Source organism: Seriola dumerili, unplaced genomic scaffold (assembly GCF_002260705.1).
Source record: "Seriola dumerili isolate Sdu_G_001 unplaced genomic scaffold, Sdu_1.0 BDQW01001299.1, whole genome shotgun sequence".
NCBI classification, from domain to species: domain Eukaryota; kingdom Metazoa; phylum Chordata; class Actinopteri; order Carangiformes; family Carangidae; genus Seriola; species Seriola dumerili.
In genome coordinates this window covers 1,896,594-2,040,772 of record NW_019175554.1, presented here as the reverse complement: position 1 = coordinate 2,040,772, position 144,179 = coordinate 1,896,594, and the positions used below count along the sequence as shown (strand labels likewise).

General features: G+C 38.9%; 10 protein-coding genes across 12 annotated transcripts in view; 5 read left to right on the top strand and 5 right to left on the bottom strand.

Moving 5' to 3' along the window:
- Positions 1–6,993, top strand: part of LOC111238351 (CKLF-like MARVEL transmembrane domain-containing protein 3) — a 20,919-nt gene extending 13,926 nt beyond the window's left edge. The window contains exon 5 of the mRNA XM_022767807.1: positions 4,565–6,993. Coding sequence (XP_022623528.1) covers positions 4,565–4,593 — 29 coding nt within the window. The 3' untranslated portion in view covers positions 4,594–6,993. The remainder of the gene's footprint in view (positions 1–4,564) is intronic.
- cmtm4 (CKLF like MARVEL transmembrane domain containing 4) lies at positions 6,047–22,555 on the bottom strand. The gene is made up of 4 exons (XM_022767805.1): positions 21,823–22,555; positions 15,303–15,479; positions 9,870–9,968; positions 6,047–9,634 (listed from the first exon to the last, which is right to left on the bottom strand). Exons 1-4 carry the CDS (start codon positions 22,006–22,008, stop codon positions 9,470–9,472), a joined length of 627 nt encoding a protein of 208 aa, XP_022623526.1. The 5' UTR covers positions 22,009–22,555; the 3' UTR covers positions 6,047–9,469.
- Positions 22,556–23,921: 1,366 nt separating this feature from the next.
- On the bottom strand, positions 23,922–38,862 carry dync1li2 (dynein cytoplasmic 1 light intermediate chain 2). Of its 2 annotated transcripts, none has more exons than XM_022767803.1 (13): positions 38,713–38,862; positions 37,784–37,857; positions 37,147–37,263; positions 36,792–37,022; positions 32,652–32,815; positions 31,028–31,121; positions 30,693–30,828; positions 30,319–30,430; positions 30,120–30,179; positions 29,544–29,588; positions 29,292–29,409; positions 28,347–28,475; positions 23,922–27,440 (listed from the first exon to the last, which is right to left on the bottom strand). In XM_022767803.1, the coding sequence occupies exons 1-13, from the start codon at positions 38,796–38,798 to the stop codon at positions 27,328–27,330; spliced, it is 1,479 nt and encodes a 492-aa protein (XP_022623524.1). In that variant the 5' UTR covers positions 38,799–38,862; the 3' UTR covers positions 23,922–27,327. The 2 variants fall into 2 exon arrangements, with proteins under 2 accessions (XP_022623524.1, XP_022623525.1); XM_022767804.1 differs by having other exon boundaries at positions 27,321–27,435.
- Positions 38,863–43,374: 4,512 nt separating this feature from the next.
- Positions 43,375–48,483, top strand: LOC111238394 (protein TsetseEP-like). The gene is made up of 2 exons (XM_022767871.1): positions 43,375–43,525; positions 46,072–48,483. The coding sequence occupies exon 2, from the start codon at positions 46,080–46,082 to the stop codon at positions 47,880–47,882; it is 1,803 nt and encodes a 600-aa protein (XP_022623592.1). The 5' UTR covers positions 43,375–43,525; positions 46,072–46,079; the 3' UTR covers positions 47,883–48,483.
- Positions 48,484–69,057: 20,574 nt separating this feature from the next.
- On the bottom strand, positions 69,058–75,973 carry nae1 (NEDD8 activating enzyme E1 subunit 1). The gene is made up of 20 exons (XM_022767850.1): positions 75,892–75,973; positions 75,359–75,462; positions 75,208–75,268; positions 75,080–75,110; positions 74,778–74,849; positions 74,377–74,456; positions 73,988–74,097; positions 73,553–73,662; positions 73,388–73,450; positions 73,206–73,269; positions 73,015–73,106; positions 72,804–72,863; positions 72,539–72,672; positions 72,293–72,368; positions 71,616–71,655; positions 70,932–71,018; positions 70,712–70,804; positions 70,049–70,163; positions 69,897–69,946; positions 69,058–69,775 (listed from the first exon to the last, which is right to left on the bottom strand). The coding sequence occupies exons 1-20, from the start codon at positions 75,939–75,941 to the stop codon at positions 69,666–69,668; spliced, it is 1,602 nt and encodes a 533-aa protein (XP_022623571.1). The 5' UTR covers positions 75,942–75,973; the 3' UTR covers positions 69,058–69,665.
- Positions 75,974–77,095: 1,122 nt separating this feature from the next.
- On the top strand, positions 77,096–85,630 carry ca7 (carbonic anhydrase 7). 2 transcript variants are annotated; one of them, XM_022767808.1, is made up of 7 exons: positions 77,096–77,204; positions 78,632–78,829; positions 80,779–80,897; positions 81,112–81,207; positions 81,441–81,503; positions 81,638–81,793; positions 84,139–85,630. In XM_022767808.1, the coding sequence occupies exons 1-7, from the start codon at positions 77,168–77,170 to the stop codon at positions 84,256–84,258; spliced, it is 789 nt and encodes a 262-aa protein (XP_022623529.1). In that variant the 5' UTR covers positions 77,096–77,167; the 3' UTR covers positions 84,259–85,630. The 2 variants fall into 2 exon arrangements, with proteins under 2 accessions (XP_022623529.1, XP_022623530.1); XM_022767809.1 differs by lacking the exon at positions 81,441–81,503.
- A 15,721-nt stretch (positions 85,631–101,351) lies between these two features.
- Positions 101,352–127,045, bottom strand: cdh16 (cadherin 16). The gene is made up of 18 exons (XM_022767826.1): positions 126,990–127,045; positions 126,431–126,481; positions 126,230–126,328; positions 124,881–125,015; positions 124,510–124,639; positions 123,769–123,927; positions 121,732–121,928; positions 116,948–117,073; positions 115,104–115,254; positions 113,759–113,971; positions 112,566–112,642; positions 109,952–110,143; positions 106,553–106,794; positions 106,310–106,440; positions 105,336–105,575; positions 103,281–103,397; positions 102,513–102,629; positions 101,352–102,368 (listed from the first exon to the last, which is right to left on the bottom strand). Exons 2-18 carry the CDS (start codon positions 126,473–126,475, stop codon positions 102,268–102,270), a joined length of 2,472 nt encoding a protein of 823 aa, XP_022623547.1. The 5' UTR covers positions 126,476–126,481; positions 126,990–127,045; the 3' UTR covers positions 101,352–102,267.
- A 323-nt stretch (positions 127,046–127,368) lies between these two features.
- rrad (RRAD, Ras related glycolysis inhibitor and calcium channel regulator) lies at positions 127,369–130,618 on the bottom strand. Its single transcript, XM_022767825.1, has 5 exons — positions 130,502–130,618; positions 129,877–130,267; positions 129,036–129,109; positions 128,721–128,925; positions 127,369–128,272 (listed from the first exon to the last, which is right to left on the bottom strand). The coding sequence occupies exons 2-5, from the start codon at positions 130,247–130,249 to the stop codon at positions 127,995–127,997; spliced, it is 930 nt and encodes a 309-aa protein (XP_022623546.1). The 5' UTR covers positions 130,250–130,267; positions 130,502–130,618; the 3' UTR covers positions 127,369–127,994.
- Positions 130,619–132,893: 2,275 nt separating this feature from the next.
- LOC111238367 (ATP synthase F(0) complex subunit C3, mitochondrial-like) lies at positions 132,894–135,774 on the top strand. Its single transcript, XM_022767829.1, has 5 exons — positions 132,894–132,959; positions 133,257–133,349; positions 134,051–134,122; positions 134,763–134,965; positions 135,397–135,774. The coding sequence occupies exons 2-5, from the start codon at positions 133,311–133,313 to the stop codon at positions 135,509–135,511; spliced, it is 429 nt and encodes a 142-aa protein (XP_022623550.1). The 5' UTR covers positions 132,894–132,959; positions 133,257–133,310; the 3' UTR covers positions 135,512–135,774.
- A 1,921-nt stretch (positions 135,775–137,695) lies between these two features.
- nsun3 (NOP2/Sun RNA methyltransferase family member 3) lies at positions 137,696–143,600 on the top strand. Its single transcript, XM_022767875.1, has 6 exons — positions 137,696–137,964; positions 139,972–140,075; positions 140,162–140,670; positions 141,051–141,205; positions 141,824–141,945; positions 142,217–143,600. Exons 1-6 carry the CDS (start codon positions 137,803–137,805, stop codon positions 142,551–142,553), a joined length of 1,389 nt encoding a protein of 462 aa, XP_022623596.1. The 5' UTR covers positions 137,696–137,802; the 3' UTR covers positions 142,554–143,600.
- The last annotated feature ends 579 nt before the right edge of the window (positions 143,601–144,179 follow it).

Genomic DNA, 144,179 nt, shown 5'->3' with positions numbered 1-144,179 from the left:
TTACTATACTATGACATTTTTATGAGTTGTCTTGCCTTAGTATACAATGACGTTTTTAATGCCTTGCCATACTATGTCGTTTTTATGACTTTTTAGGTCTTACTATAATATGACGTTTTTTTACAATTCTCATGCCTTACTATACTATGACATTTTTATGAGTTGTCTTGCCTTAGTATACAATGACGTTTTTAATGCCTTGCCATACTATGTCGTTTTTATGACTTTTTAGGTCTTACTATAATATGACGTTTTTTTACAATTCTCATGCCTTACTATACTATGACATTTTTATGAGTTGTCTTGCCTTAGTATACAATGACGTTTTTAATGCCTTGCCATACTATGTCGTTTTTATGACTTTTTAGGTCTTACTATAATATGACGTTTTTTTACAATTCTCATGCCTTACTATACTATGACATTTTTATGAGTTGTCTTGCCTTAGTATACAATGACGTTTTTAATGCCTTGCCATACTATGTCGTTTTTATGACTTTTTAGGTCTTACTATAATATGACGTTTTTTTACAATTCTCATGCCTTACTATACTATGACATTTTTATGAGTTGTCTTGCCTTAGTATACAATGACGTTTTTAATGCCTTGCCATACTATGTCGTTTTTATGACTTTTTAGGTCTTACTATAATATGACGTTTTTTTACAATTCTCATGCCTTACTATACTATGACATTTTTATGAGTTGTCTTGCCTTAGTATACAATGACGTTTTTAATGCCTTGCCATACTATGTCGTTTTTATGACTTTTTAGGTCTTACTATAATATGACGTTTTTTTACAATTCTCATGCCTTACTATACTATGACATTTTTATGAGTTGTCTTGCCTTAGTATACAATGACGTTTTTAATGCCTTGCCATACTATGTCGTTTTTATGACTTTTTAGGTCTTACTATAATATGACGTTTTTTTACAATTCTCATGCCTTACTATACTATGATGTTTTTTGACTTTTTTATGCATTATTAACATATGACGTTTGTTGATATTTCTATGCCTAATTATAATATGACATTTAATGCCTTACTATACTATGATTTTTTTTTGACGTTTTCATGCCTTACTATACCTTGACATTTTTATGACTTTTTATGCCTTACTTTACTACTAGGTTTTTTGACATATTTTATATAATTTGACTTCTTTTTTTTTTTTTGGTATTTTTTGACTTTTTATGCTTCATTATACTATGACGTTTTATGCCTTACTATACTATGATGTTTTTATGACTTTTTATGCCTGACTATACTATTATGTTTTTATGACGTTTTATGCCTTACAATACTATGACAATTTCTTGGAATTTTTAGGCATTACTATACAATGACGTTTTTATGCCTTCTTATGCCTTCTTATCCTATTACGTTTTTATGCCTTATAATACTATGATGTTTTTATGACGTTTTATGCCTTACTATAATATGACGTATTTTTGACTTTTTATGCCTTACTATACTGTGACGTTTTTATGACTTTTTATTCCTTACTATACGATGAGGTTTTTTGACATATTTTATATAATTTTTTTTTTTTTTTTTTTTTTTGTATTTTTTGACTTTTTATGCTTCATTATAATATGACGTTTTATGACTTACGATACTGTGATGTTTTTATGACTTTTTGTGCCTTACTATACTATGATGTTTTTATGACGTTTTACGCCTTACTATAATATCACGTATTTTTGACTTTTTATACCTTACTATTCCTTAAAATTTTAGGAATTTTTAGGCGTTACTATACCATGACGTTTTTATGCCCTCTTATGCCTTCTTATCCTATTACGTTTTTATGCCTTAAAATACTATGATGTTTTTATGACATTTTATGCCTTACTATAATATGACGTTTTTATGACTTCTCATGCCTTACTATACAATGACGTTTTTATGCCTTGCCATACTATGTCGTTTTTATGACTTTTTAGGTCTTACTATAATGTGACGTTTTTTTTAGCATTCTCATGCCTTACTATACTATGATGTTTTTATGACCTTTTTATGCATTACTAACATATGACGTTTCTTGATATTTCTATGCCTAATTATAATGTGACATTTAATGCCTTACTATACTATGATGTTTTTTGACATTTTTATGCCTTATTATACTATGACATTTTTTTACCTTTTTATTCCTTACTATACTATGACATTTTTTGACAAATTAAGCCTTACTATACTATGACATTTTATGCCTTAATATACTATGACGTTTTTTGACGTTTTTATGCCTTACTATATTTTGACGTTATTTGACAAATTTATGCCTTACTATACCATGACGTTTTTATGCCCTCTTATGCCTTCTTATCCTATTACGTTTTTATGCCTTAAAATACTATGATGTTTTTATGACATTTTATGCCTTACTATAATATGACGTTTTTATGACTTCTCATGCCTTACTATACAATGACGTTTTTATGCCTTGCCATACTATGTCGTTTTTATGACTTTTTAGGTCTTACTATAATACAATGTTCTTTTTAGCATTCTCATGCCTTACTATAGTATGATGTTTTTTTACATTTTTATGCATTACTAACATATGACGTTTCTTGATATTTCTATGCCTAATTATAATATGAAATTTAATGCCTTACTATACTGTGATGTTTTTTGACGTTTTCATGCCTTACTATACCTTGACATTTTTATGACTTTTTATGCCTTACTATACTACTAGGTTTTTTGACATATTTTATATAATTTTATTTCTTTTTTTTTTGTATTCTTTGACTTTTTATGCTTCATTATAATATGACGTTTTATGCCTTACTATACTATGATGTTTTTATGACTTTTTATGCCTGACTATACTATTATGTTTTTATGACGTTTTATGCCTTACAATACTATGACGTTTTTTTGATGTTTTATGCCTTACTATAATATGACGTATTTTTGACTTTTTATGCCTTACTATACTGTGATGTTTTTTGACATTGCAATGCCATACTATACTATGACATTTTTATGACTTTTCATGCCTTAGTATACAATGACGTTTTTATGCTTTGCCATACTATGTCGTTTTTATGACTTTTTAGGTTTTACTATACTATGACGTTTTTTAGCATTCTCATGCCTTACTATACTATGATGTTTTTGACCATTTTATGCATTACTAACATATGACGTTTCTTGATTTTTATATACCTAATTATAATATGAATTTTAATGCCATACTGTACTATGATGTTTTTTGACGTTTTCATGCCTTACTATACCTTGACATTTTTATGACTTTTTATGCCTTACATTTCAATGACATTTTTTTAGGAATTTTTAGAGATTACTATACTATGACGTTTTTTAGCATTCTCATGCCTTACTATACTATGATGTTTTTATGACTTTTTATGCCTTACATTTCAATGACATTTTTTTAGGAATTTTTAGGGATTACTATACTATGACGTTTTTATGGCTTTTTATGCCTTATTATCCTATTATGTTTTTATGCCTTATAATACTATGATGCTTTTATGACATTTTATGCCTCACTATTATTTTATGACTTTTTATGCATTACTATACTATGACGTTTTTATGCCTTGCCATACTATGTCGTTTTTATGACTTTTTAGATCTTACTATAATATGACTTTTTTTTTAGCATTCTCATGCCTTACTATACACTATGATGTTTTTTGACCTTTTTATGTATTACTAAAATATGACGTTTCTTGATATTTTTAGATACATTTAATGCCTTACTATACTATGAAGTTCTTTGACATTTTTTATGCCTTACTATCTTATCGCGCTTTTATGACTTTTTAGGCCCTACTATACTATGACGTTTTTATGCCTTGCCATACTATGTCGTTTTTATGACTTTTTATGCCTCATTATAATATGACGTTTTATGCCTTACTATACTATGAAGTTCTTTGACATTTTTTATGCCTTACTATCTTATCGCGCTTTTATGACTTTTTAGGCCCTACTATACTATGACGTTTTTATGCTTTTATGTCGTTTTTGATGATGTTTTATTTTTTATTTTTTATGCCTTACTATACAATGACATTAATATACTATGACGTTTTTATGCATTTCTATACTATGATGATTTTATGGCAGCTATTGCCTTAAAGGCATTGCTAATGATTTACAATACTAGAACTTGTTATCCTTACTATTCTATGATGTTTCAATGAGTTTCTATGCCTTACTATACTATAATGTTGTTTGACTTTTTGATGCCTTAGTATATAATGTAGTTTTAGTTGTTAGTAAGACATTCACAAATAGTTTTCATTCATTTGTAAATTCAATGAATTTTTTTAGTTATGGAATTTGCACTGTGCTTTCATCCCCCCAGTCCGCAACATGAATGTTTACTGTCTGTATTTGTGGAAGGTGTTTTATATTTACAGATTTCACATTTATGCATGGATTGTCAATCTGTTCACGCAAATAATACTGAAACAAATGTACCTCCATAGAAATGTGATGTCCACAGAAAGACCACATTGGAGAACTAACACTTATTGATATGAGATGTGTTTTGTCACTTTTGTTTTTTAGACGAGTTTTCAGACTCTGATTCAGACTGAGACCTGGGGGGATCGTCACCAGTGGACACATTCGTTCAAACAAAGTAAACCTTTGCAGTAGAAATGGCCACTGCTGAGCTGCCATTTTATCCACAAGCGTTTTTTTTATCATTCCACAAGATTACATTAACACTGTGTACAACAGCAATCACATCTAGGTCACACTGATTATTTTTTAATTACTTGCATTCATTGATAGTTGAGGGACTCTCTGTACGGTCTTGTAGGATCAAACATGTTTAAAGATGGAGAACCAGACACACTTCAGTTCATCCTCTTTGACTTTTTCTTCTGCTAAGTATCTAAGGATGGAAATTCATTTCACACAATAATAATTTCAAAGCATTCAGGAAAAAAGTCTAAACTGATGTGTCTAATATGTTCGTCCTTTTAGTTAGTAATTTACTACTCACAAGTAGTTTAGTAACAATAATAAAAAAAATGCTTTGTTTTTTATGCCCATACCCATATCTGCTGTCTTGAATGATTTTGGGGAAAATATAAATGCAATTGTCAACTTGATATTGAAATTATCATAAAGCTGTGAAATCGTTTGGTGTCAATATACTGAATTTTGAGAAGCTGTTTGTCTAAATCTGATGACTAATATTGACTTTTGGGCATGTACTGTGAGCCTAATTACAGACCTATTAAACTACAACACTAAATTAATGTGCTTGGTGTATGAATGTTTAGCAATACTGATAAAGAAGTTGTTTTGTAACAAAGATGCTTCAACCTTTTTAAATGGAGGACCTAAATAAGACAGGAGGCCTACATTCAGTTGGCTGTTTATTAGGTACACCTAGCTAAAACTAGGACAGGTATTTCTACTATTTTTGCCCATCCCATTTAAATCAACAAAAACTGAACATTATAACCTTCATGCAAAGAGGGTTTATTAGAGGACTGTTGTATTAGACAGTATTCGTTTTTGCCAATGTAGCTAATAAACTGAGTGGAAGTTGGGCATAATCATTGATAATCAATCAATCATCATTTATAAAATTACAGTAGACCCATAAAAAAAACAAAAATGTACATTCTGTAGAAGAACAGATTGGTTGCAGGTTGGCTGGTTACAACCTCTTTCCAATAGTCTTATCTCTACAGGAGGTATCTTTATAACTTGAGGATAATGCTTGCTTATATTCCTTTAAATTAAATTTTTGGATTAACAAAGTTCCTGTGTCATGCACTGCATGACAACCTTTTCTGGATCGTTGCTTTGTTGATATGCCCTCAAAAGTTTATGTTTTAAGTTTTTTGCGAATTTAAGCAACAGCAGTGATGATGTGCTTTTAAACCTATTGTTTGTGTGTGTGTCTGAATAACAATGCATTGACGCTACTTGATGCAGTATTAGTTCGTTGAATGCTAAATATCAAATATGTGAATCATGTTTTTGAAAAACATATGTTCTTGTTTTGGTTGTGCATTTGCTTTTTTTTTGTCAGTTTCTGCATGTATGTTTGATTCTTCAGTTCTTCCACTGCCACTACTGAGAAATTAGACGCACTAGAACGCCACAGTGACTGAGTTTGAGTGTTACAACAGCACTGTGAACTGAAAATAGATGACTGAAAATTGGCATCTGTGGCCTCTGATTTCCATGTGGGATTTCAACTGATGTGAGCAAATTTCATATTGATAGTTAACAAAATATGAAGCTGCAATTAGATCTAATAAGTATTCACCATTGTGCCTTTTTTGCAGGAGTTTGATAATTGACATAGTCAAATTACTTCATTTATATTTACATTCTGTTTGAATGGAGCCCTGGCAGAAATATGCAAAGTCTGTATTTATAAATTTAGACTAGAACTGAGAAAAAGTTCAGTGATCTATGCAAAAGAACTGGCTTTGACTGATGCTAATCAGTGTGTGATGTTATGTTCAATATATACGCTGTCCTTTAAAAATCACAAATCTCCAAAACAATAATTTTCCATAAGCTAAGAAAAATAGTCATGTAAACTTCATTCAAATGGTGTTTTAAATGGTTTATTTTTCCTAAGAGGTATAGGACCAATTTCACCCATAGAGGAACATTTAACCCATCACTTTATCTAGTTTTCACTGGGCAGCAACAAAACTCAGCTATACCCATTTGACGTGCATACACAATTTAAGAATAATTTTACGATTTAGATAAACACAGTGCCATTTGCTAAATAAGGCCCTTTGCTGAGCTATTGTAGGTGAAATATAAAGTTTGTTTTCTACTGTTTTGCCTGTTTGTCTTTTGTGCAAAAAAAATGTCTGAATAAAAAACCTGAGCTGTTTTCAATAATGTCCAAATCACTTTATTTAAATTGTCACTATAAACCGATGTGAAGCCTATTGAGAATGTTTTAAATACAAAAATACTAAGTACGGCTCCATGCTGTACAAAACAGAGCTTGTTGTGGTCATTAACAAAGCACACAGAATTAAAAGGAAACAGAAGAGAGCATCTCACCTCTAATTTCATTCAGTCTTTCATTCAATCTTGTACATTATATCACAATCTGGAAACCACAGTGGAAAACTGTTCTTCTCTTTTTCATAAATACAAATTCTTCATAACATACTGTAGCATAATGTTGTACATAGAGAAAGCTGCGGCTTGATAGCTTTTGAAAAAAATGGTCAGTTTATATTATCAAATAGCATAACGCACTTGCATGATTTTGTTGCTGTACACATGTTCAAGTGAAGATTGTTATAGTATCACTCAAAAACAAATCCATCAATGTAAGTGACAGACATAAATACAAATGTGATTGTCTTTTCATACAATTACTTCAGTCACCAAATCAAGAGAAATAGCAGTAGAACATGATATAAGTTACTTAAACACATGAGAAAAGCCTGATTAATCAAACATACTGTATCGTGTGAAAACTTCTGAGGCTATTTAAAAAGCCATACAGTTTTTATTTTTCATTTTTACCTACAGCCAAATACACTTCTGGTCCTTCCCTTATACACACACTACTGTAGTTACCTGGGTGTAACTACACTTTAGTTGCAATGAATACATTCTGGATGAAGACCAGGAGATGGAGCCAGAGAGTCAATTTAGACTCTGTACAAACAAACACACCCAAGCCTAATATACACAAAGTGGTCTCAAACTACAAAGAAAACACAAACATGTGTAACTGTAGTGTTGATTCAATACATCAGTAAGATGTAAGATGCCAAAAAATTAAATAAACATTTCTTCCTTCATCCTAAAAAGCAAATACGATGTGATTATTTTTAGATTAAGCCTCCTGTTTACCTGTCAAGTACACTGGTCAAGTCTGTTTTTCACTCTGTCAGTGTTATAACACCTGCAATGTGGAATGATAGAGATTTCATCATACATGAAGTGTGTGATAATATACTGTACATACACATACATTTAATCCAACTAAATACAAGAGTGAAAGCTTTGACAATAATGCTAAATGTACCTTATTTCCATTCTACTGTCCCTACCTTCACTTGACTCTTACTTTTTTTTTTAAATGAATTTTCACTTAACTTTAAGTTAATGAGTTAATTCCATTCCTATCAGGTCTAATATTAGGAAGGTATTAAGAAATACAGCGTTCAGGTTGAGGCACCCTGTGATTTCATTTCACATGTTTTTTTTTTTTGTTTTTTTTTTTATAATCAGAGAATGAAGGAGTGTGTCAATACCTGAGATACAGTGTATAGGCGAAGGGCATTGATCTTGACCGGGTCACCTACTGATGTTTGTTTCAGAGTGAATCTCACTGTCGTACCGTCAACATTTGAGTTACCTGAAGCCTTTGATATGTGCAAAAATAACAAGTTACCAATTACCTTATCATCACCTGTTGTAACCTACTTTTGGCTCACAGTGTTGACCTAACACAGACCTCCAATTAAATTTTTGGAATGCTAGTGAGGATATTTTTTGTATAGCTTGCACACAACCTGGGATAAAATACATGGAATGAAGTATTATGAACTTTTACTTTGGTCTTATAATTGTGCCAAACCCATTGTATGCATTTGTGTTCCAAAGAAATAAATCTTTGTTACTCATATTCAGATTATTTTGACCTTTCGTTGTACTGCCTGTCTTTATTGCAGTTAAGAATGACCCTGTACTGTAATTGTATAATTGCTGAGATTGCAAAGATCTTAATAGTGGCTAAAGGTCACATGTTAAAAAAGCATTTGCAAAGTGAGTCAAGACAAAGGAGAAACAAACTCTTATGTTAGCATGTGTAATCTTCAGATTAAAATATCCAATGTCAGCCTTGCTCACAGGTAGAAGCAAAAGGCTGATGTCAGTATCTATGAAAGGTCAGTAAAGTCATGGTACTTCTGTTGTACTGCAGGTTACTGTATGTTTCTGGCACAGTGGCTTCCTGGATCCACGATCACATTTATTACCACAGACTTCACAGACAGCGGTGTGACATAAGTAAACTCTACAAAAGCTGACCTTCTTTCACTTGACTTCATTCACAGTGAAACACAAAACTTTCTGAAATGTCAACACCTTCGTCAAAACAGGAGTTGATGCACAGTTGGAGTGAAGTCGGCCTTTTTTTGGCTCTTCCTGGAAGTCATCCTTCGCACTGTATTGGAAAGATATGTAAGTCTTTATGTGTAACCGCAGCTAGGATGCCTGATAAACAAATCCACAGAAGTCATCTGTGGCTGTAAAATGAAGATTTATTTAGCCGCTGAGCATACAGAAAGCACAGCACAAGTGTTGTGATGAGAAGTCAAAAGTGTGTGGTGAGCTTGAGATGGTGTTCTGCCCAAGACTTAAATGAATTACTGTACTGAGGGCAGAGTAGTGTCCGTCTCAGTCAGCTGCCGGCAGTGAGGCTTTCCCTTAGTCTTTCTGACTGTCTGCCAGCGCTCATGCGAGCTCAGGTCGTGCCTCCATTTCTCCACGAGATGCTGTGCGTGCTCGCATATACTCGCTGGTCTGAGGCACCCCCTGACACCCATTGCCAAGGCGCCACCTCCGTACCGCCAGGAAGGTGTTTATTCCATACACTCCTGTCACCAGGAACCCAAAGATCTGCATACAAGAGGAAACAGGAAGCAGAATAACAATGTTTAAATCTGAATGGGAAATAAAAAATGAAATGCTGCACGGACACACAGTTCCTGAAACATCTCCCTGCAAAATTCATCAGTGCAAACTTGATTAAGGCTATGGATTTAATCAGAATCATGAGGAAATCTGCACTGACTAATTATAGTAAAAAAAACAAACAAACAAAAAAAAAGGCAGGTTGGTTTTGACTACTCACCACTGCTGCTATTTCTGCTCCAGTGTTGTGGTTGATGCAGGCCAACACGAGAGATGACAAGAAGAAGAAGAAGGTGCTGGCAGCAGTGTTAACTAGGTCCTGGACACAAACACATACAAAATGACTTAGTCTACAAATGTACATGAATAGTATTTTTTCAGGAATAACTACCAAGTATTTCATGAGGAGAGCAGCTGAGGAAGAGTAATTGAATTAAATTATAGACATGAAATTAGATCTAATTCAATTTCTAATATTATATATATATATATATAATACTCAATTCAAGTCAAATTAATTGAAAAAAATGTATTCAACAAATATTCAAACAAATAAAATTAGATCTCTTTCAATCATTCTTTTCAGAATTTAATTAACAAACTGAATTTAATTAAATGAATGAAACTTATCTTATTAAACTTTTTTAAGGGAACAGTTGCATGAATGCACACGTTGGGGAAAATATTAACTGAATTAACCAACATGAGCAAAATTAAATCTGTGAGAAGTTCTAAATGGTGCTTTTGATACTTCTTCGGTTAGTCGCCCAGCTCTAGTATATATCATAGTTAAATTCATGAATTTGATTATAATATACTCAAAACTTCTATTCATAGGCTAAACATAACACTCACAACAAGTTTGATGCACTAAAAAGCAACAATGCTGTGACAGTTGGCTCCTGCATTTTACATTTTGATTTTAAAACCACAAAGGATATTTTTCCTCACAGCGCAGAGGAAAAGCAGATGGTTGTTACCCCAAAGCACAAAAAAGTAAACGGTAATCATAAAGTTTGAAATTCATTATAAAATGAATGCTTTGTACTGTGTACAGTGTACAGTACAGTGGAGCTGTGTCAATGGTACAGATAAGTTCATCTCTATTAGAGTCCCAAAACATTTGATGCCTTTTTGACACTTTAAACCCGTATTAATCTTAGCAACAAGGTGGATTCCACGTCCAGGCTTCACTGTAACTTTAAAACCACAGGAGGGTAAAAGAGGCCAACAGCACGGACTTTAAAACCACCAACACCTCATATTACACACGAACACATGCACCCTCTCCACACACATAACTCACTCCATGCCCCACCTTTTTACACATGAGAAAGAGAATGAAAGAGATACCTCTCTTTGATGTTTTACTCTCCTGTTTTCAGTGGTTCAGACAGTAAGGAAAGGGTTAATATTGAAGTGCTCAGCATGACTGGGGCACAGCCCTCGTGACTATAATCATGGCAGACATGGTCTCTCATATGACACACAAGGCTCATACAATGGCCATGTCACAAACACTGACACACACACACACACACACACACACACACACACACACACACACACACACACACACACACACACACACACACACATGCAACAGATGAAGCACACAACTCAGCAGGGAATAAAACACTGTGATAATCTGTCACTGATCCTGTGGTTCAATCAGTAACACATGAATATGGAACGACCATAACACCACATGCTAACTGCTACGGTTAATGTAACTCAGTGTCTTAACTTTCAACTGAAATCATAGCCCCATCCATCAGTCACAAACATGCAACATACATCTCATACACACACTGCAAACAATGCTGACATTGCACACGCATTCATCGATCTTGCCCAACTGGTTAAACAGGGAGCACTGTATATTCACGCTCCAGTGTCCTGTTCTCATGTGCAGACTCTCTCTCAGTCACTTCATTTGTCCCTCAGCCTCTTTGCTTTACTCTCTCCCACATTCCACGTTTTAACCAGGCCAGCACTCTGTAAAACCTTAAATAACACAAGCACAGACTGGACCAAACCACTGGCTCTCTGGCTTATTATTGGCTCGCATTATTGTTTTACAATCTCTCTCTCTAGCTGCTGACTATCAGAGCACTGAACAAAACCAGTATGCTTTCAGAATATATAAATTAGTTGAGTTTTTTAAATTTCATTCTTGACCATTATAAATACATTAAATAACGCTCTACTCAGCTCCAGAACAACCAGCCACACAATTTGGGTTGGCACCCAGCTGAATCATCAGTTAAACTATACATTGTTTGAAAGCACAAAGCCCCATGACTCTATCAGTATAAATCATTTTAACATTTGCCTATTTTCTAGGAGTGCAAAAGCAGTTCCTCTGCATGTGAATACAGTTCTTTATGACTTAGACTAATGTAGTCTTTCTGACAGGAAATTCAAGAGTCACCTTACAGATAGGACAAGGATGAGTCCTGGAATCAGAAGGGTTTAAGAACAGAACCATTTTTTTAGGAGAAGTATATATTATATTTCTGGGTTGTGCACAAAATGGGGATGCTTGTTCTGTAATGCTTGTTAGTAATACATATGCACCTAATGCTCCATGTTTATTATATGTGGTCCTATATTTCTGATGTGCTCTCAAGATAGAAGCTATAAATACTCATAGGACTACATCTATGGAAACCATAGATGCAGCACACTAATTATGAAGTCTGTGCTCTTGACAGTTGCATCACATCACACAGGGCTTGAAAGCCTCCTGCAGGAATAAAAGGCCTATCTGGCTTTCACATCTTTTCCCAATTCTTTTTGAAAGACAAATAAAGATAGTAGTCAAAGTATTTCATGTCTTTTGTCTACTTGGGTGGCAAGTTTCAGCTGTCAAAACCAAGAAAGCTTTTATTGGATTCTACTTGTAGATAAAGTAAATACAAGATGAGCTGAGCGGTCTCTGGTCTGAACTGATGATAGATTAATGACTATAGCTAATAATAACCACGATCCTCTGCTGCGTGTGTCTGGATACAGCAAAGAGATGTAGGTCATTTCCAGCAGAATAAAGGCCAAACAGAGAAAGAAGGATGGATTAACACACAGACATGCATACACACTGTACATATAGACAGTATATTGAAATTTGAGAGTTCATGGGGTAAATTGTGTTGAAACCCATGTGGCATCTTAATCCTTTGCTTGCAATATTATCCATTAGTTAACGTTACGACCAACGTTTATACACAATGGTCCTAAAAAGATGCATTGACAGTGGTATATATGTGTGTAGTAGGGATGTAAACAAATACAAACCTATTATTTAAATATGAACAAGTAATGCTCTCCGCCTCGCCCCACTGAGCTGTCACATGACGGACACAAATACTGTCACACCACTCCCTCTGGGAGTAATAACAGGAAGTAAGTAATCCAGGCGATTGTTATCAGACTCAACAACTTCAGTAGATATAAAATTCAGATACTTTTGTAACATAAACAGATAGACAGTAGCTTTGTGTTACACCCCTAGTGTCTAAGGCTAGTCAGTACCTACCATCGGTCTTCCCTCTGAAGAACCCAATCTATTCATGCATTAACTGTGATGAGACACTGTCTGTTTCCAGAACAAAACAACCAGAATATATTAGGGACACTGGCAGTGTATTCAGACCATTGTTCTCCTTTTAAAATAGAGAATAACAACACTAACATCTCTCTACTCCTCTCCCTCCCCTTTAGGCTGGAAATTGTATTCCCTGTGCCTGTGTGTGTGTGTGTGTGTGTGTGTGTGTGTGTGTGTGTGTGTGTGTGTGTGTGTGTGTGTATGTGTGTGTGTGTCCTTAGGGTTGCCCCATTTCTGCCCAAGAAGCCCTAAGCGTGGCCGACAGTTATTTGGCTGTGAACATTAGGAAAACAATGCAACGGGTGGTCTTCCTTCATCTGTCTCTCTGTTGTGTGAAACAAGCTCATTCATGCAAACTAAACCCTGAAGTTCAACTTAACCACTGAAAGTCACAGAGTTGGCTTTACAACAAGGTCCTGAGATTGCATTCATTTCATTGTGGAAGAGGGGATGGGAGGAGTGGGGTCAGGACCCGTTTTTCCCTTTCTGTGCTGCCAAAGTCATCATAGAGAATGAATTGGAGGAGATGGGAACATATAGCACACAACTGTACAATCACAACCTTCCCTCCGAGAGACTGTTATCGCATTATAAAACTGCTCGCTCATGTCAGTGTCCGCCCACAGTTCAGAGTTGGTAAACGGAGGAAGGCAGCAAAAGGGTTAACAGCTGGTTAACACTCAGAAAATGCTTACTCATGGTGAAATTCCCCAGCGGCCAATTTGACTGGAGCAGCTTTGAACTTGATAGACATAAACAGCGTGGGGTAGAGCCTACACTGTGGAGTGCAATCAAGCGTCATGGGCTTGGTACCTACTACAGTTTTGAGTCAGCGCAGAGACTTTGAAATCTGGAGAGCAACGCCTACTCTATGTCTTGCCACATTTTACAAACCAAACACGAGCAGCAGATGGTGTTTCAGTCGTAAACATAGCATTTGTTGTTTCCCAAATATATGTTCATTTTCATATTTGTGCATAACAGCACTAATTCCTGCGATACCCATGAGCCAAACCACAGCCAACTAGAGTCTAACTTCTCTGAAAAGCAACCTTTGCTGTGAGCCCCATGTTAATTACATATTTCTACAACTATTAATCACCTGAGTGGAAAAATAATTAACTAGTCAGAGCTAACATGAGAAAGGCCAGCGAGCCTCAGGAGAAAAGTAACAGAACGTCTCAGAGAAGAATGAGCAGGAGGATTTTAGATCATATAGACTGTAGTGGTCACAGGTATCTGGTAAAAGTTCTTAGATCAGGACTCTTAAATTGCCTCTGGCCTCTCCGAGACTGTAAAAAGCTTTCATTTGGTGTCATTCTGCCAAAAGTGGAAGCCAAAGACACACCCTCTCTTCATGTTTGAGGTAGAATACTGTGCCGAGGATACCATAAAGCAATCCGATAGCTATGGTTGGATTTGGACATCTGGTTTAACATCCACTGCTTTACTACGATATGTGCTGTGTGGCCCCTGGAAATACAGTTAAAGACGTTTTTTTCACTCCACTCTGTAAAAGATACTTGGCTGCAGCTCAGAACACACCAGTGTGTGTATGTAGGCAAATACTGAAAGGCAACCAGTATCTGCTGGAGAACACCCACCAGCTCATTTGCTTAGAGCTGACAATGCATATCATGGTGGTAACGCTGAAACCGTATGCTCTCAGTTACTCACTCACTGTAGGCGCACAGTTTTGCCATTACCTTGTACAATTAGTTTATGCTAAACTTTACCCTGACACTAAATACTCCTGTATAGCAGCACTTCAAGCAGAGGTCCATTTAGAGCTTGTGAAGTTCAGTGCCAAATAGGAAAGAATGATTAATGGACAAAATGAAGGCAAGAGTGATATGCACAAACAGGGTGACAATGCATTTATGTCTGTTAACTATTAACCCAAAAAGAAAACAGTCTAACAGACATCAATTCAGGCCACTAACAGAAGCTATTTTGCCTCAAACTGTCTCATCCCTAGTCAAGAAATTTTTTGCTGTAAAGTCAAATATCCCATGAGTCTGACACATTGTGTCTCCATGTACGTACCGTGAGGCTCCAGTTGACGTGGGGCACCTTGGTGTGCAGGTTGAGACTGAAGATCAGGAGGAGCACTCCTGTCACCACGAAGGCACTGCAGCTGACAAACTCAAAGAAGTAGACCCCTCCACAAGGAGAACACATCATGATAGTCTCTATGCAGATGAATCCAATAAGTGATAGGACCTGAAGTGAGAGGGAAAAATGACAGGAGAGACAAGAGTTAAGTTGGAGAAGATGAGAGGCATATATTGAGGGTACTGTGTTGTAGTAATGCCAGAAAAACATGATTCAACAGCTGATCGGCGAAGCATTTTCAGGAAGAGTTATAACAAATGCAAAAAATTAGTTAAAATGAATGCTTGCTGGTAATACTGTTCTTAAGTATAAAGGGTTCTGTAGGTCAAGCCATTTCTGTAACTTTATGTGAGTGTTTGTTAGTGTTGAAATTTCAAACTTTCCAGATGATGAAGTGATTGTCCTATGAATAGACCAGAGGCCATAAGCCCCACTCCTGGCGGTCTGTGATGATGCCTGCCTCCAGCCAACATCCATCAACAAACCACAGTATGGGAAAAATTCTGCTATTTAGGTGTTCTTCTGCCATCTAGACCCCGACAAAACCACAAACAGATTACCGATTGGCTCAGAGCTGTCCAAAACCCGGAGACATAACAGAACCATGAGAATGCCACTGCAACATATAACCGACCTGAAACAGCTGAATTCAGAACCAGTTAAAACCACATCTGCTCGGTCAAACCAGTAATGGGATCATTTGATATTTTGCATTAAATGCTGATATAATACATTGTATAATGGTGGGTTTGAGTTGAGGAATGATTGAAGGTTAAATTGTAAGAAAAAAATTCCATGGCAACGTTTTCAGCTTTTCCAAATGGCAAAACAACTTATGGCCCAATTTTACAAAGCTGTTCACTCTTCCTATCAGACACATTATGTACTTGTGCCTGGAAGAGCAGTCTGGTTGTCACCTAAGCCATGCCTTTTGTCTTTTCTGTGTTTCTCTCTCCTCTTTACACTTGTTTGATTGCATGGGATTTACAACTGTTCATGCATACTGCAAGATTTGCTTGAGCATATGAATGCAGAGTTTGTTTGTTTTTTCCTTTTCTTTCTCCTTCATTTGCAAAAGGATTCTAGAAGTTGCATGACATCTCTGTTGGTGTAATTTCATGCAAAGTAAATCTAATGTATCGTGACCAATTTCGAAGCCGACCCAACAGACGCAAGAACAACAAATGGTATGTAATCACAGCCTGAGTGGGAAAGATTTAGAGATTGAGTAAAATATTTGGTTGACACATAATTCCTCTCAAGCCATGGGGAATGTCAGTAAAAAAAAAAAAAACGTGTATTTGTTGCAGTTTCTGTTAAGCTCACCAACTCATATACCTTACGATACTAAGAATACAAAAACCACTGAAGACAGTATAAAGCAATGTAAAGTTTCCTAAAAGCTCCCGTAGTTGATAATTTCTTCCATAAACTGATGATTCAAGTGCTGCTTTATTATCAGCTTCTTCTCTATCAGCAAGACACTGAATGCCTCACTGCTCCGGGCTGCTTTGATACAAAGTTCGAGGGTAATGATCTGCTCTTTGATGAAACTGATTTTTTTCTCATTAAGTCAGGTGGATTGCACAGGGGTGGCTCGTGGTAAGTTTTGCTGTAGTCTAAAAGAGGAATTTGGAATTTATTTTATTTTCACATATTCATTCGGATGAATAACAAACCCTGGCTGCAGGGAGTGCAGGATAAGCTTGGATGAGCACCATTTACACTCAAGCTTATGGCAAGTGGATCCACAATGGTAAACCAGTGTTTCAACCTCTTTAAAATCTGCTTCCTGTGAGTCACCGTGCAACAAAGTCAAGAGAATTGCACAGGTGTTGTGTTTAGGGATGTGGTCAGAAAGTATTGTTGAGCGGTGAGAGAAAGGGGAACATTAGTGAGATGACCACATGGGTCTTGTATGCCTCAGGGTAATTCTCAACTGAAAATGATACGCACAAAATGGTCAGATAACACAGAGTTACCTTTATTTTGCAGAACAGTCTTTAAGTCTCTAAGAATTGGTTGTATCTAAAATTCTGATAATTTTTTTTTTAGTACAGAGCTCATCTGATTCCAAAGTGTCCATGTAAAAAAAGCCTCTAACACTTTTAAAATCCTATCACTGGGATTGTTTGTGAAACCTGATATGCATCTGAATCCAAACTGAACCCAGCCCAGCTAGTTGCATCTCATTGCCTGACACTGCTAAAAACAAATGCATATGAGAGCAAACTCAAACAGTCTCATTTGCAAAAGACCGTTCCTCCTCTCCCCTAGCTCTCAGCAGCTCAACAGCCAACCCTGTTTATCCAGTTTAATGACCTGGGTGTACTGTTTCTGACAAGTAAAGTGTTGTGAGCTGTCAGTGCAGAACTCTCCTGTTTGTGGCAGACTCTTTGTCCTTGGCTGAGACATCACCTCAGAGGAAACACTCAGTCCACACATAGTAATCCGTCAACACAACAGACAGCAGTCACATTACCTGTGACACGCAAAAGCAAAGACAAGAGAAAACAAATCCACTGGGCTGACCGTCATTAAGACTAAACTTTCATTTTGTGCAGCTGTTGCAGTCTCATTAGAGCATGTAGCTGGATAGCAGTCCATCTGTGACTGTAACACAACCAAAACGGTTACACCCAAACAGGAATGGAGGGCTGCTTGGGCTGATGGATGATGTCATGTCTCTTGAAAAAAAGCATATTGCTTTCCCCAAGTCCCTGTGCAGCAGGTGTCAGGCAACCACATGGGAGGCGGGGGGGATCACAAAGCACCATACTGGATAATCTTGTAAGTAATGATTTTATGTCAGACTTCACCCCTACGCAACCTGCTCATCATGCATGAATAAGTTCATCAATTCTTTTTCTCTTTTCTCTCCTGCATGCACGCACACCCTTATCTGTAGGATTATGCACATTATTAGTTGCCTTTACAGGCCTCTTGGACTTAGATCTCCTTCTTATACACCATCTGTTGTGGACAGAAAATGAATGGAGGAGAAAAGAGGCCTCGCTGCAGAGACTATGCAACATTATATGCTGCCCTGCTAGTGGTGTGAGACTCGATGCAGAATGTGCTTCCGCAGCAGCCCACAGTCATCTATGTGATGGAAAATGTAGCCCGAATGCAAGTTATATTTCACCCCGGAGGACATGGAAACAACACATGTATGCACAACACTCTTGTTGGAGCTTGTCTCCCTACAAGCTCCGAATAAGTAATGTTTCAACCAGAGGAGAATGGAGCATATGGTGTCTCTCTCAGAGTAGGAAGTGCTCGCTGACATTTGGGAGCACCTGGTAACTTCATTACACAACATTCATAGAGAAAAAAAACACCTTACCATAAAATTTAATTACAACTTGTTAGAATAATACAATAATACTTAAAAAAGAGAACCATGGGTTCACACACCAACAATGGCTGAACTGTTGTTCACCACAAAGATATAATTCTTGTTGGGAAACACAGAGAGTTTGATTGATGTACTGTCAGGCCCTACAAGGTATCAAATTCCTGTCAGAGTAGAGGGGCATAAGGTGAATATCAGTCGGACTTTGTTGACCCAGTCACAGCAAAGAGACAAAGACAAACCTGCTGTGGGGTTGGACACACCTCGGTCAGGTTACATCTTACTGGGGGTGGTGTCTGATGAGTACAGGGTCAACAGCAAGCCTCTGTATCCATTCATCCAAGGACTGACAAGTTGACTGGCTCTTTAAAAGCCTGTGCAAATGTATTTTAGTGCTCTGGTGTGAAACGACTACAAAGGTCTATTAGCACATAGCACCCTGATCTCTGCAGAGGAAAACAAAGCCTTTCTCATTAAACAGGGGTCAGTGCAAATGACAGAGTGGTCTGTAAATACTACCTTAGTGCAAACGAGGCCTGAGTGTGCAGGTAAATATTGTAAACATTTCCTTGGCAGAGTCAAAAGAAGAATGGACACAGGTGGAATTAAAGCCCATTAACTTTTGAGTGACACCATCACTGACACCATCACAAACGCTTTACATTCAGCTTGTATTTCATGCAGCAGATCTCCTTTTTCATCCATGGGTATCAAAAGGTGTTTGGATCTTTAAAGAAGCATGTGGTGTGTGTGCAGCATGCATTGTACTTTTGCATTGACGTTAACTCTATATGACTGATTTCTGTGAAGAGACCTGTTAACGACACGACTACTGCCCTTTAAGCCACAGGACAACTTTCTACTAACACAGTGATATAAATAACAGGCACAGCACCTCCCTGGCATAGGAGTGTTTACAGATTAAGCAGAAACTGTGCTGCATTAGGTACAGACCATCACATACACTCAGGTTTTGCATTGTCATCTATCTGTTCTAAAAGGTCATCACAAAAAAAAACTCAGCTGGCACAGAGTTAAATGACTAGAGGACAGAGCAGTAAAAATGCAAGCCAGTGAAACTATTAAAGTTTGGCAGCCTGCCTTGTAGGCGTCCTCTAAGATACTGATGTAAACTTACACGACTTTCATTAGTCCTTGTGGGTGAAAGAGATATGACTAGCTCAAACTGGAAAATCAGTATCAGCGCTAAACAAACTATTCCAGTGAATAGAAAGCGTAAATAGAAGATTAGTAATAGAAGCTAAGATATTGCTTATACACTTGTATTTACCTTACCTATACAACAGCTGCTGTATTTTACTGCATATGCCGGAAAAATAGTTAGTGCCAAGTGGTTTGGGTCATTATTGTTTTACAAAGTATACCAGCAATATTTGCATGGCTTTTCTATCTGTCTGTTTTCTATCTATCATTGCCTTTGCAATATTGGTTTCTGTTATTATTTTCTACACATGTGGGCATTGTTAGTAAATGCTCTGAAACCATTCAACTCTTAAACATCAGCACTATGGTGCTGCAGGAAATCTCATCTACATGTATGGGCAGTCACATTGCCATGAAGCCAGGCCCCAGCATGATTGAACACATGACTAATAATTATTGTATTACAGTTCTTTATCTTCCTCTGCAGGTCAAGGAATGTTAAAGAAATACAGAAATAAAATTATTTTTGTGCCGCCAAGTCTAAAGACAATATTTTAGCATTTGCAGTGAAACGAATGAAGACTGTGAATATAAATCTTCTTAGTTCCTGCATGCTCCAAACTTCTCCCACGCCGATGACAGATGGCTTCCTATCCTAACTTCCCACGTCCACAAAGGTAAACATCACAGGTGCGTGCTACAGCCCAGGCTGACTGTGCTGTTTTCTCAGACCACTGGTACACTCAGCCACCCACAAGATGTAAATACTTTTCAAACACCACGTTTTTCCAGAGTTCAACAAAAGTTTTAAAAATGAAGCAGAGAAGCCAGAACTATGCTGAATAATCTTCCAGCAGTTTAGCCTTTTCGTTTGCTTGCACTATCCACAAATGTTGTTGGAGGTAATTGCTAGTTTCCTCAATTCCATGTTTTTTCCTGTTGTGGACACAATACTTCATGTGTAAGAGTGTGCAGGCCTGCGTCTGAGTTTTTTGGCACCAGAAGAAGAGAGATGGCTGTGGCTTGATAGATATTTCCTCTGCTGGTGAATTGTCAGAGCTTTGGGAGTTGTTGCCTCTTCTCTCAGTTCAGACATCTGGTTTAGGTGTATTGATTTAAAACAACACTGAAAATGTGACCACTACATCCTGACAAGGAAATTGTTATAATAATTTCTTTTTTGTCTAAGTGCAATTCAGCACCTAATTAAATACGCAGGTATTACCAGATGCATTGCTCAGTAGACCCTCAGTTGCTAAACATATTGAAGGACTTTGGGAGCTGCAGTGGAACAGCAGAAAACAGTCATACTTTGGAAAAGTAATTTTCATAATTTCTACCTACTTGCAAACATAAACCCAAAGTTATCAAGTCCCTTAAGAAATACAAGATTATGACAAGACACAGGAAATATCAAGAAGATCACTATAAAGATAATGTTGGGCATAACACTACAATTAACCAATGGAATGGAGCCAATGTGCTTCCCTCAAAATAAAAGTCTACTGAGAATACACTTTGATTAAATTAAACACTAAATTGTGTTTGGATTTCGAACTGTGGTCTCAAGAAACCTGTACCATACACCTGTATATGCCATGAGGTAGGCGTACTCTTAGCATGTGACCTGACTGACTATTAGGGATGTAGATCAAGGTAACCCACCTGTATGGTAATTTCTGTTTCCCATTTCAGAAACAAAAGTAGTAAGTAAGGTGTTAATGCGCAGAATACATTATTGGAGATTTAATACATTTTAAGTTGGAGTTTAGAATAAGAATATTGCTTATGGCCTAATAGTTACTTTGTCCGTGTTAGTGGCTGCTTGGTGGATGTTACACACCAATGGTGCGTCACAGTTTGCTTTACTCACTTTTATGATGCTGTACATCTCTGAACATAGCAATAGTGAATGGTCATGCTCAAACTTACCACTTCAACCACCTTTAAAATTCCAAAGTAGGACTTCAGGTACTCCACGTCGCACCTTATCCCCCCCAAAACGTTCCTTGCATGGACGGGCTCGGTGGTGGGTTGATACGGACTGCTGGCCCCGGAGATCATGGAAGTGTTGGAGGCCTCGCCGTCAAAGCCCTCTGTCTCCTCGGTGGTCCTCATGATGATATCGGGAGAAGCGGGAGTCTTGGCGAGAAATGTTACGACATACAGCCCAAGCCCACGCTGACTAACCGCCTGGGTCTTACCTCGCGGCGCAGGTTATGTGACAGAAAGCACACTTTGTTCCATGCAGGCTGGAAGTGGATGGAGAAAACAAACCAGACAGTCCACTTCTAGCCTCCCCACGGGGAAACGGCCGCGGTGGGAGCTCTTTGACGTTAAGCTCAGGAAAATCCGGCTGGTATCCGTCTAATGTAACCCTGTGGTGTTGCCTCCTGGTTACAGTGTTGCGTCTCTCTCAAATAGCCGCACTTACAACTATGTTAGGCGGGTCACTTGTTCGAGTCCCAGTGTCACTTTGCCATGGACGGTTCTGGTTAGTTCAGCGGCACCGCAAAAAATGCCTACCGGGCTGCGTGACTCGTCTCTGCCACCGAAAAACATCCACCCATTGTGGTCCAGAAGAACAGAGAGAGGACGACAGTGTTCCCTATTGTAAACTTAATTAGACTAGTCTCTACAGCGACCTACGCTGAGGCTGCCTATCCTCGCAATGGATGCAAGGCAAGCTTGTCTCCGCCCCTCTGAAAACTGCACATTCTTGTGTAGGCTCTGCGCCCGTTTTAAGTATTCCCAAACAGCCTGCAAAACGAATCCAGCCGGAACCACGCCGACAGGACCGATCTCTGCTGCATGTTTTTTTCTGCCTCTTCTTTCTCTTCGACAGGTACTTTCTCATCATCGATGTGCTTCCGCAGACTACAAGTTGTGTCCGACCAGGCCTGATGACATGACTTCTTTATTCTCCAGAGGATAATAGTGTGGCTGCAGTTCTTTATATGGAGTTTATTTTCTGCACTTCTTCTGGGGGTAGTATAGGTATAACTTTAATGAACTTAATAGATTTTATTGTATTATCAATAAAAGCTCTTTTAACTGTAAATATAACTATATAATTGCTTTACTATGGCTATTATATGGTCCCAGCAAGTTTTTTAAACAGTAAACTGTATAGGCAAGCAATGGTCTATGAAGCATTATAGTTATATCGGTATGGTGGCTCACAGCTTCACAGCTGCTTTTCTCCAAACTGTGTGATACCAAAACATTATCATACGTCATGTCAATCATGTCAAGTAAATTTTCATAATTTAGGGACGGGACAAACCTAATTTTCTTTAGCTAGAATGATTTTACTACACTTCTCTGTACCTTACTGCCCTCCTATGGCTTTAAGTGGTATTACACGGTTGCCTAGGTAATTGCTGATTGCTGGAGACGCTGGAAAGATCTACCTGACACCTGAATGTTGCATCCAAACGGCTATTATCCTTTAATGAAGCGGTGCAGTTTTGTGCTTATGATTCCTGTGAATTTTCAGTATTTTCCGTGAGTCCTTAAAGTGAGCCTTCGGGGTATCTACAAAGATTAAAGATTCTTTAAATATGCAGATTTACCCTTACACAATTTTCACTAAGCCTCAGCCTGCAAAATGTGTACTGCTGCAAAATGGTATGTCTTCCACATGGGGACTTTAGGGTAGAAGGATGGACAGAGGCAGTAACCCTGTTTAGAGATTACAGGATTCAGGCAGTTTAAGAATGAATGGATTAAAAACAGACTAAACAAATTCAGTTGAACAAGTTTAGATTTGAGAAACCTGTGTTTAGGACTTAAATCAGACACAAAGTATTGAGTTTATAGATATCAGTTATTATTAATTAGTGATAACCAATACTGTTACTATTTCATATTTTTTAGTGTTTTAATATGGAGGTGGAATTAGGGGTTGTGGAGTAATTATAGTAGTATTAAGTAATGTTAAGTAAAATGTCAAGTTCTGAAAACACTGCTTTGTCGAAAATGAAATGTCAATAGACACTGTATAAATAGACAAAAATATGAAAGCCAACTAAAGTTTGGATTCTTGGTTTTATTGAAGCCAGGGGTGATAAACATTTTCCTTATCTTTGTCGGCATAAGAAGCTAGAATCCACATGGCAGCTTAGAGGCTACAGAATTGTGTTAAAGTCATACAATCAAACTTCTGAATTAATTCAGGACACAAAAATGCAGCCAGCCATGTGCTTACAATGTCTTGATTTCCTGAATACAAAAGGACTGGAAGCAGAAGCTCATAGTCTCATATAGATGTAGACTGTCAATAGTGGTCGAAGGCAATTCAGTTAGGATGTGAGGAGACAGTTGCTTTCAACTGACGTTTGAGTACAAAAGTTACAACATTGGGTTCAATATTCAATCGTGGGAGCAACATCCAATCTTTATAAAGAGCAAGTGCAACTTTGAAACCAAGCAGCATGAGAGCACTTCATTCCACTCAGCTAAATGCCAAATTTAACAAGTGTGGCCATGTTTCATTAAGATAAATCAGTGTGGTCTTTTAGGATGACATTTCCAAGTTCTTTTAAACAGAAAGTGTCGATGGGCAAAACCATATTTAAAAACTGAAACCAAAACATGCCTAAGTAGGATGTAAACACAAACAAGGGGATGTTTCATGGGCAAAAAGGACAATTTGGTTTATCTACTTCAAGATGCCCCAAAAAAACATCCCTGGCAAAAGTGTAATAACAGTGATTTCTAAAGGATTCATATTAAATTTACAATATCACCAGCAGAAGGGAATTATTCCATAGTTAACCACCGAGGGCACCTTCCATAACTTAAGCAGCAAATGCAGATAAAGAATGCAGTTTTACTGTGTAGGTTAACTTCTAAGTTCATTACTAAATGTTCTAAAAAGGCAAGGCAAAAAGACAAATATGCATTCTGTATCTTTAACCGTAGCAACAGGGAATTGATACAAGTGTCCAAGGAAAAGTGCTTAATTCAACATGTGGCGGTACTGCACCTGGCTGTTCTTAAATTGTGCTTCATTCACTTCGGCAACAGACCCTCAGGTGCACATTCCACGCAGTCACCAAAAAATAAGGAGAAATAAGGAAAAAAATACAAAAAATTAGAGCTTCATTTTGATCAAAAGTAAATCCCAAACAGTTGTGTAGCATCATTTTGACAACAAATCAAATCATGCATAGACTTGTGCACCAGTATGGTCTTGTGGTTATTCCCTTACAGAGTAAATGTTTAAGAAAGATGATGTTAAACCCTAATTAAATTGCATTTGTAGACCAGTTTAAAGAATTTTCCATAATCTACCAGAACACAATTACAGTGTTTGTTTTTTTTACTCCTGAAATCCCAGATATGGTTGAGTAGAGTAAGGCATTTCTACCATTTGGATAGGGTGTTATTCAAAAACAGAGTTTATAGGCAAGTCTGAAATGTGGAATGCAAGGGCTCCATGCAAAAGAGGGACAGAAAATGGCCACTGGTTAATCTTATGGATGACTACCAACTATAAAAGCAGAAAAGAGTTACTAATATGCATCTTTGGTTCCATGTTCCAATTCACTCCAGTTTTCCTTTTTTGCTATTGTTATTTGAATAGCAAATAGCTGCTCTCTTCACACCATTAATTCTGTGAAAGCTACTCATGTACACTATCCATAGGATTAAGTAGGGCCTTGCATACAGACTTAAGAATGATAATGTACACATTATTAATTTTGATTAGATTATGGTGTCATGAAACCATAAACATTACATCATGTGTGATATGGTACAGTATAATGGTTTTAATTTAAAAAAAAATTGAAAAGAAATTACATAAGACAATTAAGCAACCCCTTAAGGACACAAATATTAATTAGAAGCATTCCTGTGAAGGCAGGGTGCCCAGTGTGACAAACTGTTAGCTGTACATTGAAGGCAAAGGTTGTCATTTTAAATGGGCACTGAAAGAGACTGAACAAAAAGACCTGACTAGACAAACAGGTTTCCTACAGGGATGTGTTTCTACAGCTACTTCATGTAGAAACTGGGAATGTTTTAACTGACATGCAAAGTAAAGTGTGAATAAAACATGTGAAACCAGAGGAGGACAGTGCTGTCAAACACTGAAGGATACAATATTTCATTTTGTTCAAACCACAGCAAATCATTGTTATGTGTTTTGGCTGCAAAGCAAGTGGTTTCAACCATAGTTAAGTGTTCATCTGGGGGACCAAAAAGTTCCATCACGTGGTTTCTTCTCAGCATCAGCAACCTTTACAGTTTGCATGAAGGCATTCAATCTATTGCTCTATTGAACACTATCAACTAGGCCACTGAAATCTTTTGTCTGAAAAATAACAGAGACCACAGGCTTGTTGTACATTAACAAAAATGTAAAACAAATAAATTATTTGGATGACAAGAAATGGACAAAAACCTTTTTAACCGATGGTGCTACAGTGCCTTTCCTCTTATGTAGACAAGCACCTCTACTATGACACAAACAGCTAACTGTGCGAGGCACTTAGGAGTTATAGTAGGAAAGATGCTGCCCAACCCCCTCCCCAAATATACACACCTGTAGCTAAAGAAGTGATTCTGTTGCAACCTCTACGCCTCTCAAATCCCAACCAGTCTCATTTAGTCAAAGAAGCTATTTTCAGAATTTGGACAGAATTGCATTTTATACAAAATCAAAGTTAACCTGAATAGATTTTTTTGTTTTTATATTTACAGGATCCTTCGAGATGACTAGGGCAAATGATATGATATGCTGTCAGCTATCTGGACTTGCCATATTAGTGTCATGACGTCAGTGGCATTTTAACATGTTATGCGATACAGATCATTGTTTCCTTAAACCGATAAATGGTGCACAAAACAAAATAAAAAGGAGGAACTTTGTATAAATACATCAGTATCATATCCAACATTTTTTTTTACATACTACATATGTTTGCACGTATTTATTTTTCAGTGAATATATTTAAAGTTTAAATACCTTTCCAATTGCAACCAAATTCCTTCCATCAGATAAGCTGAACCAGAGGCCACAGGAACAGTATATTTCCACTCTTTAAACCCGTGAGGAGAGGGTGTTTTACCCCAGAAGCTGGGGGGCCTGCAGCCCAGCGCATCTGGCTGGCTGCCAGGGAGTGTGCACACATTTCCATAAACTGACATCCCTCACAAAATAACATTTACAGTGGAAGAGAGGACAGAAATAAAGCCAAGCCTTCAGCACTTATCATCTCATTAACACCTCCATCTCTGTCACCTCTCTCTTCCCATCTCACCAGAACACCAAAATATCTGATAGCATCTGAAACTTGTTTTGGTGAAACCACTGTGTGTGCTGACTGATATAAACATTGGGAATTTGGTCAATTTTTTATGCTCACATGTACATGTATTTTTTCCAGAGTATTAACGCAGTGGACGATGCAGCTGTTTTTGTTGCCTTCACGCTTCGTTCTCTGTCGGCGGTGGTATGTTGTTAGCTGAAACCATGGAGTCTTGTTTGCGAGTCATCCTGTCCAGCTCAGCCTGGACATCAGTCAAACCCGGCTTCTGCCCTTGGAAAAAAGAGGAGACAAAGCCCAAAAGTAATCTCCTGTAGCTTCTGTGCGTGTTCATAAATAAGAGTTTTCTAAGGCCAGCAAGCAGATAGATGGGGGTTGGATGGTGATGTGGTCCCATGCTGGAGATTGGCGGCTTGCTGCCACAGTTAACACACATGCAAAACTAATCATCAGACAAAGGGATCATGTAGTCATGCATTATCCTTTCAGCTGGATCTCATAGAGATGTTAACACTGCTCAGCACTGGAACAAAAAGTACATGTCAGTGGTCTCAGACAGAGAGATGAGTTATGCAATGATTCCCTCAACATTTAACTGGGTACATTCAGCTATTTCACAAACAGTATTTGACTTTGTTATATTTACCTAATATAACAAAGTTAAAAAAAAAAGTGCTGGAGCTGAAAAGAACTGTTGACATGCAAAACAGCTGAGGTTAAGCAACAATAACACATAAATTAGTTTAGCAAGAGAGCAGTTGGGTATGACTTGGAGTGAGTGACATTAGTTTCATGGGGGCACTCATGGTTGGAGGTTTGGTACATACAGGTCTGTCGCAAGTGTCCTCAGATGACAGAAGTTCAGACAAAGAGAACAACTTTTCTTTTTCTCGTGTTTTAACCTTCTTTCTCAGGCTGTAGAGATAAAACTCCAGAAAGGAAAATGGTCCACAGCCTCTATCAACAAAAGGCCCTGTTTCTAACTCTTCTTGTCGTAAGAGTGCATGCAGTCCATGCACTGACATGGATCTAAATGCACAGGATGCTATAGTCAACAACAAAGATTTATAACTGTTTTGGTTAAAGGACAAATGCTAACCTGTAAGTAAGAAGGTTTGATCACAGCGAAAACAGGCTCGCTATTCTCAGAGGTGAGAGCGCTGGAATAAGAGATTGTACCTGTTTTCTTGGCAGACCCTTGCACTCCAGCTCCAACTGCTCCAGTTCCAGGGCTCCCTGGGGCTCCAGTCTTTTTACTCAACAGACTGTTGAAGAAGTTAGCCAGCACTCCCTCATTGGCAGCCCCCGCTGTAGGAGAAACATGGTACTTTGGTATAAATGAAACGTCAAAGGTAAGATTACAAATGTATGTTTTTAATAAGTTGCAAATATTTTGTTGAGGACAAAAGCCCTCTAACCCCTGTCAAGGGGTGGTGTAGTGCACTCTGGTATGTGCACCACCCGAAAATGACAAGTTTGTCTCAGAGGGCCTTACAATCTATATACAGCATAAGACACCCTGATAGGGAAAAAATGTGTTGATAAAGTTGATGCAAGCACAGAGAATTTTATTTTTTTTGTAAAAAAATAAATAAATAAATAAATAAAATAAAAAATAAAAAAAAGTCAAAAAAGTCCTTTGAAGTATGCAATTTTAACTTTACCACTAACATCAAAATTTAAAACACCAACACATGAGGGTTAACAGACATCTATTATATCTATTAATTTGGTTTTTAGGGTCGAATGCAACAGACTCCTACTGCACACAATAATGGAGAGAAGGTCAATATTTCCACTTAAGGCTGGCCAGCTCAGGAGGTGTACAGAAATCTATTATGTGAGTTATATTACTTGTTACCACTTGGGGGCAGTGCAGCACTTCAGGAGAAAGGTGTTCACATTACAGCCAAAAGATCAAAGATGAATGGTATCGACTACAATCAAAGCAGTTTTTTTTTTCAAGGGGTCCAAACATTTGTTTCAATAAATGTGGATGATGAAAAACTCTTGAAATTGGTAGAAAGGAAAGTGCTACCCTCTGAGACAGGGGAGCACTGGAGTGCAAAGTGTCATTCTCAATAACTACATATGAAAATAAATTAGCAGTCATAGAGCTCCTACCTTTCATGTTAGGGTCAGGCTTTTTGACAGCAGACATTGGTGAGCCACTGGTCACGGTGGGTTGGCCAGCACGACCCGCAGGTCTGGGAGACCCAGAAGCTGGCCGTCCTGGAGACTCCTGCAAAACAGAAACCAGAGCAAGACTGTGACCACAGGCAAATCACTTGGTTTATCTATACAAATGGAAAATTATATACTTCAGAGAAATGGGAATAAATCAAACCATTACTAAGACTCAGTTAAGACACTTACTGTTGCCCCTCTTGTTGGTGTGGCTGGCTGCTTCGCTAACAAAGACTGGAAAGAAAAGAAGGTGGTTGGCTAATTTAGAATTTTTTGGAAATCCAATTTCATACATACATATTTACACCTTTTATCTCATTTTGAAAATGTATGTATGTAAGATAGGAACCGACCTTTCCCATTAACTCCTGCTCAAACTTGAATTTAAATGTCCATAAATAAAAGGGCAGTCAATGCATTTAAACATAGAGAAGCTGAAGCCTCAATTGAGTGTTTTTCTTTAACTGCCTTCCTGGTTTATTTGTCCACAAAACAGGAAGTGAGACCATGTTACTTGTCATGTGGAAGTTTCAGAAGTTTCCCAGCACTTGAGTACAGCATACACATTTGTTTTATAGTGAAAATACCAGTTTAGGATAAACAGCGTACTAACTGTTAACTACATTTTAGTCAAATCTGCAGTTTTGAGACATCTTACAACTTTATTTTATCATGCTACCAATAATATTCATACCATTAGTAAACTATCATCTCAATCTCACTGACTAGAGACAGAAATCATGAAATATGCAGACTGAAACATACCTGTTGCTTCATCAGGAATACCTGCTCCTCCTCTGCACTTATCTCTTTGTCATGAACCAGCTAGAAAAAAAAGAGTGTAGTATATAGTAGGGTATCAATGGCAAAATGCTCTGAAGTACTTTTTGCTGCATGTGGATATTTAATTGGCAGTTTGGGTTGTACTGTCAATTTTGTATTTGTAGTATTTGCATTGCTGTACCTTCCGTAATGGAGGCTTTGTGACAAAATCTTCAAATGGATCTTCGGGTCTGACTGTTGTGAAGTTTTCATGCAAAATCCCAATTTTCTTCTCATTATCCCATCCAGATGGACTGAAATAAAGGTGGAAAAAGTTCAATTACACTGAGTACGATGATATAAATTCTGTTGTAGATAATTATGTGTAGTATTCCCTCTGAATAAAAATGAGAATTCACTTTTTGGTACGTGAACAAAAATTTAAAGAAAGATGACATGGGTACATTGTTTGGCAACAATATTACCTAAATGTTCCAATTATTATAGTTGGTAATATATGATGAAAAAACAAATAAACTGTGGTAAATAAACTAGTGCGCCTCTAGCTTCACTTACATGAACACTGCATCCTTCTCCACCACTAAGGCAGGTGTGGTGAACTGGAAGTCATACATCTTATGTACTATATATTTGTAAAGCAGATCCATGTTCTTCTCCTCTTTGACTGAAGTATAGATCAGGCCAGCTCCATCTGTTTAGTTCAGTCAAGGCAGCAATTCTTGGGAGTAAGGACATAGATGGTAAACTGATTGACTGATTAATGATAATCAATCAAATACCATGGCCATACATAAATAAACTTATGTATGGCCCATTTCTGTTTGAACAATTGTTATAAATTTAATGACCATTGTGATAGAATTACAGACATTTATGCATTAAAAGGATACACTGTAAGCAAAATCGTCTGATGTGGGACTGGATGAAATCAAAGTGCTCCTCTCTGTAGTCATGCTCCTTCTCTAGTACGCTGACTGCATCACACTGAAGAATAAAACATTGAGAGAGGGAGAGAGAGATCAATATTTTATGACAATAAAATGTCAGCATTCAAATATATATGAACAAGGCAACACTGTCTCTCTGCCTCTTAAGCCCATTGATTCTAGTCCGAACAAATACATTTTTTTCCGAGCCATACCTAAAACTCTGTCAGTCTACACTGACTGAGAGAGGCAGGTGCAATGTACATCAATACACTCCCATTCCAGGCCTTTTGTTGTGTTGTTTTTTTTCTCTGAAGAAACTAGTAAAATGTTATTTTCATAAGAAGTGACATAACATCAAACATTTTACAGACCAGTTGTTATGGTGTTGTTTTTGAGATTAGTCTAGTGAACATACAGCTGGTGCTGAGGACATTGAGGTAGGAGCTTGTGTGAACTGGAAGAGTGGACACTTCCACAACACTGTCATCGGTGTCATGTTGCTGCTTCCATGATTAATCATGACAGAAGGGATGTGGTTCAAACAAAGACTGACAGGAACAGTTTTACAATCATGTCAAAAGATTTCTCTTTTTTCATATCTGTTGCTAAGACAGCGCGATAAAGCAAATAATGCTCTTGAATGCTGACTTCTTCTGCAAAGCCCAGTGCTCTGACAAGAGCTAGACAAAGGCACCAAAGATGAAAAAAGGCACATTCACCATTTTCTAGTTACAGCAAGCATGTGAAGCTCTGCTGATTTCTACACTGTGTTTTTTACCACTAGTTTTTGCCTGGAGGGTCAGCAAGCAAGTATAAAGGCAGCTTTTTATTAGAGGATACTGCCTCACAAAGCACAACATAAAAGTAAAAACAAACGTATCAGCAGGGAATGGATAGACTCTACATAGGGTCTGAGCATCAATGTGATTATCATGGGGCAATTCAAGAACCCTTCAGAGGTAGCAGTAAACAGCAGTAAAGGCAGCTGTCAAGGCGTTAAACAAGGCTTTCAGTGCCTTTTCATCTCAGGCAACTCAGGGCTAAGTAGAGAGACGTACCTACAGATTAGAATGGCTGTGGCTGCAGAAGTTAAAAAAGCAGAGTAAGGGGACTTTAGTGCAGCTATGGACAATAACCTCAAATGGCCTGAAAGAGGTTCTGGAAAACCATTTAGCAACTAAGAAAAGGGTGGCAGGGTGTGTCTAATGATCTTCTCCTAAGATAAGTACCCTTTGACTTTTCTGAGGGTACTGTTGAAGTAAGAGTATTTTGAGGAACTCCTAAACCCAGTGGACACACCCTCTGAACAGAAAGCAATGCCTCATTGGGGGAAATAAATAGAATTCTAAAAACAAAACTGTAGAGGCTGCATGTGCGAATAATGGGAAACGGCACTTTTTAAGTGATGAGAAACGCATGGTTAATAAATCTACTGCTTTATGACAACTACCATAAAGATTAGGAGTTGTACTGCATCGATATTGTTGTGCTGCATAGCCATGATTAAGTACGAGACCCAACTGTCCTATCTGAGACACAAGTACCTCTGAAAAGTTTTGATAGATTGTTAAAAGGAATTATTTACCTTTGTGCAAACTATTAGCACTGGAATGCCCAGGTTGTATGTGAGTGTGTTCTCCCCAAGTGGTAGCACAACAGCCTCGTCTTCCCCAGCTGTTGGGGCCCGTCTCTGTGGGGAGGATTGAGTGGCATCCTCCGGTTCTGTGTACTCTTGGAACGCTTTCACCACTTGTAGAAAAACAAAGGGTAGAAAATATAGTATAGTATAAAAGTATAAAATATGAATTCAGACCATCAGTGAATATACAGTACAGGTTCAGATGAGCCCCAAGAGCTCCAGTGTCTTTATCTAGCTGATCATGTTTAGTGTCACACTTGCAACAAAACAAAAAACTTTAGCACTTTTGAATGGTCTGCATTATGAGTCATTCCAACATGCATTTAACAGGGGTGTGGTGATAAGGTAACACAATAACACTCTCAGGATACAATAGACCAGTTATATAAAGTATCAAATAAGAACATTAAGCTAACCAATTTTTTCAAGGTGCACATCATCTTAGTGGTACCTTTGGTAAAGCTATTGAGCTTCTTGTAGCCTCGGCAACACCCTGATGCAGAACTATGAATCTGGTATAGCGCATTGTTAATTGCTGTGCTCAAACTTTGTTAAATGCGCATACTGCAAATCATAACTGTTATTGATCCTGTGTTATTTCAGTATCATTGGAAGAAATTGTGTTAATCACACTAAATTTTCACTGTTGCATAATAGGCCTTGGGTAAAACGTAGAAAGGATAAATACATGGCATCTCGCACTTTCCTGTTGTGCTGCCCTAGCTGTCCAGACAGTTACAAAGCTGCGGTGGGAGATGGTGGTGGTGGGGGGGGTTATATGCAGGAAGCTTTGGCCTACTTCCTCAGGAGCTTCGGGAATGCAGTTGGGGACAGCCCACAAAGCCAGACAGACTCACAGCTTTGAGCCAACTCCTTTACTTTCAGACATGGGATTTAGTATATGGGGCGAGAACTGGTGTTACAAGCAATCTAAAAGTTAACCCTTCTTGGACACAGGATTACACAAATCCAGTGCATATGCACAAATATGTACACTTGGGAAAAGGGGTTGGAATTTAAGATGCTGATTTAACCCTAACAACAGGAAGATTTGTGAAAGTCTCTGGCTTTTTTTCCCCCCATTGCTGAGGTTTATATAGAGAGGACATCTAAACCTAAATTAACAAACACACTTTCATTTAATCTTTTCCAGCACAGAGACTTTAAGCTACATAGTGGGTCTGCTGGGCCAAGACAATGGCACACAACTATGAGATTTATTAGTGAAAACACAGACAAGAGTCCCGATCAATTAAGAAATACAAAATTTTCTTGAGTATTTTTTAGATGTTGTAAATATGCATTAAGAATTTCCTAAAAGTGACTGCTAGCAAAAAAAAACAAACTTAAACACTACATTCCCTGTCATCCATTTATCATGCCCTGTGTTCACCACAATGGTGTGTGAGGAAGCAGTTGAAGGACAGTGGATTATGCTAAAGGGAAGGTTTCAGTAGCTTGTGTGGAGGTTTTGATACTTTGTTTTTGCTATGAAAACATCAATCTCTGTGATTTCAAGTCTACAGTTTGTGAGCACTTGATACCGAATGGATATTTTGGGTGGAGTTTAAATACATAGTGAAAGTGACAAGGACGGACAGACTTTGCCCTACTAAGAACTATCTATGTGCACAAACAAAGGTGAGGTCAAAATGCATTGGTACACATAGCCGAGGATGGCTCAGCCTTCTATAAATTAAATATACTGGACTTAAATGACTCAAAGATTATATCTTTTTAAAATCACAAAAGAATAGACTTGTACTAATCATTGAGATCTTTACTATGTGAATTAATTTCAAGATGTCAGTAAAAGCCATAGCTCATGTTTAGCTATGAATAAATGCAACTTTTCTGGCCAACAAAATTTCAAATACGCAAGTCTCACTGGGTATTGTAATACAAGCCCAGCTTTTACATCAGTCTTTAATTGTTTACTACTTAACGCTGCTGGCTCATGGTTAAAACATTTTTAGAGCTGTCTCGTTACTTGCTTCCTTCAAATGAAACAGACCGAGAGACCAAAACAAAACACCCAAGATGTTTGCCTTCCCACCATTCCTAAATACTGTAGCTAAAAAAAAAAAAAAAAATCCCTTTTTTGTCACTACTACAGAAGTGAAATATATTTTTCATTTCAACATGTGGTCCAGGCAGCAATAGGTTTATCCTGTAATTTGACTAGAGACTCAGCAGCCAGCCTGCTTCAGTTACAGCACAGCAGGAGTCAGAACGTCCAGCCTACTGACTGTTTTCAGACTCACTCAGTTTACGTCCCTACTTTTCCCTGACGCTGCTGTTGGAGGGGAGGGAACCATGATGCAAGACGCCTGCAAGACTCGCTGGACAAAAGCCTCTCGCGCACACTGCCAGACTGTCTGTCAGCCTGCCTCTCTCACTCACACACACTCATATCCACAAGTATGTAATCTGACTAGGTCTCGCCAATGCGCTACTGACATCACATGATCACCACTGATATGCTGGAAGATGCTTTCTGTCTTAGCTGAGCTGGAAATCTGACCATGTCAGTGGGTGGAGTCAAAATGTTTGGCCAAAAGGGAAAGTAGGAGGGACCCTAGAGAATTCTGACAAACAGTTAAGCCTCAAAAATTTAACAAATTGTGAGGACTCAAGAAAGAAAAAAAAACTTCTACATGACAGACAACTGCAAATTTACAACTTTAATGAATGCTTAAGCCAACATCTACTAAGTACACAGTATAATGTATAAATTCCAGGCAGTATTTATAACGCTCTGCATAAATCAATTTCAAACTATGCTTAACTAATACAGCAACTTGAACTCAAATAAGCCAGCAAAGCAAGTTGAAAATGTGGACCCATTCAAAGTCATTATACATAAGTGTTTGTAATTAACAATGCGCTTTAGTCATCACTTTTTCACACGTTTCCCAGCACACTAGTCTACTTGTTAGCACTTGTCACTGCATTAGCATGTTACATGTTGAAAACATTTCTAGACCTGTTCTGTCAAATTCATCTGCAATCATTAAACAATTTGACTTTTTTGTGATAAGTCATTTCAGACTTCTAAGAGCAACAGCAGCAAGCAAACATTGGAGGCATTCAAGAACCTTCTGTAAAACCCTGCAAGCTGAACTAACGTGTCTGAAAAGCAACAACCTTACCAAACACAAAGAACTGTTCATAAATGAGAGATGACCAATTCTAAAATTAACAGGAGAACAGCATCTGAGTGCATCACACTCATTGATTTGCAGATCTTGCCTCCAGCCAGAACACACAGCTGAGGATCATGGGCCTCTCTGATGATGACCTAGAAACATCCATGACAATGTGTAATGCTGTACAGTGCTTTGCCTTCACTACACAGTAACTAATCTCTCCTTTTTCCCAGCAGCCAGTGAGCAAGAAGTCTGGTGCTTATTATGTAAGACTACCATTACTTCCACCATGGGATGCTTCAGGCACCTTTTCTGAGTGCTGTTCCTTCTCTCTTCTGAGATATATAATTCAACAAAACTTATGCATGTCATATTTTCATTTAGGCCTCAGATTTGTTCAAGCTGAGACATAAAATGATCATCATCACAAATCACTTCCTGATATGATATCAACATTAACCAACAATCTGCTTTAACAAAGCAAAGACCCATTTGGAAGCAAGCTAGTCACTGCCATTCATAGCATTTTAACATGCGGTTACGACAATATCGATCAAATTCAGTTCAGTCTTCAGTCTTATTATTTCCATGTTCATTTTACATTTGCCAAATGTTTAAACAGGAAACAGGCTAGATACATGATAAAAAGTTACTAATTAGAGGAATGTGGAGGCTCTATTGGATAGTGTAATAAAATCAGAGATTGTTACAATAAACCAGACGTCTAAAAACTTGCCACATGGTTTTCAATGTACAGCTAGGTGCAACAGAAAAAAATCCTACAAGCTAATAACACCTAGGAACTAAACTTTCAAAATAAAGCCTTGTGTTTATCATCAGTGCAGACATTACTGACTAGACACTGAATTGTTTTATTTCAATACCATATATATATATGCAAGACACATGTAGGTAGATAACGTCAACTATTACTTACTTTTCTGCTCCATTTCTCTCCTGTCCTCAGGAGGGATCTTGAGCTTGTCCACATGGCCACGAAGCACACTTGCCCACTTCTGTAGTGACTCCATAATGGTCCAGGGCCGTGACATGTCCGCAACAAACACAGCTAGACAGTCAGGTAGTGACTGAGCTGAGACAGCAAACTTAAGTAGGCCTTTGTGGTATACATCCCCATCCAGTATCCAAACATTACAGCGAGTAAGGTCTGCAAAGGATTAGCAAAATACTAGTTAAATATAAGCAACGAAATTATTAGTTTAACTGCTGTTATTTTGTAGAGGCTACAGCTGTAAAATAACCACAGAAAAAAGTACAGGAGGTATTCTCACCATCTCTGTCCTCATCATGGACATTTAAGTACAGATACTCCAGTCCCCTCCCTTTCTTGTTGTGATCAGTTCCTTGAAGTTTGGACATAAGTGACGTTTTTCCTGATCCATCCTCACCTGCAAAATATTTCATTCATCAGCTGTGTCAGAATTTATTGTTATTAGTAGCAATAGTATTACTGATAAAGGCATACTATTGTTGATACTTTTGAATTATAATGAATATGATGTGCAAATGTACCAATAAATCATCACTTCATCTTACTAACTATAAACAAAAATCTTATCTAGACTTAACAAATGCAATAATTACACTATGCTCTCATAGCTGTCAGAGGCTACAGTGTCTTACATAAATCGTCCGAGGCCAAAGCTTTTTTGGAAGGCCCACACAAATAAATATGACTCCACCCAAGAAGATCTGTCTGTATTTTTATGTTTATCATGTACTCTATTCAAAAGTCAGGCTACTAAAAGTGCAGAATGTTTGAAATGTCAGAAAGGTTTTACTGTGCAATCACTAGCTTTTGTGAATTCATTATCATTTTGCAGTTTGCAGGCCCTCCACTCCCATCAGGAAGCACTGCAAAGCTTGCAGAAGCCCAGACATTCACACATATAACTTAAAAATACTCACCAAATACCAGGATATTTTTTCCCGATGGCAACTTTGAACTTGATCTAGTTGAAACGTCACTCAGTATTGAGGTCCTATAAGAAATAACAAAACATATATTGAGAAAAACAGGTAGACATAGGAGGTATAGCCGTTAGACTGGTGGCCAAGTGGCATATTGACAGCTCTTCAGCTCATGACATAGATTGCTACCATAACAGTAACTGGTCAGCTAGAGTCACATAACAATTATTTGTAATGTTAGTATTATATTAGCGAGGATTATTCCACTTTCAGTTGACTCGGTAATGTCTCCACTAAAACACAAAATTAAATTGACAGGAAATGATAAGTCATCTCCACTGACCGGTGCGTTAAACATAAGTATTTAAAACTAGCTTAGGATCTGAATCCATGAAATCTGACAAGCTGAAGCCACATTACAGTACGATCCATAATGATAAGCACTGACTAAAGCATCCATTACATTTATTCATACTTCACATGGTCACTTAGTTCGCTAGTCGCTTTAGGTGTTAGCTTGTTAACGTTTAGGTTAATGTTCCTGTTAGCTTGTTGTATCTGCATAACGGAGCTAACAAGTATTTAGCTCGTGTCTTGACATTAAGTGTCAAAGCGTCCGATACCATGAATGGCCCTCTCAAACTACACCCGTAAATCCAACAACACTCTTGTATTAGTAATACTCCCTATTGGACAGTCTTGGTTAACTGCAATGTAGCTAATCAGCAGTAGACCAGTTAGCTGACGTTAGCAGACGTGCTAACAGAAGTAACGTTAGCACTGACCGCCAGTGCTAATGTTACTGCTAGCCGGGCCGGTGTTTGATTGGGATCAACCGGCAGTGACAAAGCAGAACCGTAGCGGCTGTGCTCTTCCACGAAAGGCCTCGGCAAGATTGAAGTTGTTTAAAGAATATGACAACTTGCCAAAGGTTTTGTCCTTCTTCCTCTTCGTTGTTATTCTCGCCGGCCCCGGCTGCGCCCGGGAGCTGTTTCTCCAGAACGGGAGCCATCTTCTCTTTCTACAACCACAAAGGCAAGGCCCTGCTGCTTGGGCACAACTAGCACCGCCTTCACCAAAGTGGCCAAGGGTATGTTACATTCGTTGACCGTGGCGCCCCGCCGGGATCCAGGGTGCACCTCAGCATATTCGACTTAAACATATTATTATTGAGTCCTTTAATAATTATTACAAGGAAATAATTGGTTTTGGACAACATGTTATAGTAAAAACTACATATATTCAAAAGGGTTTATCAAAGGTCGACTATATTTGCGGTTCGAACATGGTTTCAAACAATCCAACAGTACTTCTGGCAAAATGCCAATAAATGATGTCATAGCAGGTTTCTTCCTTTACCAGCTGATGGAGAACACTGTGTGATATCAACAAATACCGTATGACCAGAAGTTCAACATGCTTGAGAGAGGATCTTTGACTAAACCAAGTGCATAAACAGGTCTCTGTCGTGTGTAATTGAGTATGGATTTGACACGAGTCTGGTCAATTTCAGCCAATTTATTCAAGTGCCGTTTTGAGCTTGATGATAGCACAAATTTGACCACCACTTTTTCTGCTCATTCTCATGCAGGGGAAAGCAAGAAAGGGGAGTTTAATGGTTGCCCTGCAGTCTAATAAACACATACTTTCAAGGTATCCATAGATACAGTTGAACACACACGTCACTGATTCAAAAACTACTTTCTATCAATGGATGTTGACCAAGAATGATTTGAAAAGTATCACAGGCATTGTACACACTTTGGTTTAGTGTCCTTGGGAAACAATGAACCTCTTTTTTTTGGCTTATGGATAGAATTATGATACACTTAACACCTATGGCCATGACATGACAATACATCTGGTAGCAAAAACACAGACACACATTTGACTTGCCATTGACTCACAGTACAACTAAATAAGCTTATCTGTCTTTAGTTGTGATAAATAGCTCTAACATTAATGAAATTCAATCAGGAACACACACAGTTTATCTGAAAACCATTGGATGTGATAAATGAAGCACATAAGAAACAGAAGATTGATATATTGGGATAAAAGTGAATATTACAGATTTTCTGGTTATGATAGGGTTCAGACATAAAAAGCTGAAATTGTAGATCAAACTTCTAGTAACCATGTATTTTTTGTTTTTGAATTATTTTTTGTCTTGTCATGTATGACTGCCACTAATGTTGTAAGAAAGAGTCTCCAGTAGATGGTGCTATTCATACCTTGCTGAAAACAGAATGGGCAGAAATCTTTCCCTATCCATTTAAACAGATCAACCTATAGGTGTTTAAGTCAGGAACACCATTTTGAAAAGGAGCATAATTTATAATATCAAAAACTCCTGTCTTTAAAGGACAGATGTGAAATTAATATATGGTGATACCAGGAGGTAATGAGGCCTTTTTCACTGCAGACAGTTTGATATGTCACAACAGGAAAACTACTGATAATACCTGCGTTCCATTTAGGTTAACTTATTGTAGGGCCCTGCTATTGTGCATAAATTCGCTTGAATGGACATTGAAAACTAACTATTATGTAGGCTATCACACATGTATGAAATATCATAAGAATGTGTTTGTACTGAAGTGAGGTGAACTTTATCTAACCATTCAGAGACAGAGTTTCAAGCTAGTTCTTTATCATGTTACCTGTGCATTTGAGTTGGTGTGCAGGTGTCACTCTTATCATACTACTATTACATTACTGACATTTTCAGTTGGTGAGAAAGTATAGTATGCATTTGAATGAATAAAGCATGTTGTTGGGCTGTCAACATACAAGTTTCAATGTCATATTTCATATCTTTTTGACACACCCTATATAGTCTATAGCTGCAGAAACAGGACTGACTTTGTTTCAGGTAGGCCATTTCACACATTGTTTGAGAGTTTTGTGGTTTTCACTGAAATATGGGTAATTGGCTCAAATTTCTGAAGTGAATGTTAAATATCAAGCTTAAACTTTTTGTATAAAATCTAATTCTTGTCAGTTCATGAACGTATCCATGAAATATATTAACCTGCCCAGGCTCTACTGTTCCTCTCACTGGGAATTCTACACAGTCCCAGGAGTTTGACAGATTCCTGCGCACACTCACTTTTGCTGTGACCTATTGGCCCGTCGCATGTTGAAGCACCAAACACCTGTTTCTGTATTTCTCCATCTCTTCAGTCTATTTGTGTCAGAGCTGCAGACAAATGAGTTTTGGACATTAAAATGATGATAACTGGGGGATTTTCCAAGGCCTCCACACATGTCAGTGAGTCCTCTGTCTTATGTGGAGCAGAGTGGTTGGCTGAGATGGTGGTTATACTCCTGGGAATGCATTCCAGAGCTTTTGCATCATGTGAAACTCAGCCTTTTCTGCCCCTTTGTCACTCTTTAGCTGTGCTGCCAGCAGGAGAAACAAACAAGATTGGTTTTAATTTTCTTGTTTACTTTAAACAGATAACATTAGATCGTAGAGCATTTATACAATTCAAGATGTAAGTCTGTCTAACAAGAACAACAAAATAACAGAATTGTTTCCTGTGTCACAGTTCTTTTTTTTCCCTCTAAACATCCTGTAAGACTCTTGTCTGGGATTTTTTTTTTCCTGTGATGATACACATTGAAAAAATCAGGAATATTTCTTTTCAGCAGAAAGCCACTGTTTTAATGGATATCTCACAAATAAACACTGTGACTATATATTTGCGTAAAACATGAAAATCTTGTTATTGTTACATCTACAGGATCTATTAAGTGTATCATTATTATCTTAATACCCAACAAGACTTCTCCAGACAATGTGTTGTGCTATCGGCTCTTGTAACAGGAGAGGGCGCTGTCTCCTAGATAATAGGCCTACTGTCTGTCAGCTGTTAATGCCATAAAACATGGGTGATAAATGAGTTTATTCAAAGATTCATATATGGGAAGAACACTAGAGGGGGAAAAGAAAAGAAAAGAAAAGAAAAGAAAAGAAAAGAAAAACCTAACCCTAAACTACAAAAGCCATTGGGATATCCAACACAGAATATATTATGCAAATCCTGTCTAAGTTTAAGATCCGTTTTGTAAAATGAAAAAATATAATGAAAGAAAGCATCATAAATATATATATATATATTTCCAAAGATATATTTATTACATGCACTGTGACAAATGTCTTGCTTCAATGCTTAGTGTATACATATGGATATTGGCCTATAACAGGACAAAAATAACCTGTTTGGCTGCTTTTCAAGCCCATTTGTGATTAAATACCGGGTTGGTGGGTTTTGAGTGATGTAATCAGACCGTCAGTCCAGTCAGTTGTGTGAGCTCTAATGTCTTCCAGTTTCAATCTGAAAAACTGTAAAGAGAAATGTATTTGTGTGAATGGTCAGGGAAACACCCACTCTCGCCTTTCTTTTCACAGATGGGTGGAAACAAGTGGCCTGCCACTGGAAAAGATATACTAGGAAAATGATACTCGCAGTTTAAATGAGATTGCAGAGTGTGAATCAATGTGTCATTACTTCATATGTCTTCTAAATGAATGTTCATATTGTTGGAGAAATGTATTCATAGTTATGCAGCACCTACACTACATTTGATAGTCATTTTGATTTTTCAGATACCTTGACCTAGCAGTGTGTCAGTGTTGCTTGGTTCAAACTGTTGGGGGAGACAACATGTTCACCTGAAAGGGTCAGTTGTTGAATTTCATTAAGTCTCACCCAGACGAACCTTGTCCCATTAACACATAGAAGACAAATAGCAAAGAGTTGCAATGCATCAGAATACTTGGCAATGGGTTTGGTCCTTCTAACCTAAAATTAGTTTAAAGACAGGACTGGGATAGCATATGAATACTTTAGACAGCCTGTTAGTGTATATGTTTGCAATGTCACATGAGTAAGATGACTTAACTCCACAGTCCAAAGACTGGCATGCCAGTTTACTTGAGAATAAATCCCACTTTCACATCATCATGTGGATTTAAATTGGCACTTCTAAACCAAATCAGATCATTTTGCTTCATAATTTACCCAGAAACACTTTAAACTTATTTCACTTATCTTAATGATGTCACAGTTTATCTGTGTAGTTACTATTTACACTTAGGGATGAGCATACATGTTATATTGCTTACAAACAGCAGAAGGAAAAACCTTCTAGGAATCATTTTAATTTGCTATGGACAGTAGTGTGTGTGTTTGTGTGTGTGTGTGTGTGTGTGTGTGTGTGTGTGTGATGCTCAAGTCGTTTTACTGACAAAACGCCTCTATGCATAATTTATATTAAAGTCATACTCTTGTAAGGGGGTGGGGGTGGGGGGGCTCTGACGTGATTTCCTATAGCAATACTTTTTCCTGGTAAAGAAGAGCTGCAGGAGAAAGGGTCATTTAATAAAGTGAAAATAATTGCCAGTCCGTTCATAATCACCCATAGCCCCCCAGATGTATTCATCCAACACAGAAATGTGCACTGGGGTGGGTGTGTACGGGAGAGGAGGGGTTAAAGATTGGGAGGGTATAGATTGCAGACGGAGCAGTAGTGAGGTAGGCTGGACTGTGATAGCGACAGATGTCTAGAAAACTGCGAGGGGCACTCCTCAGTTACAACACAGTCCCAGACTGCACCTCGGAGAGCAGGGGCGGAATCTGCAGCTGTCACTCCTAAGGTTTACCTCCATTATCACATCCAGCCGGAGCCTGGAGAAGAAGAAGCTCAACTGATCACTCTCTAGAAATACAGGTCAGTTACATCAGAGCAATTTTTTTTATTTTAATGTATTATTTTTTAAGTTGAAACACGTTCAGGATAGAAAGAAAGAAAGAAAGAAAGAAAGAAAGAAAGAAAGAAAGAAAGAAAGAAAGAAAGAAAGAAAAGTGAGTGAGTGAGTAAGAAGAAGAAAAAAGATTCCTTTGAGCTGCAGCTCACCTATTGTTCTCTATCTCTCTCCTTCCCTTTCTCCTAATATGCAAATGTATAGCTACATTTCAAGGATGACATTATACAGACAGGATTCTTTATTTTCTCCTTCTCAGCGGTTGAATTGGATGTAGCTTTGTGCTTCTTTCACCAAGCACCAGCGCTGGGTTTTAAGCAGACCAGGCGATTAAAAATCATTCCGGAATAAAGAAAGCGCGAAACAAAGTTATGAAGTTGTTGCACTATGTAGATGAATAATGTATTAACACGTTATTGCTGTGAATTTCTTTTTCTTTCACGTGGCCGGGTGACTATAGCTGCGACATTTTCAAATGCTCGTGAACAAAAAGGGCAGAGCAGCTGAGACAGGCAGCGGTGGGTGGGTTGAAATGGGGGATGGAGACCCCTCTACAGCTTTTATCAGTCAAATGTTCATGGCCGGTGTATAGTGCAGGATAATTAGTCTGTGTGGTAGCCTATAGTCTACTATAGTACATCTTGGCATCAGTGTAACTTAGCCCGATCCATTACTTTTGTCAGTGAGAAGCTGCTGGTGAGGAATCACCATCCTTTGTTACCGGCCGGCACATGCTGCCATACCTATGCGCGTCTCCTTTATCTCTCTAATACGAGCATAAAGCTTGGTGTCGACTGTATATTTGACTTTGGTATTTTGTTAAAAAATGTTTTGACAAATTGTAAGTACAAATCCACTGTGATTAGATCTCAAAATAGGAGGTTTTTTCTTCTAATTGTAAATTTTGCTTTGTCTGATTTAGAGGCCGGAGACATCAAGTGGGGTTTGGCAAAAAAATGGCCAAATAAGAAACCAACCACACAAAAAAAATTAGTTATAGTATGATTAGTTAGAAGTATCAAAAGGCAGAATTAGGGTGGTGTTACTGAAAAAGCAGACACGATTACTTTTTCCTTTTTTAACAAACGGATATTAGACTGTAAATCGGTGTAATGGTTACGCAGCCAATCTCAACCTGATGTGTGGCGCATCCTCTCTTGATTGCTCCATTGCAGCACTATGGACAGTTCCCGGATTGTTCGTACCTGCACCCACATGCTACCCCGCAGGGTAACTACCCTCCTTGTGGCATTTTGGACAAAAAAAGAATAAATAAAACAAACCATGTTGCGTAATATTTCTAGCTTCCATTGGAATAGCATCTGTCAAACCAAAATAGGCTACTCAAATGAGCAGAGCGTGGCATTTAAATAATATCAAGCTATGATCTATTATCTGTGCAGAATCAAGGCCTCTCTTTTGCATGATATTCAAACAGGCCGATATGTTCTGGGTCAGCTGAAACAATCACTGAAGGAAAGTTGAACTTCCAGTTCTCTATTCTGTCACTGAGGGGAAGTTGGATTCTGTGGCAATCTTCCTCCACAGAAACAACAGTGCTGTGACATGAACACAATTGCATGTCTGTAGTACACATTTGCTCCATTCACAGAATCTGTCAGTTTAATTATTGTGCACTGATATGCGATCTATACCGAAGATGCAGCCTTGTAACTTAGATGTTCAATGTGAATGTAACTTCAGGCTCTGGATCGTCTCTACGTGTCTTGTGGGACTCACTACACTACCTATTTTGTAGCTTGACACACTGAGACAGGAATCGTTGTGCATCTACATCATAGATGCACAACCCAGAGCTGTGGGTTCATTTGGCACCAAGCCTTACCAGACATTCCTAAAAGGTTAGAGAGTCTGATCTCAATAAGGTTCCCATGCATTTACATTTGTTTTCTAGCCAAACTGTGTTTGGCAGAGAGCAGTTTCCAAATTGAACTTCACTTCCAGAGAATAGACTTCTCTCCATTCTGCTTTCTGACAAAAAAACTCTTTTACATTTGAAGGATCTAAGTCGTATCCATGCTGCACTTGTTTTGTACTTTGTATTTCAACCAGAAGACGGGACCCTTTTAGATGAGACAGTATTGAGGGATTTTCAGTCCCCCCCCCCCTCCAAAAAAAAAAACCCCAAAGTAAACATGCGCATTTATAAATCAGGAGTATCACCTCCAAACATGGCTAAGATAGTGTTTCAGTGGTTAGCACTGCTGCTGGGTTTGAAGCCGGTCAGCTAGGGTCTTTTAGTGAGGAGTGTGCATGTTTTCCTTGTGGCATGGGTTTTGTCCCACAGACCAGACACACTGGTCAGGAATGAAAGGAATGAATGTGTTTGTCTGACTATGTCTTAAAGAGATATTGCATTTTTTCTTGATATTGCATTTTTTTCTAGAACAATGTTTAAACATTTTTAAACATTGATGATACAAGAGACAGGGCAAAATAAACAGTGTCTTATTTCTCATATTAAATGACACCTTCACCCATTTGTTTTTAGGAGACATCATGGGAGGCAAACTGAGCAGGAAGAGGAAGGGATATGATGTGAGCGACCCCAAAGAGACAAAGGGTGAGACTGCAGCTGCTGGTGCAGAGGAGTTTGCTAAAGTGGAGGATGGAGCCCCACCCACAGAGGCTCAGTTGACAGCTGAGGCTGACAATGTGGTAAAGGAAGCTGCAGGGTCAGCTGTGGCAGCAGTAACTAAAGCTGTAGAAGCTCCAGAGGAGCCCAAATCTGCACCTCCAGAAGAACCAGCTGCAGCAGCAGACGAAGCAGCTCCAGTCGCAAAAGAACCGACTGCAGCAGCAGCAGAGGAAGCAGCTCCAGTAGTAGAAGAACCAGCTGCAGCAGCAGATGAAGCAGCTCCAGTTGTAGAAGAACCAGCTGCAGCAGCAGCAGAGGAAGCAGCTCCAGTTGTAGAAGAACCAGCTGCAGCAGCAGCAGAGGAAGCAGCTCCAGTTGTAGAAGAACCAGTTGTAGTAGCAAAGGAATCTGCTCCAGCAGCAGAGGAACCAATCACAGCAGCAGAGGAAGCAGCTCCGGTAGTAGAAGAACCAGTTGTAGTGGCAGAGGAATCTGCTCCAGCAGCAGAGGAACCAGCTCAAGCAGCAGAGGAACCAGCTCAAGCAGCAGAGGAGCTGCTTGTTCCAGTAGTACAGGAGCAAGTCCCAGTAGAGCTCCCAGAGGCTAAAGCAGCAGCAGCAGAGGAACTCTCTGCTCCAGCATCAGAAGAACCTGTGCAAATTGAGGCTGAACCAGAGCCTACAGCTGCACCCGAAGAGCTACCTGTAGCGGAACCTGCTGCAGCTGGGGAATCTGTACCAGAACCAGAGGTTGTTCCAGTCATCACAAAGGAAGCACCTGAGGACCAAGAACCAGAGCCCATCCCAGAGACTGTTACTGAGCCTGAAGCAACTGTCGTGGAGACAGTGGTCCCTGCTGCTATCCCTGAACCTGAGCCAGTGGCTGAACCAGCTGTACAAGCAGTGTTGGAGAAAGCCCCAGAACCAGAGCAAACCCTCGAGCCAGAACCAGAGCCAGAGGTAGAGCAGAAACCAGAGCCAGAGTCAGTGGAAGCATCTGAGCCAGAACCTGAACCAGTGCAAACCCCAGTGCCAGTGCTAGAACAATCACCAGAGCCAGAACCAGAGAAAGTACAAGAGCCAGAGCCAAAACAAGAGGCTGATGCAGGGGAACCAGCAGCAGAGGAACAAGTAGAAGAAGTTGAGCCAGAACCAGTCATAGCCACATCTGACATTCCTGAACCTGAGACTGTGGAAGCAGAAGCACCTGAGGTCTTGGAGACTGCAACAGAGGAGGTCCCCAGTGAACATCAACGTGAACAGGACGAATCTGTTGCAACCGAAGCCTCCAGCACTGAGACGGCAGCTGAGCCAGAAGCACCAGAACCCGTCCCTGAGATTGTCATCTCAGAGTCTGTATCTGCCAGCGAAATTACTGCTGAGTCTGAAGTGGAAGCTGAGGCCACTGCGGAAGAGGTGCCTTGCCAAGGGCCCGAGGTCAAAAGCGAGATGGAGAATGGAGATTTAGAGTGCGATTCTCGCACAAAGGATGTGGCGGAAGTAGATGCACTTCCAGCTGTGAATGGAGAGTGCACAGATCCTACTGCCACACACACAGAGGAATGTGTTAACGGTAGTGAAATGCCAGAGGAGACGCCTATCAAGGAGCAGAGTGACTTTGAACTGAAAAAGGATGTGAACCTGAGTGGGGATGCCCAGGAAGTTCCCGATGCAGTCTCCGACGTGGTTGAAGGTCTCGGCACCGAGGTCACCCAGGCGGTCTGAAAAGAAGCCATCTTTCAAATCAACGTGAAGTCAGTTTAATCCTCAGATGGTGCGAGAAAGCCATCAAGGTATCACAAACACAGCTAGGCTTTCTGAAATGCTGTAACCACTGCAATGTCTCTTGTGGTAACTCAGGCAAAAGGATGTTTTCTTTTGAGTAACCAAAAATGAAATGCAACCACTTGAGGATAGAATGAAGGAGAGAAAGAGACAGAGAGAGATAGGCAGAGAGAGAGAGCAAGATAGCAAGTGAGATGGAAGTGCAAAGGGAGACTTGAGTTTAAAATCTGTTGGGTGCAGACAGACAGACAAACATGACAGCAGAGCAAAAAATACTGGACAGTAAATATGATATTAATGAATGAAATTAATAAATCTGTCTTTGTGTGTGACCCCAATGAATATTACAAAGTGGTTTATTGGAACAGCATTCATCATTAGTATATTATCTGATTTAGAATTTCATATATCCTTTCTATTACTATAAGCAGAGACGTGACTGAAATGTTTTGGCCTTTTATAATAATGGAACCTGTGAGGACTGTTAATTTTAAATGAATTGATTGTTCGGAATAGAGAATAAAAACAGATTGTTATAGCCTATACAGTTATCTTCTTTTCTTTTCATGCATTCTCTCAGCACCAAGTGTGTCACAATTATCTGAGGCACAGGTTTACTATAAGACTTATTGTACTTTGCGCTAAGTTTTGCATCAGACTTTCTGATTAATGAACCAGTCAGTGAATCTTAGCTGATTTTCAAATCATAAAGTCCACAAAATACTTATAGTTTTGCTATTATATAGTTGCAAGAGAAGCCAGAGCAATGTTAGAACTTCAAGGTCCTGTTAATTTCAAACCACATGTTGACATCCACTGTCACAGACTGCTCATATTAGCTTTAGTGGGTCAGAGTTTGGCTGATTATTCACATCTACAAAGAGCAATGTCCTTTGGGTCACTGGCCAGATTACAAATGCTTTTGGTAGGTGGAACATGGCTGGCTTCTGTATGCAGCCTGAATGTCATGACTGGGCGAAGAAAAGGAGAAATCAGTTTTCTGATGTAATCTTCCTCAGCCCCTTTCTCTCTCACATCACCATGCCTATTGCGGAGACTCCGTGCCATAGCAGCACCCCTTGCCAACATTTCACAGATCTATACCGGCAAGGGGAACTAAAAGAGAGGGGGGAGGGGCAGGAATGCTTGCAATAGGCAAAGAGAAGGAAGAGGGGGTAGGGGAAGGATGATCTGGAATGAAAGCAAATGTTATGATGTTGCACAGAGGAAAAGAAAATGTCAAAGATATACTCTCTTTTGGCAACAGGCTATTTTGAGGCTATTTCACAGATTGAAATTCGGCAAGCATTCGGGATGAGTAGAGCTGTATGGTAGTTGGCATGCATAAAAATGTTTTGACACCTGCCTGATGCCTTCTTGTAGAATGCTGCCACACCTTCTGCTCACACTAATGTCAGAGACTACAGGGTCTTTGTCGTGCAGGTGCTAAAGCACACGCGTTAACAAGAGGGAGTAAAATTATATTGTGTTCTGTGCATGTGTGAATGCACATATATGGACAGTAGGGAGATGTGTGTATGTGTGTGAGGTGGAGGGGTTAGCATTTGTAGAGTATGGTCATCCAACCTTGAAATAACGGCTGGACCATGGGTCACATCATGAGAGCAGATCTGATAGTGATAACAGAAACCTCCCACAGTAGTAGCTCCATAATGGGCCCATCCACATACCAGCTCTCTCTGGTTTCTTAAAAAAAATACTCCAGCACTGCACATTTATTAAAGGAATGTTGTGGAGAGGGTTTGGGGGCCAGCAGGATGAACTTACTGGCAAGTTTTTCTTCTTTATTGCCAAACAGTTTAGTCGAAATACTGCGGTTCGCTGCCGCAGGTTGCCTGTTCGGAAACAATTTTATAGCAAAATTAATGGGTTAGTGTGACATCAGTTTTGCAGAGATAATATCTACATTTTTTCAAGAAACTGAGACAACACATAATCCTTTATAAAGTGTTTCCTCAAACCATTTCATATCAAAAGTATATTGTCAGTTTATATGACCTTCATTATCTGACAACAACATTTGTGCTGTATTGGTTTAAACATTCAAACATATAACAGTTCAAAACTGAGGGCTGTCATCATTTTCAGGACTGTATTTCCTAAAAAAAAAAAAATGTCAGTTTGGCAGCAATATGACTGAACCCCTGTCAATTCAACTGAATAAAAGGTAAAAGGGGGGACTGGGAATAGAGGGGAGACTCCAAACCAAGCTGAATGGTAATTGCAATAGCAGTAGTAGTAGACTTCCATGATAGAATATTAAGTTTGTTGGAAAGCTCATCATTTCCACATTCCCTTGTTTAACGTCTTCTTCACTTTCTTTCCCTTTTATGTGTGTGTTAGTGTGGGAGAACAGGGTCCTTGTCTTTTTGGATCTTGATTTAAACACTGCCTTAAAGTTGCATAGTTGTGAAAGGCCAGCTGCACTGCCTGGTTACGCTAACACTATGTGCTCTATATGCAAGCTCCTGCACAAAGCTCAGACTGTGTTCCAGCTTCTTTTTTCCCTGTGTGGGGACTAGCCTGCAGGCTTGAGCTATCACCAACTGATGCCTGTGAGAAGCAAAAGGAAAAAGAAAACCGTGAACTAAATCCAAAGGCTATATTATGAGGAAATTCATGCGGCACTGACCTATTAGGTCAACTTTTCAAATTTGTTTTGGTTTTCTCTTGTGGCCAGCATATCAAAGACATAGGTTTAGAAATCCTCACTGCAGAAGCTTTTTTTTTTTTTTTAAAACAAACTCAAAAAGGTTAACGGTTGATTCTTTGTTAATATGTAAGTGTCTCCATGAATGAGAAATAGAGGGGGAGAGGGGGGAAGATCAGCATAAACAAACAATAATTTAAACCGATATCCTATGGAATATCCCCACAGTATTAAGTAACAAGTGATTCTGTATAGTGCCTCAGTATTTTTTAACATGCATGTATGAAATCATCATGCTCAAACTTATCTGACATACAGTATAACTACAGGGTTACAGACTCAGAGTTATATGTGAAAGGTTATATTAATAGTACATTAAATGTATCTTCAATGAATGAGGTACAGCTTATTACTGATTATTTAAAGCTTCTTTGGAATTTGCTGTTGCTATTTCTGAAATCCCTCATTATGTATTATACTGTAGATTGCACAATGGTGGAAGAGGTATTTACATCCTCTACTTAAATAAAAGTAGTACAACAATATAAAAGTACTCCATTACTAGAAGGCCAAGATCAAAGTCAAAATCCTACTCAAGTTAAAGTATTATGATGAGAAATATCTTAAAAGTATCAGAAAAAAAGGGACTCATTATGCAGAAAAATGCCAATGGTGAGTTATATATCAGGGCAGGCAGGAGCCAATTAACAGCATCTTACTGTTGTAGCTGCTCGAGGTGGAGCTAATTTTAACAACTTGACATATATATAGTAGTAAACTAGCTAGTTTAGTTCAGTGTTTCCCAAACTAGAGGGGTTGGACCCCTCCTCAGATTAAGTGAACTGCAACATGGACTTGAAGTGCATTTTCAGGGGCTTTATAGAAGATTGAGGCATTTTACTCTGCACTGAACTGGCTCTATCTCTTGACAAACCTGCCTAAGACAATATTTAACATATGAGTAATTACACGCCTTTCCCTATCTAGAGGTCAGTCATATTAAACAACTCCAAGTGTGCTTCTGGGAAGGAATCTTTTTATTAGGATTGGTCATTACTGAGATACTAAACAGGGAAGATGGGAGTGTGTGAGGGAAAACTGCTCAGATTGATCTCTGAAATGCTTTCTGATATAAGAGATATTCTTACTCCCTCGCTCCATCCGCTCAGCTGACTGAGTGGACAATAAGAGTCAGGTGGCCAAATTGCAGCAACAGCTGATCACTATTTATTATTCAAGCAAGAGGGTGTCAGAGCAGAAGTACAGACAGCATAACACACACAACACACAGCCAAAAACAAACAACTCACTCTTCACTTTTCATCACGTTCTCTCATCCCAGACAGAGACAGTCACACACACACACACACACACACACACACACACACACACACACACACACACACACACACACACGGATATCTAATGCTTTTATTATGATTGCTGTACAGAGACTTCCTCTCTTTCCCTTTATGTTCTCTAAAGCGGTCAGTCAGGAGATGCAGTAAGTAAGTGACATGCTGAAAGAGGAAGAGTGTCTTTTATGGATTCATCTCCTGGTTCAAACTGTACCTGCATCAGCAAACTATGATTTTTTTTAACTTTTCTCTCAGGTTAGATCTCTCTCGCTGTTGGTGTCTCACACACATTATCAGCATTACTGCCTCCTCTCCTTTCTCCTCTGGACCTGTAAATCTTTTTACCTTCTTTATCATGGTCTCTCTCTTGTTCTGACTCTGGTGTACCTTCCCACCCCCGAATCCATCCATCTGGACATGTGTGCTAATGCTGTCATTGTATCAGGGCAGGCAGAAGCCTATTAGACAGAGCTGGGTGGTAGTAAGGATCAATATTGATCCATAGGGTTAGTCTAATGGATGCTGAGAGTAGCAGTGATTCCCCTTTGTCTGCTCAAAGATCCCATCACCCTTAACTCCTCACACATGCGCACACTCTCTCTCAACCACACAAACACACGTACGCGTACACACACACACGCATGCACGCACGCACGCACATACACACAATCAAAGAAGACACTGCTTTCTGTTCTGTCTCACTTTGCTGATGCAGCTGCTGTGCTGAGTGAGCACTTTACAGCTTCCCATTTTCTCCATGTATACTGTGTGTGAATGTGTGTGTGTGTACCTATGTAAACGGTATCCACGTAAACATATAAGGGCCTGTTCATTCTCTGCTGTATCTATATGTATTACACTTTTATCAAGCATTCCATGCTATTAAGCCAAGTTTGCACAGCTTTCCTTGTTAGGACGTTGCATTGACTTCCACTCATTGTGGACAGTCTAACCCCAACCTTAAACAGGACCTCCACAATGATGTTTTGCCTCATCAGGGCCAGGCTTTGGTCCCTATGTAGACTACTAAAACATGTTTCTATGGTACCGCGCCTAGTTTGGTGTTAACTGAGACTAGCACAGAAACCTATTTAGTTTTTGCCATCACAAATTGAAGCGGGTAGCAGTGTCCTATCATCTCAGTTTTCATTTTGGCTCAACACCTGCTGAGATTTTCAGCACCCAGGCCGTTGTATCAGCAACTATTCAATGTCACAGGGTTTGCTGGTGAGCACCAAAATTAAAGTCGTGACAGCATTCACAATCACTACATCCATCATTCAGGCCTTTTTTTTTTTTTTTTTTTTTACAGCATTTTTGACTGTTGTTGTGTGTCCCACAATTTTTGTAACTTTCCAAAACTGACAGACTGTGCGGAGGTGAGAATGTAAACAGGGTTTTAAACTCTTTCTCAAGCTCTCTTTTTTCACTAGTGATGTGTAAAAAAAAGCTCAACACTAAAAATGTTTTCCGTGTGAACTGTTATTATCATATGCACATAGTTTTCACCCTAGCCTAGCGGCCTTCTGGAGCAGCTATAAACACTGATGATTTACAATATGGTCAGAGCCGCTAAAGAAGCCTCAAACTGCAAGCTTCAAGCAGAGATGAGGGGGCTACAAAACTCCATTAAACTCACTTCTTTCTAACTCCACATCCATCGGTTTTTGTGACTTGTAGTCTTCAGCCCCAACCAATGTGATGCACCAGATTTTACATAGCGCCCCTCGAGCAAAAACAGGGTTTACATAACTGTTTTTTAAAATATATATACGCAGTTGTACTGCCCAGGACCTTAAGCATATTTTAATGTGTGAAATTGGTGGAGTTCCCCTTTAAAATGTTGAATTGGTCACTTCCTGCATGCCAATATAAATCACATGCTCATTGGCTTAGCTCATTGTGTTTTTAATACACAAACGGATATACACAAACACTATAGTAATTATACTTTAATACAGTATTTAGTATTAGTATTTAACACATGAATTATATAACAAACATATGTGCCATAAGTCTTCAAAACCATCCTCATACATAGTTTTACATCAAACAACCACTCCACCTGTTATCTCAGCCTGGCGAGTGCAACAGGGGTGGCTTACAAGGAATGCGTAAGAGCAGTGTGTGTGTTTTAGATTAGAGATGGAAACTCATTCTGTGTGCAGTCACCTTGGTCAAGCCCCTGGGCCCTTTAGGTTCCCAGGAAACATGCAGTGAGAAGTCCCTTCCTCTCTCTGACCACTTCAGCTGTCTCCTGGTGTCATATGGCCACTATGTTATGCTATGTTATGATTACATAAATGTTTCTTTTCTGACCTAAAGCACTTACGTTGTTGTCAATTAATTTCAACGAACAATGGAACAAGGTTACAACCAAACTCTGAAAGAACAGGGTACACTTCTTCAAATGTTCAGCTTTTTTTACCTGAAGATTAAATGGGAGATATAGGTGCTTTTAGTGGCAGCTGGAGCTACAGGAAACACATTTCACACCACCTACTTTATTTTAATCAATATATTAAGACAGAAAGCACTTTGGCTGTTCTATTTTTATTAAACATACGCATACTGAAACTGCATTTGTGCCCTTGTAATAAAATTCCAGTTGTAAATTGTTTCAGCCCCAGCCAGCACGGCTGCAGAGGAGTGTCCACTGGGGAGAGATGACCTTCACTGTGCCTCTGGTGACAGAGCTAAATCAAAGCTGCTGCTTGTTTAAGACAGCCACTGTACACTGGCTGTATGGCCCCTGGTGAATTATTTATACATGAAATGAAATGACCTCTGGCACCCTGAAGGCAGCACGGGTAGGGCAAGGACACAACAGATGAGAGCAGAAGGTATAGGGGGTAGGCAGAGAGAAAGTTGCAGTCGGGAAGGAAGATAGAAACAGATGGAGTGATAGAAACTGATAGCTCAGCTCTCAGGAGGAGCCTGCAGGGGTTCATGTCCGAGGTCTTTCCCAACCTGTTTGAGCGGCAACTCGCTCTCCCTCCCTCTGTATGGTTATGTGATCTTGAATGTCTGTCTTTGTGAGGACAGATATAACTTTTATTCCCAGAAAGAGAAGATGTTTTTGGAAAGTCAGGACATATTAGCCATTTTACAGGAATGTTTGAGGGTTCAGATTAGTTAAGGTTAAAGTAAGGGATCAGACAGAGAATGCATTATGTAAATGGGGGACCTCACAGGCATAGACGTGCAAACGTGCACGTGTGTGTCTGCTTGCAAGAGGCAGTAGCCTACTTACAAGCAGAGTAGTCAACTTTGATAACATCCACCTGAAAGCTATTCAAGCAGGATATTCTGTTATGCAACACACACACACAGAGAGAGAGAGAGAGAGAGAGAGAGAGAGAGAGAGAGAGTCAAATACAGACCAGTCCTGTTTCTTGCAAATTCCTTTCATACACAATTATGCAGTAGTGAATAATGTTGAATGTCAGTGTTCAGCCAGTGCCAGTGCAGGAAGTTCATAAAGCTTAGCAAACGTAAGGTGACGTGTCAGGGTGATGGATGGGACTGTAAGCATTTTGCCTTTGCCTTTGCCTCATACTAGTCAGTATTGAAATTTTTAATATTGTTGTATGCACCATGACCATGATTTTGGCCTTAGCCACGTGGTTTAAGTTGTTATATAATAAATATTTTAAGAATAACTGGGGTGCCTAGGGGACAAGACACAGATCATAAACCGTTGCACACCCACTTTGCGTCTGGCTAGATACATTTGTTGCAAGTCATTCACCATCTCTCTCTCTCATGTCATTTCCTGTTATACTGACACTGTCCAATAATAGCATTAAAAAAAAGACATGATGTATTTAAATATAGACAATATAAGGGCTCTGTTTTAGTACAGCAAAGGAAAAATAATGCAGTAAGCATTACATTTAGTCAGATTTGTATTTTTCAAAATAGTTGTATATGCACTGGGAGTTGAACAGCGATGGGCTGGGACAGATGTGTCTTTGCAGCTGCCTGTCAGTATCAGCATTGACTGTCACTGTGTAGATTTAAAGTCTATCGAGGATTTGACACGTTTCAGAAGAATCTTGTCCCATCTTTGATTACCCATCCATCATTTCTACTACCTGTAAAACCTTCTGAATGACATGCCAGCTCATACCGAGTCAACACCATTGTTTTCAACTCTGTCATCATAAAAATTCTACAATTCCTTCAATTCCTACAATATCTACAATTCCTTCTCATGCCAACTATGAGGAGGATATGTAATGCTGTAGTGCAGGACGACATTATTATAGACCAGTTGACAGAGGGACTGAGTGACAGGTATGACAGCTTGAAATACTACATTCTTCTCCAACTACGACTAACAACCCCCCCCCCCCACCTTTCTCTCTCTCTCACTCACACAAACACACTCACATTTTGTTGGTTATAACTAAGGTAAGAAATACATATTCAGAATGTGGAAAAGTAAAGAACAAGCTAGCTTTAGGTGCAAAACCAACCTCAATGCACTCGCTCTTTGTCTCTCTCCATACACCCTACTTTGTATTGTACTTTTGAGTGAGAATTGAGTCTAGGGTAGCTATTCGACGCTGATGATCCTTCTGTGGCAGGTAGATGTGAAAAGTGCCTTTCTTAGCAGCCAACTGGAAATAGCAGCGTGAAGCATCTGTCACCTACTGTCCAGCTGCTACAGGCACATGGACAGCAGTCACAGACCTACACAAACATACTACAAGGCTGTAAATGGTGGTTAGATTTTTATTTTTTTTTTCAAACTACTGTGGGTTTGTTTGATGGAATTTGATTGGTTTTCTCAAAGTCTCACAAAATCCAACAAAGTGACAAATGATTCACACAGTTGCACAATAGCTGAGACATGCCATTGCATTGTATAAAAGCTATAAAGAGAAAGGCTCCATAAATTAATTCCAGAAAAAGATTGAGATGAACTGGCACAAAACAACAAAAAAAAAAAAGTAAATGCATATCCTTATTAATGTGAATATTGTTTTACATCATCTATAGAGTGCTCTTTGTGTTCCTTTTGTCTTGGGCTGTCAACATTTGTTTAACTGTGGAGGGCTCTAAAGGGCTGTGGCAGATCGTCATCCCAGCTTTTCATGTCCAGTTACTTCAACAGAGAGGGAGAGGGGGAAAGGGAGAGAGGGGGATTTTTTTTTTTGTATTCAGCCTAGTAATAAATAAGCATTTACAACTTATAAACACATTAACGGTTTCTGCATTTCTTCAGAATTACATGTTTTACCACCATAACCATGAACAAGAACATTGCAGACATTTTTCTCTTTACAGAAAACAATGATCATTTGTAAAATGACACTAGTGCTCCTATCCAGCGAGGTTCCATATGAATTACACCATTTGCAAAGATGGGCATTCTGTGTAAGGCTCAGTTTGTATATAAGACTTAAATTCCTGCTGGCGTTTTCAGAATGAGTCAGGCAGGCCTCATAAAAAAAGGAATCCTTCCAGCCTGGATACACAGCAGATACACATGTTAACATACCCAACCCCCAACACACACAACCAAATTTCAGCCTCATGTTCCATGACGGTGTCTCTGTTGTTCACTGTTATTAGATATTAAATTGTGTGTGCACTTGCTTATAAAAGTATTTTGGGTCCAATAAAGAGAAACTGAAGTGAAGGTGACGGACAAAAGGACTGAGATGGGAAGTGTGGGTTAGATGAAGGGTGGGGGATGGGTGGTGGAGGGGGGGTCTTATTGTGTTGGAGTAACAAGGACTTCAAACAGGCTCCTCCCTCAGATACACTTACAGAAAATCACTAGGCAAGTGTCGGGACCTCCTTCTGTTGCTGACCTCCTGCACGCCTCATTAGATCCCTTAACTTTGTCACAGATTCATCCCAACACACACACACTCTTACACAAACATATACACACACACACACACACACACACACACACACACACACACACACACACACACACACATAATGCACACAGTGCCCTGTGCCTCCACCCCCTCATGATGCCCCTGGCCCACGGCATTGCCATATGTCCACCGCACAGGCACTGGCAGCTCCTCAGTGCTTTGTACTCAGCACACACACACTTCAACCAACTGCAACATGTGAGAAAGACCCTGCAGAATGACACGCAGGCAACTACAAAACACCCCAGGCCTTTGTGGAAGATGGTGATTCAGTTGTTCCCACTATTGCTTGATAGAAACAGTCCGAAAACTTGATAAGACATAACACGGCACAGTGTGATGGAACACTGTTGTCCAGTGAAAACAAACATATTGAATCGGTTTGGCATTTCATTTTTCACTTCATTTAATGGTGAACATATTCCATTTTATTGGTTGGGCTATTTCTACATGCTCTTATTTTCAGGGCAGCGCTTTTTGTTATTAATGTATGTTGGCTGATAAAACTTTTTTATCTTTATATCTTTTATCTTTTTAACTTCTTTTATTTATTTACCTAAAACCAACAAGACGTCAGCCTCACATACTGTATTTTGATGTAATCTACATAAAATTTCACTCTCCCTTTCACCTTTGCTTTACACCTAGCGAAATCAATTGACTGCCATATGTGGATTATGAATGCTTGACAAGCCTGTGGTGTTGCTGTAATGTGTAACCTGGTGCCCCTCACTGATCCCAGTCTACTGCCCTCTAATGTTACATGTCACACCTTATGTGCAAGTGGGGATCACTACAGTCTCTGTTGGGTAACCAGGTGCAGCGGGTAATCATTTGACAGTGCTGATTTTCTATCATCTATGTCATGGCAACCATTTACAAGAGTCCAGTAATGTATATTGCTGACATCCAGGATCCTTTTTTTTTTCTTCTTTTTTTTACAGTCACTTCATTCTACTTTAAACTTTGTGATCAGTTTAGGGTTAATGGTTAGAAGCCAGGGGTCTGTCGCGAGTGGTGGAGTATCATATTTCATTACATTTCTGATGCATGCTCATGGGTATGAAACTTGTTTTGATATGTGAAATGCGTCGACATTAACTTAAGAGGAAAATATCTCATGTTGCAAATCACGGCTTGCATGTTGTAAATTTTGGTGAAATGGGCTGTGGGTCTATAACATTCTTAAACTAGGTAATGATAAGAAAATAATCTGTTTTCTTTTGTGTATGTGTATATAAGGGAAAATTTGGATACCAAGATAATCATGCTGGATTTAACTCCACACACGTAACCTTCATTCAGTAAAGCCATCAGATTTGTAAGAGAATGTGCTTTGTGAATCGGGAGGAAAAGATAAGAAAGGGCAGAAATAAAGGGAGGAAAAAGGACTGTTGGCTCTATGTTCAGTTTGTCTTTTTCACAAAGATGAGAACCGACAAGCGGGCTGTGAATATTTTGACAGCATAGTCAACATGGCGATGTCAAATGAAGACGTACACACCATGAGATTTTTTTTTTAATGCCTTGTTAAATACAGACGTACACGAATAAATCTTAGATTAAAAACTAATTGCCTCCCATAAATAACAGCATACTGTCAGTGAAAGATTGAAAAAGGTAGAGGAGATTTTCGAGGTAGAAAGGATGGATGCACATAAAGAGAGAGGAAAGGAGGAAAAGGACGATAAAGTAATCAATGAAATGGGTCTCCCTCCCCTTGCTGCTCTGTCTCCTGGCAAACCAGCCCGGCGAGCGTCTGGAACAGGTAGAGCCAGCAGAGTGACTCAGCACCCGGCACTGGGACGTGACCCAGATCCACCATTGCTGTGCATTTCTGATGGAGAAGTGTCAGGGCAAAGCAGGTCAGGGCCCGTCATCACCCCAAACTATAACTGACATTCAGAGGCAAGGAAGGAACAGCTTCCCTGGCACTACTTAACAAGAAAGCCAACTCAGCTGACGCTCAAGGGAAAGCAGAGAGGGAGTGAGGTGGGAGGAGTCTTTGTCTATGTCAATGTGTGTGTCTATATATACATGCATGGAACTCTAAAGAGGCAACCTCCCAGAAAGGTTCCCAATAAGTTTCTTTCCAAAAAATAACAAAGAGTTATCCTTACTAATTTTGCTGTACGGATGCAAGCACGAGCTGCTGACTTTCTCCTGACCTTTCCTGCATTGCTTATTGAGCACGGAGGCTTTAGGAGAATGGTAGGATTACACGCGTGGGCATGCAGCATTATACGCAGCATACATACATACACCTGTACACACACTGTATAAATTCACACTAATATGAGATTACAGCTCTGAACTGTTAAGATCTTATTATAGGAAACTCTGAAAACAATGTTCCATTGTTCGGAGCGGTGGACGCAGCCTGCTGCAGAACATGGAATGTAAAACACTCCTTTGAGATGAGACGTCCTATGTTTTTCTTCAAAGCGCGCCTGTGAGAGGGGAAGGGGTGGGGAGGGGGAGGCCTGTAGTGGGAGAGACTTAGAGAAGAGGTGGACACAGAGTTGTTCCTTGATGATTTGTGCTGAAAACAAATTACAAAAGAACAAAAGTGGCTCATTTGACTACGTGACATGATGGTATGGTCAGTAAGAAAGGGCCAATGTGGTATCCAGGACATAATCATTTTAAGGGAATAGTTCAACATTTAGAGAAATACAATTATTTACTGTCTTTCCATGAATTAGATGAGAAAATGACACTATTTTCATGTCTGCATAATAGGTATACACTACATCAAGCAGTTGGCTAGCTTAGCTTAGCATAATGACTGGAAACAGGGCTAGAGCTAACCTGGCTCAGTTTGACATTTTGGGAAATACATTTTATTTGCTTTCGTGCAGAGACCCAGAAGAGAAGATTTATCCCACTCTCATACTTGTCCAGTTAATATGAAGCTACAGCCTCTGGCCTGGCTCTGTCTCAAAGTAAAAAAAAAAAACCTGCTGCTCTAGAACTTCTAAAGCTCACTTATTAATACATTTTATCTTGTTTGTTTAATCCCTACAAAAACCAAAGTGTAAAAAAACAACAAGTTGCATTTTTGCAGGGATGATATATGCTGGACTAGAGCAGTAACTTCCCAAAACTATTTTCCCAAATGTCAAACTATTTATTTAACTCTTTCATTCCTGGCCTTTCCAGAAGCAGCTGAATACAATACCTCAATGAAAAGAAACTTGTGTGAGAACATATTACTGATTTCAGACTGTAAAATGAAATTGTACTCGTGTTATTTTTCAGCCTTGAGAAGGAGTGAGAAGGAGATGGACAGGGTCAGGGAGATGGAGAAGCTGTGGAAACATGGTTTCCACTGTTGCATCAGCAGCCCAGCTTCACTTATCATCATCTGCACACTTATGTGTTTGCAACTGATGTTTTCCTGGGGGATATATTTCTGTGTGTACACAGAGAATTTTGGTGTGTGTGTGTGTATGTGTGTCTGTATTAGATAATGTTCTTATAGCCACAGACATCTTCCCCAGTGATCTGCCAGGCCTTAGTCTCCCCACATGCAACTCTCCACTTGAATCTGATTGCACCACACCCCCACCCCCTGCTGTCTAATGAGAGGATTAGACTCCACATATTTGTTACAATCCCCTGTTGAGGTTACCCCTTCCTCGCCCTCTCTCCGTCTCCTCCTCCACTCTGTCAGGCACACTGCTGCGTTTATTGGTCTCTGTGGTTTAATAGAGTATCTCCTGGCCTGCTGACACATGCAAAGCACATTCACGCATGCGCAAACACAACCTCTAAACGCCTACATACACCCACACATGTGAGCACATAAACTCATGTGTGTACACACACACACAAACCAAGGTTTCACACAGCAGAGAAAATATAAGTGTTCTGCTTTTAAATGACAATGGTGCAGTAAATGGATGGAGCCTCTGTTTGGCTCTCACAGGCTGATTGTTCTCTGTGGCCTGTTTGTGAGTGTGTCTTTGATTGTGTGGTGAACATAGTGGGAACAGGCGATGATCAGCACCATCATCCCAGTTTGTGGATTAAAGATATAAAGCTGAATCAGACCTGTCCAGTGTAATTACAGGCAGGAATCTGAAGAATGCTGTGATCTCAACTGAGCCTGACACTATGTATAGGGCCCCATGCAGCTAATTTACCCACTCCCAGAGTATGTGTATGTGCGTGTCTCTATGTGTGTGTGTGTGTGTGTGTGTGTGTGAAAGAGAGCGGGGGGGTTGACCTTGGTGTTACAGATGCCATTTATTATAAATGATTCCTTTTCGAGCATCCTGCCTTGTAAACAGGCAGACAGCAGAGCATTGAAGTTGTTTATTATCAGGCTGATTATTGGAGACTGATCCTGCAGTAGCAGAGCTGCATCGCTCTAAAATACCTTTATACTGTAACCTACTTTCTCACTTTACACTCCAAGCACACGAGTGAGCATGTGTTTCTGAGGTTTACCATACACTGCCCAGGGTGTGCTGTGTTCTCCTTCATCCAGAACAGAAAGAGGCCATGTCACTTATCTGAGGAATTCACCCTGAACATCTCTTCATAAACACTCCCCTGTGGAGCACATCCCTCTCTCCCTCTCTCTCTCACAATCTCTTTCTTTCACACAACCCTCTGGACCTACACGGTGTGCTAACAGTTTGCTTTATGAATAGCAGAAACCAAAATTTATACAAAGAGGGTGGTATAACTAAAACAATATCCATCATGCAAATCCTACCTGGTCCACAAATGCCACCTGGAACTTCCATATACTGCTCACATTGCTGACATAGTTCTCCGTCTTCGTGTTTTCAATGTCATGGTTTCAGCAAACAGGTGGTCCTCATTATTGCTTGCCTTGAAAAAATCAGTGGAGACAAAGTGTAACACATGCAAGTGTCCCTCACAATGTGTTTGTGCAGTTTATAATGGTGGAGTTTTTTTTTTTTTTCTTTTGCTCTACTTTCCAAGTCATGAGAAAGACATCAGATCTGCAGAAATTCCTTACCGACCAGCTCCAACCTCCCCTCTCCCGCTGTGACACATCTCTCCTTGTCTCAGGAATCACAGGAACTAACAATGGTCTGCTGAGGTAAGGAAATGATTTGTGATCTGTGTCTGACAAAAGCATAAAACATGCACAGATGTGGAAGCAGGCAGGAAAGGTTGTGTTTTACTCCAGAATGGAATTCCAGCCGCCTTGTTTCCGACTGATCTCAGCGATGAGGAGAATGTCATAGCACAACGGCAGAGATAAGAACGGCACCTGGAGAATGTACTCTAGAGCACGTTCATGTACTTCTGAAAAAAAAAAATGCCAGAAATAAGCAAAAGTACTTTAACATACAATACCGTTACAGACATTTCTTTATAGCCCTGGTAAAGATAAAAGGAAGATATGAGCATTAGCTGAATGACTAAAATGTAAATACTTCAACCTGGACCAGGAAGCTGGGAAGGCTGCAGGTTAATCATTCAAATATGCTGCATACTGGATATCAGAGTTATGTGACTGCCTGTGTGTGTCGTGTTCATCTCCTGTGAGTGTGTACAGTATGCGCACATGTGCCTGATGCTGTATTTTGCACATGACGCTGATGTGAGCGTGTGCCTCTAAGTGTGCATTTAAGAGTGTAATACGATACCCAGGTCTCCTGGGGGGGGGTCGCTGAAGGTCTGACCCCATCTGGAGATGCCGACTTCCAGACTCTATAAGGGCCTTGCTGCTAATGGAACATGAATCCAGATGAATAGATTGTAAGTGTGTACAGACAATAATCCAATTAACCCCCTGCCTCCACCAACCCCACCCCAAATGAAAATCAAAATATATTCCTCCTGAATCAGTGTCATTTTGGGGACATATTGTGATTGAGATTTGATGTAATTAGACATTTTCCACTGTGGACATTTAGACCTCTCGTAGCAGGAAAAGCTCACACAAGTGCACATCACACAAAAATTGTTTGACTTGTGGAAGAAACATTTTTAGGATATTTACGTTTTGCCCCAGCTTTTCTATTGTCTGTCGTCTTGTTATTTTGTATATATCCATTAAAAGATTGTTGCAAACAGAGACATGTATTATCAGTCCATGTTCTATTTTGTATTAATATTAATTATCAAATTTAGATGACTGTCACAAAGTATGAGTATCGTTTTCTCAGCTCAGCTCGACTCACAATCGACATTGTCCGTCTTCAAAAAGGAGGATATTTAGATGACAGTAAGAGATGAGAAATCTGGAATCAATCATACAGAGCACAGATTTACAACTTTCTGTGTCATGACTGACATCTCCACAAAAGAGGTTTTTGGCAACAATTCTAGCTCAAATGATCTGATCCCAGTGTGACACACCCCTTTTCTTTCTTCCCTCCTTGCCTGTATGTGTGTATATGTATATACTGAACTGTAAACTGCATTCATACTGAACGTAACCAGCTGCTTTGATACAATGGACTAGCTGCTTTGGCAGAGGTCATGCTTATATGCTTCCTCTACCTGCCAACTGTCTTATGCATCTGTGTGTTACATGGACTCATTAACAATGCATCTGGAAAGCATATAACCATTAAGGCCTGGAAGTCGGGACAGCAGCTCCACCCTCACATACTCTGGCTGGCTTAAACTGCACTGCTGTCGAGTGTACAAATCACACATCCTATAAACAAGCTGTAAAATTCTTAAGTGTATAATGAAACATATCTTGGTTTATCCACTGCACAACAATATACAACTATTTTAGTTACATTATCCCCAAAAAATAGCCCAAGATTACAACAGACAAAAAGACCCTTCCCCTCAAGAAGTAAGTAGTTTGATTCTCACTGACACAGGCAAATAATTTGTATGATTTTATAGTCATGAGGACTGAACTGTTGCTGTTACTCTGGAGTTTCCTTTATTTCCACAAGGGTCTGTATGTATTGTACATAGGCATTCATCAGGCACAGCTCCATCTGTTTGTAGGAAGAATGGAGAGGCCCTCACCAGACCCCTGAGAGGTTTAAAGTATGCCGGCCTCCTGCAGTCTCCCAGCAAGCAAACTGAAAACTCCACTCTGCTCTGGCAGGCCAGTTTTAATTCAGCCTGGGCCTCGTGAGGAGGTGAACTAGTTGGACCGCAGCCAAGTAAATGGTTCAAACTAGTAGCCATGAGCCATCAGAAGACATCACCCTCAGCCTCCTCATGCCTTTGCCTCTCACTGCATTCAGTCCTCTCTCAGACACTGTTCAAGACGGGTTTGTAAAAATGCATTTTAAAATCCTGAGACAGTGTGGGATGGGGGGGGGCATACAACCCCTCATCCTTTGGGGGATATGATGACCACCAATCTGCCACCTTTACTGTGCAGTTTCCTTCATTTCCCTAAGCTGAGTCATCCAGTCGCCCCCCCCCCCCCCCCCCCCCCCCCCCCCCCCCCCCCCCCCCCCCCCCCCCCCCCCCCAACCCCCACCCTCTCTCCTTTTATTACTTGAAGCTTCTAGTGAGAGTCATCGCTGGCAGTGGCCCCTCTGCAGGCTGTGCTTCTGATTTACTGATTGATTTCAACATTAACGACCAGCCCCTCCCCCTAACTCCCCCAAACAAACACACACAAGTGAGCACACACACTCTTGCACCCATTGTCGGGCTTCTCCTGTGGCTTGAAAGATAAAGCAGTTACAAGCTGAGCCTGGAAGCTGAGGTCTTGATAACACATGAATGCAGCAGAGGAGGCAAAGTACACACGTGTGCATGAAAAGTGTGCAAACTTTTTTTTTTTTTAATTGGCATTTTCACTCACTCTTCATTAAATAAAATAGATTTCTAAAATGAATCCAATCTGAAGTTGAAGATGACAGTGCAGTGGATAATAATTTCTCCCTAAAGTGACTATTATTGATATTTTTATAATAATGTTTCAAATGACATTAATGTAAAAACAGTGTTACAATGTAAAAGGAGTTGGCCGTAGTGATAAACCCACAGAGAATTATCACCTGAATCTGATCTGCAGCTGACTTCGACATTTTAAAGCTTTATAGAGAGTTTCAGCACCAAACAGCAGACAGTCACAGTTAGCGACTAGCTGGTGAACACAGTGGAGCATTTAGCAGCAAATGAGCCAGATATAAGGCGATATCAGAGCTAAAAAGACTCAATTTCACCAGGTGGCAAGAATCACAACTCCAAATTAATGATAATGCTCCTCTACAACAAAAAAGTCACTGTTGATCAACTTCAAAGGCGATTATTCTGTATGTCAATGTTGTGCTCACAACTTGTATCCAATGCCCCCAAGTGGCCAAAGATAGCCATGAGGCTAGCTAAGCGAATATCAGTTTAGTGTAGGTTGATGACAGATTAAGAGAAATAAAACACACGTATCAGCACAGTGTGACGTGAATTTGGAGAGAAAATTCATAATCAAAGGATATAGAACTGATCAGTTTGAAATTCAGTATTATATAATGAAACTGACATTAAAGAAGTTGAGGGTTTAAAATAAGGATTTAAAGAACAGTTTTTTTCTTGGAAAAGCAAGCCTACAACCTTTCATCTTCTTAAATTCAAATGTGTAATGAAACGTTTAATTTCTGTCCATTGGTTTTAAGTAGAAAATAGCAACCACATGCTAACAGATCAGGAACCTTCTGCTTGCTGAAACATTGTACATGCATAGACACTTGCCAAATTAGATTAAAAAAAAAGAAACATTTCACATAGTGATAGTTCATAATATCATATCATAGAGGCCCTTTCTTTACAGGAATGTATCTGAGCATGACCACCTCACCTACAGGCATTTAGAAAATATTTCAGCTCTTTTCAAAACTATCAACACACACAACAATCAGATTACCAGGTGAGTGAGAAACAACAAAATTAAGATTGCTTAGTGAGCTCAACTGCTGTAGCTGATTCACTCATTTTGTAAGTAATGACACAACTACCCTGTGCACCGTTAAAAAAAACAACTATGATTTACACTAGTCATTCATCACAGGTACTGCTGGATTTATGTATGATTTTTCTTGGAAGCTGCTGACACTGGTATGGTTTAATTGTATTGATATTTTAATTAGTTAGAAAAACAATAATAAAGTGAGCATAAATGAGCATGTAAAACCAACACACATCAGATAATTCACATTTCATCATTTCAATTGGTTCAGCAACAATTCTGATGTTAGATTACTGCAATTATTTAATTATAAAGTTAATTCTAATGTAACTATGAATCAGTTGTGTTGGCATTTGTTTTGTTTTTTGAACTTAATACAGTAAAACATACTGCTTTTACTTTTCCCTCTTTAAATCTAATTATTTTCTCTTTAATTTTTCAAACTTTTTGCAGTGCCTTCTCTGAAGCGTACCATTACCATGTGAACACTTAATTAAACAAGGAAAAAAGCAAGAAAGGGTGTGGGGCTGCACCATAAATTGTTGGGAGACAAAAAGGTCTCCTTGGCCTGTTTGTTTCTCTGTTATCTCATGTCAGTAACCGTCCTTATAAGAGTGAGGGTGTTAGGTTACAAGGAAACACTCAAGCTCTGATAGTACGAAGCAGATACAGAGCAATAGCTGAAGCCATCCTGGTGCGTTTAAATGGTCAGCACTGAATGTTAAGATGTTGACACAGCTGTATACAAATTGTCCGAACACACACTAAGATACTAGTGACCATGAACTCATGCCCTGTCTATACTGTTAAGTCTCATTGTTGGTAGGAGAAGAGATGGAGTAGATGTTCAATAGTATAAAAGTTAACTAAATTATGTTTTGGAGTTCAAAGGGTCTTAAAACCAGAATAAATTCGGAACTATGCTTTAATACCCCTAAAAAAACTGCTATAGAAGTGGTGTTTTCCAATTCGCACTCTCAAAAGAATGAAACTCATCTTCTCAAAATAAATGTCTCATGCAATTAAGAGATAAAATTACCAATAGCACACAGTTAAAGTAATGTGAATGTTTAATTTGTTTTAAAGGAAATCCTACTCCCTCAGTGCTTTCTTTATTTAAGAGGTGGACATAGACAGACCTGGTAGAAAGGGAAAAACCTGGCAGGTTTAAAACCCATACAGCATAGGTAACAGTTCCAGAGGCATATTATGTGAACAACTATTCTACCTCTGATGACATTATGCACAGTATTTATCTGAGATTAAGCTCTTTTTTTTCTTCCAGTAGTTAGTGGGCTGCGTCTCTAACTTCACAAAAAGGAAACTGTCTGGTTTGGACTAATAAACCTGGCACTGCTACATGATAATCTTCAGAGCCAGTGGGTGGATGGATGGACACGTGATAATCTTTAAGAGGCAGTGGACAAAATCTTAATTTAGGAAATGGCCAGAGTACTTCTTGGCAACCTGCTCTATCCCTCTCAGACAAACAGAGACGGAGGGTGTGTATGTGTGTGAGAATGTGAGACAGATAGCTGTATGGGGAGAGCTGGGGGTGTGTGTGTGTGTGTGTGTCGGGGGGTGGGGGTTGGATAGAGTCTTACAAGGAAAAGATCTGCTGAGGGCAAATTTCCATTCAGCCAGTCTGGGGAGAAAACAACAAATGAGAATCTTCACTCTGCCCAACAGTTACATCACAATGACCCTCACATCATCATTCTCTGACAGGGTTCTGTGCTGCATGTTGGATCTTACTCACCACTAAGAAGACCAGTGTCCTCTATATACACTAGGCATCTCAGAGAGAGCTACTGAGAAACAACATACTGGTTGATAATTAACATTACTAGTTTTTTGTTAACATCCTACATCTAACTACGTCAAATGCAAGGGTCAGCATTTAGGAATTGGTCACTGAACAGAGTATGCAAAATAAACTTGAAACTACATGATGACCTGGGAATGGTAAAACACGGAAGAGTGCCCTCTAGTGTTGGATTAAATAATGTCATCCACTCCCAACAAAAGTCATCATAATCCTGCCAGGGGGCAAGTCACATTAAGGGCCTCTGAAGAAGCTCACATGCTTGTCAGCTAACATTTATTCTGGCTAAATAACTGTGTAATCCTTGTTTCAACTTTTAAACAAGTCAACAAATCACGGTCGCTTAACTCTGTGTGTTTACAAGAGTGTATCTGAACAGTGGTGAAACTGTCCCAGCCCAGCAGTTGGCAGACACTAGGGACATCGACATTTTTGCACACTGTAAAAGATGTGTGCTGAGTATGTGTTCACTTCACCTTAATATAAAAGTAAACAAATTCAGGTAAAATGTTGAATGTTTTTATAGCAGTGCATGGGAGTTAAAACACAACATTTGTTCATTTTAACCAAAAATCTCCCACCTTGTTCCAAACACAATACAATAAAGAGACAGCTGTGATTAAAGTAGACAAAGTGGTGCTACATTGTAATATACCATCCATAAATGTGGGGTTTCACAAATGGAAATATTACACATGAATGTTTTGAATTTGCTAGTTTCATTTCCAGCTTTGTTTAATGATGTCTGCTGAACACCAAAGAAAATGTTTAAAGAAATCCTCTGTGGGTGCTACCTGACTTATTCCCCTTCAGGAACTTCTGAGAAGACGGCAAGGCTTTATGATCAACAGAGCATTTAGTCTAAAGAGTCCTGACTTATGATCTCCATGACAAATATTTCTAAGTGCACACATTTATGAAGTAATCCCATTCAAAAGTGATAAAAATGCTTTCTTCTTCCTCCCCTCTTTCAAATCATCATGTGCAGTTTCCAGATTTATTAAAGCCAGTTGGTTCAGTAAATGCATCTTTCATTCTTGCCCTATTTTCTCTGATATTTCTGTAAGAAAACCCAGGATTAGTAACCAAATTCACAAATGAAAGGTGGCAGAGGTCTGTGACATTGCGTTGTAAATGAAAGTGTTGCTAAAGGGCACAAACTGGTGGCTGATGATCTTGATGGCCTCTTGAGCAGCTGATCCTAAACAAACATATTGACAAATGTTATTAGACAGCTTTGATTTATTACCTCTGTTTGAGTGAGATATGCCGCACATATGAATCAAGGATCAATTGATTTCGGAAGAGGCCTATAACTTTACCTCCCAAAAATGCTGCAACTGTGTGTGGCTCTGCCGCACCATACCGACAGCTGCAGGATATGAAAAGGGTGTATGGGAAAAAATTAATCATCATTTGGCACAGTCTTTAACAATCATTCTAAACAGTGAATTCAGCAGTGACAATGACTTACAACTCATGTATATAGTCGTCTTTGATGTTGATATTGAGGCTGTACTCCTGCAGTAGGCTGTTTACACAGAGCTTCAGTTTGCTGATGTCTTCCTCAACCTGGTAGTTGTAAACTCCTGGTAAGAGAAGACATGGTATCAGGAGGAATGATCTAAATAATTCTTCAGAAGAAAAATAAGACCTCTTGATACACCTGCCAGCCCATTTTAACATCATGGTGCTCTCCTCAGAGTTCTAGGGATGATGACCTTATTATATTGATACTGACAAAGCAGCTCTACCAATATAATCTAAAGACCCAAAAAGTGATATAAATGTTAAATGTAAAAGGAGCTATAAAAAGTCTGCAGCTGTAATGCTCATTGACTGCTGGCTGCACAAGCATTTTAAAGTTGTAGCAGGTACTACTTTCTTTTACTTGTAGGCATACACATAAACGTGGATTTAAATTTCAAGACGCTACTATTTTCTTTCCCTATAGATGGCCCAAGTTGATATGGTCTGTCAATGACTGAACAGTTCTGCCTTGTACAAAAATCAGCCACAGATTTTATTAAACACAAAGAAACATCTGATCTGATTGTGACAGTTCAAGTCAGCTCCATGGAAGTGTTTCACATCTTCAGTTTGTTAAAGAAAAAACCTGTATGAACCTTGGACGTACCTGGGTAACGGGAGTGCTGCTGATAGAAGCGATCAACGGCGCGAAGCATGAGGTAGAAGACCATCTCGCTATCTGGACTGTCCATGCATGAGGCTGAGAAGACACAGCTTTTGCTAATCAGTGAATATACTTAATGCTTAGCAGAATAGAAAATGGTACTAGAGTAAGCTCAAACTCAACAACACCAGACAGTCAGAAAGGAAATTTATCTTCAACTTACTGATTTCATCTTTATTTACTGAATCAACACCATATTCTTCAGCCAGAGATCTGCAGTGCACCACCCTCAGAAAGGATGCATTCTTACCTAGACACCAACATAAATGCCCACAGTTAGGAATAAACCTATTGCAGGTGCTGCAAAAACCTACAATGTAACAGATTATGCTACACTCATATGCAGACTGAGTTCTCTCGAGTCCAGAGGGATCACACAGTGAGAGCATTACAAGAGAAATAAAAAATTGAAGTTAAAAAAGGCAGTACTGGTGCATGATGGCAACACATTACAGATGTGATGCTTTCAAGTGCTTCAAAATTATTAACAATATTAAACTGATGTACATATAGCGTAAGGCAGTTTCAATTCAGACATTATGCCAACGTTTGTAAATACATGCATGTCAAAACAGATCCCCAGTAGGTATGTTTACATGGATATTACACTAATTACAGTGTTTAATTAAAGGCTGCATTATAGACATTATAACCAATTTCCTTGTGTTACATAACTTATTTTATAATGTAAAATATAATAAAACTGTGACACACTGAAACCACAACTCCTCATCTCAATACTAAATAATAACTCAAAAAAATATGTTTGGATTTGTGGATGCAAATATGCCCACTGAACATAAAACTGTGAGGGTTAGGGTTGTTAGTTAAAGAGTAGGTTACTTACAGAGCAGTTTGATGTCCTTTTCAGAGATGCTCTCTGGTGGCTTGTCGAAAGGAAAATTGAAAGTAATTTCAGAGGAAATCCCTTTCAATCAAATGCATTTATCGAGTATGTCAGGGCAAAATGTATTAATGCTTTTATAATTTAATCCTAACATGGCTGCATGCAAGACTCATTCAAAAGTCACAATGAGGACACAAAGGAAAAATCTGATTTCCTGCTGAAATAATAACAGCTTTTTGTTGTAGGTTTGCACACTTAAATCACAAAGTGGCTTCTCAAGTTGGTTGAACTTGCCTGGATACAGTTGTAAGCTCTACGAATATATTCCCAATGCATGGATAGCGTTTAGTCACTTTCTTGTAAGTGCTTTTTTGTGGGGCGTGTCACATACTTTCTCTTGACCACTATTTGGATAGATTTGCCTATATCAGGCTTTTAAGCAGCTAACTGTTAGCCTTTGATCATCACAAAAACAGCAATATTGTGACATTGGTTTTAGAGCGCATATTGTGATACATCAAATCTAATGTTTCCAAATCACAGCTAATTCATGAGACTTAGCTGACATTTGTTTTTAACACATAAGGAATTAATTGATTTGATTGAGCCCTAAATTCAAACTTTTCTTCTGACTAACCTTCACAGTTATTCAGTAAGGACATGGGATTACAGCATACCTTTCCAACAGACTGCATTAGACATTCCACATGCTTAGAAACAGCTGATGCGTCCTGCATGGCCTTTTCCCTGTAACTGAAATAAAAGAAAAACAAATGAATAGCAACACACCCACAAAGCCAAATTACTAAATCATGCACTGTTAGAAAAAGAAATATAGAACTGGACACAATGTTTCACTACAAAGAACTTTTGCCCTCTACAAATGTATCTGTACAGCCAGCACTCACATAGTCCACACTTACACATTTTGAAGGCTGATAAACTTCTGAGAGTCTGCGATCATATCTGGGATGGTTCCCCGTACAGGTAGGCTTCCACTGCCTTCATTGTGAACAAACTCCTTGACGGCTCTGAGCATCACCCAAAAGGCCGCAGACTGATAAACACATATGAACAGAATACACACCACGGTTTAAAACAGCAATAATCCCAATAACTACTTATTTGAAACTATGTTACAACTGTGCCTATTTTTTAATAGAATTGTCTTTGGAAAAAAGTCAAAACCTGTGATGTGATGTTGTTACACTGCTCACTATTGAAGAGGTCTTCAACAGTATTAGGAATCTGCAGAAAACAAGAGACATTACATGAGGACTCTCACTAGACTTAACTGTTGACTATAACGGCATAGAAAACAGACTGATTGGAGGTTTAAATGTCAGATATGTGACACAAGATAACTCCTAAAAAACCAAGAGCATTTTAGATCTGGCACCTTGGTTGGATTTAAAGCAGTGTTGACATTCTTAATAGCTTCCTCAAAATTTTCTTCATCCTCTGGGACACCATTCTCATTCTTCAGGATCCCTGAAGGAACACAAAATAAAAATAAATCACAGATAAGTTACAGTTACACAGCCAAGTCACTGAATTTATAAGCAACCGCATCAAGAAGTCAACAGATACCTTCCCGAATAAACTGTCTGAAAGCCTCTTTCTCCTTGTAATTTTTTGGTGGCTGACCGTTATGCTACAAAGACAAGAGCAGAGACATTTTAATGTATAGCAACACTAACAAAAACACTCAAGAATGAATATCAGTGATGGAGTCTTTGTCAAAGAGATATACCACAGAAAATGTACTGTACCTCACTAAGCCATTTCTCCAGGTATTTGGCAAGAATGATAACCCATGGTGTGTGACTGTGATCCTAGAGGTTAAATGAAATAGGAACAATATCAGTTGTGTAAAGCTGGCCAGGTTTAAAATGACTAATGTGCAAACACACATGTGCTGATTCCAATCTACACACCTTCTTCTCCATGCTATCAAGGTCATAGGACTGAATGTGGTTCTTAAATTCGCCAAAAGGCTGGTCTAACCTCAGGTCCTCCAAAGCATTGTCTGGGTGAGATTCAATCACTGAAGAGAGGTGTTAAAAGGTCAATATATATTAAACAATTTCAAATTATACCTACAAACTATGAGCCACAGTGAAATAGATATGTACCAAAAAGGGTGGATACAAGCAGATGAGATTTTGATAATCTCATGTAAATGAGAGGGTAATTTATGGCATTTTATAATTGTAGTGCTAAATTAGCAATTTCAAGGGTACATGCTTCACTGTAAACTGAAACCATTACACATGTAAAAATGTAATACCAATAAAAGTTAAAAATAAAAGTTATTATTTTATCATATTAAGAAATCAAGTGGAATTATAGACAAACACTGGGGAACTAACCTGTGTGCTCCCGCAGCACTAGTCTCATGTAGCCGATGAGGCCGTAGGTTTTACAGACTAGGAAAGGTACCGAAGCACTCCACAGAACTGAGCCGAGCCTCAAACATGTGCTGTTGAATTTAAAAGATAATTTGACAAGTTTATTGGACAGAAAAGAAAAAAAAGTAGATCATCAAGCCAATTCAAAACCAGTTTCTGCAAAAGACAAAGTAAACATTTTCTAAAAAATTAAAAAGGTAGAAATCTCATCTCAATCATCTATTACACTGACTGAACAGCAACATGTTAAGTAAACTTTGGCTGGGTCAGAAACACAAAGTTCATACATAATTTCATACAAACTCTTGTTACAATAAAGGTGGAGAGTAAAGATGAACTATATCTCATACCTTTCTGGCAAATGGACACCGATGACGATGGTAAACCTGTGGAAAAACTCTGGATCATTGTCCAGAAGTTTGTCTGGACTCTATAAGAATAATAGCAAATACAAGAGTGATAATACTGTTCATTACATTTACACAGCAAATGTTGTATCCATAGACCTATTTTTATATAATGAAAACTTAGTATTTTTGACCTCTGTTATTGTTGTAATGTATAGGCACTAGGTCTTGCGTCTGTTTTACCTTGTAAAGCATTTTTCACCATTTTAATTTGATTAGTGTGATGTAAATATTGTCATTGGTATGATAATATAAACTATTGGTGTGTTTTCATTTCCCACTGAAACAAAATACCCATTGTCAAGACATCTGTGGCACCTTGCCAAGCCCTAAACAATACCAACCTCTTCGACAAAGTTTCCAGAGACATCACTGTTAAGTTCTTGTAGCAGCTCAGTGGCAGCCTGTGCTCTGTTCTGCAACATAAAAATTAAGGTCAGGGCTCATACAAATATGCAGATGCATTGCACTTTTTTGTCCTAAGAAGAATATTAAAAATAACTATGAACCACCATGAAGAAAAGATGCAACAATATGATGGGAAAATGGGACATGCTGTGTCTGTGTGTATCTGTGTGTGTGCACTTGTGACAGAAAAATAGATATGATCATAAAACATAAATTTCTTAATTTCAGCATAGCATACCTTTCCGATACTGTTTTTGCTAAGGAAAAAGCTGCAAGACAAGATCAAGAGGTCCATGAATACAGAAGTAAAACCAACACATACAACTTAAGCTTAGCTCAACTTTCAAAGAAATACTGCTGTCTTACTTGTTTCCAACATCTTCCCCAGAAACTGTGTGTCCATCAACTATGGTGAATGCTCCAATACCTGACAAGGAGATCGATTAATTCAATCAGTGTGATGCTTTCATCAGCACCTGCAGCATTATCACCAACACAGAGAGCCACGTCTGTGTACCTGGAAGTACCAGGTTCTTCAGTATCTCTGTTCCAGTTGCTGTGGCGTTGATGAGACAAACATGTGCATTCTCCAGTGTTTCCTGACCATGGTCACCCCACAGTCTGAAAGCACACAACATAACAAGTGTGTTGCCATCTAGTGATAACATTCATCCTCAACTGCTGCAAAAACACAGTGAGCCACTGACTTAGCTACTGGTATGATAGCTTCAATGCCATTCATTTCCTTATTGTTACACTCGTTTAACCATCAAATGCAGTTAATAAGGTTGCTATTAGACAAGTTGGCAGTTTTGATGGGCTAGCAACACCAAGCAGAAAAACAGAGCATTCGTTAACCATCGCATTAACCTTTAAGTTTAAGTGTTAGCTGTTATATCTACAACGCACACAGCAAGCTAACGCTAGCTAACATTAGCATTTATGCTTCGCCAATGTTTCTGCTGTGACCGCTCACATAAAATACTTATAACATTTAGCTAAAGGAACGAAAAAGTTATTTTACAAGTGCACGGTGTTGTTTAAACGTACCTGAGCTGCCTGTCGTATTTCTGTTCTTTGGAGGTTTTGGTGGCTGCCATGGTTTCCTTCCAAAGAGTGATGTCTATGGACGCATTTTAACTCTCTCAGAGGGTAGATTCGACACAAACATGCCGTCACAAAACGTCAGACTCGCACTTTCGATACAAATTCTCACCGTGATACTGATACCAATACATGTATGATGGATAATTGAATTGTCAAGACGTGTATGATATATTACTTTTTTATATATGAAATAAGAGGAGTGCAGTCCTCTTTGTCCATATACATCAAAATATACGCATATAAAATACATAGCTGCATCAAAATTCACAAGTTACCGACAAGTAAAATCAGCGTCATCGAAACCAACTGCAACATTAAATAATAACACAATGAAACGGGCAATTCAAATAAGTACTTTTACTTTTGGTATTTTAATTAGTTTTTGATGCTAATATTTTTGTACTTTTACCTGACCTTTTTACATGACTTTTTGTTGTTGTATTTGTACATTTTAGTATTGAAAATTTAAAACAGTATTAGGGCTGATCATGTTTCAGATATGCACAGCATGTCTGTTTATGGGACCATTACACATGCATTTGTAGCCTTTAATTAAGTTCTCATGAGGAGAGACTGATCCTCTTCATAAAACACTGATCCTATGTTTAAATTTTCCCAAACACAATGCAATTGTTTAAATTGCTGAGGGGTGTTATTTTTATTATTACGATATTGTATTTTGTGTTACTATGTTTTTTCTCTTCCGGGCCATCTGTTTATGAATTGTTTTTATTTATTTTTTATGCTACATTCTGTCGTCTCTTGAAAATTTCTATCTAAATGGTTCACCTGAATAAAGGTAAGGTATATAAACAGTCATTATCACTTTAGAATAGCAAAAGACATTAGGTATATTTATATAATCGTATTGTAATCATATCTAATCATTAAATCCAAAAAGGGCCGACCTAATGCGGTGACACTGGACAAGATTAGTTTTAAAACCCTCGACAGGTGGACTGTGTGTGTGTGTGTGTGTGTGTGTGTGTGTGTGTGTGTGTGTGTGTGTGTGTGTGCGTGTGTGTGTGTGTGTGTGTGTGTGCGTGGGCGTGGAGAGGCGTGTCAAGAAAGGGATAATTGCCCTTCCCCTTTGGCCACTACATAAACTTCATCAATTGCTGCACTCACTGATGTCCGTGTCCGTCCCCCCACGTGCGCACCGGAGTGAAGGAGTCAGACAACGACAGCTCGGTTAGACTTGGATCCACAAACAGGGACAATGACAGGGAATCACTGGGGATATGGAAAAGAGGACGGTAAGATCCTACAGCATCCCCAGCTCCAGGAGGAGTCTGTAGCCTACTGCTTTCGCATCCATACAGTGGAGGCAATTAACCCTCAATATACACAATAAATGTTTGCTGTTATTTTGTTTTGCTTGGGGCACTGCGTGTTTTATCCAGAAGAGGAACGTAATGGGTGTTAAAATGGCTGTTAATGCGAGATTAGTCCCGTGCTTAAAGGGATGACTGCTGTAACCTCAACCTGACTTTCCACTAGATTTGTCCTGGTCCCTTGAGTGAAAAACATTTCATTGCATCAGGGCCACGGCCAAATATACGCTCAGTGAGCACTTCATTAGGAAACCCTGTACACCTGCTTATTCATGCAAATAGACTATCTAATCGTACAATCATGTGGCAGCAGTGCAATGCATGAAATCAGTTCATTTTCACATCAAACATCCGAATGGGGAAAAATATGATCATAGTGATATTTGACCATGGCATTCAGAATGGTACAAAAGACATCCAGTGAGCAGCAGTTCTGCAGAGGAAACTTTGTTGATGAGAGAGGTCAGAGGAGTCCAGACTGGTTCTCTCAATGCTGTCAGCCAAGAAGTGAAATCTGAGGCTGCTGTGGGCACAGGCCAAAACTGGACAGTTGAAGACTGGAAATGCATAACCTGATCTGATGGACCTGGATTTCTGCTGAGATTTCTGGCTTCAACAACATGAATCCATGGAGACAACCTGCTTTGTTTCAAATGCAGGCTGCTGGTGGTGTATTGGTGTGGGGAATGTTTTCTTGGCACACTTTGGGCACCGATACATCATTCTCTGCCCTTTATGGCCACAATTTACCATCTATCTTTCAGCATGAGAGTGTCATGAATGTGCAGCTGACATATCTGCAGATATAATGTATGCAATCATGTCAACTTGGATCAGATTCTCAAGGTAACGTTTCCAACATCTTGTGGAATCTATGCACTTAAGAACCGAGGTGGTTTTGACAGCAAAGGGTGGCCCTGCCCAGTGTTAGTATGGTGTTCCTAATAAAGTGCTTCGTGAGATTGTCTTCAAGACAAGTTGCTCTATTTACTATGTAGCATCATTTAGTGTGATCACTAAACAAGACAGTCTTGAGTCATTTTTCATTGATTTCTTTTTGATTCTTGATGTTTCAATTTTATGCTGATGGTCCCACTTAAAGTTGTTCCTTGGGGAAACAGACCTTTTATCAGTTACTGGTTCACAGTAGTTACAACCAAATTAGCTGTGTTAAATTAAAAACTAAAACTTTATTTTAGTATGCTGCTTTAGCAAGAATTTAATATTTTTCTTTCAACGTGACCAAGTGAAATCTCTTATTTGTTTAAGCGATGAAGCTGGAGACATAAGTGCAGTACTGGATATATTAAAGTCTGGTCTGTTTATTGCTTACTATCTCATATGTCCAGGTCCTTCTGTATGGCACAAAAACTACCCTGTTGCTCAGGGGAACCGGCAGTCTCCCATTGACATCATACCTCATCAGGCTTCACATGACCCCGGTCTGGGCCCGATTGTCCTAAACTACGATCAGTGTACCTCCGTCAACATTGCTAATAATGGACACTCTGTAGTTGTGGAGTTTGAGGACTTGGATGACCGTTCAGGTAAGAAAAAGGTGGTCTTGACTTATTTACTTGTTACTTCATTTTCTAGAAGTTGACTGTTTTTATTATATTTTGTAAAGAAAGGAAATGTCATAGTTTCAAACAAACCAACCAACCAGTTCAAATATGTTGTGGTTTTAGATCTGCACAATCCACGCGGGTCACAGTTAGGTCTAGATGTGGAGTGTGTGGTGAGTGTGGTGTGTGTGGAGATGTGGAGAGTAATGTCTTGGCAGGGAATATTGGCATTGATTATGACATGATCTATGGTTGTATTAAAAGATTGACTTTCATGAAATTATTGACAGAGGTCATAGTTTATGGATATTCATAGCTCTGATATCTGCCGTCAGCCACACGCAGTGGAAGTCTGTGCTGAAAGTTTACTTTCAAGAAACATAGACTTGAAAATTGGGATTACCTTAATTTTCCAAAAGTGCAAACCATGTGCATAACTGCCCGTAATCAAAGGTTGACAGTAAGCCTCTGATTATGCTGCAGGAAAGTTTATCCAGCAGTTAACTGTATGAGCATCTGTCTGCTGGACAAGAGATATAATAAACTTAGCTGTTCTCAGTGGTTATTATGACCCTGTTTGCTTTTATCACTGGGTGGATCCATGTTAACCACCCCATCATTAACATGAATGATAAGCTCAGAAATGTTGGGCTGTTTTGGCTCAGTTTCCACAGAGTAAGAAAGCAGCTATCTGTTAAAATCATTAATGACACAGGAGACCTGTAGGGAAACTAATGCACTTCCTCAGCATTTTTTCATAGTTCAAATGACGTGCACAAATCCTCTAAACCTGCTGTTGTCAGTTTGCAGCTTATGGCTGGGTCTTGGTATAGCGACACAAGCATATATTCTCAAATGACTGTGTTCTGTGTCACCGTTGTTTTGGTAAGAAAATAAGGATGGGCTAATGTAAAGAAAAGTTCATTTAAGGCCGGTGTACACTATTCAACTGATGACTACATGTGATGATCGCATATCAGTAGTACGGCTTTGAATGTTAGAATAATAAGCATAACAGGACCAGTCATAATTGTAATTAACATTTCTTTCCTCAGGCAGTCATTAATGTCAGCATTACCATGGTCAGGATTTACACCATTATTATCGCTCTTAAATTCCTGATTCAGCACATCCGTTATTTATAAGTGGATATCTACTAATCACCTCACTGACAGTAAATAGTCTAGCATGTCTAAATATAGCCACTAAGATCCCATTGTTCTTGTGGTTGTGCTACATTTATATTGTAAGATGAATGAGATAACTGCTTTGCTTTTTGTGCCATTCCTGCCTGCCTGGTTAATCTGACCTGGACTGGTGTGGCCTGTGTTGTCAGAAAGATGTCAGCAGCATCACAATGAATAACAATCAGATTAGCCTAGAAGTCCCTGCCCAGCAGTGAAGCTCGCAGGCTCAGAAACCAGTCTGCACTCTCCTAATAATGGACTGAATTTCATCAAGACATACATTAAAGTTTCTATGAATACTTGTATGCAAATGGACCTGAATAGAAAGTTAAATAAAACCTAAAGTAGCTTAAGCATAGTTTTATATGGTAGAGGATTGGCTATTTTCATCTCAACCTACAGCCTGTTCATCATAGGTCTAATGATAGATTTATTGGTGAAGCAGTCAGTCTGTCTGTTCATGCTCATGTCTCAGCTTTGAGTGAGAAATTTGATTTAAAGGTGTGCTGGGTGTTAACAGGTTGACTCATCCTGTGGTGTGAGTGTGTGTGTTCTTGAGTGGTACCAAGCTGTTTGGATGATGCTACACACAGGCTTCCTGTGTGCAGCGTTCTGCTGGAATACAGTTTGTCCAGCACAACACCCACAGAGAGTAGTGGTGTTGGGGTGGGTGTGTGTGTGTGTGTGTGTGTGAATGCTGAACCATTTTTTTTATTAATTTTTTTTTCTCCTCATCTTCGACAGTGATCCAGGGAGGCCCTCTTGACAACCCCTACAACTTGAAACAGTTTCACTTCCACTGGGGCGGAAAGGGCTGCCATGGCTCGGAGCACACTGTTGCAGGGAATAGCTTCGCATCTGAGGTGAATGTTTTGGGATTTAATACTTCAGTGTGTGATTGTCTGATAAACAAAATGCAGACTAACCCACTTTTTGAGATGTGTAGTAAGGTAAATGTTACAACGATGAATGTCCCAATAAAATGATAAAATAAAAATCAATAAAATTCAAATAGATATTTGAGATTTTTTTTTTTTGCTTTCCGTTTCCCTCTTTCTTCCTGTTTCTGCCCTCTAGCTTCACTTAGTACACTGGAACGCTGTCAAGTACAAGACGTTTGGGGAGGCGGCAACAGCTCCCGATGGCCTCGCTGTCCTCGGCATCTTTTTAGAAGTAAGATTTTTCTCTTAAGCGCAGTTCTGTTCTCTGTCGATGTGCCCCCTTTCCTCTCCGTTTGGTATCAGCGTAACAGCTGTTTTTAAGTCATGCCAACTTGGAACAGAAGCAGACATAAAATGTTGTGATATTTTGTAGATTATACCAAGTGTATATACAAAAATATTTGGTGTGGAGTCTCTCCAAAAGTCACAGATCAAATTTCAAAAACAATCTGTCTGTCATGAAAGACAGGTGACGACCACAGATGGCTCCACATGATCACAGACGCTCTGTACATGGTGAAATTTAAGGTCGGTACTGGTGTTGATTGATACTGGATTTTATTACATGTACTTTTTTTTTTTTGTGTGTGTGTTTTTTATGACCTGCCCTTAGCATTATTGCAGTAATATAAAAGCTATTGTGTATGTTCTTTCCATTACAGGGCAGCGTCACAGATTTCAAAGGTTTCAACCCCAAGTGCCTCCTACCCAGCAGCCTACACTACTGGACCTACCTGGGATCTCTGACCACGCCCCCCCTACATGAGAGTGTCACCTGGATTGTCCTGAAGGAGCCAATCATTGTATCTGAAAAACAGGTACACTTTGTAAACATGTTCCTTTGACCACAATTTATGCCAGATTTCCAGCATGTGCAGCACTGAACATACTGTTGGAAACCTTTAGTACATCTACGAAAGCTCTCCAACATACAAAGTAACATAAAATATAGTGATGTTAAAGTGATGTCTAAAAATTGAGAAGGCCAAAAAATGCATTTCTTGCATATTTTTGATTGCTGAGAGAACGATCTGTTTATTTCGATTAATCAACACACAAAAACTCATATCTGTAATAGTTATATACTGTTTTAGATCATGCAGCACAGCCATTCATACACAGCATTAACCCCAATCCAGCTATCTTGCCTGCAAGCCAGTAGTGGGGAAACCTCTCTGGAACAAGATCTATATTTGCCTTGACTAAGACTAGATCTACCATCACGGCTTAAAAATAGACAATTACAGCACCAGTAGTATGCAAGCCAAACATCTCTCATTCAATGTGAATGAGAGATGTTTGGTCATTATTCAAAAAGATATTAATATCTAAAATAACAATGATAAACAAAACTTGCATTATGTTTTCTTGATTGCTGACTGCATGTGTATGTTCAGTTCTAGAGTACTGCTGATTAGTTTCACACATCTGCTGAAGCCAGTAATCTGCACCCATATTTTTCATCTCGAATGTGTTCTTTTCTCAGACTGTGCAGTTTTCAAATTTAAAGGAGGGCTGTCTGAAATAACTTTTTAGGCTTAAATGACGGCATCGCATCCAGTTATACTGAGTCAGAAATGTCATGTTTTATTTGCAAGTGAGTGGAGGTTAAGGCACGGATGCTGCAGTTGATCAGTCAGTTGTGAAATCCATGCTTCCTGGCCTGTGTAATGTTAATGGCTATGCTCCACTACGCTCCGGGGATCCACTGCCTCCTTTGTTGTCAAACCACGGTTCAGCATCACTGGATCAGTATGCCAATGTTTTAGTAGGTGTAGGGTGCTGTTGCATTTCCAGAAATGTTTGGCTTAACTATGATGCTATATTTAGATGCCACTACAAGGAGCAGCACATCATTCATGGGGAATGCCCTGTTAAGGTTTACTTGGTTTTTATCCACCCCTCTTTGCACTGAACTTAATCAGGAAGTTTAGGTCTGATAACCCCAGGTTGTTGACAAGTTAAGCTGACTAACTGGATGTGTGCAGCACATGCCTTCCAGGTCTCCCTGTGAGCCGGCCCTCTGGCGACTGCTGCCAGCCTTTGGATTATACCCTCTCACTTTGTTGATCTTTTCTAGTCTAGTTCTCCATATTTAACTCCTGGACTGTACATGAGAAACCAGGAGTTCTAATGATGGCGGCACCTTGGGTGTAGTCATGAACGATCTGTCTGTAGCTTATCTGGGGGGGGGGGTAAGCTAGGCAACTGGCCCCACAGCCTGTGACTCAAGGCCTCAAGCCTTTGATCCCCTCCAGCTGATTATCCTGATGGATGGATGACTGCATGGGTACAGGGCTTTAATTGAGAAATGCTTGCATGGAGACCCAACAGGGAAAAGCCCTTATGTAACAGGATATTTTGTTTTTCATAACCCCATATAATAAGAAAGCTTAAAGGGAAACACAGAAAGTAGGGTGCAGTGCGTAGATAGTTCGAGTTAAGTGGTAATAATCAATATTTTTTTCTTTTCAGCAAATGCCATTAAAAGAACATGAAATAAAAATGAATTGTTCCTACTAACAAGTATTGTCTGAATAGCCAGCCTGATATAGCTTATTCCTCTGTGCCCTAAAGCTCCAAAACTATTAAAAACACATCAGTGAGTTACATCACTGCACGGAAAAACATGTTTCTTCATAACAAAGAAAATGGGCATTGAAGTTTGTTCTGAGACGATCCTACATGCACCATCCTGCTGCCATAAATACTCACTAGAGACAAAAACAAAACTGCTGCTGAAAATAGTCCCCAACAAATGCATTAAATATTCCTGTTTGCCAAAACTACAAATCCCAGTTGTTGTTGTTGTTGCTGTTTTTTTTTTTTTTGTTTGTTTGTTTTTTCCTAATTACTGAACCTTTGTTTGTTTGTTTGTTTGTTTTTTAAATGAAAGCATACATTTGATTATTTGTTTAAATGTAGGAAGAAATGGGATCAGGGCAGGGAAGTCAGAAATGGACCAATGTATTGTTGGTTTTGTTTTTTTTGTTTTGTTTTTTTTTTTTTGTTTGTTTTCATGCGATTAGTTGACAATAAGTTCACCCATGTGTAAAGGTTGTGCACAGAACCTCTTATAACAAAACAAACTAACAAAATCAAAATCAATTTGTGTGCAAAAATATTAAAGGAAAATTCTGTCTTTTTGTCTATCTCAATGCAGCTGGGCAAGTTTAGGATGCTTCTGTTCACTGGAGAGGAAGAGGATCAGAGGATACGCATGGAAAACAACTTCAGGCCTCCCCAGCCTCTCAAAGGCAGGAAAGTGCGTTCCTCCAATTAAACGTGACCTCAGGGGATCTGAAATCATAGATGACAAAAAGCTCTTTTAGACAACAGTGAATGCATTAATCTGAGTGTAATGTTTACCTCATGGTAGCTTGTCCTGAGGAGGATTTCAGATTTACTTTGTACAGAAGGGAAAAAAGTTCAGGGAGTAATTCTCATCACTGCCGGCACATTGAGATGCATGTTTCCCTCTGCTGGTCAGAAGCTTCACTGGCAGAGGGAGGAATTGGATTCTGAATGATTTTTAGGGAAAAATAAAATGGATATTATAAAGCAATATAATATTAATGTCAATAGGTTTATTATTTGACTAAAACTACTATGTGGCATTATCTTATTATTATGAGCTATACTTAAATGAAAATTCAAATGTTGGATGTGTACTTGTACTTTCATAAGCTGTTCAAGGACAACAAGTGTTGCTGTGGCAACAAGGTGCTACATCAACTAGCAGCAAATTCTTGTACGGTGCTATTATATGTATGTAACTGGAAAATCCATATACCAGTCAGTTGCTGTTTGCAGACTGGTATCGCACCACTCTGCCGTCTGCAGATGCACAGCCTCGGCCTCCATACTGATCCCAACTGATCCCTCGTTGATCCAGCCTATTGCTGGTGGATTCCCAGTCCTTCTGGCCACAGAGCCCTTCCAGTCCAGCAAATGCAACTGGAGGTGGGATTGGATTAGTGCTGCATTTGCTTTAACTGGTCTGTTTGGCCATGACAGAGGGCATGAAAGGCTCAGGTCCTTTGGAGCTCAAGAGACTGAGATATTCACCCCCAGCGGACTGATTTATTATTTTTAGCATGCTCTCCAGATTAAACCAAAAATCTATATTCACAACTATTTCTCTTATAGGATTTATTAAACTCCAGGAGCCCCTAACAAGAGTCCAATTAACTAATTTTGACTTTTTTTCCTCAATCAATCTTCATTCGTACTACCTAAAGTGTCACATTTCCTGGTCCAGTGTTTCTGCTATAGGCAGGAGGTAATGCACACTGTTATTAACAGCTCTCCTCTGAAGCTACGCATGTAAGAACACTATATGCACAGTCCAGTATGTAAAACCCTGCAAGAGGCCCTGGTGACTCACTTGGGTGAGTTATGGCAGCTTTGTGCAATGCTGGTACTTATTTAGATGGACTTGGATGTTACTAATGCAGAGGTATATGGCAGGGATAAACTTATGTTGTTCTCAGACAACAAAACACACACATGAATAAAAAGCACCTCAGTTGTGGTTAGTTTATGGTGATGTGAAAGAACATTTAAAAAATGTCATTTTTGGGTGGTTTGAATATGTTTTGTAATGCATTCAAAATCATTTGAAGTGGTCCTATCAGATTTGTAGATTAACATTTATACAGAAATAAATCTTTTTGTCCTTGATCATTTGGGATTCTAGCTTTTATTCATGCTGTCAACCTCACACTTTACATTTATGGTCTTGTATTTTTGTGTGTTGTTTAAAAGCCAGATATATGCCAAATGAGCAAGAGCAGGCACTTACATTCCTGATACACAGTCAGCTGTTTCTCTTCATACTAAAAAGCATTGATCGCCTTCTTTAAGTTGCTATAACTGAACTTTGTACCTGGTATCAACAGTATGTTTTTAAAGGAGGCGTCATTCAAGCAAATGTTTAAACTCACTCTCACTGATCAGAGCTGGGTTCAGGGTAATTAGTAGCCAGGTTGTAGCCTGGGAGGCTGAGGGACAGAGAGAACGAACATGGACTGATCACAGTCAATTATTTACCAACTGTGTTCATTGAACAAGTTTTATTTGGCCCTTAAATTAGGCATGGTAGAGTGTTCATAGTTAATACTATCCATAAACTAATATTGTAATAAATTGCCATGGGTGTGGCTGAAACAGAGATTAATGTGGAGGGAGGCCTCTTTACTCCTGTATGTGTTTCTGAATGGGGTGAACGAATGAAGAATTTCCTTACCGATAAACAAAGTATCAATATTATATCAATGAATGGATTTTATCCAATGCTTCCCTGTTCATCCAGAGATACACAAACAAAAACAGCCTTATGAGAAAAGAATCACAGTAATTGGACTGACTTTATTTTGAAAAAATATTTTGTTATTTTTTCAATTATTTTATGATTACATAATTAGATTGGCCCTTTGAACTGATGAAGTACAAGTGGTGGAATTTTGAATTCAGAATACATTTAGAAGTATAGATATATATGTATATAAATATACGTATATAGTTGTTGACAGCAAATATATGGGGGACAACTTTGTTTTTAAATTGAATCCTGAATTAATGAGTCGACACAAGAACTAAGAACAAAGAAGTATTTGTTCTGAGTGTGAGTTTTGACTGTGAGTTGTTCTGCATTTTTGAAGCTGTACCCCCCAAAAAAGAAGCATTAATACAGAAAGAAGTAGAAAATCATTCAATTCTTTTGACTTCAACATGTGGCTGTTCATGTTAGCAATCACATGGCAAGATGGAGGGCGATGGAGGGCTATTTGCAGACTAAAATCCTAGATTGTGTAATCTTGTTCTTGTGGTAGGCCTATATTTCTAATAAAATGAACTGAAATTGAGATCAGCTTAGAGAAGTTAACAGATTGAGGATCAGCGAAATCTGTCTGAAGTGAAAAAGAAAAGAACCTGGGCCCAAATGTAACACAAAGAAGCCACAGAATATATATGTATAATATATTTGTGATCAAGTCAGAATAACATGATTTATTCAGTTACAGTTCAAGCGCATTACATATTTAGATCCTAGAATCTATCGGCACATTTGTACTGGATTTATGTTTTCTGCTGTACCTGCTCTTCTGTGCTGACATTTTGACCTTATTTTCTTCCTCAGACCTATTCTTTTCCATTTTTTTTAAGATGCTGTTTTTGTATCATCTACACAATACATTCATCTTGTATTCCTGTAGGTGGCAGCATCCACTCTCTTTTGTGTCACATGCAGTGTTGCCATAGACTGTGTAGAGTGATATTCTGATTTGACTTTTATCAGACAATGATTTAGTTTTAAAAAGTAAAAATAAACCACAGACACCAGTGCTATACATGCAAATAGCTTTATGTGGAATCTAAATTACACAATTTATAGATTATGGCTGACTACAGCAGAACACATAGCTGACATCTAAGATTTTTTTTTTTTTTTACTATCAATTACACTCGACCTTGCCTTTGTCTGTGCTCCTTGCCGCTGTGTAAGTGTTGTTTGTATCAAGAGGTTGTATTACCCCGTTTGGTTTCATTTCCAATCGAACTTCTGATGGTTATGGAAAAATTCAGATTTGCAGATTAATGAATAAAAAATGAAAGTGGGTGTGTGCGGAGTATATTTAACACATACCAAATAATCCTTCCAAAATAGCATCAGGCAGCTTTATTGAGCCTGAGAATACCTGAGCAGGCACATCATCCTCAGCCACAATCAATGTGCCATGTAATAAGATATTACAGTCAGGTCTCAGAAATAGAGTCAGTCACATGTATTTTTAGCATCAGGATATCTATTTGCTTGTTGTAGTGACTTTTCCCAGACACAGCAACATCTGAGCAACTTCTGAAACACAAAGCTGCAGGACTAACAAGCAGCAGAAAAATGTTCTTGAGAGAATCGCTGAATAATGTATGCGTTTGTGAAATCCTGAGAAATGTATGAGTGAATGCATGGAGACACAGCTAACTATTACATAGTATGTACAGGCCAATCCCTCAAACATATGGTGCATTCTTTAAACTCCACTTATTTTATAAGTCAAAATCAATTTACTTCTCATGAGGAGTAATCTGTCAGCTCGCTGAAAAATGTCCTCTGTGGCTCTGATGGAGCTTTGCTGAGGATTAAAAAACTGCTCACAGTTGCCCACAGTGTAAAAATTCTCCATTGCAAATAAAAACCCTGTATTCAAAATGTTATTTAGTATAGTATCAAGATGCATTCAGTCTCAAAAGTAAAAGTGCTTTATCAGAATCTACATATGATTGGATTATTATTAGTGATGCATTAATGTGTACGCAGCATTTTTATATTGCAGCTCATTGCAGGAGGAGCTAATTTTAAGGTAAATTAACCTATAGCAATGCATTGTGTTTTATAAGCTCATCCAACGTTTTGTATTTAATAAGTGGATTTGCAAAATAACTAGAAACTATAGCTAATGAATGTAGTGGAGTAAAAAAGTGCAAAATTTCCTTCTGAGATGTGTTAGATTAGAAGCACAGTAAAGTAACAATCAAAGTACAAATACCTCTAAACACTTGAGTAAATATACTACATTACAGTCCACCACAGCCGGCAGCATGGAGTTTGAGAGAAGTAGAGAGGAATTAACATAAAATGCTACCAATTTGCCTTGTGAGAAGAGTAGCATCCAGTGTTTTTGGAGCTTGCGTCACAATAGAGATAACAGGGAAAATAACAGTGCTAGTAAAAGTAAAAATACTAAACTGCTGTAGAGCCTCTTGAAGTGAAGTGTGATTATCTAATTTCATTCTTATGCAATATAATACTCTTTTGTCACGTTTGACTGTCATGACGTTGCAAAGACTCAAACCACGTGCCATGAAAACACAGTTACTACTTAATCTAAACCAAATTATTGTATCTGACCTCCTAATCTCAGAGTTTTTATGACGCCACAGTCCACACAGACAGTCACTTCTCCTTCTTTCAGCAGTAACGCCGAAAACGTGACACTCCACCCCTAAATCACATTAAGTTTCTCAATATTGTCAAGGACAGCGACTCTATCTGGCAATCAGGGAACATGGCCACGGTGCAGTTGCCATGGATACAAACAGCACATGTAACACAACACAAACGGTTGGCCAGCTCATATCTCCCCTACTTGTCTATGAGCCAGTGATCCGTCGCCATCACCCTGTCAGAAAATCAAACCATACTACAGAAATATCTGACGCTTCTTTCCCCTATGTCGACACGTGTGTGTTTCTGTATTTATAAGGGAGCTTTATTTAGCAGCACGTTATCTATTTTGTGTGGACGCTGGACTCTGATCTTTGACTTATTCCGTTCAAATCAACCACACACCACCTGTCATTCGTGGATGCTGATGTTTGGCCCTCACCCAGGTTCATGGTCGGGTTTAAGGTACAACCATAACAACTTGCCAAACAATATACACCTTTTATGGGTTGTGTATATACACCAAATAATATTAAGGTTGTCAGGCAGTGGCCTTGGTTTACTGAGTGGATTATAAATCTAAACACATCAGAAGAAGAGATGAGGTTCCCTCTCTTGGGCCTTGGGTACACTGTTGGTGGTCTGTTATGATAATTAAAGAAAACAGTGGTTCGCTGTCATGGGAGAGAGGTCATGATCTGTAATTCTATACTTGGCCATCAACTCACACCATAAAAGCTTTGATCTATGGACTACTTTTCTTGAAAATATCTGTTAGCCTGCTCTGGCCTTGGTATTTGATTTTTGGCCTAATCTGTTAGTTAGTCAGTATACATACAGTAAGTGTTGATTGAGACTCTGATAGTCAGTATGTGAGGTATGACAGTCACACCCTGACATCTGAGTCTGGTTTCTCAGGATTGAGCCATGAAGTACTTTGAGTGGGCAACAGACACCTACATGGTGCCTTAGGGAACTCGCCTGACTTTACTCAGTGACCCTTTGAGCCCCCCTGAGTCAATCCAAGATCCTCTGTTTGCACACAGTGTCTATAGCAACACACACAGTCAGCACTGCATCATAGCTTGGTCAACCCCTATCTATTTCATACACGCCTGTTTAAAATCAGCGTCAGAGACATTTGGCTCGCTGGGTAGATTTGTAAAACTAACCCCTGGAGACTTAAGAATAAAGAGATTTACATTGGGAGCTTTTTCAGTCAAGGTTGAAAAGAGATGATATAAACCAGTGGTTGCAGAAGCCCATTATTATAATAAACATGAGTTAAAATTGGCTAGACAGTTTTTTGCTTTATCGGTGTCATTTCCTTGGCATGAATAACTAACAGACCAAATCATTTCGCTGCACTGACTAAAGACGTGATACACTGTAGATTTCTTTTTTGGTGTACCATCAAGGTGAGACACCATATAAACTTTATTATAATGCTATCCTATCAGCTTATAAGGGTTCCAAGAATTCTGCCATTTATTTTGAATGACTATTGACCATTAGACATCATGTTTTCATAAGTGTGACCTACTCCTTGACTTTTTAAGTAGTAACTAGACAAAGCGTTTACAGCCATGCTGGCAGCTCTGTGTGGCTGTACTTAGAGGCCCAGTGGTGCATTGAACTAAAGGCTAATATTAGCATGTTAGCATGGTCATAATGACATGCTAAAATTCTGGCATTTAGCGAGAAATATTTACCAGGTTCACCGTCTTAGTTTTACGTTTTAGCATACTAACCTAGCCAATTAGCACTGACCACAAAGTGTGCCTAAGGCTGATGTCATTAGTTTTGCAGGTATCTGATCATAAACCAAAGTATTGGACAAATTAAAATTTTGACCAGATGATGGTGCTGGATGAAAAGTTAAGGAGTTTGAGGGGGAAATCTATGTGTGTTCCATATTTTGGCAATTAGCCCAAAAGTTGTCAAGACATTTTATCCAAAACCACAAATGTCAATCTTACGGTGGCGCTAGTAAGACGAATCAGGATTATGCATCCTCTGGGGAAAATGAATGTCTGTACAAAATATGGCAATCAATCCAATAGTTTGAAACATTTCAGTCTGAACCAGAAATGATGGACACACCAAGCGACAGAGAGACATTACAATATTGCATGACTAAGAACAAGTGTGATTTACAGACTCTGCTATATATTATAAAGGAAGTAGAAAATTAACAAAAAACTGGACATGGACAGATTGGTTAAATGTTAGGGCGGCCAATGTGAATAGAACTTGTATGTTTATGCTGTAATATAACAAGAACGATATCATCAAGTATATACAGTACTTGATCCTTCAAATTCAGGACAAGTCATACATTTAATTTCAATTCATGTGAATCGGAGTGAATCAAAGCTTTATTTAAATTCCATCTCCAGACAGACCCATTAAAGAGTGATCTGATAACTTAATGGGTTTGACTGGGGTAGACCCATGTGATCATCTCTCTGCCTGTCTCTCTGGATTGTCTCCAAAAACATCACAGGCCTTTGGCCAGTTTGATCCCGGCCGCATCTGCTATCTGCTGCAACTCCCACAACCAACCACCGTCGACACATTCAAGTCAGAGGGGTCAGTCATGCACCCAGAAGCGTCACAAGTTTCCAAGATCCCTATCCCCCAAGCCCAATGGGTCAAAAATAGTCCCTGTTAGCCTTTTATAAATCAGAGTGTTTCTATAAAAAGCCTTTGGCTGACCAGAAACCTGGGCGAAAGCCACATCACCCTATCTTTAGCTGTATTTATGTCCTGGTGTTGACAGCACCACTTGCAAAGCTTTCCAGTCACTGTTCAATAGGTCACATGTATACCAAGCCCTCGGCCCAATGCTGGAAAGCACAGTCAAGTAAAAACAGTAATCAGTCGGCCTACAGTGCTGGACAGCCTGCATCCCTTACAGAAACGAACCGCCTAACAGCTGCTGAGTTAACGGCTTGGTGATTCTTGCCCTCAGATTCTTTCCATCCACTTAGTGTTTATGGAGCTCTGCCCTGATGACAGATAAGCATGTCCACTATTGTGAAATGATGATTGGCATTATTACAACAGTCACATGACAAGAACTATTGTTACATGACAGCTATAAAAATAGTAAGACCCATAACTGCGGCTTTATTTGACTAATATAGGTCAAGCTTCACTGTCTTTTCTTTAACTTTTTTATTCATTTCATATAATTGCTCATCCTGGACTTTCTTAGCAACATCCTCAGTCCCTCAACCTTTTGTTGCTACATCCTGAAACCTTATCATGAGAATAATATCTCATTCAGGAGTTCAAAAAAAGCATTATCAGTAAGCTTGGTTTTTATCACAAAACAAGATATGAAAAGAATAATAGATGAGTACAGGATCAATACTGACAAAGATGAAATACAGATGAATATAGGCGTAGGAGTGCAAAGTAATATGTTTTACTTGGGGTACGCTGAAATGTGTGGCTCTGCAGTTAAAATGAATGGAATATGTATCACAATGTAAAACACATAGTTACATGTGCCATTCTGCGTATTTCAGGGTTTAAAAGACAGAAGAAGAGTTCAGTTAATGATCTGGACAACTGAAGATCTTCCATGTAACCTGCTGAACAAACATTAAGAGGCGCCTGGGCACATACTATGGACATCAAACAAACAGTAACGCTAATATACATTCACAATGGCAGATTTAGGCACACGGCGCTTGCAAAAAAAAAAAAAAAAAAAAGTTACATTTGCGTGAACGGTTTTCTATCGCTCATTTGCACATAACGTCATGACGTCATGTCACTGTGTGGGAGCTGGCGCCATTTCTCGTTTGTCATTTCTCACTCTCAGAGGTGGTGCCAAATAAACCACAATTCATTCATAATACTGTGAAATCGTTTAGAAAAATAAATTAGTTTGCACACCACTACGTGTGTGTGTGTCTTGTTTATTGGTATCTACAGTACATAGATAAATAGAGAGTTATGTTAGCTACGTGTGTTACTTTATTTTGGTGTTTATGATTGTATATAATTTTGGTGCTAATTGATGATGAAAGCAAGATAGGTCAATATCTGTAGGCTTCAAGTAGGTTCTCTTGTTAATCTATTTGTGGGATGGATTTGTTTAGTAATTTGATTATCTATGTTATTTGTGTGTATATAAGAGAGAGAGACTCTTTCTAGTTACTTTATTTTGGTATTTATGATTGTATACAATTGGTATTTATCATTAACTTTATCATCATTAATTTTCAGTAATATTTTAGCAGATTAACAGGAATATTATCAGAATATTTAAGAATTTTAACAGAGATATTTTCAGACACACTGCAATGATTTTACACCTATCTGATTTATTATATTTCATTTAAAAAATCATAACTTTTAAACATATACTATATATATATATATATATACTATATAGAGATATACACATACGTACATACATAAACATACATATACATACATATATACATATATATAGTTTGTGCAGAATAGTGTGTCTTCAGTAGTAGCTGGGGCAGGGGGGGCTGAAAGGGTATTTGCCCAGTGCACCATTCAAGCTAGAACTGCCACTGTACATATACCTAAATGTGAATGAGTGAAATTGTGATGCAGCACTCTTTAGAGCTGTGACTGCATGGGTTAGTTTAAAAAGTCCAACTCTTTTGGGAGATGTGGACCAGACTGTCCTGTGTTCTTCACATTAAAGGAAACTCTGAGGAGAAGGTCAAAGTGCCTTCATGACTTCCAGTGGAAAATCTGAGTCTTCCTCAGCCTGTTTTCTTTCTTCTCTGCTTCCAACCCTTCTGTCATGTGTTTTGTCGAGAATAATTCAGAGCAAGTTTGCCCACACATGGACACTTAGGTCTCATCCCACTCAAGCTTCAGTTCATGACTGATGGCAGAGGCCACATTCACAGTGAACAGAGATGGTGTAGGTGGACTGTGTGTATGTGTGTCTGCATCTGTGTCTCTGAGTGTAGGCTTGTTACTCTATTCTCAAGGCCACAGCATTGTTACACCAAAGCATTAGAGCTCCCAAATGTGGGGGCTGCCATGTTTTAATGTACAAGCGCCTGTTGCTGTCTCCATGAAATGATTATTATTTATCCCACCCAGTGGAAAGGTGGTCATCATTTCTATTTATAATCCCTGATTAAACCATGAATTGATCTGTGTTGAGACTGAGGGGTGCAATCATGCAAATGTCTGTGCCAAGACGGAGATGTGTCAGCGCTTGTAGATGACGTGTGTGGGATGAGTGAGTCTGAGAGGGACGAATAATTGGAAGATTTTTATATAATTGTATTGCTGTAATTATTTGTATGTGATGGCCATTCTCTGCTTGAGGTCAAATGATTGAAAATGGAACTAAATGGACTAAATGGACTAAATTGACAAAAGTTCTTAGATAAAAACGGTATGATAGAAATTTTCAGAAGAGCAACTAATTGGGTTGTTTTGTCAATTACACATAATATTCCTCATGCATCGGTGGACGAAGTATTCAGATTATTAAGTAAAAGTAGCAACACCACATGATAAAATAATCCATTCCAAGTATAAGCCGTGCACTGAAATGTTACTTAAATAAATGTATAGAAGTATTAGCATCACAGTGTACTTAAAGTATCAAAAGCAGCTGTATTACTTATGCTGAATGGCCCCTATCAGTGATAGTGTATCTTATTATATTTATGGATAATTATTAATTTATATTTTTTATACAAAAATCTATTTCTACACATTTCCTATAGCTTTAACAACTACAATAACAAGTATATATCAAAAACAATCAAGTTCAGTTCAATTTTCATATTTTTTACCAATACATTGTTGATCACTAAACATTTACAAGGTCCATTCAGATATTATTTATATCATCATTTAAAGATTTCCATGGTTTGCTCCCACAGACCTTGAGTGAGTCAGTTACTTTCCACGACTGTCCTCATTAATCATGTTGAATATTCAGCAAAGTGGAATTCTGTACAATTTTGAAAAGTGAAAAGATTTTTTTTTGTTACCATAGAATGTGGTTGCAAATAAAAAACAGGCCAATACAATTAAAAAGAATAAAAGCTAATTTTGTGTCTCATGCCCTATCTCCTGTTTGTTTCTCTTTCTCATGTCAGGCTCATTTCTGTCTCTCTACATGTGCTGTGATTTTTCTGACAGGAGCTGTCCAGAATAACATGTTCAGTGTGTTTAGTGTGTTTAGTGTAACAGAATAGGCTTCATGCTGCTTTCATTACCACTTTCTGGATATTGTATCATTCAGCACCCTTTGTCCTGATCCCTGATGTGATCCCTTTGTGATCCTCTCTTTCATGGACCTCTCCAGTTGTAGAGCACACTTTACTCAGTGCCTCTATCTCACTCTCACATGGCTTTTTCATAAACTCTGCGTGGAATATATTAAAGCAATAACCATACATAATATGTTTTTCTCTTGTCCTGCAGTTTGATGAATTATGTTGTATTTGACAAATTAATGGATGAGCCTGGTGATATTTTATATTTTTCTTATTGTCAACAAATCCAGTGAAAAGACCAAAAACAAAAATGATCCTAATCATTAGTATTATCTGCGTAGCCCAAGCCTGATACAGCTTATTTCTCTGCGCCTCCATTGTTGCCCAAATACACATCAGTGAGCGACACAGTTGAACTGGATGACATGTTACTTTATTCTGGGTCAATCCCACATGCACCATTCTGTTGCTGTAAAGACTCACTGGTGCACCACTTAGAATAGTCCCCAGCAAGGACACTTTTAACTCCTGTTTGGGTACCTTTTGCTAAAAACTACAGTTCCCAGCTGTTTTAGGAAATTACTGACCCTTTTTAAACATTTTAAAAATTAAAATATATATTTGTGACTCTGGTTCATGGCTGAGAGCCACAGTAAAGGAGGAATGCCGCAAAATATTGAAAAACTATCACACTGTTGGGTATGGTCTTTTCATGGAATTTGTAAACAATAAAAAGATTAAAAAGAATATTGGCAGTCTAATCCTTTCAGCACCTCTACCTTCATAATTCTGCATATGATTGCAGATGATAGTTGATTAAGCAAAAAAATGATTGTTGCAAAGTGGATGATTTCTGCTAATCAAAAAAAATGTATATGCTGCTGATCCATGATTAAAGATATAGGTGAAGGGGGGAGGTGGGGTGCATATTCCCCCAATGTTCAGATGTGGCTGAATTGTCCACTGAATACCTTCAATTAAATTATTGCATTTTATATTTTGGAGGAAATGAAGTGGAACAAAATCTTTCACAACAGAATAAGCTCATGTTTATGTCAACAACTAATCCCTCACGAATTTATGAAGAACATAAATAAATCTAGCAAAGCAATGCATGAATAGCAATTCTGAAATTTTTAATAAGTGGCTACACTGCTGATCTACCACTGAACACTTTTAAAAAACAAACCCCACATATAAAATGGCAAAGGCATCTTCACAGTGCAGTGCAGTAGAGTCTGGTTTGCTTTATGTGCGTATATTCCAGCTGCTTCTAGAATCAAATTGTTGATTTCCAGCTTCCTGTCTTGATAGTCTGAAATGTAAGAGTGATTACAGTCTCTGAAATGCCATAAATAGCAGTGACGCACATACTCTGTCAAATGTCCATTTCATGTGACAAGCAGTTTAAACTGTTTTCCTGTTCAGAACATCAAATTACTGTATTGAAAGGATAACTGAAAATAGAAAGCAGAACCATGACTCTTTCTTTTTCAGTGCTTTTTCTCTAAACATTTCAATTCTCACGTCTCAATGAACAATGTCGCTGCACACAAAAACCACCATCCTCTTTATTTGGAGGTTGCAATGTGCTTTTTTTTTACAGCAGATATCAATAGACCAGGTAACCCTGCAAGCGTTCAACATGTTTTTTGAAAAGGGAAATTAATTGAAAATCTGCTTGTCTTAAGTCTTGAGCATAATGATGTATGAAGTATTCAGATCCTTTGCTAAAGTAAACACAGCAATACTTAATACTCAAGTCCTGCATTGGAGAATATGAGTATGTAAGTATTATCAGCAACATGTACTTAAAGTATCAAAAGTCCTGTGTGTCTTTAAGTGTTAATATTATATTTTTGGGTTAATATTACGTTGGCTTGTTGTTATTATTATTACTGATCAACTGAAGTTTCAAAAATCAGACTGTAACTCCAAAGCAGCGGCCACTGGAGCAGCAAATGATGATTTGAGATAAGGCTAAAAGCCAAACTACAGCCACATACCGCATAACCGCAACGTCTGACACCAGCCAGTGACCTTTGTTGGATGTTGTCGCTCTCTCTCTCTATCTCTCTCCCTCCATGTTTCCTGTCTCACTCTACAAAGTCAAGCAAAGGCACTAATAATTTAGCCAAAATGCTAAGCTAATATTAGCCTAAGCTACTGGTCATACCAGACCAAATAAGCCTGTAGCAGTAAAACCATGAGTGTGGTGAGATGAGCAAAGGTGTGTTTTATTGCCTATGAATTCAACTTTTTGTTTGTAAGGGGAAGACTATGTTATTTCTTCTTTTAAATTTGAGATAATCTCATTTTAATCTACATCAGTGCATCATATAACTCTAAATCTGCAAAGGAACTACAAACTAATGGAATAAAAAGTACAAAATTTCCTCTGAATGAGTACTTCTAATAATTAATGCTTAAATACAGTACTTGAGTAAATGTTCTTATTTAGATTCCACCAGTGCTGGAGCAGAGCTGTAGCCAAAGTGAATCTCAAAGTTTCTGCCAGATCGACTGTCAGAGTGTGGTTACCGTAAAAGTGGACAGCTGGAGCACATCAGGCACAATGATGCAACATAACGCACCAGTGAGTTGTGTCACTGTTGTGCAGCACCATTCCTGTCAGGGAATCAATTTGTTGTGCAAATGGAAAACCCTAATAGCCTCTGACCTTTCTCAGCTGCCAGTAATTACAGACAATTTATATTAGTCAAACATAATTTACTGAAAGAACAGGAGATGCTGAAACAACTAAGAGCAAGTTTATTCCCACACTCTGTAGGCCACTTATTGCCAGAGTTGTTGAGGTCATTTCAAAGGGAGAATGTTCATGTTTCTAACCTTTCAGAATTGAAGTTTCCATTAGAGTAAGACCTTTCTTGGTGCGAGCTTTCATTCCACAGATATTTAAATGAAAGCCTGTGTGTTCTGAATGCAATCAACTGCATTAAATAAGATGATAAAAAGGTGTTTGCCTCCAGATGAAATGTAATCAAACATATGGCAATCAAAATGCAAATGACCGTCATATATGAATCTGTACCTCATCTCCACACCTCTGTAATATATGGAGATATGGCAAATTACTCAAATGAACAATGAAATGGAATTCACAGATACGTCTTCCTGAGCCTCTGAGTAGATCCGTATCACAACAAATACAAATTGGATTTCATGCCTAAGCTCTCTCAAACCCACAGAGTTCAAACTGATTAAATATGCATCCACTAAGGGCAGTTAAAAACTTCATATATGCCTGCGTAATGATCAGTGGAAAAAACACAGGAGTTTAATTGTTGTAGCTCCAGTTTTGGTCTCCATCAACTCCTGAGGGAAATATCTGGGTCCTTTTAAATTAAATGTAGCCTACAGTGGGTTTTTAGAGCTTTTTCATTCTAAACGGCTGATAGCTTGAGCTGGAGCTGATAATGATGCTGATGAGAGTGATGAGAGTGACCCGAAACAATAAAGTTGTGGGACACAAAAGTAAAACAATGGGCTGAAAGATGCTAAAATGCTCTTTAGAGCTCAGAAGGGAACTGCAGAGGTGATGACCAACTTTTCACACACAAGTAATCATGTGAACCATGTTGATATAAAATATTGATTATAGCTGCTTCAATGGTTCAGGGGGATCCAGGTGTATATTGACCAGGAAAGAGTCATGTGTCATATTTATAGCAGCACAACTTATCAGAAATGACATGCAGCAGCACTATTACTGAGCAACCTTTTAACAGCTACAGATGAGGAAACTGTCATGTTTGGAGCCAAAGTGAAACTACATCATCTTAAAGGAAGCTTAAAATAGCCAAAGCTGTGGGGAAACTCAGAACAGAGGGAGGAGGGATTAGGAAAAACACTCGTGTCTGCCGGTAACCGAGCAATGGAAAACCAGCCGGCCACTTGGGGAAAACCGGCCACCGCTCCACTGTGCCTGTCCCTGAGTGTCCTTCCATATGTGGTGAATTATCTTTCATTCCCAAGCTACTTGGACTGATTGGAAATCTCACCCCCATCTATCTCTGTGGCCTTGCTCCCCAAGTCGACCATCTGAACCATCTCTGTCCTCCGAGGATCTGTTCGAGCACACTGAGGCTAAAGTTGGAGGCTCATTACCTCCCAAACGTAACGCTTGACCCCATGTCACAAGCTAATCCTTCCCCCTCTGCTCTCACTTCTCCCCCAGGGTCCTCTTTAGTGTATTTTTCTTGTACTTGGAGCTATGTTGTGCTTTGATTGGAACAGTTAGCAGAGATATAAATAACCTAACATAAATGGGCAGTGGGTGCGTAGACTATCAGCACCATTGTTTGTATAGTTGGTGAGTCATTGCACATTGAAAAATGTCCAGTCGAGGGAGCATCTTGTCTTGACAGACACATATTTGTAATTGTGAATATGCAAATGGGGTTATTTTCAGATTTGTCTTCTCATTTCTGCTCCATTCTAACAGTATTTTTTCCTCCATTTCCTGCCTGCTGGAACAGTAGAAATGCTGAGCAGCTGAAAATGAGTTTTTTTGAGAGTTTACTCCACAACTGTCTACTAACTGACCTGGGAGACAAATGAGAAAGAAAAATAAAAACAGCTGCTAACCCTCACCCAGATTAGGCCTGCTCCCGTTTGAGTACATATGTTGTCATCATTTCCAATTTGTGATTCTTGACTCTATTTTTAAATAAGCCTGAGTTCAGTTATAAAGACAACATGTCCACACATTTGCCTGTTTGTCTATTACTGATACTAGAGTACAATGAGTACCTAAACATTCTAGTTTTTGCAGCTGATAGTGACTCTCATAATATTAATAGAGTTATCCCTAGATATTTACTTTGGGTTAATAGGCTTCTTTCACTGAAGACATTTTGATACGTCACAGTAGGAAAAGGACAGGTATAAAAAATAACATGAATAAAGGCTGAATTCCATTTAGTTTCTTCAGTTTCTGGGTCCTGGTATTGTTCATGCTGGCTCACCGTCACACTGTCATGGCTTATTGGGACACTTGAATAGAAAAGAGCCATTATTAATTAATTAATTAATTAATCAAATTAGTCACAAGTCAAAACACGTGCTGTGAAAAATGCCCATCGTTCTATTTTTTGTGGGGATTTCGGATTTAAAAAGTGTCAGTTAGGATTGGACTCATGTCAAAGTTGAGGTTTAAGAACTGTCGTATTGCACTTAAAGCTGCATTGACTGATGTTGTGGGACTGCAAAACAGAGGAAGTGCAAAAACACTGCTTATTATCATCTGTCAAAAAAAGTTGTTTTGGATAATGTTTTACAGAACAGTTACATCCAGCAGACATGGAGCAACATTATCATCCCCCTGGAACTATGTCTTTTAGCTTTGGTCTGGTCTCCGCCAACTCCTGGGAAAAAAATCTGGGTGTTTATTTTGCTACTTGTTTGACTTTTTTCACTAGCTAGTCGTTAACTCCCTCTATTTGCCCTTCTATGCTGGAAATGTAGCATTATGTTACTTTATTAGAGATTGCTAAAAACAGGCGCTTGCACTGGTGCCCAAAAAGGGGCTGATGAAAGAACACTGAGCCATATAATGCAGGCGAAAGCTACAAAAACCAAAACAAAGAGTTAACAGACACTAACAAGCTCAGTTCGGGGATATGATTCTCAGTGGGTTTGTCACTAAGACTGGGGAAACCAAAACATTTCTATATATTACACAAAGAATATTGATTTAATGAAATAGATTATCACTGGTAGTTTTTAGCCTTCAACCTATTTGTTTTAAATATGGTGTGTGTGAGAGGAACATCATTTTCATTGCATTGCTGACAATGTCGCTACCCCTTTTTTTCTCCTGACAGTCGAGCATGAACAATTATCCAAAATTGATTAAACTTTCGTCAGAACAGGCTAATGGATGAGCATGTAGCATCTATTTAATTTGTGAAGCTTTGTCTTTTGTGGATGGGGGGATGATTAGTTCGTTGGGCACCGTGGGGTAAGTGTCATTCAGTGGATCTTCAATTGTTGAGCTATTCATAGCAACACTTAGGTCTGAATATAGCTTTGCTGGCCTGTGAGGTCGTCTGGGTGAGCGTTAATAAAGCCTTAATCACAGTGACTGAAGTGCACTGCTAATGTAGTTACACACAGGACAGTTTCAGGCTGTCTCATTAGATTAAAAATGTTATGGTTTATAATGTGGAAGATTGCACGTAGCTACAGAGATGTAGCGCTGAGTCCATTGTTACAGGTATGAGATGCTACAACAGTGCAGATGATTTACATTTATACTTGGATAGAATTAATATAACAAAAGCATTGAATAAATGATTTGAAGTTAAATGAAATTATGCATTTATCTGGTGCTGGCAACATGTTTTAATTCTGTTTAAGTGTTAGATTAGATTCAATCACCTCTCAGCATTTACAGGCATGTTTCTTCTAATTTATGGTTTTACAAAGATCTTTTTGTAGCAATTTATCAGAATAAAGAATCAAGAAAATATCATTATAGTTCAATGCCCAGATGGGTTACACAACATTAATGAATAACAGGTATGTGTAGTGTACATTACAAGTATGAGGGCCAAGGTCAGAGAAAAAAAGGTTTTGAGAATAAAGTTGAAATATTAAGAGAAAAAAGTTACAATATTTCAAGTTTAAGTGGAAGATTATGAGACAGAACACCACTTTTTAAATTATGACTCGAAAGTCCAAATTTTAATTATAAGAATTTTCCTTAAAATATTGACTTTCAAATTTCAAAATATCTCGTAAAATTACACCTTTATTCTAAAAATAGAGCAAATTTTTTCTTTTAATATTATGACTTCATACTCGATATCTCTCAAATGGCACTAGCAATAAAAAATGACAAACTTAAAACATAAGTGTACATCGTGTCTTAGCACTTAACATACATTATATATCTTGACTAATCTAGAAATATTTTGTGATTTTGCTTTTTAGGTCAGTGTACATCTGAACTTTGATCCAATAACTGAAATATACATTCACTTTTAAACATTCATGGTCACTTGATGAATTCATCATGACATTAGTCCAGTTGGCCAAGGCAGTGAGCAGGACAGACAACACAGCATCACCTTAATTAGATGGAAATCTTCAGGGGAACTCTCTCCTGGTTAGTTTTGCTTGGCCTGTTGGGGTTCTGGTACGACAGTCTCACAAATACAACAATGAGGATAGTTCCTGTAAAAAAATAAAATAATAAAATACAGAAATCTTCAACAACATTGCTCTGTTATTGCTTATTTGGCTGTGAAATATAGTGAATATTTATAATATTGTGAAGCCTTGGAAATTACAAGTGTTTATGTCACCGTATCTGTTTACCTATGACTGCAAAGGTGCCAAGCAGAATGCCCACTGCAGACTGAATTGTTGGCATGCCCTGCAACTGCTTGGCAGCCATTTTGCAGTTTCCTCTGACGTTGCAGGGACACACTGTGACTAAGAGCATAGGAAAAAGAGAAAACAAAAACAACTCAGGTTTTTTTTTTAAACAAAACTGGAACTATAACTCCCTGTTATTCTGTTATGTTTAGGATTGATTTTTGGTTTTAGATTCTTCAAGACACTTTCAGTTTTACACTTACACTTTTACTCAAACTAAAAAACACTGCTCTGATTATAAATGATGGGAAATGTATTTGGAGATTAGATACCTGCCTATACGTATGACTGCATTTGTTATAAATCATATATTAAAACTTTATATAGAAGGGGACAACACAAAATATCATTTTCACATGTGACTCACAAGTGAGTTTTTGTAAGAGATGCTAACCCTAATTTAACTGCAGCACTCTGCACACCTCCACAATTTCTTCTATTAACCAGTTTATTCTAACCTGTGCATGAGAAGTTATGTGTTGTTTTTGTTATGCATATAAGGTGTCAGGAGGTAATACTGGGCAAAACACATTCTTAAGAGAGCTGTGTAATCACAAGCCTGGAAAAATCATTAGTATCATTAATAAACAAGAGCAGAGTTAGGACAAGCTGGCACACAGGGGTTGATCTCTATTGATTGTTCCTACTCTCCTGTCCCATAACCTCCCTGTGCTTGCTTTAGCTCATCAGCAAGAGTGTCAGCATTACCTGGCAAGTTTATGAAGGTGCTCCTGGGAGGGGAGCTGCTGTCAGAGATGGTAAAGGGCACAGTGTAGACCTCAGGGGCCAGGTATGGGATGTTTAAGGACAGGTTCGTGTGAGTATCTGAAGGACAAAACACTTGCTTGTTAGTTAAAAAAATGACACAGAATGAAATAGTTAATTAAACTTTGTTATACAATTGCACAGTAGACAATTTCCCCATTTTGCTTGATTGATGATTCTTTCTTTTTTTTTTTTTTTATTATTAAATCTGCTTCTCACCAAAGCTCAATATGACAGAACGGCAGCACCCTGAGCAAAAGGTGCAAATTCACAACTGCAGTCTTTTGTACTTTTCATAACGTTACATAACGAGAAATAAATAAATATTTACTGCCCGATACTTGTACTTGTATTTGGTGGACCCAGAAACATAGGCACAAAAAGCATTGCTTCCTGAGCATCACTACAACTGAGTGCTGCTGCATTATCCAGTGCATGACAGATCAGAAAAGCCAATTCCGATACACTGATACATATGCCAAGTTTTTAGTCATCACATACAACTGCATAACTGCATAACACACACGAGAGAGACTGATTCAGCTGTGTATGGAGTGGTCTGGAGTGTGTGACTCTTTATCTAATCTCTGTAAATCAGTCTAAAATACACGCCTGGCTGCGTGACGTAAAAGCCCTGTCCTGCAAAGACAAGCGTTTTATCAAGCTGTTTGAACCCTTATCTGGGGGTCTTAAAAGCTACACTTGCACCTTACCATCATTCCCCTTCATGTTCCATTTGTCAGCCAGGGAAGCACGAGCTGTGCAGTACTTCGGAAGAGGGTGTTAATGTATTTATCCTCTATCTGCACTGTTTCGCCTCTGATGTGACATTTTTTCAGGGTGGATCAGTGACCAGTGAGCTACCCAGAATCATTGGGGATGACTGCGATAGCAGGAAGTGTTTTTACATTACAATGCTGTTAAAGGTGTTATAGTCAGGTTGGATGCATCACTTTTCTCTCCTTACTGCTATGAACAGCTATTAAGAGTGGACTTAAGTGGAGTAAGAGCCTGCTCTCTTATTAACTGAATTTCTGCATTAAAAAGAGCTGTTGAGTATTTGAACATGGTGTATTTAAGAGCCTCTGGAAGACTCAAGATGAATGGCCATTCACACACATGTACACACGTGTTCTTTTCATGACTGGTTGTGGTCGTGTCATGCAAATGGGCAACTCTACAGCTGACATCATACTGGCATAAATACACATTATTGGTACGTCCATTATTGGCTGTGACCAGGTGCAAAGCACTCTGGGAGATTCCTCTTTTAGCCTCCATTAGCTGGCAGGAACCCAGCGGTGACGCCAAAGAAATTACACAGATGATATAATTACAGCTGGGCTAAATCAATACCAACAGGAACAGAGGAGTGAAAGAGGGAGATTAAAAAAAAAAACCTGATAGGGAAGTGGTTGAGCTGTTTGAATGACTTAATGACAGACGTCATAGCAGTAAATAGTTTGCATTAAATGAGCCCAACACTACAACTACAAAAAAAGGGATAATTACATTATACCTCCCATCCCAGATTGGACTGAGGAAATTATGTAGGAAAAAATAGAACAGGGTATTTTGCACATGTTCAGGGACAGATCACTCTGCTTCTCTGACTATTTACTCATGGATGGCATATATTATTTCATATAACTCAAAGCAACCGAAAATATTGAGCACACTGTGGTAAACTCTGTGTCCACTGGCTGTATTTAAAAATCCATTTATCAGTAATCTCACGTTGCATGGCCTAAATTCACTTCCTTACTCTTCATATTATTCAGAAGTAGGCTGATTCTCATCAAAGTGGACTTGGCAGTTTACAATGCTGCACTACACTGCTATAATGCTTGTAGCATCAGCTTGTTTAATGTTCCAAATCAATTTAGAATGGTAGCTTCTCCTAACAATGTTAGCTTACTTGCCTCTCTTCTCTTTTCACCTACACCAATACTGTATGCTCTGGGTGAACCGGGTTTCCCTAGTCTGTGTTCACCTCACCATTAATAGGTGTTAGCTTCCAGTTACGACGAACTGTGGCATCACTGCGCAAGGAGAAGTTGAGTCGTCCTCCATGCTGTGGTCCATCGCTGTCCCGTGAGGCCAGCACCAGAGCTTGGTCCTCCCAGCGAGGTGTACACAGGTACTTCCAGGAATAGTCTCCGACCAGCACCGGACTGTTGTCATTCACATCCAGGATTTGGACAGTCACCAGGGTGGACGCAGATAAGGAAGAGTTTCCTGTGGGGAAAAGGTGAGATGTGCATAAGATAAAATGAAAAAGATGAAACTAACATTTCTCAATCATAATATATTCGAAAATCAGCCGTGCTCTGTAGACTCACACAAAGACACATCTCTGCTATTACATTATATACCCTACTCAAACTAAAGTCATCTCTGCAGATGAAAGCAGCTTTTGTGAGAAGCAGAGGGATAAAGATGCTGTGGCTTCATTGCCAAAATCTGAATGTTATATTTACATCTGGATGATGATACATGAGCTCAGTACATGGCAGCAAAAATCTTCACCTTGCCTAACCTTCTTTGCTGCTTGTTTGGGTTGTTCTCTTGTACTCATACTGCTTTCTCTTGATCTCACTCTTTTGCAGTTTTGTCCTGTCTTCTACAACAGCATTCTCTGTTTGTCTATATGCAGTAGATGTGCATAGACTCACAGTATGTGTGTAAATGTAGGCATGTGTGCTTTTGCATATGTGTGCAGAATGTGCAGGGCAATCTATGACATTATTCATTACAAAGTAAAGCAAAATGCATGTTGAAGTAATGACTTGTCACGTTTAAGAGAATATGTAAAATATCCACATATCAAATCATATTTTTAATATTTTTGAAACCAACCCTGAACAACATGTAGGTTAATGAATAATTCACTGGAATTGAACATGAGCTTAAGCATGTGCCCCTTTAATCAAATGGCTGTATGGCATTAATAATGATGAGAGTGATCTTACGTCCATCCACTGCAATGACCTCCATGGTGTATGTGCTGTTCTCCTCTCTGTCCAGGGCCTGCACAGTCTTTAGTTCTCCAGAGTATTTCCCTATTGAAAAGTATTTCTTGGTGTCTCCTTGAAGAGAATATCTGCACAAAAGAACATGTGCATCTCTGTGAAATTAGAACTGTGATAATCTCTCTTTCTGAACTGGTGAAGTAGATAATTATTCATACAGCATTCATTAATCCCAAGGTTTACCTGATTGGGTGAGAATCAGGGTCATAACCTCGAATGGTGGCGATAACCCGTCCTGGTTCCTCGCCCTCTCTGACAGTCACCTCATAGTGGCTTTGAGACAGGATTGGACCCTCGTTCACATCATCAACATAAATAGAGACTGTTGCTGTGGATGCAGGGCCGTATCGGCCACGGACCAGAGCCACTGGGTTCTGAGCGCTGAGCACCAGGATGTACTCACTCTCACGCTCAAAGTCCAACACCTGTGTGAAAACATAAGACCACAGAGGGATGCAGGGACAGAATATGTAAATTTTCTGAAAGATTACTTCTGACATGATCTCAGTTGCAGTGTTACCATCCATTAGGGTTAAGAGTTACATTTAATCCAAAAAGAAGAATATTATATGATGATATTTTTGCCATCATTTAAAAACTCAAAACAATGGAGGTGTAACTGACAGTAACTCATCAGGAATTAATAGATATTGTGGTTTCTATCTATAATGGATTCTCTTTTTTGTAGAGAATAATTCACAATTAAAACTGGATTATCCAGAGTAACCAGGACGCTGTTTTCTTCAAGCTGGCAAATAAATTGATTCAAGTGAACTGGTCTTTTAATAAATTACTGACATTTCCACCAAAGATTTAACGAGATGATCACCATTTAAAAAATGTAGAACCACTCAGAGCTACAGAAAGTCAAACACCCACACAAAACACAGCATGTCATCTTTGCAAGCAGGAGAGGGACACATTGCAGTCCCCTGTGTCCAGTCCCCTTATTGTGCTTCCAGGAAAACTGGTTTTACTGTGTGTGTTACTGTGAGTGTTGCTGCATTTCCAATATGGATGACACTATAGTCACAGGACAAAGAGCCAAGTGATTCACCGTGTCAATAATTTTTCATGATGATACACAGAGTATGATAATGCAACAAATATTCCCTTGGTAATTGGATACATTGTTAAGCAGATAGATATGAGCTTAGAACATACAGTATATGACATGATGATTTTGTAATCAATATGGAAATTCTATCATATAAATCTATCCATAAACGTTACCATTTTACATCTTTCTGGGATGTAGGCTACAGTATGTTCTATATTTGAGTCCAAACATTTGCAGCGAATTTGGGAGTAGCAGATTTCAAGTGATAGGATTACCATAATCTGCCCACTAAAAATAGTAACTGTGACCTGTTGACTTTGTTTGATGGATTAAAAACGTAGTTTCATAGTAGGGGTATGGATAGATTAGCTGCAGTCATTACAGTATTTACAGTGCAGTCACCGATTTGAATACGTGTTAGACATTTAAAGATATCACAGATTTTGGAGGCAAAAGAAGCTATATTTTATCTTAATCTCTAATGTATTTGATTATTTCAATTTCATCTCCAGAATCCTGCCCTAAGCTTGTATTTGCTGTCAGGTTTTACCCTTAAACATGTTCTGTTGGCACATAAAGTGAGACATTATTAAACCAGCACTGCCTGACATCATGCTGCTCTGTTGCCAGGGAGAAGAAACACAGACCTTGGAGGGTGCATGAGTACTGCTGTTTACTGGAAGTGATGCATAGAACTACTCAGTGTGTATCAGTGTACTAGATCATGTGCATGGACTCTGGAGCCTGTAGTCAGTCATCTGACCCACTGTATTAGTCAAAGTCCTCACTTAATGATAATATTGTTTTATTTTTTGGCCCAAGAATGTGAATTAGGTACCAATGAATTATTATTATCAATCTTACCTTACCTTCACAGTTACAATATTACCCAATATTTAAACACCTCCAAAATGTCTAAAACAAGAATCCAGTTTGTTAGCATCATGGCTAACTTACCTCCTTATAAAACACAGCTGGTCCGGTACTATTGGCTCATCAGGTATAACTATTCTGTTTTTAGTTAGGCTTAAAATTAAGCATGTAATAAACCATGTGTTACCCACAATTAAAGTTATAACATTATTCCTTCAAACATCATATGACTGGTTTTATTAAATACAAAATTTACACTTGAAACTGATGATTTAGTTGGCAATGGAGGAATCTGTATTAAGGACTTATTTGGTGACAACTTCATTCATTCATTAATGGTAAATGATTAATTGAACTGTTACAAACCTTGTTTCATTTAAACTTCAAAAAAAAGTTGCATTTGATTTTTCTGTAACAAAATAGTTTAACACGTGATGTCTAATGTCAACAGTTCCTCCACCCTGATTAGATTCCCCTCACTTCCTCTGGTTCATTATACATTTACGTCAGTCGGCAGCCCGTGTGGTAAACTGCCATTAGTGTTCACACAATCTAATTATTCACTTGGGCTGTGAGCAGTGTGTAATTTCTAATAATGAAATGTGTCTGCCTTGTGGCACTGACCTCACATTGTAACATGATAAATTAAAGGATTTGCTCAAGTGCATTTTAATCCACTGGGGCTTTACTTGTGAAGGATTTAATTTTTTACTAAAGTGAGCTTAATAAACAACAGTTTCCCCTCTACTATTAGTTATTGTAATATCTCACAAGGTCAATACAAGAGCTATAAACACAGCTCCTCAAAAAGAGAGAGGAATTTAATAATAAATACTGTATATCACTTCTTAAAAAAAACACAAGTCCTCATGTGTTAAACCAAAATCATGCAACAACATCCATTTTTAGCTTTTAAACATCGCCTGCTTTATCTCAGAGGACCACGTGCAACTCACAGCTCAATCACATTTGTCAGCTCCCACAGAGAGGTTGAAAATAATAAACTGTCTCCTGCCTGGCCCTCTCATAGAGACCAGACCATTACAGCGTACACACACAAACACACAGCCACACACATAGACATACACACACATACTCATTCTCCCACACATCTCTAAAACACCATGCTGGATTATAGGAGGCAGGCGAAGGGTGATGCGCCCCGGGGACAGGAGAGATTATTAGTCGAAAACATTCCATTGTCATCTGGAAACTTTTTTTTGTTTTTTTGTTTTGACAAATTGGAATATTCTTTTCCAACCTTTTCATATGAACACAATGTGGTAATAAAACACAGTCCTTATTAATTGATTTGAGTTAAATGTGACTGCTATTTTAATAGAGCCAGCTACTGAATGATCTCTTAGAACTGCACAGACACAAAGACAGACACAAGCCATCGCGCCAAAGAAATTGTCCTTGACATTAATATTTGTGTCCCTGAGAAGAGGAATGTGTCTGTGGTCTTTCACACCCTAAACAGGATAAAGAAAACAATCAACATATCACAATATCACAATTTGGACTTGGCAGGACTTTTCTGATCTGAATCAATTTTTTCAACTGATCTTGGTTTGTGTGGAAAGTAATCAGCAAGGCGACCAAATGTGTGTCTGTACAGAGGGTGGCGGATGTGTCGTGTTGTTCACCTTCGAGAGCACAAGCGAGACCTCATTGGTCTGCTTGTCTGTCACTAAGGTAAAGACCTCCTCCTCGTTTCCAGACTCCAAACGGTAGTCCACCTGCCAGCTGTCTCCTCCTCGGACATCTGCATCCCCTGCCAGCACAGCTGTTACTGTGGTGCCCACTGGAGCGTCCTCTGGGATGTGAAAGGGGCCATACTGTCGGGGCGGAGACAGAAAACGTACGATCACTGAGCAGAAACTATTCATTTAGAGACAAGACAACTTCTATATAAAAATGTACTTAAGCATGCCTATGTATAGGAATAAATTATAAGATTTTTTTTTATTGAATTAGCAAATCCTTTAACAGATTTTTAAAAAGTGGTCTACAAACAGTCAGGTCACATCAAGCCTCAACTTGGACAGGACAGGACACCCCCAATGCATCTGATAATATTCTTTTCTGATCTATAAACAGACCATTTAAATGTAGTTGTCAAAGAGATGTGACAAAGATACACTGGAAGCATGGTTCATTTGAAGAATAAATGTATTAATCTCAACAGTTAGATTAAATATTGATATATAATATTAAATCTTTATTTCAGTAACAGGCCACTGTACGTTTTGACTTTGAGAATTGTTGATGTTGTAATTTTGTGCTCACCAGTGAAAGTCACAGATGACTGACCAATTTTCTGCTCTGACTATATGCGACCATATGTGAGTATATGTTTGCCCCCACTTGCCCTCCTGGTGTTAGCTGACCTTTATTCACACACCTCTGTGTGTTTGGACAGCCGTTTAATCTGCCACTCACAGATGTCCTCTAGTGAAGCAGCCATGCCTCTGATCTAGCTGCCCCATCCACAGGATCTCTGAACCCTAGCCCTGTCACCACTCACCTCCCACATCACTCCCTATAGCGCTGCCTTCACATCGCCATGGAAAAAGCTGCACTACTCAGGCGTGACCTGTTCAAGAGCATTTTCCACCTCTGTGTTTGTGGTTTGAGTGTGTGTGTGTGTGTGTGTGTGTGTGTGTGTGTGTGTGTATATATGGTGATTATCGGAGCAAGTGTGCACATTTATTTAAAAATGAGCGCTCAGCAAGTGCCAGTTTGAAAAACACATGTGACACAAATCCTAAAGTGTCAACTGGATGGAGTAAGGACATAAAGACGGCAGCTAATTTATCAAGGAAACATATTCTACAATCTTTTATTAAGTCTGCATTCTGCTTCCTCTTACTGGTCTGGACATTCATGCCAAACCTCAACAGCCAATTTCCGCTGTTAAATTTAAAGGCAGTACCTTCTCTCCTCGCTCAAAATAAAATGTTCCTTCACAGGCTCATAATGTCCGTGCAGTCTCACTGTATCACTATGGTCTGACAGAAAAAACAGCTAGAGACAGATTCTCCATTATCACAGCATGATGGCTCTCCCACGTAACTCCCAACCCTCGTGACTGTCTTCTCTTCTATTATGCGGCACATGTGGGTGAGAGTGAGGGGATTTTCTGTAACTGCCTATCTTTAGCCTATTTTTCTTTCATACCAGCAGCTACCACTTTCCCATTTCATACAGGGACTGCAACTGCAGTGTTAATGATGCCTCGCTCAGCTGGATCACCGGATCGCAAAGTATATATGGATGCAATAGAAAGTGAAAGTAAGTAATAGTTGGATTTGCACAGCTGCTTATATCTTTTTAATTATGTTTTTCTGAAACCTATGCCTTTATTAGTCAGGTGAAACTAGAGAGGGGGCAGGAAATGAGGGGAGAGATCGATGGGGATGGGGATGTTGCTCATCGTGGCTACCAAGGGACCATTAGTCAATGTTAAATTGAAAACCAAACAGTCAAACTAATTTAGGTATGGACTGAGCTCACGTAGGCTTAATTGGTGGCTGTAAGCAAAGACGTGGATGCGTAGATTAAGCTATGACTGGTAGAAATTTCTGTGGATTTTATATTTTTTGTCTGTGAAAAAACCACAGAGAAGCTTTTGTAGATGATGTCTGCTGTAAAAACCTGTCAGCATTGTACATCATTATAACTAAATGCCCTCTGAACTCTGACCGTAGCTGCTCTTTTTTGTGACATAAAAAGAATATTTTTTTGCTGGAGAATCACTTTAAATTGCTACTTTAAACTTGAGGTACGCTTGTGTAGATTGATACCAGTCAGAACTAGCTGTTACAGACATTTTTGGGAGATTGTAATAGCTAAGACAACATAGATTTTTGCATCATTTCTGACATGTTAGTGGCACTGGATGTCATTGTGTAGTCACAATGATGATTTGGCCATAAATAAATGAGTGGAAACTAGTGTCCAAAGAAAGCCATATCAGATTAAACTCTAAAAACACTGTCCACTTAGAGTACAAAGAACTGAATAAAACTCCTCCAATAACATGGTGCCATCGCTATAAGCCTGAGATTAGAGGGCATATCTAGTTCCCCGCCAGGAAAATTAGATCAGCGACCTGCAGAGCGGATTCACAGTCTGCAGTCCAATATCCACTTATTATGGCCTGTGATGTTTGGCCTGCCTTTTTTTCCAAAGGTATTGTTTATCATGTCCCGAACAGGACGTGTATGTGTGTGTCTGTTTGAACATGTGCTCTCGTACCTCATGTTGGGAGAAGACTGGTGGGTTGTTGTTCTCATCCTGCACCGTCACAACCACAGTGCAGGAACTGTTTAGACCTGCCAGGGACATCATCACAGCTTCTGTCAGTGACTCAGGGTCAGCCCATCACACAAATAAAGTATGCTGAGGGAACAGGAAGTACCTCATCTTGCCTTCATCACACCCTGATCCATGAGTCATGCAGACCACATAATCTGTCACCCCAGAGGCTAGCATGCATACATCCCTTGGAGGCTATAGCATCAATGAAGCTACTGATGCAAAGCTAACAAACTTTTGTTTGTAATAGCCATTATGAAAGCTGCTTTACATATGCATACATTATGTTATTCATTGGTACCATAACACTCATTTTTTAATCACTGCTTTCTTTTCTCTTTCTCCTAATATCCTTACATTATATCCCTATAACAACTTGCAGCTTGAGTTCAAACTATTTCTTCATTATGATGATATTTAAAGGACCCTGTGATTGGCCATGTAGTCTATAGCCCTCACCAGTTAAATAACAGGCATGGCAATTTTCAAACTGGAACACTTCATTGAACTTTCTTCCACAAATTTGATTTTACAAAGCCAGGAGTATGTGTCTATATTCGCCTACATAATAGTAGTAGTATAATGAGAGGAAACAAGAGAAATAAGTGGGTGGAAGTAGTTTTCAGCCTTTTTATGTTTTCGCACAATGGTATCCTCTAACTGAAGCAACTTCTTTTAGACTTTAATCAATCAGATTGTTATTTTAAAAACTCTGTACTGGGTAACACATGTAAGAGGGTAAGCTAGATATTAATGTAACAATTCCAAAAATCATATTATTTGCTCATTTTAAAGGATATAAAGTACAGATATAGTGTGATCTGTAATGTAATGTATCTATTTATGATTTTTATATTTATATATTTATCAATAGGTGCACATATATGTTTCTGAATATTTGGATTTTAACTAAAAAATCCCATTACTTTACTCCCCAGAAATCAACAAAAATTACCCTCTTTATCTCTAATAGTCTCTGCCAATATAATGTTCTAATTAAGGAACAGGAAATACCAGTACATAAAAATAAATATGCAAAGTCACAGTTAAAATATTTGTGAGATTTAGTGACGTTGTAAAAGGAAAAAATCACATTATAAGAAGGGTCGTGTTTTGCATTGATCCATAGTCACCTTTGGCATCCTCAGCAGTGATGGTGAGTGTGTACTGTGGGGCTGTGCCCTCCATACTGTCTGCTTGGACGGAGATGACCCCTGAGTCACGGTCCACTCTGAAGAGGGCGCGAGGACTCTCGGGAATTTGTCCGACTAAACGGTAGAAGATCCGCACGTTGTCTGTCTTGGGATCGTCATTATCGGCTGCCTGCACGGTCAGGATTTCTGTACCTGAGGAAAGACACACAAGTAAAGAAGAGTAAGTAGAGTAAGTAGACTCTGAGCATCTAGATGATTTGCTGTCATAAGATCTTTTAAAGTACCTTTTTTGTTTTCATTTCAGCCAGCTTTACCAGGTTTGTGTAATACATCCAAAGAACATGAAATGTTCTTCTCTCTACACTAAGATATAGCAACATGGCACACTGAACAGGAATCAGGGGATGGAAGGACATAACAATAGCTTTCTCAGTTAATCCTCACTCAGTGATTCCATTTAGATTAACAGCTTGTCCCATCTAATTCATTTCCCAGAATCAACCATTTTAGAGCATCCACAAAAAAGCTTTTATGCCGGGACCTGATATGTCACAACACACCATGTGCTTTTTATGAGCATGGGTAGGAGTGAGGGTGCTTTCCCCTGTGTCCTGGCAAAAATCCCAATCTGCTTTCAGGAAAGGTATCTGGCACTCTCAGCCCTTTCATCACTGCAACATCGCATCCAGACAGTGTTTCTCTGCCTTGTTGTGAAACAATATTCCCATTTACCGACAGAATAAATGTGACTATTCACATTATTCAGAGGCTTCATTATGTTGTTTTGTTTTGTTTTTTTGCTTCACCAGTAATTAGAAATTTTAAAAAAAAAGGTGAGTATCTGTGGCCAAAGTACATTGTGACTATGGTATGAAAATATCCTGCTGCAAACTGATTAAGGTAGTTTTGGACAGTATTTTCTATGGCTGCAACTAATGATAATTTTCATTAATGATTAATCTGCCAATTATTTTCTCGTCTATAGTCTATAAAATGTATAAAATAGTGAGAAATCTCTATGCTAGTTTATCAGAGTCCAAGGTGACTTCTTCAAAATGTTGTGTTGTCACACCAACAGTCCAAACTCTAAAGATATTCAGTTTAATATGACAGAGTAAGGCAGGACATCTTCATATCTGAGAAGCTGAAAACAACATACAATACAGCAGCATTTTTCTGTCGACTGACTAATTGAGTAATTGAATAATCATTGTAGCCCCACTGTTTTCTAACACGTTTGAGTAGCAAAAGTATCATATCATATCAAATCAATGCATTTTCCAAATATTCTTTGAGACTAAATCTATAAAAAGCTGTCAGTTACCTCGAGCAGCCAGTTCCTTGACCACGGTGTGATACTGTGCTTGTGGAAAGGTAGGTCTGTTATCATTGGCGTCGCCCACCATCACCCTCAACTCCACAGGCTTGGCAATCTCTCTGCCATCTGGACGCTCAACCACAATGCTGATCTGGAACTGACGAGACAAAAAGAGAAACAGTGTTTGCCTACACAGTATTAAAGAAACAGAGTGTTTCAACATGTCTGATCAACTGGTAGATGACAGATGTGGTGCGTTGACATTGTGACCTCAGCTGTAGATCCTGTAGTTCATCACATTCATATCACTGATACTCATATTCATATTATAGTAGGTAAAATAAAGGATAAAGCCACCTTGCAGTAGGCTGGTAAACTGGTAACCAGTGCAGGGTGGTCCCCTGCCCGGTGCATAATGGGATTGGGTAAGTTTGTAAAACAAATGGAAGGATGGATGGATGGATGGATGGATGGATGGATGGATGGATGGATGGATGGATGGATGGATGGAAGTGAGAAATGGGCATCTCAACATCCATCATTTTGCCCTCCTGTGAAAAGGCTCCATGAGCACCATCACTCATGCAGGATACAGATTGATTGATGGAGCTGTATTCAGACAAGAGACGACTGACATTTTCTGGCTAGATAGCATGTCTACAGATTATCAGTCATTTTTGGAATGATGCACCCACAACCTTTCAATCACTGGGGGTAGAAAAACAGCAAAAAGTGAGTGTACTTCATTTAACATTATGCACCTTTAAAAACTACCAATCCATGTGAATGTCCTAAACAGTGTTGGAGCACAAATAAGAAGTTAAAGTTACTTGTTTCTAACTGCTGTCAGCTACAGACTAAACTAACACTATAAGGCATCAGGCTGATGAAGCATTTTCAACCTTCCATTACATGCTCACTACAGAAGACAGAGAGTGCAATGTACTAGAAGCATGTGTTTAAAGACCAATTACATCCACTGATGTGGCTCAGTCTTTCTCTGTTGTTCTTTGGCCACTTGAGCATTTGTGCCAGAATGTACTGTTCACTGAGCCATTCAAAGCTCTCAGGAGATTAAGTTGTGTGCAAAACTCAATAGTGAAATGCAAACAAATGGACTTTAATGTGTAATGCTACCACAAATAATGACCCTTCTCTTAGTCTAAAATTAGCAAGACTTGAAATGGATCCTTTAGTCTTATAATCCTTGCCATAATACAGTAGTTCTTTTTTTTGCAACAGGCAGGTTATGTTCAAGGAACAGATCTGTGCTTTTCAGGTTTTAGGTCGTCTCCTTAATTACCTCTGTTTAAAAATAGACTGTGCTCAGTGCTCAGCATTGCTGCAATAATGTGTACCTGGGTCCCTTTAATTAAATCATTAAGATCATTAAGCTGTAAAATGAAATTAGGAAAAATTATTAAAATAGGAGTTTTCTTTTCATGAACAGCATGAGAAATTGTTTAATGCCATTAAATGTGTCACTTGGTGATATTTTTCTTCAGCATTTTGAATTCACTATCTTGCTCTCAGTCATCAGTTGCTGAAAATAATTAAAAAGTGAATCAAATCCACAACATATCACATGTGATTCTGTTGGTTTAAAACAGGAGGATCTTGTGAGAACCAGAAAAATAATCAGAGCAAACTTCACATATAGATTATTGTATTATATGCACACATTTATAAACACAAAATAACAGAACTCAAACCTAGAAATGAAGATTTCTGTCTTTCATGTAGAAACAGTTGGGCCCCTACAGCTCTTATGTTTAGACATTTTAAACAGTAGTCATAAACTGACATCCATTACCAGGTGCTGGAGATGTTTAGCTTGCAGTTGTACAGACCTGGTCTTGCGTCTCTCTGTCCAGAGGGGCGTTGAGATAAATGACTCCTTCTCTGCTGATGGTGAAGAGCATCTCTGGAAACTCCCCCTCCAGACTGTACTCAGCCTGACTTCCACTCCATTTGACCTACATTGACACACACAGATAGACAAACAACAAAACATTTATGACTACAAAATTCTGTATATCTAAGTTTGGTAAACATGATACAATCAAAGTGGTTTCTATCCGAGAGCAACATGAAACATTAAGACTCAGCAGACCTATACTGTAAACCCAGAAAGCTTTGTAGCAGGGCCTGCATGATGTGTAAGTACAAAGCTAAGCTACCATTTGTTTACATGATAAGGAGCCATCCAAATGCACTGACAATGATGTGGAACAGAGAGCACAGCCAAAACTAACTATGCAGGCTGAAGGGGATTTTCCACTCTGCTTTACAGCCCTTGACAGAGGGCTGTGCAGTGGAGCTTAAAGGGCCCTAGAAGCCATCAAACAGCACCCAACAAGGAGAGGAGCCCAGTCACAGCACAGCTGATGCACACCCAGGGCATGTGTATCTCCTCAACTTACTGTCACACACTCCTCCCTTGTTTTGGAGATGGCTGCCCAGACGCTATGCTTTTGTATACACAAAGCCACTTCACACAGCTGGCTGACTCTGAGTGTTATGCTGTCTTTCTAGACCTCAGAACTTTAAAGAAATATGTTTAAAGACCTGATTAATGATCACCGACTGTTCTATATAAAGTTCAATACAAAACATCTATGAAGTCATCTGTTTTGCCTCCGTCATTTTACAGAGTTTACAGAGCACGTTCTGTCTCCCCCAATAGCTTGTGTTAAAGCTGCGTTGAGAGTGCCTTGTGTCTGTGTGTGCTTTTCCCTGAGACACTGTGGAGGAATCAAGACACTGAATTACAGAAAAGAGCATGACACCCTGTGTTACACACAAAACCACAAAATACTAGAATACTAAGAGCTGAAACAATTTGTTGATTAATCAATTAATCAGTCGAATCCCCACATTTTCTCATTGCTTTTCTGCATCATTAATAATAATAAACTGAATATCTCTTGGTTTGGGAGAGTTGTGGGACTTTGGGCTTTGGGAAATTATAATTGGCATAACAATTAATAGATAAACTGAGAAAACAATTTGCAGATTAATCAATAATGAAAATAATCAGTATAGTTTCAGAACTATGTGATATTGATACTGGTAAACATTGGATATCTTGGAGGAAGCAGAGGCATTTATATTGCTTGTAAGGTCATCTGTATCCAAATAACCACTGATGTTGACTTTAGCAGACAAAATGACAGTGTGTATTTTGGAGCGAAGGCAGAAAAAAATAATTACAGACTGAAAAAGCTTAGAATTGATATGTTAGAGTTAGGGGTATTTTTTGGCCTCTTGGGGGCAGTGTAAACGAGCTGACACTGACACTGATATTATCACCTTATAAAGTTGAGATGGCATATAAGTTAATACGGAGCAACATTAGCATTTATTTGGAGTCATGTTACTGACCAACCTTGCAATTCACTCACCTTTAAGTGGTATTAGATCTCCGCCAACTCCTGAGGGAAATATCTTGCTGTTTAGCTGAAATGCTAAATTTCCTAACCAGCTAGTTGCGAACTTTGTTTGATGTTTGTTGCTGGGCAGGTAGCATAGAGTGTGTTCTAAGAGCTTTTTGCTGAAAACACTGAACAGCAGTGAAAGTGAGCGTTGCTGCCCATGAAACAATAAGCTGAAAGAGGCTAAAAGGCTCTGTGGAGCTAAGGAGAACTGTGGACTTGTCACAATGAATGACATCACATTCATATTACACATAATCATCTGATCAATTGTTGATGTGAAAATATTGATTATAGCAGCTTTAATGTTGGTGTCGCTCTCACCTCTGATGACTAATGTTGGCCGAAACACCACGTTGATACAAGTGTCATTTGTAATATTGAACACTGCTTTTGAGGCCATGAAGAAGGTCTAGTGGGGCTCAAACCAATTCGGCAACGAACAATCAGATTTCATTTGACTGTGACAATACAATGTGGTTAAGAGCCTTGACTCATTCATTCACAAGCTCTGATGCCTCTCTTCCACTCCAAAGTCTCAGTGGATTGCATTACTGAGTTCAAGTAGTTCTACTGATTGCATTACATAATCAAAGTTTTAGGCAGGCAATCAAAAACATACAAAAGATAACAGACTGATATTAACCTCCCTAGCCCCAATGATGCAAAAGTTCTGATAACAAATGTCTGTATTTCATTTTTAAAAGTGCAACTTTCTCAATGAAGATATTCACACATCCAAATGTCTTGGATGCAAGTGCATTGGAAAGTGTCACTTCAGTCCTGAAAAAAAATAGAATATCTTGTACACTGCTCTTGCTCAGCATCACAATTTATTGATCAATACAAGTGTTTTTCAAAAATACTTCTGACGACGGTCTAGAGAGACTGAAAATGTTAGGATGATCAACAAATTGTGATGCTGAGCAGTGTGTGGGATATTCTTTTTTTTCAATATTTAAAAGTACAGCCAGAACTTGTCTTGATGTGATTGCAAAATCAGTCAAATTGATCACAAAAGCAGCTTCTGTCAAAATGCCGTCACACCATGGACAATGTCAACATTTGTTATAGATGAGTGGATGTGGACATGACTGCTCCATTTATCTGAGACAGTAGGGAGGCAGAGATCCACAGAGTGGGTCTTTGAACATGACTATTTCTGTATGTGTCATAACAGCGGTTAGTCCCACCACCTACTGAGCACAGCGCTACAATCACTCAGCGTGGGCGAAATGAGGCTTCCCCCAAGTAAACATCCATGCTCACCTAATCCACTTTTGTGTGATTTAGATTCTGGATGGACACAAATTGAACACTGTAACTAAATGGTTTTCATATAGACCGTTCAGTGATGGAACAATAGAGGTTTCATTTCTAACTCTCTGAACACATTTTTCATTAGAAATGAAAGCAGATGCACAGAGGGAATCTGCTCAGTGAAATATTTTCACATAACCTCATTTACATATCGAGGAACAAATGCTATCTGTTGATATTAAAATGACAGACTAGACCAAACTGTGTATTAGAGCATTGGTTATTAGGTATTAAACCTACAAGAAAAAAAGATGTACATTTGAACTGGCCTTTGAAAATATGACAAAAAAAATCAAATGTGCCTACACTTGTGAATCCACACGTTTTCAGTGGGTGGAAGGGGCTGTTAGAACAAGAGCGATGAGAGGCTGAGGGCGAGTGTGGGGGAGGTGGGAGAAAACAGGAGGAGGGGGAGTTATTGTGATGTATCTACTGGCCATAGCGACTCTCAGAACCTGCACAATGCATTTAATTCAGCAGCAGAATCATCTCTACAGGCCTCTTTGTTTCCACAGTTCTCAGTAGTGAATGAATAAATTTTTGTATTTGCCATGCAGGCGTACTTTTGTAAAATATCCTCACAAAAGATAACTGCCACTGCTAGTTTAGTTTTTTTCATGTGTTACAAAACCTCTGAGGGCTTTTGAGTTATTTATAGACATGTAGCTGATATGGCTAATATTATAACAACCAAAAGGTTAGACAAGACCAAGGACAGACAAAGAGAGCTGAGAGAAACCTTTAAACAGAATTTACACTATGGTACAATAATGTACTACAACTAAGAGCATTGATTGATGATCAGATATCGTCAGTAGACTGTTTGTGGAGTTGGTCCTTAATGAAATAGTAATCAACTGCACTGAGAGACTACATCCAAAATGTTATTTGAACATAGAATTTCTAGTTTTAGATGTGGAAATGTGCCCATATCCTCATAAAATCTACTCTCACTTTTTAATTTCAACAAACTTTATTGGCATGTTGGGGAGCAACTATTCATTTTCATTATCAACTAGACAATTATTTTGTCAATTAACTGATTATTCATGTGATCTATAAAATGCCAGAAAAGAGAGAATAACACTCATCACACTTTTAAAATAGTGTAAAATAACGGCTTTAGATGTCTTGTTTTGTTCCAAACAAGAGTTCAAAACACAAAGATGTTCAGTTTACAATGATATAAAAGAGAGAAAAAGCCCTTTGGCATCTTTGCTTGAAAAATGACATAGATTGATTGATTTTTATTTGATAAAGTGGTCTTCAAGGTTATTTAACACTTGAGATATTAAGGAGCCACATATGCCAAAAATAAAAAATTAGAATGACTGTCTATTGACTTGCTCTCTACATGACGTGAAATATGAAAATAATAAAATAACACACTGTATGTGAAGTGTATTTTAGGGTGAAGTTTGCCTTTAAGCTGTTAGTTTTGTGTAATACCCCTCCGAGTGGCGGTGGTGATGGTGGTTGGTAGGTGGGTGGGAGAGTGAGTGATCATGGGAGTTAAAGTGACTCAGTCAGGAGGTAGCCTGAAAGGATCCATGGCATTTGAACAGCATCAATAATTCAGTATTTGGTCACTTAGGAGAACCCAAGAGGCACTAAAAACAGAAACTGGCAATGTGATGCCACTTTACTCGGTTAAAGCTATTGACAGAGTTTGGTTTATTGTAATACGATACAACAGCTGGAACTGCATTTACACTGAAGTCATCACTTACCCCAAGTTGTTTGCATGATTTATTGTAAAAAATCAAATAAGTCAAAGTGGTTTAATGCAGATGGGTAAAATCACTTAACGTGCCAAAGTGGTGGATTTGTGTTAAAGTGTTTCGAATGAATATGTGTCAATCAAGGTTTTGCTGCCTCACCTGTGAAATGGGGATGGGGTAGGGGCCTGGGAGGTTCTCCTGAAGTCGTACAGGGTCTGGTGATGCCCAGGTGTTTCCAGTCACCTCAACAGTAACAATACCAGTGGTGAAGAAAGCGTCCGCCTTCCCAGCCATGTCCTTCACCATCACTGAGAGCTTATAACGGCCGCACATCTCTGGGTCCAAAGTAGAGGCTCCTGGTGGTTGCAGTGGGATACATGACACAACAACACTTTATTTAAAAATCATTCTTTCCATTTCATTTCAGAATTAACCTCTTTTGCAAAGACTTCTACACTATATATTGTGCTAGGTATGATGACATGATCTGTGTGTGTGCAGTGTCCCAGTTTGAGAAACAAGAGGAAAAAAAACTTATTTAGAGAAACTCAAAAGAAGAATAAAAAAACATACAAAAAGAACATAATTATGTGAATGCTTATGGAAACAAAGAAAACCCATCACTGGCTGCATTTTCCCTCAAATTAATGCAACATTACACACATCACATGCTAAATTTAACATGTTCATATTTTTCTAAGCCACCCAAGTGCTGTTTTCATCACTTTATTTTCAATTTCCTGCTTAAATGGAAGAGAAATAACATAAACATCCACTATAATGGCAATCATAACCATTACTTACAGCCTCGCCTGAGGATAAAAAAAAAAATCAAGGAGATCATTTTCAATTTTCACTGCTACTACGAAGCTGTGTGGAAACCAGCAGCAGTGTTGGCTGGAAGGAACTGGCGAGTGTCGGCAAGTCATCCAGCTCCTGCCAAACCGTAATAAAGGGCAATACCAGAGCTACAGAAATAGCACCAGCACACAGGACTTTACTGCATCTAGGCAGTATGAGTGTTTATGTGTACTGTATGTGCATGTTTGTTTGACTAAAAGTCCAAAAGACCAAAATAACTGCATCATTTTTGTATCATATATTAATACATTATTGTATTGTATTCAATTATATTAACATATATAACAGGAAATAAGACTGAATGTCAAATAAAACTAACCCTAACAAGATAAACACTAGTTTTCTTTTGTTTCTTTAATGTCTAATGAAGTAAGGATGTACAAGTGAACCTTTTTAATTTTTATGAATTCAAACTTTTCTCCTATTTTATTCATATTTAAAAACAGTGATTATAACAAACAAGTATAAGGTCAGTTAAAGAGAGGGTTCACATCATTCTGTGTAGCTTCTCTTCAGGATCACCAGTAGGGGCTCCTCTGAACACATAATAAAAAACTTTATTTCAGAGCTTGTTTACAAACTAGCATTGCATTTATTGTCAGAGCCTCGCAAACACTGGAATTTGGAGGCAGATATAATAGTTGGAACTGCATGATAACGATATTTTACATTTTTTTACATTTTACACAAAAAATCTGACAATTGACTATTTAGTTTTACTAATAAAGAAACAAACTTTTTGATTAGAATAAATTTGTTTCTTAAAGAAATGCAACCAACATAAGTACTGAGATATATTTTGGGCATTTCTGTATCACAATTTCTGGTTCCTTTCTTGATATTGATTTATCTGCAAAATGCTAATTGGCTGTATTCATTTTTTGTGGCAATGTTAGTGAAAACCAATGGGATATGAAACCAAGACCAGTGGCTCTATAACTAAGTGGCCTGTTCAAACATTGCTAACATTCATCAAGGAAATAAGACAGCACTTTTCAATGTATGAAGAGAATAGGCCTCTAAAGTTGCAGGGAGTTAACCCTAAACTGTGTTCTTGTGTCAGGAGCGCTGCCCCGTAGCTGCATATGACCTCCATGAGAAAAAAAAATCTAGAAGGGCACTCAGAGACCTACACCAACGCCAGTGTCAAACAACATACATCAGAATTCACATAATAAAATTCAAATTCATTGTAAATGATTCAGATCTGCCCCTAAATTTAATGGGTTATTCCCTCGCCCATGCCCCATCCCTCTACTAAGAAAACATGCATACCAAATCTCTCTGGGGACATACAAAGTAATACTTTCCCTTCAGTCACTAGTTGGGACTGACCGTCCTCAGTGAGGGAAACCTCTCCTGTGATGGAGTCGATGAAGAACATTTGACTGGAGGGAATCCTGGGTGTCTGTTCCATTAGACTGAACCGCAGGTCAGCGTGGACAGTGTTGCGTTCATCACGATCCAGTGCCTCAACCTGCATGAATGGGATCCCTGAGGGACACAGGTGGTGCAAAAGTCAGAAATGTTACCTTCTATATCATAAATCTCTCTCTCCGCCCTCTTTCATCAGGAGGCATAACACAAAAGACATGCAAGAATTTGAAGTACATATTAGGTTTTGCATAAAGGTTTTGCATATTGGTGTTAAAATGTTAAAAGATGATACAGTGACAACATGCCTGATTTGCCATGATAAAGAACATATTCTTTATCATATTCTGTTGCCCCAGTTTTAATGTTTTACTGACAATGGTGATATTGTCCATCTCTTCCGAGAACAGAGGACATTACTTAATTCAAATAAACTACAACGTATTCTATCTGAGCCCATCTGATTGCTAAGCCTTGTGACAGTTTACAGAAAAGTCTTTTTCAGGGTAAATGTAACTGTTCCAGTCGGGCACATCATTAGTTCTATTAAAACTATCTATTAGTCATGCTTTTCACTATTTAGTCAAAAACTGAATAGGTGTTTGTAATTCATGACTTTTGTGTATTTGAGGACTGACAAACGTGACACAGATTGAATTAGGTTGTGCAAGAAGGTGACGTCAGAGCTGAAGGTACTCGTACCCTTGAGAAGCCCAAGTTGCACACTGCCTCTCATGCTCTCCTCTATGAAAGTGGGCACATTGTCGTTCTTGTCGATGACACACACTTCTACAGTGAAGCTCTGACGGTGCACTGATGCTCTGAAGGACACCTGCAGTACACACACAAACACAGCATCTCTGAAGAGCACCCTCTGGAATCAGCATGCAACCTTCCCATGAGATTTAAATGACAAACAAAAGAGTAATTGACACTTGAAAATAAGCACATCAACCTCGTATGATGATGTGAATTTGATCCATCTTGAATGAATGATCTTGTGACAACTTTTCATCAGCTAATACATGAACGAAAAATTGCTACCACTACTGTGATATGATATGGCACGATACCTGCAGAGAGTAAGATGGCTGTTTCTCTCTGTCCAGTGGCTGTAGAGCATACAGAAACTGAGCATCGACTCCAAATATCCCCTCATCATCCCCTGTTAACACCAGGTCAGTGTAATTACCAGGCAGGTTTTGGAGCTGTACAGAAGAGATCAAAAATCACGAAACATAAGTTTGCGTTCCTTTCTAAAAGCAAAGCATGTGCACAAAGAAAAAAACATATAGGGATTGTATAGGTAGAGGAGCAGCTAGGTATCCAACAGGAATTCCCCTTGAAACTTGAGAAAAAAATGCTAAAAACATTGACTAATTACAAACTTTTAGTATTATTTTCTCTAAAAATAAAAATATAAGCAAAAACCTTAGTGATGCATTTTTTGTGTTTTTCAGGTGAAGTCACATGTTCAGTTAAAATGAAGCCCACTATTACTCACTGACGGTGATATGTTGACTATGAGACACAATAATACAGCATAGATACAAACGGCAGCTGATTTCAGCTAGTCCTACATTAAGTCTGATGATTTCTTACACTCAGTGAACAGACCGTCATGAAGTGCTTTTACCTTGGACAAATCTGGAGCAATTATTACGTCCTTTCCATTTATAATACAAAGTGGGGTTATTATCAACTCCTCCATTCTGGTCATTAACATGCTATTTTGAAGAGTGTTAATGACACTCAGTGAGACACAAAAAACTGAAAATATGACTGTTTCATACAAGACGTGATAATGTCACAATGAAACCAATCAAAGTGCCACATATTCATGCCGTTGCGCAATCCAGAGGCTGTCTGAGTGACACGTATGAATAAAACACCCCGCCTGCCACCCAGCTGTACTGATTGCAGTTGGTGGGTCTGACGCCTGAAAAGCATTGTGAACACTCCAATTATAGTCTAGTGATGACGGCAGCATGTTCATACATCTTCAACCTTGAGTACCGAAGGTAGAGAAAAAAAGAGACTGATTCAATTCTGGCTCACTATTCACTTGATGGTCATTACACCACATGCCTCATTCTTTCAAAAAGAGGCTCAGAAGGCTGGCAAAAGATGTAGTCATTTACCTGGTTTAATGTGAAGGACATTTAGTGATTAAGCGTCCTCAGTTAAATTTGCATTAGACTTTTATGAATATAACATATAAGAATAAAAACTTAACATTGTATGCTTTTACTGATTTTCCACTCAGATGTATATGCATTAATCCCCCAAGTTATATTCGGAAAAAAGGTTAAGATATTAAGAATTATACAGAGAAGAATGATATATGTAATTTTTTGTCAGAAGGAAGATATGAGCACAAGAACATTTGTTTGATAAAGTCAAGTAACTTGAAATGCCTTACCTTGGCTAGATACCATGGGAAAATACCATTGTAGTTTTCAGGGACACCAATTTTAACGTTTGCCCCAGAGCATGGCACAAATGTGTCAAGTATCACCAACTGCGAGACAAGATATTAAGTATGTCTTAGTGAGATTGTTCATGCAGTACTTTGGTCTTGTAAATGCAAGTATCACAGTTAAAAAAGTATTTAACATCTTACTATGAGAGCTATGATCAGCATTGGTGTAGCTCCTCTGTCAGCCATTAGTCCCTGTAAATGTGGTATATTCACAGCATTTCAAACCACATGGCGTCAGCCCAACAATCAACACAATTTCTGTCTCGTTACTGATTCACCACCATGGAATTCTTTCATACACAAAGATTTCACAGTTTTTACTTGCACAGCAGTCTGATTTGAACACATAACCACCTACAAAGCTGTTTAAATCAACAAATGAGCCCGCACTACAGTCACTACAGCACAAAAGATCAATAAAGCCACTTTGATTTGAAAGTAAAACTTAGATTGTGTCATTTCATTGGAGCCTTAATGTCTGTCAAATCTCTTTTAGACAGCTGTTTTTTTAGCAGTACCAAATCACAGGCTGTACAAGTTAAGAGTAATGCTCTAAATACTTCACAAACTCAAATTCAAACGTCTAAAGTATAACAGCAAACTTTACATATACTGTAGTTTAACAACAGCAGAAGATGACTATGTGAAGAAGGAAAACTCTTATCTTTTCGTATTTTAAACAAAAAGTTTTGTATCTTACCTCCTCCGAATGTTGTGTGTGCTCACTCTAAGAGGTGTGAGGGGGAGTTTAAATTGGATGGAAAATTGCGTACTTGTACTCCTTTGGTGGTTTAATGGTTAACACCTTCAGATACATATGCTTAACTACCTTGTTTCCTTCCTGTAAAACCAATGGCCAGTGAGGTTCCATTCCACTGATACGATCAAATGAATATTTATAAGGATGTAAATCACCTGAACAACAGCCACTTCTTTTCTGTTGCATTCTGCTGAATATGTTATCTTAGGAGCAATGACAGAGAAAATTTTATGTTTTGATTTTTTATTTTATTGTAAAAAGGGAATCAACGTAAACAAAGAATTTCCAAATAATGTCAAGGTTCACAAGACTAATATAACTTATTGCTTTACTCATACATTCACAACCTGGATTCAATGTTATGGAACAACACAGAATAACATAGGTTTTTTTTCTCTTATCTTTGACTTGTCTTCCGTAACTTGTCCGAGGCACGAACCTGCGTACCACGTTTCAAGTAAATATGACTCCAGATGACCTAGTATTGTAATCCTTTACCGTGTCTTTTAGAATAATGAGATGTATGTTGCATTCAGCATCATTCATGTACGTATATACAGCAATCCCTTCCAATAAAGGAACACAACAATAACCTAATAGCAAGGCAATCTCTGCAACTCATTAGAAATAACAAGCCTTTGTGGAGTTTTCATACATACTGAATCATATTATGACAGCAATATGTTTAAGGCAGACAAAAAAATAAAATAAAATAAATGTTTGCAAAGCTTCATGCAGGTTATCACCATTATCATGATATGACTTGAATAATGTCAGTCATGTTTTATATTAATTAAGTCCTCTCTTTGCTTTCGGTTGGTGTCTAAAAAATAAAAATATATATCTATACAGCTCTATTAGTCCTTTAGGGTTAGTGTTAAAACACACACAGCGTCTGGTCTTCAGAGGCCAAAGAAAAAAATGTCCATCTGTCCCCTCTGTTTCTCAGAGAACTGTAAGGTCGTGGCAGGACTTTGACTTCTGCCTGAAAGCCATCTTCTTGTTCTTGCGTGCTACCATGCGGCCAAGAAAACGTTTGGCCTTCTTGCCGATGCTCTCTCTACGCCTGCAGTTGGCCATGCGTCGTGCATTCTCCTCCTTGCTGTCTTTCCTCAAGCGGATCTGTCTGACAATGCCCTCGAACAGGTCCTGCACATTGTGGTGAAGGGATGCGGACGTCTCAATGAACTTGCAGTCGAACACCACTGCACAGGCACTTCCCTCTGCGATACAGAAAATATGGAGAGGAAAATAAGAGCTCTGAGGAGGTGTGCATTTACATTAAGGTAGAAGCTCAAGTAAATTTAGGTTACAAACTGATAATTTATGCTCTAGATAAGCCTTGAGATGATATATTAGCCCTAAGAGAACCTAGTATTAAAACTTTGGCCTTAATTTGGTGTGGTACTTGAATGTCAGCATGGGCTGAACCTGAGCAGTCAAGTGAGAAATGCGGCCTGACGCCAGCAAAGCCGGTCAAGCCGAACCAGCTCTGTTAGATTTGATCATGAACAGCCTCAAGATAAGCTTTTATTCTTCAAATGATAAATATAAGAGTTTTTAAAGCAAATAAAATCCACTTCCCCTGACTTAAAAATTTCTATTGGCTTAATACATCACACTACTGTTGCACATTTTAGGCTCAATAGTAAGTTAGTTATACTGACTTACCATCTACAGACACTTCTCTGGACCGCACCAGGTCACTCTTGTTGCCCACAAGGATTATGGGAATGTTCTCTGACTGTCTTGCCCGGCGCAGCTGAATACGCAGCTCTGACGCCTTCTCAAAGCTCGATTTGTCTGTCACCGAATAAACAATGATGTAGGCATCTCCCATCCTCATACACTGTTCCTTCAGCCACTGGCTGTTATCCTTCAAGAAAGAAAAAAGATAGTGAGTTTAGCTGATCCCATCTTTTACTAATGTAATATCCATGAATCAATGCAAGTGGACAAACATTGCCTAAATAAAATATAACTCACCTGTTCCCAGATGTCATACAACACAATGGATGCCTCCTCTTCATCCACCACAATGGATCTGTCATAAGTGTTTCCTGAGGGAGGAAAAATTAATATAATGTTACACACTGACGGAGAGGAGAGAGGCATCTCTTAACTGAACAGTCGTGGTTGTTGGCAGTGTGTGCTGTTGCTTTTCTTCACACTGATGTAGCACATTTTTTTCCCTTTGTAGTCTACACTCTGAAGCAGAAAGTTGATCACAGCCTATGATCAAGCCATCATTGGCCTTTTATATTTTCCTTTTGTATTATGCTACTGGATCTGTTTCTGACAGCTGTAGTACTGAGGGCAGGACTGGTGCCTCGTTGTAGATGGAAATAGCAATAATCAATGCATGTACACTCTTGCGTGCAAAAATAAGAACCCTGTTTTTTTTCTGATCCATCAGTGAAACTTTATCACCAGCCTTACAGATCAAAATTATTCCGAATTAGAGAGGTTATAAGGCTTCGTGTGACTTTTATGTAATTTTAAAAAAAAATCACATCTATTTCTGAAATGTGTTTTCATGCATGAGTGGTGCTGTTTATTGTAAAGGTTTAGGGTTAGATCATTTCAAAAGTGGTCTCCAAGGTTTTCATGCTTCATATCTCAGAACTGCATTCATTAAACCTTCTATCTCCAAGTTATTAGTTATAAAAGTATAAGGTATATTATTATGTAAACTAAATTGATCATGAACAGGACTAATCATCACATAGCATGTCTTCATAGTTAATGGACATCTTAAGCGCATCTGTCTATGAGTGTGTGTGTGGTTTGCAAGGGTGGATGACTCATCCTCAGTATCAACATTTACCTGCTTCATCGTAGTCGTGACCAGCATCCTCAACTCCTCCAAAGACGCGCGCGAGGCTGGACTTGCCGACGCCGTGCTCCCCGAGGAGAACCACCTTGTACACCTGGGATTCCGCTTCGCTGCTGGTGGAGATCACGGAGTCGGAGGAGTCTGAGGCGCAGCTGCCCCGGTGCTGCTCACTCGGGGAGTAGGACGTGCAGCGCAGGAGGTTGGACAGCTCGTCGGTTTGTCCGGTCTGTGGCATCGTGGCGCGAAGATCCCGATCGTCCACGGGCATGCTTCTCCGGTGTAGGTTGGGGAGATTCATGGGGAACGGCATGCTTCCTCTCCTCTTGTCCATGTTCCGCAATTTGTCACCCTTGTTCAAAGTCATTGTGCTTTAACCGAGGATCTGTGGACAGATGTTCCATGCGTAAATGTGTGATTTTACGTTTAATCGCATTTAAATGAAGTGAAAATGTCAGTGGGGGTTAAAGCCACTGTAGCCTACATTTAAGCACATATCACATCAAATTATTTTCATCTGAAATGTTGACCTGACCTGACCACATGTTTACTCAACTCTACTAGCCTAAAATAAAACGAATAAAGCTTAAAATGCCTCATGAGCACTAAAGACACTTACCCGGTGCTGGCAATTAAATCCAACGAAGGCAATCCAATAATCCTCGGTTTGAAGAGTTGTTGTAGCCGAAATAGCGGTTTTGCTTGAGTCTGATCAGAGTCGCTGCTCAACCTATTTATACAGGACCGGGAGTGACGTCGGCAGGGATTCGCCCCAGAGAGTCACGTCTCCGCTTATTATAGTGGTGCGTAACGGTAACATCATACAGGGGAGGGGGTGCATGACTGGAAGAGCAGAGGAATCTCCCTTCCGCATCGCCAAATGGAGCTTACTTCTGAGGGGGCGGACAGGGATGAATCCTTGAAGAGGGGAAGCCCACTTAAAGCTAGAGTGATATAAATATTTAACATTCGTTTAGGAGATACATTTAGGGATGATGGAAGGATATCCTCGTGATGCAAGATGTGAAGGTGAGGCATGTTAGGGCGCAATGCAGAGGGTAGACCAGATGAATGCTTTTATGGAAATATGATCGCTTGTCTTTGCTTAAATTGATTATCAATTTTGAGCTTCATGGTCACTGTCAGATGGAGTTCACTGCTACACTTCTACACAATATCATGGGGATTTCATTTTAATGTGAGGGAGGTGCTCATATTTTAAATGCACAAATGAAATATAGGCCTATAGGCTATGTTACTGATGCATATATGCAAAAAAACTCATATTTCAATCTGGCAGTGAAAATATTACAAACACATAAGAATTCTACACACAGTGAGATTCATTTATCATTCACCCCTAGCTTTCCACCCACCACCTTGCTGTCTGAAAAATGAAGGCATTGCTGAAGACATAAAACTATAGACCTAATTCATTATATTTGCAGTTGTAATCCTTCTGAGATGACAGGCCTGACCTATACCATGTGTGATTTTACTGATCCATGCCATAGCTGAATAATACAAAAATGCTCTCAATTTAATCTAGTCTATATAACTCATTAAGAGAGGGAAATCTTGTTATACTGACTTCATGAAGCTCATGACTTCAGGTCAGCTTTCTCTGCTTTGCTTCAGCATGTGTTTTTATGTTTAATCCTGTATCCAGTATATTTTACATATAGTGTCTGGTACACAATGTGGTCTACAACACTCAGTAAGATGTGCTCCAAAGGCTGAATTTATTTTTCCAGTGTATATCATAGACTGTGCATGGTGTGTTGCTGCCCCCTTGTGACTTTAGTTGTTACTTGAATCTTTTGACTTTGCCTTGGTGTATGTGTGAGCATCATAATGTATTTTCTGCTTTGTCCCTTGAGCAAAATGTGAATAAATAAACAATAAAATAATAAACAAACAAATAATCGTGATATGTATTAATGCTCTTAATGTTAGCATTTTTTTATTTTATTTAAATCTATACCACAGTCAATTTCTGTCTCAGCTCGGCTCAGATTTAACTTTTTTCTCCTCCCAAACATCACAGAGTTCATTTACTGTTCCTCTCACTCTAGCTCTTGGTGCAAATCTGGATCAAGTGTAAATTCAATTTTAAAAGATTTCTTAGTCTTTTAAGATAAGGAATTTATGCTGTATTCTTTCTTGGACCAACTTGAATTCATTCCACATTCGTTCCACATATTGTTCTTCCTTGGGTCCACATATTGATTCAGATCTGTATCTCTTGCGTAAAATAGCAAATATGAGGAGGTATTTGAGGTAACAGCTTGTATAAAAACTTTTGTAAAAATTATACATGTTAGACTTATGACAAACATCTTTTGATTTCCTAGCAGTAGGCTAACTGTATTAGAAGTTTATATTCATATTTAGTTAAATAATCCGAATTTGATATTAATTGCTGTGTGTACAGCAAGACAGCCAAACATATCTCAAATATCTCAGAATTTGAAATGATTAGGTTAAAAGTCCTAAATCAAAACCAGGAAGTTTCTTAGCTGGCTACAGAAAGTGTTTACAAGCTGTGATGTCTGTCAAAGGATCAGATTACTAAATGGTAACTTTTTCACTTGCCACAATTACTGTTTTTTCTGATTTTTCTCTGGTCTTTAATTGCACTGAGGAAGGGCTCATTTTTTAAAGGGTCTATTTGCTGGGTTAGTATAAATCAACGAAATAAATAATTTGCCAGGGGAGACCAAACTGCATACAACTGCACATTTTTTCCATTTGTTCAGATTGCCACTAGGGGGCAGTAAATAATAAATACCTTCTAATCTGGATGTGAGGAATATGTTCCCTTTGCAGAAAGCGCCAGAATTGGACCCAGTCAAAGTAAAAGTTAATGTAAAGTTAATGCACTGTGGACTTTAATTTAGAGGCATTTAAACAAATTGTGCTGGCATGATGATCTCTCTGGACTAGACAGTAGCTCCCACTCATATAAGTAGCCTATTACATCCACGCTCCCACTCCAGGAAACCGGAAATCAACCCTTTAAATGTGTCATTGCGCATGCGCAGCCCTCTCACGTCTTCGACCTCTACAACTACACGGTAAGAACAGACCTCTCCTGTCACTAACTGTGATTGAGTTAAATATACGTTGCCTATGACCGTGATACCCTGTGTAGCTCGGTGTCTTAGTGGCTGTAGTCGTGACCACAGCACTGGTTTGTTCTCTGGATTGTCAGATCGTTAGTTTTTAGCGTCATTGCTCGGGTTGCAGCTAAAGTTGACCTTATATCTGTGAGTGTGTGTGTCCACTTAACATTGTACTTTCTCATCAAGCAAACAAGTTGCAGGTTCATTCACCTCACCTCATTGTTGTGTTGCATGTATTGCTTTCTGCAGACGCTGAATCAACGCCAGCTCCTGCGGTTGACCTGACCAATTCGTCCTATCGTGATGTATGCCTGTGCTAAATTCGTCTCCACGCCCTCTCTGGTGAGTTTGCGTGAATGGATGGATATGACAAATTCGTGTGCTTAACCGCGCCTCGATAGTTTGCAATAAGCCACTGTTATAATGTAGCTTGCTAACACTGGCATTAGCTGTGTAGCCTCTTTGACCCTCTGCCAAAGTCAGCTGGTGTTCCCACCTGCAAGGACGTCCTATAGTGGTGAACGTTATCAGGGGAAACCTAAATCTATCCATTATACACACCTTTCGAAACTTATATGAATCTAAATTAAATTCTTACTGAGAAACATTTGAAAAATGAAGTCATTATGAATTAATCTGCTGATTATTTTTTCGATTAATCAATTGGTTGTTTTGTTTGAAAATGTTGAGAAATACCCATCAAAACTACCCTGAGCTCAAAGTGACACCTTCACGTTGTTTCAGTTTGTTAAACGTATTAAAAATAAATTCAAATAATTAAAAGTGGAAGGAGAAAATTGCCACATTTGAGAAGTTGAAACCATGAAACACTTGTCATTCATTTTCCCTTCATGTTATTGTATGCAAACATCTGACCATGTAAAGTAACTGAAACTACAGGTAAGTGTAGTGGAGTAAAATAATTAATTAATATATACATTAACAATAATATATTGTTGTTGTCAGTGTAACATGCCAGTAAATCACCTTATCACAGCACAACTGTCTAAACTAAATGTGTTATGTCTTGTTTTGTATTGCAGGTCCGTGCTGGATCTCGGGCACTGTACAGACCACTCTCGGCAGCAGTAGTGTCAGATGCCAGGAAAGCAGAGGTGAGCAACTGTCTGTACTAGGAAGTACACCTGATTAATTGACACTGAGTGATGACAGAGGAGGGGCACTCTGAAGCTATCACAACTCCAGTCATTTTTTCTTTTTATCTTACCCATAACTACCGTAATACAGTACTTAAAGATCCAAAGCTGCATATGATAAAATTATTTAATGTAGCTAGCCAACAAACTGACTAAATTTTACCATTAAAACAAAAACAGACTGGTGAGGTGACAAAATAGGATTAGAAGCTAAATCTATCATACCTTACATTAAACGTTTCCTATTGAGAAGTACTGTTGAATGTTAGTAATAGCTAGCAGATGACAGTTAAATTGAGCTTCATCGTCTATGTGGCACACATTAGCTGCACATAAGTTGCTACTGTTATAATAAATACAATCCAAATTCTGTATCAGTATGTGAAGTTTCCTTCACATTTCTAAAGCTGCACTAATGCGCAATTGAGTTTTTATAGAACCATAATCAAGTATGTAGTGGAGACAGATTCAGGGGTCAAAGTATGGCTCTGGCATGAACTAAACCTCTCTATACATAACATAGAAAAATATGAAGTGCAGCTTTGTGATTCTCTACTGCTTTTCTTTTTGCTAATCTCATTTATTTTTTGTTTTTCAGACTGCTTCACTCCTGGCACCACAGAGTATTGCAGCCTCCCAGCAGCAGCAGCTGGCGGTGCGGGGCTTCCAGACCAGTGCCGTGAGCCGTGACATCGACACTGCTGCTAAATTCATTGGAGCAGGAGCTGCCACTGTGGGCGTGGCTGGATCTGGAGCCGGAATCGGAACCGTATTCGGTAGCCTTATTATCGGATATGCAAGGTAAATTAAATGCATCATATGTTATTTTAGGATATTTTTAAAATCTCCAACAAGAAGGGAATTTTTTCAGTCATGTTTCCCAGCTTATTTGTCTGTCCAAGCCACAACATCATAAAATCGTATGATTTAATTGATAGTGTTTTGGCCAAAGATCAATTATTTAGATTTTGGCGGCTCAGATCTGGCCAGATTTCTGCTATTAGATGATTGTTTTTAGCAATATCTATATAACTAACGGAGGCATATTTGATTAAATTTGTATGTTATCTGGCCAAGAGATAAAATAGAATTATTTAGTCACAAGTTAAGTCTTTTGTGGGGAACCTTGGAGGATGCTGGGATTATCTGCTCACTAAAATGTCATAGCACTTATAGTTTTTTCTCATTTTGTACCTCCAACTTGTCTCAGCTGCCTCTTTCTTTCTCAACAGGAACCCCTCGCTGAAGCAGCAGCTGTTCTCATACGCCATCTTGGGCTTTGCTTTGTCTGAAGCTATGGGTCTCTTCTGTCTGATGGTTGCGTTCCTCATTCTGTTCGCCATGTAAGCCAGTTTGGCATTCACTGTAAAGGGAAACGCATCATCAACGTTAATGAGAATTAGTAGTTTGAAATGTCCTTAAATGGTACTATGATCTCAGTCTAGCGTGTTGGTTATTATTGTGCATTAGTGTGAACACACTGATGTATGAAACTCTGGCAAACCCAAGTCATTTTAAATGATGGTTTTGTCAATATGTTGTATATTTAATCAAATGTTTTTGTTAACAAACATGCAACCAATAACAGAAGTAAAACATCTATTCCTCAATTGTGCGTGTACATTTGTAGTGAATGTTTGGGTTATTTGTGTATGTTGATATAGATTCAGACAGGCACTGTGCACAAATAGAGAAACCTCCAAGTCTAATGGTTTCCTGGCTGTGACCTGGCAAAGACAACAGTCCCACATAAAATTCTACATACAGCTCATTAAGTTTAAAAACTCACCTGTGACAGTTAGACGGATTTCATTTTCTGTCTGCAATAGTAGGCTCATGTAGGGAAAAAAATTACCTAATCTTCAAAGTTCTGGTTAAATAATTAGTTGGCCACTTTTATGACTTCAGCCCTTCAGTATGTTACATAAAGCTGACAGGGGAAAATGAGTCAAAAGATTAATTTTGCTGTTATTGAGCAGCAGCTTGTATCTTTAGTTTGTATTTTTGTGATCCCACAGCTGTCCACCATCTGTTCTGAATGATAAATTGTTTGTCTGAGGCAAAACCAATGTTTAAACCAAATATTTCCAATGTACAGCCAGGGAAAACAAAGTGTGTAGCAGCACAGTTTGGGGAAAATACACTGAATTCAGATGCTTTTCACCCAAACATTTTATCATTCTGGGCAGAGTGTAGACATCTATAGGATCACAAAAATGCTGAACAAAGAAGGTTGGTTTACCAACCGCGTAAAGCAGGAAACTGCCAAAGGGCCCCATAAGTTCCAGGTTCACTCCATATTATTTGGGTCTTCATGATTTGACTAATCACCAGTCCTCCATCTGGTGGCCTCTGTATCAAAACCTAGTTTAAGACTTTGATTTTAGTTTGTATTGTGGTCATTTGTTGTAAAGTTGTTTTTAATCAAAGGGCTTTAATTTCTTTTTGTCAAACAAAAACCTCTGGCAAGGTAGTCCATCATGGGAAAACTGTAAAGCTGCAACCAACAGTTATTATCATAATCACTACAATTATTTTCAAAGTTATTTTCTTTAATAATTGATTGTTCATTGTATACTCATTAGTCCCTGAAGCCTGAGTGAACATATTCAAATGTTTTGTTTTGTCAGAACAACAGTAAAAACCCTAAAGTTTACAACGTAAAACAATCACTTACCAAATTTGTTGTTGTTGGTTTAGAGAAGTGGTTGGTTACTGGTTAACTGGAGAAATAATGAAACAATAATTCAGGCCGGACATTTTGACTCCATCCCATGTTAAGCTGTTCACACAAACTACCAGACTGCCCATTTTTTGGACTATCCCAAATTATTGATGTAACAGGTACCAGACTGCAACTGGGAAAATGCCCCATACAAATGTACAAGGCTAGATACAAAATAATTAGCCAACACTTAAATAATAATAATAATAAAAACTAATGAGATACAGAGTTAGCTCGAATGCTCAAATTATTATCTTTATATTCAACATAAAGCATTTCAAAATGTGTTTTTGACTGACCTGGTCCCTTCCCGCCAAACATGTAGCTTATTTTGCAGCATTAAGCTAGGTCTATGGCGATGGCCTTCCTACTTTTTATGCTCTCCCTCTCTGCTTCACCTCTCTTTTCTTCTGACTATGACGACTGTCCATTTCACCGGGCAACTTGTCCAAAATGTTATCTGGTAAAGAAGATAGACGGTTGCGACGCAGAGAAACGTGATAACGCCATCTGGAAATCTCAGGTTGACGGCGTGTGGGAATAGGTCAAGTAAACTAGTAGGGGTCAACTGAGCTCCTGACAACAAATCTTTTCTCTGGAGCCCCATAGAAGGCTCATCCGGAAATAACAGGTAAAAAAATAACATTTTGCTTCCCAAGATTTACGCTGACATGCTATGTGAACTAATCGGGAGATAACAGAGAAATAACATACTAAGCTGAAATATTTTCTAAAACAAATAGCTCGAACCGGAACTAATCATTGGTTGAAGGTGCGGGAGGACGGATTTGCGGGACGTACTTGTAAGTGTTTAGCGTTTACCCATATTTCGTGAACGTGATTTAACGATAATTAAAATATATTCTGGCATGTAAGGTCTGCCGAAGAAACAGAGAACCGAACGTCTAAATAAATGTCTTCAGTACCTCGGTTCTTCGGTGCGTGGAGGATAATATGCCTTAAAACTGAGAAGCTAACGCCGACAACTCTGTGGTGGTTGTGGCCGTGTCACCGTCACACGGCTCCGGACGTTGTTTTAGAGCCGGACGAGCAAAAAGGAGTCCGTATTAACCAGGTAAACAAAGCAGGGGTTGCCTTTTGGTTATTTGTTTGTAATTATATTATCTCCTTTGCTAGTTTTGCAGTAGGTAGGTTTTATCAGCCAACTTCTGCAATAGCTCTTTACATGTAGCTTACTGACCCTCTCTGGTACAGCAGCTTATTATTGCTCTCTGAGCAGAAGTGAAGTCGCAACAGTCTGACTTACATTTTACTTAACTTTATAAAACCCCAATAGTTACTGAAATGCATGCAGCTCACTTATTTGACCACTAGATGGTGCAGTATGGGTAACTTTAGGGGAAGATATGCTGTTAAGAATTTTTTGCATTCACTGAACTGATAAAGAAAAAAATATACACTCACCGATCACTTTATTAGAAACACCACACTAATACTGCGTCCCCTTACTCTCAAAACAGCCTCAGTTTGTGGCATGGATTCCACATGAAGTTGGAAATATGCCTTTGAGATTCTGGTCCATGTTGACATGATTGCAACACATCATTTCTACAGATTTGTCAGCAACATATTCACGGTGCCAATCTTGTACCACATCCCAAAGGTGTTCTACTGGATTCAGATCTGGTGACTGGGGAGGCCACTGAAGTTCACTGAACTCACTTCATGTTCATGAAACCGCTTTGAGATGACTTACTTAGTGACATGGTGCCTTATCACGTTGGAAGTAGCCATTAGAAGCTGGATAAATTGTGGCCATAAAGGAAAGCATGTTGTCAGCAAAAACAGACAGACAGTCCGTGTCATTCAACACAATTAATTAGCATTAAGGGGCTCAAAGTGTGCCAAAAAAACATTCCCCACACCACAACACCCCCACCACCAGCCTGGACTGTTGACACAATGCAGGTTGTGTCTGTGGATTCATGCTGTTGAGGCCAAATTCTGACCCAACCATCTGCTGCCTCAGCAGAAATACAGATTTATCAGACCAGGCCATGTTTTTCCACTCTTCAACCTGAGATTTCTGTTCTTTGCTGACAGGACTGAAACCCGACATGGTCTTCTCCTTTTGTAGCCCATCCAACACAAGGTGCAACGTGTTGTGCAATCTGAGAAGCTCTTCTGCTCATCACAGTTACAGAGTGGTTGTCTGAGTTACTGTAGCCTTTCTCTCAGCTCCAACCTGTCTGACTATTCTCCTCTGACCTCTCTCATCAACAAGGCTTTTCCGTTCACAGAACTGCTGCTCTCTGGATGTTTTCTGTTTTTTGCACAATTCTGAGTAAAAACTCTAGAGATTGTTGTGCATGAAAATTCCAGGAGAACAGGAGTTTCAGAAATACTCAAACCATCTGGCACCAACAATCATGCCACGGTCAAAGCCACTGAGATCACTTTCTTTTTCCTATTCTGATGTTTGATGAGCAGTAACTGAAGCTCCTGACCTGTATCTCCATGATTTTATAGATTTCTCTGCTGTCACATATTTGGCTGATTAGATAACTGCATGAATAAGCAGGTGCACAGGGGTTCCTACTAAAGTGCTCAACAAGTGTAAAGATGAGTTATGTAAACTATGCCGGTGATACCGTAGTATATGATAATTATAGCCAAGTTTGGCCCAGCTACAATACGTCATTTTTGAGGACATTTATTATCTTGGTAATTTTGTATAGTTTATTGAGGTCGGATATACATTTAGTTCCTAACAGGACAGATTTTACACTCACTGTCAAATGGGTAGCAATGCACGACAAGACAGGACAGCAGTTTTTCAACTGAAATCTACAAACTTAAAAGGAAAATCCACTTTAAGTACAATGGACATCTTGTTCTTTCAGTGCTTTTGGTGGGTAAAAATAAATACATTTTACATGAATGTAAGGCTCAATGTTCTGAATCGGAAAATGTATCCACCAATCTTAGTGCTGTAACAGTTTCATATAATGTCAGTTATGCAGCTCTCTACAGTGGGCTCTTTAAAGGTAATTTCGTGCCTGTTTAGGATTTACTGTACCTTTTTTTTTAAAGCATCTTCCGTACAACCTGTTTGTAACAGGTAACCAAAAGGCAGAAAAAAGAAAGATCTTCATGTCGACCGGTACTGGACCTTTTTGACCAGCAGTACAGTCAGGAACTTGGAAAGTTATGGGCGTCTGCAAGGTAGATTTTGTCTAAAATAATTATTGCAGATTATACAAAGACAGCGTTTTTACTCTTCTTTCATTGGGATTTCCTTTCTCTTGCAGATCAGTTCTCCTGAACCCTCACTCCTGGCAATATGGGGTCATGCTTAACCGCTTCACAGCTGTGACAGATGTCACACAGATTCTCCAGTCACAGGGCTTTTCCAGGTTGCTGCCTCAAACAGATGTCTCCACGTTGCTTTCCGATTCTCCCTCACCAGCGTCAAATTCTGAATACCAGACAGGAAAAGACTCTCACTTCATCTCCAAGTGGCCTCCTGATGACTCCCATCCCCAACCTGACAGCACCTCTCATTCGCTCAGTCAGAACCTTCAGTCAGAGCCGTTACTCAGCTTGCCCCGTCCTTCACTACAGTGTTATATCCACCCATATCCACTCCGATTTCCTTCTCAGGCTCATAGGCCTGGTCAGCTGAAGCAGTACTACCTCCTGAATGCTGCCTCCCTGCTTCCAGTGTTGGCTTTGCAAGTCAGAAATGGGGAGAAGGTTTTGGATCTTTGCTCTGCCCCTGGGGGCAAAGCCTTAGCCATACTGCAGTGTGCAACCCCAGGTAACACAAGTGTTTTTAAGGATTTATATCCTTAAAATAAAATAGTAAATATTGGCATTTGGTATTTTATAATGCTTGATCTTAAAGTTCATTTATCAACCCATGTATTTAATAAATAATAATGGTTAAATTGTAATTAGGCGGAAATGACCCCAAATCATAACTCCGTGTTTTAGCAGATGGATGCTGACAGCCATGCCATGTGTTTGGCCGTTAGAGTTTTTCACAAAAACATCTTGTTGAAATGTGTTGAGGTTTGTTTTTAAATATTAAAAGCATACTTTGCATATAAATTGCTGCTGTTGATTCGAGAGAATATTTTTGTCTGGTGTGAATAGCCTATTTGGTAATAAGTAATGCTGCTGTCTGTTGTGTTCCAGCGCTTCTCTGCTGCAATGAACCAGATCTTCACAGACGGGACTGGCTGACCAAAACTCTGGAATCTTTTCTGCCTCACTCACTTAACAGCAGAGTGATAGTGTCTGCACAGGATGGACGATGTTTTGGGCAGAGTGAAGCAGTAACATATGATAAGGTGGGCAAAGAATTTGTGTTATGTTCATGGCAGATTGTGATTGAATGCAGAAATCCAGCAGCGTTTAGTCAAAATAGAAGCCACGAAGAAGCAGAAAAAAGGCTGGGAGGAATCAAAGGACTCAAAGAGACTGATAATGGAACACTACTTGAGAGTAAGACACAGTTTGAACAAAGCCGGAAATGCACTAGAATAGTAGAAATACAGTGCACAGTTTCAAGCTGTGTTGTGTCAATGATATGATTTTGTAAAACAGAGGACAGATTTTTGGGAAGATTCTTTAGCCGAGGTGTATAGTTTCAGAGGCAGTTGAGATTTTCTACACTGAGTAATAGGACACATTTGTTGAAGAGTCTTTTTTCACTCTGACTGAGCATAATTTGTCCCTTGATGATTCAGGTGCTGTGGGGAAAATATAACCTGAATTTGGATTATTTTCCAGACCTGCAGCATTTGTCTTTTCATCTGCTTTTAACTTCATTATCTATTTCAATTTTCTTACTCCTTCGATTTCACTTTTCTTTTGTGACCCTTTCTGTGTCTCACAGCCATTACACTTTTGAACTCTCTGACTCAGACTCCGAACTACTCACATGTCTGTCTTTCTTTCCGTTGCAGGTTTTAGTCGATGCTCCATGTTCTAATGACAGGAGCTGGCTGTATTCTTGCAGCAGCCAGCAGGGGGAACAGAGACTGAAGGAAAGAGCCAGGCTGCCTGCGCTCCAGGCTCAGCTGCTTCAGTGAGTCCAATCACCTACATTAAAAATGTCTGCTATGTGTTACAGTTGTGGTATTCTCCTATAGTCCATCATGTTATTACACATGATATGTGATATAACCATTCATGTTTGAAAGTGGTAAAAGCAAAATTGAAATATAACATTATTTTGGTTCAGATGAGGAATTAGGAAACATTCACCTGCACTGTTCTGCTGTCCACAGAATAGTGTAAATATTAAATAGAAAAGAACGCAAATTAATCACAGTGGAATCTTTGTCTACTCTTTCTAGGTCTGCACTGTCAGCTGTGCGTCCGGGGGGCCTTGTGGTCTATTCAACTTGCACACTGTCCAGCTCTGAAAACTATGCTGTGGTTGAGACAGTTCTGAATAACTGTCCTGAGGCTGAACCTGAAGACTTGTGGGAGGAGATTGCTGTTCCTTTATCCAAATACTTTGCATTTACTTCTGCTCAGCCTGGTCATGGACAGACATCTCTGGAGCCCTCCCTGCAGCCACAGAATGGCGCTGTGTCCTCTTATCACCACAGACTTGGCATTTTAGTGGTTCCTCAGCCTGGCAAGACCTGGGGACCCATGTTTTTGTCTCGGATTAGAAGAAGGAAATAGTGGGTATCCTGAGCAAAAACAATATGTAGAAACAAATGGCTGAACAGCAACATTTCCTTTTGTTAGATGTGGGGTTTTTAAGATGCAAAGTGCCTCCTAGAACTGATTCACACACAGAAACAGACAAACATACTAATACACATTTAACCTGTGCCACTTATAGAGGAGGAAAGTAATAGCAGCAGTAGTTTAAACATGCAGATACAAACATTTCAGTGTGGCCACATGCAGGCAAAGAAAAGTCATAACTGTTGCAGTTTTAACACTTGGTCACCTGCAAAAGAATGTTTGTTGCAGCTGCGGTTTTTGCTGTTTAAAGCAGCTGTCTGTGTGTGTGTGTGTGTGTGTGTGTGTGTGTGTGTGTGTGTGTGTGTGCGCCATGAGAAAACAGAATAACAATAGAACATTGCTGACATTGTTCATACTGACCTCCAGTGATCTGCATCAAACATAGACCTCAGGCAACATATATTTATTTAAGGCATGTGACAGTGTGAAAGGAGTTGGTCGTAGCGATTACTTAATAGAGAATTATCCAAATCTGCAGCTCCTCCTCGCGGCCTCACAGAACTTTATAGCTCATTGTTTGGCTGTCCAACCGCAACTTTATTGTTTTGGTTTACTCTCATACTGTTGTTTTCAGCCACAGCAGGGAGCTGTTTTCAGTTTAAAAGCTCTAAGTGGAGCATTAAGCAGCTAAACAGCCAGGTAGTTCCCTTATCAATTGGTAGAGACCGAAAACAGAGCTAAAAGTTGTATTCAGAAACATGACTCCAAATGAATTATAACGTTGCTTTGAAATTCCAGGCTATGTAAAAAAAAATAAGCAACTTTGGTAACAAGTTTTCCATACCGACTTAACAGGTGATAACACGTTAATGTTGTTTTAACAACTTGTTTCTGCTGACACCAAGAGCCGAAAAAAGTTTTCTGTTTGACTCTTCAGCCCACCACCTTATTATTCATTGTTTTATGATTTGTATTCATTATTTATTGTTCATTAAATTAGCTGTCCAATTAGATGAAACCGACTGAACTGTTTCTCAAGTGCTTCACATACACACTGTGTCCACAGCGTATAATACATTTGGTACGATAAGACTGCAATATTCTACGGTGTGAGATTGTATTATTAAAAATTTATTGACAGTTTATTCTATTAGAAGTGAGTGCTTCTTTCAGTTTGTGTGAGCTTCTAAATACTCTTTGAGGGGTAGTGAAGGAATGAGATATGAGATTATAAGAGGAAGCACCACAGAAGCTCACATTCAGAATCTCCACCTTGCATGCTTTGAGTCAGTAAATTAGCTTGCATTCATTAAATTTGGATTACCACTTGACTTAAGTCATCACTGAATCTTTTAAGTTTCTATCTGAAACCCCATGACTGATATGTTTATTGGCCCATGTTTGTTTTTTTTAAATATCTAAGTGCCATAACACTATTAAATGCTTTCAGACTTGACATACTCAACAGGAGGCTAAAGGTTTCCTGTCTGAGAGATTAGTTTAATAACCATGAAATGTGAGAGCAGTAATGATATAATTAACACACAGTTTCTGTCTGTAGGAACTGTGTCTCTCTTCATATCTGCCTGTCCCCCCCCCCCCCCCCCGCATTAACAC

What these genes read in the sequence shown, in the direction of transcription:
- cmtm4 (XM_022767805.1), bottom strand. Translation starts at nt 22,008, where the DNA reads ATGAGGACCACCGAGGAGACAGAGGGCTTTGACGGCGAGGCCTCCAAC. An exon ending in TTTTAAAGGTGGTTGAAGTG is followed by an intron (nt 15,480 to 21,822) that starts GTAAGTTTGAGC and finishes CTCTCACTTCAG; the next exon opens with GTCCTATCACTTATTGGATT. An exon ending in ACGTCAACTGGAGCCTCACG is followed by an intron (nt 9,969 to 15,302) that starts GTACGTACATGG and finishes GTTTGTGTCCAG; the next exon opens with GACCTAGTTAACACTGCTGC.
- dync1li2 (XM_022767803.1), bottom strand. Translation starts at nt 38,798, where the DNA reads ATGGCTCCCGTTCTGGAGAAACAGCTCCCGGGCGCAGCCGGGGCCGGC. An exon ending in GAGAAGGATGCAGTGTTCAT is followed by an intron (nt 30,431 to 30,692) that starts GTAAGTGAAGCT and finishes CCTTTATTTCAG; the next exon opens with TCCATCTGGATGGGATAATG. An exon ending in TATTCCTGATGAAGCAACAG is followed by an intron (nt 29,589 to 30,119) that starts GTATGTTTCAGT and finishes TTTTCTTTCCAG; the next exon opens with TCTTTGTTAGCGAAGCAGCC.
- LOC111238394 (XM_022767871.1), top strand. Translation starts at nt 46,080, where the DNA reads ATGGGAGGCAAACTGAGCAGGAAGAGGAAGGGATATGATGTGAGCGAC.
- nae1 (XM_022767850.1), bottom strand. Translation starts at nt 75,941, where the DNA reads ATGGCAGCCACCAAAACCTCCAAAGAACAGAAATACGACAGGCAGCTC. An exon ending in AGTGCTGCGGGAGCACACAG is followed by an intron (nt 73,663 to 73,987) that starts GTTAGTTCCCCA and finishes ACCTCTCTTCAG; the next exon opens with TGATTGAATCTCACCCAGAC. An exon ending in AGTTGCAGCATTTTTGGGAG is followed by an intron (nt 69,776 to 69,896) that starts GTAAAGTTATAG and finishes ATGTTTGTTTAG; the next exon opens with GATCAGCTGCTCAAGAGGCC.
- ca7 (XM_022767808.1), top strand. Translation starts at nt 77,168, where the DNA reads ATGACAGGGAATCACTGGGGATATGGAAAAGAGGACG. An exon ending in TGTACATGGTGAAATTTAAG is followed by an intron (nt 81,504 to 81,637) that starts GTCGGTACTGGT and finishes TTTCCATTACAG; the next exon opens with GGCAGCGTCACAGATTTCAA. An exon ending in TCATTGTATCTGAAAAACAG is followed by an intron (nt 81,794 to 84,138) that starts GTACACTTTGTA and finishes ATCTCAATGCAG; the next exon opens with CTGGGCAAGTTTAGGATGCT.
- cdh16 (XM_022767826.1), bottom strand. Translation starts at nt 126,475, where the DNA reads ATGGCTGACAGAGGAGCTACACCAATGCTGATCATAGCTCTCATA. An exon ending in CAAGGAACTGGCTGCTCGAG is followed by an intron (nt 113,972 to 115,103) that starts GTAACTGACAGC and finishes GTCTTTCCTCAG; the next exon opens with GTACAGAAATCCTGACCGTG. An exon ending in GAAGCTAACACCTATTAATG is followed by an intron (nt 103,398 to 105,335) that starts GTGAGGTGAACA and finishes TTTGTCCTTCAG; the next exon opens with ATACTCACACGAACCTGTCC.
- rrad (XM_022767825.1), bottom strand. Translation starts at nt 130,249, where the DNA reads ATGACTTTGAACAAGGGTGACAAATTGCGGAACATGGACAAGAGGAGA. An exon ending in TCACGACTACGATGAAGCAG is followed by an intron (nt 129,110 to 129,876) that starts GTAAATGTTGAT and finishes TTCCTCCCTCAG; the next exon opens with GAAACACTTATGACAGATCC. An exon ending in TGTATGACATCTGGGAACAG is followed by an intron (nt 128,926 to 129,035) that starts GTGAGTTATATT and finishes TCTTTCTTGAAG; the next exon opens with GATAACAGCCAGTGGCTGAA.
- LOC111238367 (XM_022767829.1), top strand. Translation starts at nt 133,311, where the DNA reads ATGTATGCCTGTGCTAAATTCGTCTCCACGCCCTCTCTG. An exon ending in CAGATGCCAGGAAAGCAGAG is followed by an intron (nt 134,123 to 134,762) that starts GTGAGCAACTGT and finishes TTTGTTTTTCAG; the next exon opens with ACTGCTTCACTCCTGGCACC. An exon ending in CTTATTATCGGATATGCAAG is followed by an intron (nt 134,966 to 135,396) that starts GTAAATTAAATG and finishes CTTTCTCAACAG; the next exon opens with GAACCCCTCGCTGAAGCAGC.
- nsun3 (XM_022767875.1), top strand. Translation starts at nt 137,803, where the DNA reads ATGTCTTCAGTACCTCGGTTCTTCGGTGCGTGGAGGATAATATGCCTT. An exon ending in AAGGAGTCCGTATTAACCAG is followed by an intron (nt 137,965 to 139,971) that starts GTAAACAAAGCA and finishes TGTTTGTAACAG; the next exon opens with GTAACCAAAAGGCAGAAAAA. An exon ending in ACTGCAGTGTGCAACCCCAG is followed by an intron (nt 140,671 to 141,050) that starts GTAACACAAGTG and finishes GTTGTGTTCCAG; the next exon opens with CGCTTCTCTGCTGCAATGAA.